General features: G+C 34.2%; 9 protein-coding genes and 1 pseudogene across 24 annotated transcripts; 5 read left to right on the top strand and 5 right to left on the bottom strand.

Annotated features, from left to right (window-relative positions):
- The first annotated feature begins 6,793 nt into the window (after nt 1–6,793).
- Nucleotides 6,794–13,240, top strand: LOC132068291 (pto-interacting protein 1-like). The gene is made up of 7 exons (XM_059461844.1): nt 6,794–6,952; nt 7,796–8,043; nt 8,133–8,259; nt 11,443–11,716; nt 11,923–12,055; nt 12,157–12,243; nt 12,888–13,240. Exons 1-7 carry the CDS (start codon nt 6,871–6,873, stop codon nt 13,014–13,016), a joined length of 1,080 nt encoding a protein of 359 aa, XP_059317827.1. The 5' UTR covers nt 6,794–6,870; the 3' UTR covers nt 13,017–13,240.
- Nucleotides 13,241–15,701: 2,461 nt separating this feature from the next.
- Nucleotides 15,702–19,766, bottom strand: LOC132068289 (rRNA-processing protein fcf2-like). Of its 5 annotated transcripts, none has more exons than XM_059461839.1 (6): nt 19,616–19,766; nt 18,047–18,273; nt 17,889–17,949; nt 16,352–16,429; nt 16,129–16,244; nt 15,702–15,865 (listed from the first exon to the last, which is right to left on the bottom strand). In XM_059461839.1, exons 2-6 carry the CDS (start codon nt 18,262–18,264, stop codon nt 15,757–15,759), a joined length of 582 nt encoding a protein of 193 aa, XP_059317822.1. In that variant the 5' UTR covers nt 18,265–18,273; nt 19,616–19,766; the 3' UTR covers nt 15,702–15,756. The 5 variants fall into 5 exon arrangements, with proteins under 5 accessions (XP_059317822.1, XP_059317823.1, XP_059317826.1 ...); XM_059461840.1 differs by having other exon boundaries at nt 18,047–18,270; nt 19,616–19,762; XM_059461843.1 differs by having other exon boundaries at nt 18,047–18,295; nt 19,616–19,719.
- Nucleotides 19,767–22,421: 2,655 nt separating this feature from the next.
- LOC132068288 (CBL-interacting serine/threonine-protein kinase 1-like) lies at nt 22,422–32,145 on the bottom strand. 2 transcript variants are annotated; one of them, XM_059461837.1, is made up of 13 exons: nt 32,017–32,145; nt 28,168–28,353; nt 26,520–26,582; nt 25,043–25,114; nt 24,845–24,952; nt 24,509–24,589; nt 24,239–24,418; nt 23,914–24,138; nt 23,724–23,819; nt 23,386–23,502; nt 23,230–23,292; nt 23,068–23,142; nt 22,422–22,980 (listed from the first exon to the last, which is right to left on the bottom strand). In XM_059461837.1, the coding sequence occupies exons 1-13, from the start codon at nt 32,029–32,031 to the stop codon at nt 22,918–22,920; spliced, it is 1,344 nt and encodes a 447-aa protein (XP_059317820.1). In that variant the 5' UTR covers nt 32,032–32,145; the 3' UTR covers nt 22,422–22,917. The 2 variants fall into 2 exon arrangements, with proteins under 2 accessions (XP_059317820.1, XP_059317821.1); XM_059461838.1 differs by having other exon boundaries at nt 28,168–28,350; nt 32,017–32,118.
- Nucleotides 32,146–58,039: 25,894 nt separating this feature from the next.
- On the bottom strand, nt 58,040–64,462 carry LOC132068287 (uncharacterized). Of its 6 annotated transcripts, XR_009417365.1 has the most exons (5): nt 64,109–64,288; nt 62,785–63,229; nt 60,316–62,187; nt 58,492–59,389; nt 58,040–58,409 (listed from the first exon to the last, which is right to left on the bottom strand). XR_009417365.1 is itself a non-coding variant. In XM_059461832.1 (4 exons), exons 2-4 carry the CDS (start codon nt 63,135–63,137, stop codon nt 59,308–59,310), a joined length of 2,307 nt encoding a protein of 768 aa, XP_059317815.1. In that variant the 5' UTR covers nt 63,138–63,229; nt 64,311–64,462; the 3' UTR covers nt 58,040–59,307. The 6 variants fall into 6 exon arrangements, 5 of the variants coding, with proteins under 5 accessions (XP_059317815.1, XP_059317814.1, XP_059317818.1 ...); XM_059461832.1 differs by lacking the exon at nt 64,109–64,288 and adding an exon at nt 64,311–64,462 and having other exon boundaries at nt 58,040–59,389; XM_059461831.1 differs by having other exon boundaries at nt 58,040–59,389.
- Nucleotides 64,463–69,059: 4,597 nt separating this feature from the next.
- On the top strand, nt 69,060–74,510 carry LOC132068286 (uncharacterized). The gene is made up of 6 exons (XM_059461829.1): nt 69,060–69,152; nt 70,334–70,442; nt 71,620–71,759; nt 71,843–72,205; nt 73,656–73,718; nt 74,032–74,510. Exons 1-6 carry the CDS (start codon nt 69,090–69,092, stop codon nt 74,266–74,268), a joined length of 975 nt encoding a protein of 324 aa, XP_059317812.1. The 5' UTR covers nt 69,060–69,089; the 3' UTR covers nt 74,269–74,510.
- Nucleotides 74,511–87,092: 12,582 nt separating this feature from the next.
- LOC132066305 (chalcone synthase B-like) lies at nt 87,093–90,448 on the bottom strand (annotated as a pseudogene).
- A 297-nt stretch (nt 90,449–90,745) lies between these two features.
- On the top strand, nt 90,746–93,151 carry LOC132068285 (membrane protein PM19L-like). The gene is made up of 3 exons (XM_059461828.1): nt 90,746–90,980; nt 91,834–92,011; nt 92,715–93,151. Exons 1-3 carry the CDS (start codon nt 90,851–90,853, stop codon nt 92,950–92,952), a joined length of 546 nt encoding a protein of 181 aa, XP_059317811.1. The 5' UTR covers nt 90,746–90,850; the 3' UTR covers nt 92,953–93,151.
- Nucleotides 93,152–103,619: 10,468 nt separating this feature from the next.
- On the top strand, nt 103,620–105,258 carry LOC132066890 (MYB-like transcription factor EOBII). Its single transcript, XM_059460083.1, has 3 exons — nt 103,620–103,905; nt 104,318–104,447; nt 104,583–105,258. The coding sequence occupies exons 1-3, from the start codon at nt 103,776–103,778 to the stop codon at nt 105,058–105,060; spliced, it is 738 nt and encodes a 245-aa protein (XP_059316066.1). The 5' UTR covers nt 103,620–103,775; the 3' UTR covers nt 105,061–105,258.
- Nucleotides 105,259–111,986: 6,728 nt separating this feature from the next.
- LOC132068284 (26S proteasome non-ATPase regulatory subunit 13 homolog B-like) lies at nt 111,987–119,272 on the top strand. The gene is made up of 6 exons (XM_059461827.1): nt 111,987–112,196; nt 115,294–115,740; nt 116,474–116,554; nt 117,644–117,840; nt 117,934–118,033; nt 118,788–119,272. The coding sequence occupies exons 1-6, from the start codon at nt 112,044–112,046 to the stop codon at nt 118,971–118,973; spliced, it is 1,164 nt and encodes a 387-aa protein (XP_059317810.1). The 5' UTR covers nt 111,987–112,043; the 3' UTR covers nt 118,974–119,272.
- Nucleotides 119,273–120,313: 1,041 nt separating this feature from the next.
- Nucleotides 120,314–143,760, bottom strand: LOC132068283 (uncharacterized). 6 transcript variants are annotated; one of them, XM_059461825.1, is made up of 17 exons: nt 143,392–143,760; nt 130,663–130,815; nt 130,456–130,572; nt 130,084–130,168; nt 129,894–130,002; nt 129,729–129,796; nt 129,517–129,642; nt 129,380–129,441; nt 129,146–129,265; nt 128,519–129,070; nt 128,042–128,245; nt 127,856–127,916; nt 126,235–126,348; nt 123,291–123,404; nt 123,096–123,182; nt 122,435–122,490; nt 120,314–120,835 (listed from the first exon to the last, which is right to left on the bottom strand). In XM_059461825.1, the coding sequence occupies exons 1-16, from the start codon at nt 143,475–143,477 to the stop codon at nt 122,464–122,466; spliced, it is 2,085 nt and encodes a 694-aa protein (XP_059317808.1). In that variant the 5' UTR covers nt 143,478–143,760; the 3' UTR covers nt 120,314–120,835; nt 122,435–122,463. The 6 variants fall into 6 exon arrangements, with proteins under 6 accessions (XP_059317808.1, XP_059317807.1, XP_059317804.1 ...); XM_059461824.1 differs by having other exon boundaries at nt 128,519–129,265; nt 143,392–143,759; XM_059461821.1 differs by having other exon boundaries at nt 128,519–129,320; nt 129,390–129,441; nt 143,392–143,759.
- Between the last annotated feature and the right edge of the window lie 419 nt (nt 143,761–144,179).

Raw genomic sequence — 144,179 nt, 5'->3', positions numbered from 1 at the left:
ATTTTTGTTTTTGTTATTAGGATTATAATATCACCAATTATCATTACTTTCCTCCAAATATACTAAACACTACAAAAGCCTCTTTCTCTCTCTCTCCTAGTTGGCATGCCATGTCACATTAATTTTTTTTTTTTTTAATAATAAATATTTTTAACTCATTAAACCTATTTAACTCAATCCAATCCATGCCTTATACCCGATTTTAAATCCGATTAAAAAAATCCAAAGAAGCGTTATATGTTGTTTTTTAACCACAAAAAGAATAAGAAATTTTATGAGATTCTTTCGAGATTGAGAGTTTTTGACTAATGATAATATTTCCAGTGATTGTAATAATAAAGGAGCTACAGATTTTCAGGTTCAAAGAGTAATTTCCATTGTATTTCCTTGTTTATTTCCGCAAAGCAGATCTCTACTTGATAAATTATTTTGATTTTTGAAGGGATTTTGTAGTTCTCGCCTTTGATTATCAATTTGAATTTATGGCCGTATAGTTATTAATTTGTTGTCCCTAAAAAGTTAATTTGATATTCATCAGCTGCGGGGAAAATTGCCATAGTCCAGGTTTGGTAATGGGTTTGTATTTATTCAACATATAACTATTAATATTCATTTTGATCATACCATGGATCGTTTGAATTCATTTTAAGTTTGCCAAACGATTTAAGAGACATCTGAGGGTCTTGCATGATAGAGTCATTAACTTATTTGAATCTTTTTAATCGGGAAAGAGTTACACCTAATTAGCCGTTCTAAGAGTTGCTTTTTAATCTTTTTTAGTAGACAACGGGAATATGAATAAGCGGGAAAAAGTTACGCTTCTTTGGAATTTTTAATCGAATCTATAATCAGGTATAAGGTATGGATTGAGTTGAGTTAAATGGGTTTAATGAGTTAAGAATATTTATTATTAAAAAAAAATTGTGACATGGCATGCCAACTAGGAGAGAGAGAGAGTTTGTGGTGTTTAGTATATTCTGTGAAAATTAGTGATAGTTAGGTGATATTGTAGTCCTAAAAGAAACAAAAGTGATATTAATAGGCAATTTCCAAAACATGGGTGACCATTTAGAGAAGGGAAAATAGCTACGATGCAGCCTAACGTTTGGCCGGATTATTTATAACACACTCAACCTTTACGGGTGACCTTCTACCCCCTGGACAATTTTAAAGTGAAATTAATACCCCCGTCAAACGCTATAACCAAATTTGTGTTGAGTGTGTGATGTGCACACGCTGATACATATAATTTTTATATTTTTAAAATTAATTTCTTGTTTTTGTTTTGCATTTCTCATTTCGTTTTTCATTCTTTTCATTTTTCAAGAGTAAAAAGGCTCTTTTCTTCTCTCAAGAAAGCTCCTCCATTGTTGAGCTCTTCTTTAGAGCTCCGGCAAATTCCATCCACAATTGAAATTTGCCATGAAATTTTTCTTTTTTATATATATAAAAAAAAAAAAATACAATATCTAATCTTCTTCTCCATCAAATCACCACTTTCCCTTCTTCTACTTCGCCACTGTCCACCGCCGTCCACCACCCTCCAGTGCCACCAGTTAATTTTCTAAAAGTTAACACATTACTTCTCTATCTTTTCTTACCCAAATCCGTTACTTCTCCAGGGAAAAAAAATTCAAACCCATTGCTGATCATGTCAACACCATACATCACTTACAAGACCCACTTCACTAACCCTTTCAAATGGTCTTGGTGTGACATATCCATCGAAGTTCAAAACATGCGTCACTAGTATATGTGTGTCAAGGGAAATTTATTGAAGTATAAGGAAGTGTTTGGGGATGTTGAATTGGATGTAACAGAGAATTCTCCCAATAATGAAATGATTGAGCTTTACCGGTGATGATGGGGTACCCTCTAATACCTTATTGGAGGATGATGGTGGTGGGGAAGGAGAGGAAGTTGAGGATATTGTTAGGATTAGGACGGTGGGTGGGCAAGTTTTGGAGTTGGGTTTGGGTAAAAGAAAGTGGGGAAGTAATGGGTTAATTTTTAGAAAATTAACTGGCTACAGTGGACGGCGGTGGACAGTGGCGATGAAAAAGAATAAGGGAATAAGAGGAAAAAAGAAGAGAGAGAGAATGAAAAAAAAAAACGCTTATAATTTTTTTTAAAACATTTTTATTTGCTTCTCACTCTCTCAAAGAGAGTGAACTACACTCTCTGTGTCACCTCACCATCCAGGGAGGTATTAATTTCACTTTGAAATTGCCCAGGAGGTAAAAGGTCACCCATAAAGGTTGAGTGTGTTATAAATAATTCGGGCCAAGCGTTAGGGTGCACTGTAGCTATTTCCCTTTAGGAAATTAACTCTATGTTGTTGCGATAGAGATGTGAGTGAGCAATTTTTGGGGCTAATAGCATTTTTGGTTTATTGGTAATCGATAAATTTTAGTTGTAGTTTGTGTGATATCTGACAAAGCACATTTAATATTTAATTACTTGTAATGTGCACTTTTGAACCCTTTATTCGGGAATATTCACAGAATTATTAACCTTTTCACTATTTTATTACAGGTGTTATGGTAAGGTTGTACGTTTACTCTATATTTGAGGGTAATATGCTTTTTTTAAAAATACTCCACAAATTTAACATATTTCCAACATAAAAGAGAGCAAAAACACACATTTTAATTAATTAAAGATTAAATGTATTAAATCACATATCACAAGTACCTAAATCAAAATTCACCATAACTAAAGGACCGAAAATGCTATTATCCATAATATTTTGTGATGTTAAGCAAAGAGTAAGGCTTGATCCCAAATTTACAAGAAGTTCCGTACTAGTGAAGTTTTCAAGACATTATTCAAGGGACAGCCTAAGAAAAATTAAAGTACTTCTATTTTTTTAGAAATAATACTCTTTGTATAATTTCTAAACATAAATAATTACTTTAACAATAAAAATTAGGACTAATAATATGCCAACAGTTAATAATTACCGCACTTTGAACATTACAACAACATGTCCGGTGTAATCCTCTAAATGCGGATCCGTGCTCTGAACATTATTTTATTCTTATTCAATTAAGACGGAGGAGGAACTCAAATGATTAGGAAGAAATATTCGTGATTTATTAAAAAAATAATTATAGGACCGACTGCCGATTATATTCATACCAAAATTCACTAAACGCCAAAACCACTTGATAGAGGAATATTTTTCCATAGATTGCTTTTAACAGAGTTGCTTATTATAATCATAAATGATGGTCAAATGTAAAGATACCAAGATGATAATAAATTTAATAGAAACAAAATTAATAAAACAAGAACCATTTATCATATTGTTACTTTAAGAATCGATGTTCATTTGTTTAGCATTTGATGAGTTATGACTAACAAACACCCATGTGATGCCTTACTTGGAAAAATTATGAATTGGGGAAAATGAATTAAACAATAACAATAAAAAGATTTAAACCTAGCTGTCTACACAATTATTATGTATTTGTAATCATTTCCTGAACCTAGTCATTCTAATTGTGAAATAATTTGCCTTGTTTTATTATAACAAATTCATATCCACCACCTTTTTAAACGATTGCATTTGATCTCTTTCTTTTGCTGGTTAATCTGTCATTATTAATTAGTTCTATGTATCATTTCAATTTTATCCTTTTTTTCTAAATAGACAATAATTATTGACTAATAAGTTTTCGGAGTTGGTTTTGAGATACCAAATAAGGAAATTTCCTAAACAATAATGTTTAACTCAAGTGGTTTATACATAAAACTACACAAAGAGTAGCTTAAAGGTACACGTTACAATATACTATTGAAATAGTAAAATTTCTTTGAAGTAAGAATAACTCTTTCTAGTGTGATTTCATATCCTTCAATTTTTTATGGATCGCTTTAGTATCTAGACCTAGACATTGAGCTTAGCTTGACTCGTTTCGGTTAAAGCGCAGTTAAATTACCTTTCATCAAATTCGACCCGATAAACACTTTGACTAACTTGGCTCGATTTTATAATGCAATTATTATTGAAAAATAAAATACATTTATTAGACTCAACAACTGGGCAAAATAGTAATTAACTCAAAATCTAATATGCATATTAAATTTTATCGCATAAAACTCTTTTCCACGACAAGCCTCGGCTCTTCTATGCACTTTTCGCTTTAGTTGTTGGTGCTCTAAATACCGAAAGCCAGAAGCAGCTACTTGCCTAGCTATAGCGATTGCGTATTTGGTTGGGATTACTAGCCTGATCAAAGAATAAAATAAAAAGATTCTAACAGACCGTACAAAAGAAACACAAGATAGAACTAATTGTTAGTTTTCACCTTTATCCTTAGTAAATATGAAAAGAGATTATATAATAAAAAGAGAGTAGTGTTAAATTGAAACTAAAAAAAAATTAAAAAATTAATTAAATTAACAAAAAAGATACTCCCTCTATCCCAATTTATATGACACTCTTTTTTTTAAGTCCGTTCAAAATAACATGACATATTTCTATATTTAGTAACAATTTAACTTAATTTACTTTTTTACATTAATAATCCACATAAATTTTTATAGTTTATTTTATACCATAAGTTTCAAAAACCTTCCGTTATTTTTTAAACTTCGTGCCCAGCCAAACACGATGGTATAAAATGGTACAGATGGAGTATAACAAATAAAATGAATTGGAGGAGTATACTTATAAAGGAAAATAAAGATGAAAAAAGATAAAAGAGAACAAGAAATACTATATATCTAACAAAAAAACTTGTGAATCAGAGTATTCTTTACTATTTGTGTGTGTGTGTGTGTGTGTGTGTGTGTGTGTGTGAGAAGAAGAAGAAGTCAATTGGGTGGGCGAAAGAGACAGAGCAAGTAGCCAACACACAAGCAATTACTACACTCTTTCCGTTTCTCTACACTATACAAATACAAATACAAAATACTAGTTCTACTTTTCTCTCTATACTACTCTCATTCATTCATTCATTCAATTCAACACAAAAATAATTATTCAATATTTTGACTACTCCCTTTTATAGTCTTCTTCAGATCACAGTTTTTTTCACTTCACAAACTCCCTCAACTACCCCAATTTTTGTGTTATTTTTGCTTCTAAGGTTAGAGAAACTTTTTTCCTTTTTTTAGTCTCTTTTTTGTTTTGAAATCTGGTGGATCGGTGCTGATTTTTAGATTTGTATCACAATTCTGTATTTGTTTTGATCCTATTGTTTTTTATTTTTATTTTTCTGGGCATTTCTTTAAATGCCTGAAAAAGGACAATCGAGTGGAATATGCCATTCATTTTTTTACTTTGATGGCAGTGTATTTCAGTTTCCTGATGGTTATTAGGTTCATTTTTTTTAATTACCGAGAGATTTGGGCTATTGTTGTTATTATTGTTTGAGGGTTATTAGATTGTAGTTGTACTGGACTAGTTAAAATGTGTGGCCTAATGGTCAGTGACGTGGGTTGAGAACCATGAGTCTATGGTTCAATCCCGAGACAAGATGTCTACCCATCGGTCTTAGCCTTGGTGGACAGAGTTACCTATGAGAGGTGACAGGTATGCTGTGGAATTAGTTTAGTCGAGGTGGCGCAAGTTGGTCCGAACACCATGGTTATTAAAAAAAAATATAAAAAGAATTGGGGTATCGGTGCTGATTTTAAGATTTTAACACAATTCTGTGTTGGTTTTGATTTTTTTTCTTTAAATGCTTGAAAAAGGACAATCTAGTGGAATAGCCGGTTTTGTTTTTCAATATGTTCAACTGATTTGTGACAGTTTTACTGTGATGGCAAGTGTATTTCAGTTTTCTGTCTTAATTTGAGGGTTATTAAGAATTTTTTTTATGTGTTTCCAGCTCAGGATATTGTTATTATTATTATTACTGTGTTTTGTTTGAGGGCTATTAGATTGTACTGGTCACTGGACTAGTGAAATGTGAGGTGTATCACTTAGATTCTATAAGGATACTGAAGTCAATTAAAGAGAGGAAGATAAGGTCTTTGTGGAAATGAGAAGTAATCTGATAATGTATTTTTCAATAGTTTTCCTATGTTTCCAATTGAGGGTTCAAAATAGTTGTGTTTTTAAAGTGAATCCTTTTTCATATCTTCTAAAGTGAAGATACCGAAAATTTGACATAGTGACCATTTGCTATACAACCCACGGAAAGAAATACAGTTGGACTCTGTATAACAACCATACTCTATAACAACAGTTCACTATAACAGCCATGTTTTCCGTGGAACTGATCTTTAATGTTATGTTTATGTTTACTATAACAGCATTTCGCTATGGCAAACCAAAAAATATCTGAACAAACAATGTTGTTATAGAGAGGTTTGACTGTATAAGTATGGCAAAGTTGAGAAATAGGGGAAAGAGTTGGCGTGTCTGCCAACTCTTTAACGACCCAGGTTCAAATGGTTTATATCCTAATCATATTACCATTTTTGTTGTTTTCATATATTAAGTGAAATGCATACTCATCAGTCATCACAGGATGACCATATTATGTAAGGTTCATTCATGTTGGTCACACCTTAAAATTTTCCATTTCCGTTTGTCTATGACGCTGGATTTTTATTACTCTATGGGATGTTGATGTGCTTAAATTATGCCTTCTTGCATGAGTGCCATACAAACATTTCGTTATATGTCAGTAGAAGCATAAGAGAACATTTTTTCTTGTTATTGATCTTTCACCTAGCCCGTTTGATATTAATAATGACATTGGATTGGCATTTTCAATGTGGAAAGGGCTTAGTTCAGAATCCTTTTGAACTTTGTATTTTCAATGTTCCCTTGTTCTAGAGACACCAAATATAATTTTTTAACTACTTGATTAGTATTTTCCAGAATATCTCGCGGGTATAGGAAGGATAACTATGAGCTGCTTCGGCTGCTGTGACGATGATGACATGCATAAAGCTGCTGATCATGGACCATTCATGACCAACAATGCAGCAGGTTAATTTCCTCCTTGTACTATTTGCTTATAATAATATTTCAATCTGGGGAACGGTAAGTTTAGCAGGAGGGGAGGGGCAGCAGGGGAGTGAGATTCAATCTAAGTACAGTATCTCCTGGATTGAAGCTCAACCTCAACCACTGAGTACTGATATATGATCTACTATCAGTTGAGTTGGGTAGAAGTAACCGGATCTTCCTATCAGGTCTACAAATAAGTTAGTTCCAGTTTCTTGGAAGTTCAAAGATCATGATGTTTATATTTAGGGTGCGTTCAATATGAAAAAAGATGTTTCCCATGGAAATTGTTTTCCATGAAAATAAGTGTTTTTTCTTACTTATTTTCGTGTGTTCGGTACGTAAACAAAAAATATTATCCTAAAAGCATTTGTGTATGATCTAGACAAATACTATGGGAGGTGGGGGTGGCGGTGAAGATGAGGTGTGTTGGAGGGTGGGGAGGACACAATCAATGTGGAATGCCTCTTGTGGAACTTGTTTTCCCTACTTCCAATAAGGAAGTCATTTCCACATTTTTAAGGAACTTGTTTTCCTAGAGAGAACGTTTCCAAGAATTTGACCAACCGAACATGGGAAAATTAGAAAACATTTTCTGGTATGGAAATATCCCTGCTGGCAAACGTGTCTTTCACCTCCATCTTCCATCTTAACCAACAGTCAGGTGAAAGTTGTAGTGTTTAGTTCATTGCGTTAGCTTTACCCTTATTCCATATATATACTTTCTTTAGATAGTTTCCTGCTTTTATTTACTGAGATTCTTTTTTTATCTGTAGGATTTCTGGTTTTCACTCCTCACTGACTGGATTTTTTTTTTTTCCCTAGGCTACAATGCAGGGCAGCGTGCAACAGAAAGTGCGCAAAAGGAGACACCTGTTGACATCCAGCCTATTGCTGTTTCTTCTATAGCTGTTGATGAGTTAAAAGACATCACAGACAACTTTGGTACGAAAGCCTTGATAGGTGAGGGATCATATGGAAGGGTATACCATGGTGTCTTGCAAAGTGGGCGGGCTGCAGCCATTAAAAAGTTGGACTCGAGTAAGCAGCCTGATCGAGAATTTTTAGCACAGGTCAGGTTTGATTGGATTGTCCTAATTTGACTGTCCTATGTTATACATGAACCTCTTACCTTGCTTGGATATGATGTAACCCATTACAGGTTTCCATGGTATCAAGATTAAAACATGAAAATGTGGTTGAGTTACTCGGTTATTCTGTGGACGGTGGTCTTCGTGTGCTGGCTTATGAGTATGCCCCAAATGGATCTCTCCACGACATTCTTCATGGTTAGTTTACTATAAGACTTTGAGAATCCATTCTATGCTTCAAATGGGCGGGTTGGGCTGGATTTGGGCGGGTCAAAATGGGCTGAGCTAATAATGACCCGCCCAAAAGTTACTAGGGCTGAAATGGATTGGGCTAAAAAGCGGTCATAACCCAACCTACCCAATCCTTACTAAGTTTTAACTTGTTTGTTCTTTTATAACCTTTTAAGTACCTAATAAAACTATATTTTTCCCTTATTATGACGATATATAACATATCAAATTTAAAAAAATAAAATATTTGGACAAGATTTCTATAGGTTAATTTGGGCTCTACATATCAACCCAATTATTAGATGGGCTGAAAAGGGTTGGGCTACTTAGCTAATAAATGGGTGTGTCAACGTGAGCGGGTGATGCTTTCATGGGCTAATTTTGCCACCCCTATATATACTGCTCACATTCGGATTGAATCTCATGATCCATTGTGGTACGTTGAATTTGGAAATTATTGCACAATCCAAATCCAACTAGGTCATGCACACTTTAAGAACTTGATTACTACTGCACTTTCAACCCTCGAAAAGTTGTCAAAGCTCCTCCTTGATTTATCCTCTTCTTGAAGTACCTCACCAAGGCCTTTTTCTGATGTGTCATGGAAGTGTTATGTAAGGTTGCTCTAATAAAAAAATAAATCAAGAGTAGACTTGTACCAAGACTTCCTCATATTTCATGCTACTAATTGGAAGAACCTTTTAAGTCTTGCCTTCTGACTTTCAGATTTATATTTTTCTTCTCTGTTGTGCATATACATTTTTGCCTTGGTAATCGATGGATTGACGCGACAAATTCAAGGTGAGGTGCCATGGTGTATGTTGTTCGCGGATGACATAGTCTTGATTGACGAGACTCGTAGCGGAGTTAACGCTAAGCTAGAGGGTTGGAGGCAGACGTTGGAGTCTAAAGGATTCAAGCTGAGTAGGACCAAGACGGAGTACATGGAGTGCAGGTTTAGCGGCGTACCAAATGAGGCTGACGTGGAAGTGAGGCTTGGTACCTAGGTCGTCCAAAAGAAAGAAAGTTTTCGAAGTTTACCTTGGGCCTATTATACGGAAGATGGGGATATCGATGATGATGTCACTCATCGTATTGGTGCAGGGTGGATGAAATGGAGGCTCGCTTCTGGTGTGCTGTGTGACAAGAAAGTGCCACCAAAACTTAAGGGCAAGTTCTACAAAGTGGTGGTTAGACCGACTTTGTTGTACGGGGCAGAATGTTGGCCAGTCAAGAACTCTCATGTGCAGAAGATGAAAGTCGCCGAAATGAGAATGCTGAGGTGGATGTGTGGGCACACTAGGAGAGATAGGATTAGGAATGAAGACATCCGGGACACGGTGGGATTGGCGTCTGTGGAGGACAAGATGCGGGAAGCGAGACTGAGATGGTTTGGGCATGTGAAGAGGAGAGACACAGATGCCCCAGTGCGGAGGTGTGAGAGGTTGGCTATGGACGGTTTCAGAAGAGGTAGAGGTAGGCCAAAGAAGTATTGGGGAGAGGTGATTAGACAGGACATGGCGCAGTTTCAGCTTTCCGAGGACATGACCTTAGATAGGAGGTTGTGGAGGACTCAGATTAGGATAGAAGGCTAGTAAGGCTAGTAGGTAGTCTCACTTATTCTCCCGCACTAGTGGTCGTAGTTTTGCTCTATCGTTTATTGCCCTTTGATTTCTGCTTATATTTGTTGGCTCTTTGCTCTTGTTATTTCTTATTTTTCTCATTATTCTGATATGTTTGTCCTTACCTGACTCTTTTGTCTTGTTTTCTCTTGAGCTGAGGGTCTTTCGGAAACAACCTCCCTACACTTTACCCTCCCCAGACCCCACATTGTGGGATTTCATTGGGTTTGTTGTTGTTGTTGTTGTCCTCTTTTCAAAATATATTTGGTCATAAGTTTCATTTCTTACATAGTTGACTATGCACATAGCAAAAAGGTTAATTCCTGACATATTATATTGCTAGTGATTGGACTGACTTCTGAAAATGATAAGTTGGTTGAAATGGAAAAATTTTGACGTAGTAAGTTTTAAGTTCCTCAGATCGAGTGGCTATCTATCCTAGACCAATGACAAGGGTTGAACTCATGTTTTCCTTAACCTAATCTACATGGACCTAGATTTTGGTATTTGGGTTTCCATATTTAAAATTCTGTCCAATATAGTTCAAGGTTGAGGGAAACATTTGGGACATTTAAGATTGTATGGAAAGTGTGCATTGGGTTGATCTATAGGGTATACGGGATACCTAAAGCTAGAATATTATAGCTTTTTTTGTCCTTTCAATCCACTAGTAGTTGCTTTTGATAGTCCAACTTGGAAAGATTGTCGGAAAGGTCATTGGGAATTTGGGATTGGCCATCACATTGGTTAGATATTGGAAGGAGAACCTATCAAGAAAGGAGGAAGAAGCAGCGAGCTTGAAGTTATTGTGAAGCTAGCGTTTCATTCTTCTTTTCTTCTTTGTGTGTGTGTGTGTGAGTGAGAGAGAGAGAGAGAGAGAGAGAGAGAGAGAGAGAGAGAGAGAGAGAGAGAGAGAGGAGACACCTTCTCTTCATATTAATTTCAACTATTAGCACTGCTCCTTTAGTTAATAGAAAAGGATAAAATCCTAGTAACTTGAAAATCCATCATTATCCTACCAAATTCATTACTTCCTCTCTCCTGCTGACACGTAAATTCTAATTCATGAAGACTGCTCCAGAAGATGATGCTTTTGGGTTGTCATTACCTACCTGTTTCCCCCGTGTTTAAAAATAATAAAACATCTGCCCATTGCAATTGTTGATAAACGAAAATTGGTCATTTGCTGACAGCATGTTTTATCTCTGCTTAACAGAGCAAATTCCGTACATGCCTTCATTTTGTTCTCTCTTTCAATTTTCCTTATTTGAACTATTTTCTTACTGTGAGGGTATCTGTTTCTGTATATATATATATATATATATTCCTGTTTCATCTGGGAGCTTTGGCTATGTAATGCGAAAACCATTTTGGCTACCTAATTCAAGGATTCCACATTGATTGTAGCAGCCTTAAGCTACGTGGATTATAAATTATGATGATTATTGAACTCTTGTCAGTTCCATCTTCCATAATCTTGCTAATCTTAGCTGGAAAACGCAAATGGCTTCTCTGTTTGTGTTTGCAGGAAGAAAAGGCGTGAAAGGTGCACAGCCAGGTCCAGTATTATCATGGGCCCAACGGGTTAAAATTGCCTTTGGAGCTGCAAAAGGGTTGGAGTACTTGCATGAAAAAGCACAGCCACATATCATCCATCGTGATATTAAGTCTAGCAATGTCTTACTCTTTGATGATGATGTTGCTAAGATTGCGGATTTTGATTTATCAAATCAAGCTCCTGATATGGCAGCACGTCTTCACTCTACACGTGTTCTTGGAACCTTTGGTTATCATGCTCCTGAGTGAGTCCTGTTCTGAATATTTAATACAAATAGAAAACAAACTTGGTTAACTAACACTGATTATGTATATTTTGTATATGCAATATGTCTATTATACTTAAATATACAAAACCTATATATATGCTGGCTATTATTATTTTGAGCGGTCCAAAAGTCTAATTGTCCCAAATTTTTATGCTGATTGGACTTCCATCCTTGTGTTGCAGATATGCAATGACTGGTCAGCTGAGTTCAAAGAGTGATGTTTACAGCTTTGGTGTTGTACTCCTTGAACTACTCACTGGTCGTAAACCTGTTGATCATACATTACCACGTGGCCAACAGAGTCTTGTAACATGGGTATAGCCTTCAAGTTACCGACATTCCTATATATCTGATGCACCATTTTTTAGTTGAATTATTTTGATCTGGAATTAACGTCTCACACCGTGTGTATACAGGCAACACCAAGACTTAGTGAAGATAAAGTGAAGCAATGTGTTGACGCTAGACTCGGTACAGATTATCCTCCTAAGGCCGTTGCAAAGGTATGTGTGTAGAACAGAAAATTCTTGACTAACTAGCCTGTTTGCCAAGCTTCTCCAAGGTTAAAATTGTTCTTTTTTTTTCGTCAAAGAAAGTGCTTTATTTTTCAAAGTTGAGGTGTTTAGCCAAGCTTTAGGAGGACAAAAAGTGTTTTTGAGAAGAAGCAGAAGCTGTTTTTGAGAACCTAAGAAAAGTATATTCTCCCCGAAAGTACTTTTTTGAAAATACACTTAGAATCACTTTTTAAAAGTTTGGCCAATCACTAATTGTTGCTCAAAAGTGCTTTTCAAATTGATTAGCCAAACACACTGTGTGGTTTGTGAGCTATTGCACCTGAGCTGGATTTACCCTGTGCGCACCCGAAGAATAGCGGCTGCGGGTTCCCATGTCATCAAAAAAAAAGAAAAAAAAAGGGTACTTTTAAGCACTTTTAAAAAAATCACTTTTCTAAATAAGCTGATTTTAGAAGCTTGGCCAAACAGGCTACTGCAACCATAATCCTGCCTCCTTTCTTAAGTTATGTTGATTAAAAAATGAAAATCAGCAGCTAATTCAGGGGAAGATGAAAACACATTTTGTTGTGTTCTTTCATCTCTTCTTGATTTTCATCAACTCCTATTTCTCAAATCTGCTTTGGCTGAAACAGATGGCTGCAGTTGCTGCTTTGTGTGTGCAATATGAAGCTGATTTTCGGCCAAATATGAGCATTGTGGTAAAAGCTCTTCAACCTTTGTTGCACGCTCGACCTGCACCTAGTGAAACATCAAACTTGTGATTCTCTCCTTTGCTGCCTCTACTACATGAAATGACAACGATTGATATTTGTTTTGTTGAGTTGAAGATGATATTATACTAGTAGTTATCTGGGAAATAGCGGACATAGTGTGTTTTCCCTTTTTTTTTTTTTTTTTTTTTTTTTTTTTCTTTTTCTGGTCAATTGAATGTGAATAAATTTATTCATACATGCACTAATGGAAGTAGATTTGCCTATTCTTTTCATGGAATGTTCTTGAGGTCTTGAATATCCTAATATCAGCAAAGTGAATGATCACTATGATAAAAGCTGAAACTACTGAGTATAGAAGTTGGAAAACTTTGGCTTTTACCACCATTGGCAAGATTGAAGATTCTTGTGCTGATTAGGTCACAACTATGTTTAGTACGGGGGTGAGCATGATGATGCTTCACATAGTATTAGTGGGGTGTCTGCTGATTACTGCTTCTATAATGATTGAACTTGAACCATTGAAATAATAATAGTAGGTGCCGATTCCAGTAGGCCCCCAGAGCTTTAGTGCCGTGGTAACTGGTAAGGATGCAACACATGATGTATGGGTTAGGTACACATCATGGATTCAAACTTTGTAATGAATAATATAGGGCTTGGGGAAGTTCGGTGCACGAAACATCTTGCGTTTATACAGGACTCAGGGAATCAAAGTAGCCTATACTTGCCGCAAGTATTAATGTTTGATTTCAGAGTTCGAATTCATGGCATATAGGTTACAGAAAGTTAATTTTATTGTTGCTCGAAGTTGCTCGAAGGTTCTTTTACAAATTTCTTTCTGACATTAAAACAAAAACAAATAAAGTAGGAGGCGGATCCAAGAAGCAAACCTGCAGTCTCAAGTTGTCTCTATTGTCCTCTCTGGAATATATTGAATGTTGGAAGGCAATGAGTGGCCAACTTGTACATAAAAATCTCAAATATTTAGGTATTAGATGAGAATATAGCCATGTTAGCTGTTTCAGTCCAAACCTGTGGACTGGCAAGCAAAGTCTTGGCAATTGTGGAAGCCCCACCCACTACCCTCAAAACCAAATGCTACACTTCAAAGATATACCTGACCGTAGGCATCTCACCATAGGATGCCGTAGGTTGTCTTCTAACATTACCGACATTTCAGGTTTTCATAAATTTCACATAAGATAAAAGCTCTTTTCATCGTAAAAAACAACTTGATTTCTGACCTCTTACATTGCATTACCATAACGAAAAGAAAAAAGATTTTTAAAAAAAAAAAAAAAAAAAAAAAAAAAAAAAAAGAAGAAGAGATTTCTCTCGTGACTTAGTCGTCAACAAGTTGGATACAGTGTTAGCGCCAACCACTCCACCTATAATTAAATGTTTTGAGTTTGATTCCTAACTCCTAAGAATGAACAAAATCAATATATAATAGGTATACCGAACTCAGTGTGGAAACTTTTTTTTTAAAAAAAGGGTTGGATCCAATGTTGTCTGGAGACCGGCCTCAGCAACTATCTTTCAACTACTATTTAATTAGTTCTTTTCTTCAAAGTTCAGAAACTAATAATGCACGTCCCGTGCCCATATACAGTATTATGTTTCTTGTCCATTCCCTCTGTATAAACAGAACATATTTTTTTTTTTTAAAAAACGAAGTATATTTCTCTTCAACTGAAACCAGGCCAAGGATGAAATTTAATTTTGACACCAAGTGCAGAAAGGGAAACAATCAAGTTTTCCAATATAAATATGAACAACCTAGCATCTAGAACACAAGATAATATTCTAACCTTGATATGTTGGTGAGTGAAATGATTTTCTTTGTATGTTCTAATTTTAAAGTTTATTTCTATGCACAATGGATATTATCCAATGATCACAACATCAATACAACTTATCCTTTTCTCTTTGTATATCTTCTGAACTTGTTTACGACTTTTTATCTCAAGCTTTTCTACAGATTTCTTTACATGCCTCCTTATAAATAAATCGTAACACACTCCTTAGTCCTTGCAGAAAATAAATTATTATGTAACAGTCAAACTAAGACGCATTTAAGAATTACGCTTACGAACATATAGTCAATAAGCAGTCCCTTACCTCGAGGCTAATCTTGACTCTACTCTTCGAGTTGCATACTTCGAGTGGAGTTAAAACGTCGATTCAACTTTCAGATAGTGATCACTTTGCAAGATTATGATTAAACTGGAAATAATTAATATGATACGCAGATCTCTTAAAATTAGTCGTAAGATTGGATTTTGTCTGAGGATTATGGTATCTATGGCCTAACACAAGATTAACGTCTTCCATTAGTATCGACTAGTGTTTACTCATCTTGCAGCGCAAGCGTCACACCAGTCGGGTGTAGCAAACTCATCATCTTATGAGGGCATTATGAACTTGTTACTCATTATCCTAACCCCGGGAACTAGTGGTGCTATTTTCTTTAAAGTACCAAAAATACAACCTAATGGTTGCAGAAGATATATAGAATGTCAAAAACATCAAATGCACAATGCAGAACATTCTGATATTCTGATACCAGAACTATAAGAATAGCTACTGTGTTAGTGGGCACAACCCCTTGAGAAGGCAATATACATGAAGATCATCAGTAACACAGTTCAAATTTGATGACAACTATTTCTGTCAAACCTGCCTTGTTATAGCATCCCATTAGTTTTACACCTCGTAAAAGATTCCAAAGATTCTCAATTGGCCAGATGGGAAAAATGGTAAGCGATGCTTCTGGAACGCTCTAGCTTCAATGCCGCCTTTGTTTTGCACGCTGCCTTGACTGTGGACCTCTAATCTTCCACTTGTCCACACCACCTGGACGATTATGTTCTTCAATCTCGCGAACTTTGCGTTTCCTGGGTAGCATATGTGGGTTAGAATGATCCCTAACATACATGTTAAAGTAGTTGTATAGATTTTATTATGTGCCTCACACAATTGACACTAGTTGTGTGAGGCACTTATTTATCTCACAAAAAGGTGGACCCAAATATTACATTTTTGAGTCCACAAAATTTGGGTCCATTTTTTTGTGAGACAAAAAAGTGTCACACACAACTGACAAACACAAGTCAGTTGTATGAGACACATAATAAACTATTTCATTTATGTCACATACCGGTACTCCCCAAGTTTACGGTCGGAAAGTAGCTCTTCAGTAAGTGTTGTCTTTCTCTCCTTCTTAGTCAGTCTACCAGAGTAGTACTCAGATGCTGGCTCTATTACTGTGCCGACCTGCTCAAATTTCAAAACATCAAACTCTCATCTCTTAACAACAGGATAATAAAATGTAGATAAAAGAGAATGCATGACAGAAATAGTATAGGACATAATACACTTGCCTGGAAATATTTAGGTAGTGTTTTTGATTTTGAGCCACCCTTCTTGTAATGTCTTTTCGGATCCATGGCACCCCTTAACTGAAGCAATCAGATTATTCAGAACTGAACTTACTCGTAAGAGAAATGATTGCAATTAAATTAGGCATACATATAGGAAACTCAACAATATATCATAGGAAAAGGTGATCATTAGACATGATTGCATCTTCACAAGTCCATGTTTGGCACATGAACTCAGGACTGTCAACTGTATTCACCACTTGTCAACTGAATCCGTGAAAAAATTGCAGGTATGACTAGATGGAATATAACACTTTTATTTATAACTAGAGTGATCAAACATAACAAATGAAAGAAAAATTTCAATTAATATTGTCACTTTACTCTAAAGCTTGTTTGGAATTTGTAACGAGGAAACCATAAAGGCAAACCTTTTACCCAGACTAAAAAAAGAAAAGATCCTTGGGTCTGACAGGACTCGAACCCCCCGCTTCCGCCATGGCAGGGTGGTGCTCTGAAAAGTTATTCGTGGAGTTTCGTGTTGGCAGGGTCAGGGTCTTTCACATTCTTATCTAAAAAAGAGTAAGAGGGTGGTTCCCTCAATTGTGGAATCACCTTCATCTTCCCTCAGACAGGTTGATGAGCTTTTAAACAATTTGATATGAGCGAACTCCAGAACCATCAGACCGTCGGTAATGGTGCTTTCTTCAATGAGTTCAAGTCTGCCTTTGCGGATAAGAAATCAAGGACTTGTTGGTAGATCAGCTAGCTCGCTCTAGTCTTTCATTGATCTTGGAGCATCAGAGTTGCGTTCTACTAAAATATGAGTAGGAAGTTTATACACGTTCCAATTCTACCTATCTTACAGATCACGGACAAAGTCTTCAGATAAAATAGAGCATTTATCAGCAGCAGCGTGAAGGGTTCTATCTCTTATTTTTCTGGCTCTAGTAGCTCTTCCAAGGGAAGGGTCCATGGATTTTCAACGTCTTACAAACAACTACAGCCCCCTAAGATAGATGAGACAAGAATTCCCACGAAAATAACCCATAAACATTTAGAATATTCAACTTTGATTATTATGGACTAATAACAAGATTAAACTTCGGTGTCCGGGCCAGCTTAAGCGCACCTTGACTTCACGTAGTATTTTTTTTGCCTCCGCTAGGATTTGATCCTAAGATCTTATGGTTATCAACCCACTTCATTAACCACTAGGCCACACCCTTGGGTGTGGAATCAAGATTGAGTCCTAGTCAAGGGATCTAATTTTAACAGTGGAATAGTAACGAAAAGTGGCCCCTCAAAATCTTTTGACAAAGATCTGAAGAAAAGCTTAGCCAAGTTGCAACCTCTCACACGAAGTGTGAATCACCAACCTCTTACACAAATTACCAATCACTCCATTTAGCTTCTAAAAGAATGTAAATTTTTCATTCATACCCATATAAAGGTCCATAAGTAACGTAACACATCAGCCTATCATCGAGCTGAAATTGTTAATAAACGACGGAGACGCTGTAATTCAAAGAATCACCTTTAATAGCTGGAGATCCCTTTTAAGCTCCGGAGTAATCGTTGGGGCAGGCATATCAAACCTATTTAAATTTCAGAACCAGTAAATAATTTTCGTAAAAGGAACAAATTTACAATAAAAACTGCGGGAATTTGAAAAACTACAATTGAGATTATTACCAATTTTTGCCAGCTGTATCCTTGAGTTGTTTTCGTAGAAACTTGTTCACCTTTTTGGGATCATTAGGCGGAACAAATAGGCCGTCGACGAGTTCCGAACTAGGTTTGTATACTGCACTGGTTCCGGGCACATCATTGGAGCTCTTTTTGGTCCCAAATGATAATTGAGGCAGCTTTGGTTCCCATGAAAGGCCAATTACAGGCTTGTTTTCAGGCATACTGAACTGCTACAGATTTACAAGTTTCAATCTAATAAGTAATGGTTTTAATAAATAATCAAATTTAACCCTAAAATATTTCGTACACAGTACATGATAACTACTACTACAACAACAACACACCCAATGTATTCCCACAAGTGGGGTTTGGGGAGGGTAGTGTGTACGCAGACCTTACCCCTACCTTGGCGAGGTAGAGAGACTGTTTCCGATAGACCCTCAAACATTTCAAAGCAGTTCGGGAAAAGAGATAACAGGAGTGAAGAAGTCACGACAAAATAATAAAGATAGCATGACAAAGCATTCTGAAAAAAAGGACAATAACTACAGCAAAATAATATGCTAATCAAAGTGCAAGAATCAATAGATAGTAACAGAAAATGAAGAACAAGAAGTTACAAGAGTAATACTACGACTACTAATATGGAAGGATAAGCAACACAACGCTCAACTACCTACTAGCCTTCTACCCTAATCCATATTCTCCAAATCCTCCTATCTAAGGTCATGTACTCGGTAAGCTGAAGCTGCGCCATGCCCTATCTAATATGATAACTAATAACAATAAAGATAAAAAGATGAAGATACCCACCTGGCTAAATTCAATATGTATGCAAACAACTCTGATATTATAGCTATCCAGTGACAAAAAATACGCATCAGAGACGTTCTTCTGGTAGGGTTTTGCAAGGATGTGTACAGTAAGGAAAAGGCCAATTTTAACAATTCATAGGCCAATTAAGCTTTAGCCATCACTACTAGGGCTGTTAATCAGTGGGTCATTGACACTTATGCCCCTACTCTGTGCTGGTCTTTAATTTTTTCCCTTCATAACAAACAACTTTCTGGCGGAGCATAAGTTTATATTTTTCACATCATAATATCCCACATGTTATGTCCTGCGCCCTTAAAGAACTTCGATTTTTAAGGGCAAAAATTTAAGTTTTCAGTTTCTTTGAAATGATCATACAAAAATAGTTACTGTATTAGCCCTGGAATTACATTATACCCTGCAATTTAAGCTATTTAAATTATCTTAATTTGATCGTTCGTACGTACCTATTTCCATCTCCTATATTTTATTCCTATCATCTACAGTATTATCTAATTTTTCATAGCTAAATCAAACAGCAAACTCACCTGAAAGCTTAAAGAAATTGTTTTCAGGTATACTGGAATTGCTACAGATTAACAAGTTTCAACCTAATTAGTAATTTTGGTTCACTAAATAAGCAAATTTTAACCCTAATTTCGTCAAGCAAATGGATAATACATACACAGTACATAGTGAACACAAAAAATGTACACAACAATTGAGAAGAATAAAGACAAAAGATGGAAAAATACATACCTGAATTAATTCAATCTATAGGCAAAATAAACAAAAAGAATTCTGAAATTATGGCTTTTCCACAGGAAAAAAAAAAAAATTAGATGTATTAGATGTCTAACAGAGGTTTTTCAGGTAGGGTTTATGAAAATTCCTCTTTTAAAAAATGTAACAGGGCCGATTTTTAACAAGCTAATGGGCCGATTAAGTATTAGCCCATCACTGCTTGTGCTGCTGCCTGTGCTGCCCGTTTTAGGATGGGCAAAAAACATATATGTAAATAGTAAGAGGGTATATTTGTGCAAGGCAGAGTTTCGGTGTAAAATTAGGCTTATTCGGGAAAAAGGGTTTAACTTTTGTTGAATTCAAGCAGAGTAAAATAATTTTAAAAAAAACCTCTGCTTTAAGATGGAATTTTACAATTTTAAGGCAAATAAGACTTTTCGCAAAGCCTTGTTTTTCAATTTTTATTTTTATTTTACTGAGCGGGAGTTCGAATGCAGAACCTTGAGGTATTTTCAACTACTTTTTTAAGCAAAGGACAAAAATTAAAGACCAGCAATTTGAGGGGAAAAAAAATTAAAGACTAGCGCCTTTGAAGCCAATCCGTGCAAAAAAATGGTTTTTTTATCCGTCTTTTCTTTTAGAATTTAGTTCTATATGTTGATAACAAAACAAAAAAAATTACATTATCAATTAATTTTAACCTGCAAAAGCAGTGAATTATTATTTTTATCAAATTATCACTTAATATTATTATCAAATTACTTATAATTATCCTATAACCAAGCTAATTATATAAATATTATTTACATCGCTAGTCTATAAAATATAAACGCATTATAATAGGATGTCAGTGTAGATATTCTAGTGCCAAGAGGTCACCCATTTGAAATAGATTACTAACACGTTTGGCTAAGCATTTGAGAAAGTCAGAAGTGCTTATATTTCAAAAAATATTTATTTTAAAGAATGATGGTCACTTTTGTTTGTTTTATACCAGTTAAATTAATCATGTTTTACTTATTACCCCACAAATAATTTCTAACCATAACTTGAAAGAGCCATGGGAAGACATTTGATGCGTGAGGTTGGTTTTTTTTTGAAGAAAATTATAATTTTGTGATGAATATTTTCGGACAATTCGCAGGAATGCCTTATTTTGGGGTGGTCTTTAATTTTTGCCCATTAAATTGGTTATCTTTAATTTTTTTTTCCCTTCTTTAGAACTCCATGGTTTCGGGTTCGAACCCCCGCTTAGTCAAAAAATTTTAAAAAATTCGCAAGGTACATTTTGGATTCATAAGGCAGAGTTTTGTCTCAGGCAGAATTTAGTTACCTTCAGGCAGACTCTGAGTGATTAGGTAGAGTTTTGAGGCAAACTCTATCTTAAGGTAGAGTTTTGTTTTCAGTCATGCCAAAACTCTACCTTAAGGCAAAGTTTTGCGTTATGCCTGAATGCAAAACTCTGTCTTGCGAATCCAAACTTCTGCCTTGCGAAATTCCTTTTTTTTTTTTTTTAACTGAGGTGGGATTCGAACCCAGAACCTTGGGGTAATAGGCAAAGGCCAAAAATTAAAGACCACCAATTTGAGGGACAAAAATTAAAGACCAGTGCTTTTGAAGGGCAATCCGCACAAAAAATGAATATTTTCAATAGTGTGTGGAAGGAAGTCTAGAATGTGTTCGATGGGCTAAATAGGTTGTTTATGGAAGAAATGTCGATGACTTCAGTTTATTTTGACAACAACAGTGTGATTATCTTTAATAGCTTGGGACCAACTTGATCACTTGTTGAAAAATATTGACTATTTCCATCATGTTTATACATTAAGGACCAAATGGAACCAAAATCCATACATTAGAAACCCTTTTGATCATTTTCTCCGAGTAAAACATAAGTGATTTTTAATTAGTATAAAATAAACAAAAGTGACTTTACTAGTCATTTCTATAACTTGAACGATCATTCAAAGAATTAACTCCTCAAAATTAATACTGTGTATAAGGTTAAATTTTTTTTCTTTCTAGGTATATGCTTGTGGTTGATAAGGTTCTATTTTCATTTTAATCATCAGGTTAAGGTTGATATGCTTGTGGCAAAGCATAGGTGGACTCCTTGTATACTAAAAAAGAAAAATATTGACAGAAAGATAGGCTCATGATTGAGGTTATAGGCTCATGATTGAGGTAGACATACCATGTAGTTTGAGAATTTTATCTAGGAAAACTTGTGCAGTAATTATGCTGGGGACTCGGGGGAAGTGAGAAAGAGACATAAAGTGTCCATACTTCGTCACTAAAGTGTCCATGCAGTGTCAATTATTGGTATAAGATGCTGCACATAATCCTCCAGCCTTGTTATACATTAGAATATCATCAAGACGTAAGATTTATGGACGAAATGCATCAATTTTAAAATATAAATGGTCCAACAGGCAAAACTAGTTCTTATTCTGCCTTGAAAGTTGGTATATTTATGTTTTAATCTTGATCTTTATATTAATTCTTACATTGTACCTGCTTTCTACTGTAAGGTAGCCAAGTTGCAGAGCCAATTTTATTTCTTCCTTGAATAAGCATATATTTTTATAAATTTGCCGCAAGATGACACTTACAAAAACAACAAAAATTACCCTTCAATTTCAAGCAACACTCCTTTTCTTTAAAATCAATACATCCAATATAATGCCTGGAATGATTTTCGATATAAACAATACAGTCCATAACTTTATAGAATTCGATGTGCACAATCATTCAGCACAATCATTTAGACAATACTACATACAATCAATGTAAAAAAATATATTACTGCAAAACGCACAAATCAGAGGATACCATGTGCAAAGCTTTTTATTACATCTTTTTCAAAAAGGACATCTGCTTGGAGACTTCAAAGTCCTTGTAAAGACCAAGCTCCAAATAATGGATACTACAGAATACATATTTTGCTTAATGTACTAATCGACAAGGTGACTAGCACCATTTTCCAAAGAGGATATCTGCCAAAGCCCCTCTAAGAGCAATGCTCCTCTAAATAATAGATACTACAAAAATACACATTCAAGAATGTACTATTGATAAGGCGACTATCGCCATGTTCTTTACTGTACACTTAATCGAACCAGTGCTATTTGCCTTAATCTCACGCTATTGCTCGTGAAACTGATGAATCAAACAGCCAACTCCAAGGGGGTGCTTACTACTCACAACACCTCCCACCACTCAACTCCTCTAAACATGGAAGAAGAAAAGAAACGGAATAAAAAGAACGAAAGAATGCATTTAGTCACCACTGCAAATGGTCCAGCTTTCACAACAAATCAGTAGCTAGGAAGCTCCTGACTTTGGTGGACTCCCAAATCATTCGACAACCTATTACACAACTGCAAGATAAAAATGATTTAGTTAGTTTAACATGTTTGGGAGGGGTTGCAAGTTGCAACAAGGTATACGAGGATGTTGAGATATACCTGTCTATATACTGCAGAATCCCCGGAAGACTTTTGTAACTCTACAACATACAAGGATGGACTAATCTCGAAAACCTGAAAATGATGCATAGGGAACATTACTTCTATATTTCTTTCTTGGCATGGAAAATAAGGGAGTCAAATACCGCGAACATGGCTTACCTCTGCAACTACCAACAGACTGGTCGGGCTTTTGTGGCCTTTCTGCTCTTGCATCACTTTCAACTGCAATGTATGAAGACATAATGTAGAAATTAATTTAATGTAAATGTAAAAATTCCTTGTGCGACTATGCAAAATACAGACTGATATACTAACCCTTCCGTGTCTTTTCTGGACATGAAATCCCATCTGTGTCACCATATTCTCAATCCTCTCCAGCAACTGTTTTGGAGAGAGACTGGACGTAAATCTGATCTTCCTCTCAGAAACATCCTAAACAAATCCAAGAAGAAACAAGTTTAGGTTTAAATTTTGGCAAGTTACACATTTGGCCAGTCGGTCAAAACTAATATACCTAAAATATACATACATATATTTTACTTTATAAAATGTACATTTGCTGGCTATTATTTTGGTGGGCAGCTATTTATGCCATTTTCTTTTTAAATTTTTGCATCATGCATATTTTGTCACAAATTATAATTAGAGGTTACCTCTTTCTCAAAAAATCCAGAAAGATCCAGACATGAGGACATTCCTATTAGCTGAAAGGCGTTGATAATTTCTGGATCTCTTTGATCATCAAGTGGCTGTGACAGAGATATGGAAACCAATCAGTCGTTAATTATGAAAGGATTAAACTGCTTGACTTGAATGAATTACTAAAGGGTCCAAAGTCCATACTGTTTCTTGCACGGTGAAGACTTGATCATCTGTAGATGCATGATCATCATCTTCCAAATCTTCTTCGTCGGGATTTACAGGAGTATAGTCTTGTTTGAACCATTCATCTTCTTTGATTTGTGCCATTGTTATACGTGTATGTGGGTTGGGATCAAGAATCCTCTTTATGATGTTCTTTGCTCCAGCGGATAGCCATTTTGGTATATGAACGTCCCCCTTAAGTATCTGATTTATATCCATCAAAATAATAGTAAAAGTATTAGCACCTAAGCAAATGAGCTCAAACGCGCCAAAAAATATTGAAAAGGTTGCAAAAAAGTCTTACCTTTTGATAAAGTACTGCAAGATTTCTATCATCGAAGGGTAAATAGCCTGTGAGAATGACATATAAGATGACACCACATGACCAGGTATCTGATGTAGCACCATCGTATCCTCTGTTAGAAAGAATTTCTGGAGCGACGTAGTTTGGACTACCACAAGTGGTATGCAACAATCCATCATCCTATAGTTAGGAAAAAAAAAAAAAACTCAATAAGATTAAGGAAAAGAATTCACATATGCAACAAAGAGAAATGGTGTTCCAATTCCATACCCTAAAATGTTGGGGTAAAGCACTGAGCCCAAAGTCCGTTATTTTTATGTTTCCCCTTGAATCAATGAGGACGTTTTCCAGCTGCATTTTCAATACTGAAATTATTACATGACTGAAATGACAACTTATAATATTGATAAATTAACATGAATAGCTGTCCACCAAAATAATAGCCAGCAAATGCATACCTTTTGTATATTAATGTATAATATACATAATATATATACATAAAATTGTATTTTTTTGTATATTTGGCTAGTCAATGTAATTATTTTTGGCCGACCGGCCAAATGTGTAACTTGCCCTATAATATTTGTGCTACCACAATATAGTTACCTTGAGGTCTCTGTGGAAGACACCTTTGTCGTGACAGTAACTAACACCATCAACCAATTGTTGGAAGAGCTTCCTACCTTGGGCCTCTGGGAGTTTTCCTTTGGAAACCTATGGATAATATATGATTGTAGTCAAGGCTAAAATTCAAGATTCGATACGCTATTATCAGAAACAGAATATATCGCCAAAGTCACTTACAATTCTGTCAAATAATTCACCACCATTCACGTATTCTAGCACCATGTAAATCTTGCTTTTGCTCGCTAAGACCTGATTAATTGTACCGTCGTGTCAGATATGCATCATAGTAAAGTACTACTAACATGAACTAAACATGAAGAAATCCATTTATGGATATCTAAATGTTTGATAAATATTACTATTATTATTATATTATATTCACTTGCTACCATAAGGCAGGCATATGACAAGCAACAGAAGCCATCACATCTTGACCAAGTTCTCCAAGGAAGAAAAAGAATAAACTTTTCGAGACGTGCACGTTACGTAATTTGTTTAGATTCAAAGTTGTAATCCCTGATTTGAACCAAGACCAGGTAAATTTTGGTCTACCACGGAAGAATATATTACTTCCTCCGTCTCAAACTGATGTGACACTCTTTCTTTTACCGTCTATAAAAAAAAAGACACATTTTTATATTTAATAACAAGATAATTTATAGCCACATAATATCTATCACTTATTTTAGACCATAAATTTCTAAAGTCTTTACTTCATTCTTAAACTTCGTACCCAATTAAATACCTTCAAATAAATTGGGACAGAGGCAGTGATGATGTTGGACTTATTTTGTACCATTAGGAATCAGTATCTTGCTGGTGAAGGTCTTTCCTACTCTGTGGTCCCAGACAAATAGGGTCCCATCCTATATGCAATATACAAACCACAAAATTCAATGATATGACACTTATGGTTATGGAGCAATTCACTTACTTGTATTGATAAAGATCTAATTATGTGGGGGGTCGAGATGGCTCACCAATTATTATTTTCCAACAACCAGAAATGAATTATCACAATCCCCTTAACTTCATAGATTGAAAAGTATGCCTAACATTCAGCAGACTTTGTGCAATATATCTATCCCTAGTCAAACAATAATGACACGAAAATAGAAAAAAATAGCATTAGTTGTTCTCTGCTTCAAGCAAAAATTAATTGGCTAATTGTCTATACACAAACAGAATCAGATTCCAGCATGTTTTTTACTCATTTTTTTGAAGAATAAAAAGAATTATATATATAATCCACTTTATATCCTGAATCTTTAGGTGGAGCTACTTTATCACTACAAACAAAACCTATATCCGGAAAACTTTTCAATACCTTCAACATGGTTATATATTTTAGAACCCCTTTGTTTCAATTTATGTGATAGTTTTCGCTTCTCGAGACTCAAACTGCATGAATTTGACCAACATTTTAATATATATTTTTTCACCAAATTGATATGAGAAAAGTTACAACTTATGTATAGTTTTCCAATATATAAATTTTATCTTAAAATATTGAGTTAATATAATCTAATTTAGCTTTAAGATTTAGTCAAATTGACTCTTAAAAAGCAAAAAGTATCACATAAACCGGGACGGGGGAATAATAATCGGAGTATTTGAAATAAGGCAAGAGAAAAAGGAGAAGGATGGTATATACCTCGTATAATCGGACCACGTTAGGATGTTTGAGGATTTTTAAAGTTCCAATCTCCCTCTTAATCTGCAATTACACATGAAACTGCATAAGCTTATTTGAGTTATTTCAAATTTCAACTTTAGCAGTAGTATTCCCCCTGTTTTAATTTATTTGTTTTACTTTCCTTTTTAGTCTGTGGAAAAAAAATATTAATTTTTTTTTGACAACTCTTTAATTCAAACTTTACACCTAACATGATTAAAACCTTAAGATTCAACAGTTTCTTATCAAGTCAAAACCAGACAAAAAAATTAAAATGGAAGAGTATTATTTATATGATTATCAACTAAGAGCTTCAACACAAAAACTTCTTGCCAAGTCAAAACCAGACAAATAAATTAAAATGGGAGAGTATTATTTATATGATTATCAACTAAGACTCAACACAAATTCTTTTTTCCACAAAAGTAAAAAAGTTTCAATCAAACGATTAGCAATTATACATGTTAATTATTCAGCTGTCGTCAACTTGGACTGCTAATTCGTACAATTAGAGAATTTTTTGAACCCCCAAATTAGAGCTAACCCATTAACCTTTTGGGGTAGGATTTGGTCAGAAACAAAGTGGAAGATGAGAATTCTCACCAAACCACCAAATGACTACAATTATAAAATTGAGGATTCAAACTTTAGATTTTAGCCATACTTCTAAATTTTTATTTGTAGTCAATAAAATGGGTTGAAAGTTGAAATTTAGTGGAGTAAAAATAAGAAGCCCGTTTGACCATGGATTTTTTTTTTTCCCCAGAAAACTGTTTGGACACAGAATTAATACAATTTTCGGAATTAGAAAAACTCCAAAGAGCTGTTTTTACAATTTTCACGCTAAATCACTTACAAAAATTAAAAAACAACTCCAATTTATATTCATATCCAAACACAAACTCCATTCTCCAAATACCATTTTCAACAGTTTTCCAAATACTACTTTTTTTTTTCTTCCAAATTTCACAAGTTTTATGTCCAATCACCCACTTAAAATCAGTAGAATGAAAATAACATCAGTAGGTGATTTCTTCTTATATGTCGAAACTCTAATGAACAAAATTACTGCGTACATGTACTGATGGAAAATAGCAGATATCCTCTAAAATTAATGAGGTAACAAGCTAACTCCGACACCACAATTAAAAAAAAAAAAAAAGTAGTTCCGTCCAGCCCATCGGAGACAGGATTTGGTCGGAGAAATTAAGGAACAAGATTTGTCTAACTAAGGTAGCGTTTGGCCATAGATTTTGGGAAACTTGAAAAAAAAAAAGAGTTTTTGGAATTTGAAGTTGTGTTGAATTTTTTTTTTTGAAATTTTACGAGTGGAAAAACTAGTCCAAATATTTTTCTTCAATTTTTTTCTCAGAAATTGATCAAATTCCACGAACAACAATGTTTTCAATTTATAACTTCCAAAATCTATAGCCAAACAAGAGCTTAATAAAATCAACTTTCTCCATTGCGAAAGAACAAAATGAAGTTACAAAACTAGAAATAAAATAGAGATATTAAATGATCTACGTTTCATTAACCCAATAGAATTGTTTTTTATTTTTTATTTTCATCCACACATAACAGAGAAGAAAAAAAAATGAGGAAAAAAGATATCCTAAAAACGAACCTGATCAGTAGACTTAAGATCAAGAATTCGACTCTTCTCCAAAATCTTAATTGCAAAAGATTGACCAGAGTCAACATGTTTTGCATACTTCACTTTACCAAAATTACCCTCACCAAGTGTCCTCCCAATTTCATATTTCCCTAGTCGCATTCCTTTCCTTCCACCTAACCTTAATTCGTCTTCCTGCTGTGCCAACACCATATCCACAAAAATAATAGTAACAATTTAAGTCCTTGTAAAAACTGAAACAATTAAGAAAAGTTTTTTTTTTTTTTTTTTTTTTTAAGCTTTTTCAGTTCTTGATTTTTTTTTTTTTTTTGGCTGTAATTTGTTGGGTATGAATGAGGAAGATGGAGATGAGCAGGTTTTGTGTTTCCTCTTCTATGTTTGTTGGTGGTGTATATATAAGGAAAGGTATATATTATGTGTAATATAAATAAAATAATAATAATAATAATAAAAGTGGGGCCTGTGACATTTCTTTGTCTGGACCACTCTGTTTGTTTATCCGCTAATTAATCCGGGTTTTCTTCTTTTTGAGAAAGAAATGAATTTTTATAATATTTGATTAATTAATAAGTCCGCCAAATGTGTATTAGAGATTTACTGGCTCTGTCCATTTTTAGTTGTCTCTATATCAAAAATAAATGTCCGCTTTTATTTATCCAATTTAAAAAAATTAAGAGATAATTTATCATTTCATTTCTATTTTATCATTTTTCTGCTTTTTTATTCATCTCAAACAAAAACTTACATCATGATCCGAGGAAGTTACAAAAGTGCCTTATTTATCCCTACTTAGATTTGAAGGATAGTAATTTCCTAATTGAGATAAGGTAATGCAAAAGCTACGTTGGATACACCTATTTTACCTTATTGTTAATTATCAGGTTGAAAATTTGAAGGAATTGTTAGTGACTTTAAAATATGTTTGGTTGATTTCAATTATTTAAATGATTTATAATAATTAGAAGTGATATGGTAAAATTGTCGTTTTATTTATTGCTCTTTGATAGGTGTGCCAAGTCAAATATAAACAAATAAAAATGGATGGAGGAAGTACATATACATGTAACTCCTTCAATACCTTCTACGATAGCATTTCTATATAGCAATTAATAAATATATGAACAAACGACATTGTTATAGAGATATTTGGCTTTATATATTTGGTTTAGTAGACTAAAACTAAGATATATTGCATATAATATAAAAAAAATTATTTAATTTTACACTAGATAAGTTTAAATGCATTTTTAATTTTAACCTTGACTTTATTAAATGATTTTGAAAAAAAAAAAAAAACTTTGGATAAGGATAACTTTGTTGTTTTATCTTTCATATCACACCACTGTGAGATACTAATAATTTTAGAATTTGTTATTCCAATGGTGTCTTTTCTATTTACCCAATTATTCTGAATATTCTCAATATTAAAACAGTACTTCAATTATTTGTCAATTTGCCGATTGGTGAACACAAACAAGACACAGAAGCAGAAAAAAACCCACAGCCACTTTGAGTACAGTTTACATTTTGGGGTTCATATATGATGTCATCATTTTTTTTAATTTTTTAATTTTATTTTTATGTCATCATTTATTTGCTCCTCTTTTTATGCCTTTTCTTTTTCTTTTTCATATTTTTGGTGTCTGGTTCCTCTTCTGGTCGGTTGGTTTACTAATTACGAGTGTACAAGAGTCCTGAATACTGACTGCTTAATAATTTAACCAAATATTGTCTATTCAAAAAAGGCCGTGTCAAATATACCCCTCGTTATAGAATGTGCGTTAAAGCCGAAAAAGGTTAACGCAAAAGACAAGTTCATCACCCCTAAAACTTCTTAAAAAATAGCAAAAATGGGTCTGTTTTACACGGGGGTGATATCATACACACATTTGATATCGTCAGCGGTTGGAATATGTCAAGCTTAAGTATATCAGTTTTAAATGCAAAACAGCCAAGTGACAACTTAGTTTTCATTCTCTGATATGCGAGGATGAAACATTATGAATGTTAAATATAACTACATAACTTAACTGGAAACTCAAGTAATTTGCTGATAAAATGCTCACCATTGATTCTATTGATTGGCAAATAAATGCGTACATAATCCGATTTCTGCACTAATGTGTTTGGGTAGAAGGTGGATGCCAGAAAAATAATGGACATGCATGAGAATACTGTCTTCCTAATCTTTAAGATAGCGGTAATGGTGAAATTAGGATGGAGGAGTAAAGAAAATTTTAGTGGTGGAAGATTAAATTCTTTTCCATCTCAAATGGGATAGTAGTGTTATTGGACAACTTTAACGGAGGAGGGGATATTTCTTAGCATTAGTATATATTCTTAACTATATTTTTTTCTACAAGGATACATTTCTTAGTAATAATTAACTTATTCACGTGTAGAATCTTAACGGAAAAAACAAGTTAAAAGTTAAAAAATAATAAACCCCGCTTTACACACACACAGAGACAAATCCATGTTAGGTGGCTTTTAGAATTTGAATTGCATGTTAGGTGGCTCTTAGAATTTGAATTGTTCCTGCTTTTCACGTGACATTGGGGTAAGTTGATTAGGCGGGATGTCACGCAATTTCAGCTCATTGAAGGTATAACTTTAAATAAGAGTGTGTGGAGATCGAAAATTAGGATACAAGACTAGTAGATATTTGATGGCTTCTTTTCCATCGAGGGGCATTAGTGTTATTCTTGGGTTTCTTGCATTTGTATTATTCTTGTATTTTTCTTACTCTTAGATTTTTATTACTATCTTATATTTATTTAGCCTCAGCTACCTTATTATCTTCTTGTTATTTCTGATTGCTTTTTTCTCTCTGCTTGTTGTTAATGCTTCTTTTTCATCTTTACTTGAGTAGAGGGTCTATCGAAAACAGTATCTTTACCTTCTCAAGATAGGGGTAAGGTCTGCATACACACCACCCTTGCATACTATGCTGTGGGATTAAATTGGATTTGTTGTTGCAAGGTTTATTAAAGAAAAAATCACTTGCTACTAGGATTTAAAAATAAAAAATAAAAAAAATCGGGGCTTAAATTCGAAATCATTATGTATCGTTTGGACATGCAATCTCAAATTATGATTTCAAGTTTTGATTTTAAATCTGTATTTGTTTATCACTTTTTGAATAAAACTTCAATTTCAACTTGAAATTCGGATTCAAATCCCAAATTCACCTCAAAGGTAGAATTTCAACTTGAAATTTGTGATTTCAAAATTTAAAACTTGACTAGAATTTTAGATTTTGCAAAAAAAGACTATCTTTGTTACAAAAGTAATTATCCAACTCCTACTTTGCCACCCTTTCCCCCTTCCATAAGACACATCCAAAAATCAATTGGTGTTGTTGTGAGAAATCCTTTGTTAATCGTTAATTTAGGTAAGTTTATTGGTTTCGTAAGATTACATATATAAGAGTTGGGAACACTTTTGATAATTTTTACAAGTTGTAGGTTTTCATGGTCACGAGAAAAAACACAATTTGATTCAAATGTTTATTTGAAAACTTGATACTTTTTTAGTAATTGTGCTAGCATGAAATTACGTTAACTTTTGAACGTTCAAGAATCTTTTGACTGTTTAGATAGAATATATTAAACTAAATTCTGCATGAAATTATGTTATACTAGTTCACATAATTCTACACTAAATACACGGCATCGATGGATCTAAACATGTAAATCTTATCTGATATTGATCATAATAGTGATATGTTCATGCTAATCCTTCCAAAGAACTAATATGATATAAATATAAAGAAAAGCAAACAAAAATCAATCTCACGAAAGAAAAATAAGAAGAAAATTTCTAGCCATATAGAAATACCTGAAAGCGAGACATAACTCCTAAGTTATGAAAGGGAGACAAACATCTATTCAAGCTCTAATTCTTTAACAATTCATTAATTATTACTCATATATATAATAGTAGCTAGAAGATCAAAGAATATGGTTAAGAATGATCTGGATAGGCTTATATGTTTTCTGTAAATAACTTGAAAGAGGAAATAATTTTGATTACCTGTACAATTAGGATTCTAAGTTGCCTTTGAAGCTTTCGTCTTTTATCATGAAATTTGAGAGTTTATGTTTCGTGCACGGTTAGTGTATCATATATTTACACCATTAGATAACACTGGCCGTCATTTTCTAAATTCTTTTCTTTTTTATTAAATTTAAACGCTATTTTTCTTTTCATCTCTCACACTAGCTAGCGTTTGGACAGAGATCTTGTGAAGTTAATCCTGACAAATAATGTTTTCAATTTTTTTTTTTTTGGTAAAAAACTTTCTAAATTTATGGCTAAACCGGAACTTAAAAACCATGAGTCTTTTTTGGTCGCTCAAATTACCTGTACAACTACGATTTTAACTTCCATTTATTACTTTTGTTTTTTTTTATTATCATAAAATATAATTATAAAAAAAGGAAATAAATTTGATTCTGAATCTCAAGTTTATCTCGGAACACTTTTTTTCGCAATCTTTTTTTTACTTTATTTGGAAATTAGTGTTTGGTCATAAAAATTTTAAATACAATTTAAAATTGTATTTAAAATTTAAAAAATACCTAAAATCTTATTTTCATTTTTTCTTCGGTTTCAATACATTCAACAATCAAATATTTTCTTGCAAAAATTATAACCAAACACACCTTCAAGTTCAAAATTTCAATTAAGAGTGAAAAATATTTGGTTCTGCCAATTGCTTGGCGATTTGCCATTTGCTGAACAGAGACAACTGACAAGACGTAGAAAATACAGTCCACGTTGATCATATTGTACATTTTTGGGTTTCGTTTCTGATATCGTCATTTTCAAAGTAACTTTTTTTTTCTTTTTCTTTTCAATTCCTTTTTGTGGTCGTTTCTCTTACCAACTCACGTGTGTACTGGCTATTGACGCTCTGCAAAATTAAGTAATTAACCTTTGACGTTTAAAATTAAATGTATTTACAGTCACTAAAGGAAAACAGGACATACGTCTTTTACATATAAATTTATCACTTCATTTTTACTAAGTGATATGTATGTATATATATTTTACTGTGTCCCCATAACTTGTAATCTACACTCGTTCCTAAACCAGGATTTCGAGTTTGAATCTTACGAATGAAAAAATCATAAATAAAGAACACTTTCCTTTTAAAAAATTCACACGATACTCTAGTGAATCACTAAATTTCGAATATCCAAAAGAAAAACAATCATATTGGGTAAAATTACTTAAGAAATGGATGCCCACACAAAAGATGAAAGGCACATGGGTGGTTGACATTTGACGTCTGACGGTAGGTAACAGAACATGAAGTTGAGAACTTAATTCCTGGATCAATACTTTGCCTAACCTTTTAGATGATTAATAGTAATAATTAACGATCTTTTTTTAATCTTTAAAAGAGTTATGTTTCCTGCGCCTTAATTATTCATATTTTTTGTCCCAATTTGCTTGGCATCTCTCTTTTATTCTTGGTTTGTCAGGAAAAATTAATATTTAATTTTCACTTTTACCATTGAGTAGGCGTTTGGACATGCGATTTCATTTCATGATTTCATCTCAGCGTTTGGATATGCCAAATTATCCAAAAAGTCATGATTTGGAATTTGGGATTCCAAATCATGATTTCAAATTTTTTAAATATAAAAGTTGACCCATAAATTTATATTCAATTTATAGATCCATAAGTTGGTAGATATATTTACCAACCATTTATATCATATATTAAAAGATCTACAAGTTGGTAGTATATTTATAACAAATTTTACTCTTACCAACAATGTTAGAAGATTATATTAGCAAGTAGTTACACTACAACTCACGTTCAATTTTTTATTTTATTTAACTAAAGTTTGATCAATTGATATCGTATTTTTTAGAAAGGCCTTCTAGTAACATATTAATTTTGTTATAAACTATGACGTGCTCATTTGGTAAGATTATGTGTATAAAAATTAAGAACGTTTTGATGGTTTTCACAACTTGTGAAGTTTTTATGTTTATAAGAAAAAGTACAACTTAATAAATTCAAATTGCACTTTCAAACAAAACTTCAACTTCAAATCATTATAATTTTATTTCATGATTTTAAATCATGTCCAAACGGCTAGTTAGTGAAATCTTGAGTTGATATGATTTTTTTTTTTTTCATTTTAAGAACACTTTTGATATTTTAATTTTTATATACGTATTTTGTCCATTTTCATTTGCTGATTGCAGGGCCCTACCACGAGCATCACGAGCCTAAGATTTGGTCTAAGGCAACCACCTTTTTCCGCGTACTTATTTTTGTATACATTATATTATACTCTATAAAATAAAAATATCTACTGTGCACGTTCTGCCATCCACATCTTTTTTGCCTTTTTCTGTGCTTAAACCAGACAAGATAATTCCTCCGTTTTAATTTATTTGTCCGATTTTAACTTGGTACAAAATTTAAAAAATAATTAATATTTTTGAATATCGTGATCTTAAACTAAAGATATATATAGATTGCATCAAAATATCTTTTAATCTTGTCGTCTTAAATATGTCATGTGAAAAATTAGATTTAACGAGTTGCCAAAAAAAAAAAAAGACACATAAAATAGACTATAAAGGAAAGCAAGACAAATAAATTGAAATAAAGAGTATAGTATAAGAGTTCAAGTTTTGCGCACTTATAAGGTCATCAAATAAAGTTTTTTTAAAATTTGAAATTTGAAATTTCATAAATAAGATACGTTATCTGCTATAACATGTGAAATAACATGCTAACAATAATAATAAAAAATTACATTAACAGTGTATATTACTTAAAACACATACTACAATTCTATAAACACCAGTACATGATATCCACATGAACCACACCTTTTCCTTAGTTCAACTACTCCTCATCTTTCAACAAATTTATGTTTTCAGTTTCACTTGGTGAAATGAATTGCTTGGTTGGTTTATTGAAGAGCTTTCATAGGAAAGTCTTTTTGTAAATAATTTTTTATATTGATGGAGTTTAAATTTTATTTCTACATAGTTCCAAAGAAATTTCTAGAAGGAGTTTAAATTTTATTTACTGTTTTATGATAGTATGGCGATACGAAACATTAGATATTCAAATAACAGATTCTGAATTGCTTAAAATTAAGGCATAATAATGCTAGTTGTTCATATATCATAATTAGCTTAAGCATTTTTTTTTTATGATTGAGTAATTAGTTGTTTTCACTTAAAGAAAAGTTCAAAAACTTCTGACTTTGTGCAATAATAAGGTTTTGAACTCGTGCTATACGTCTAGCATACATTTCACGTTGTATTACATTTTTCGTTGAATCATCTAAGCTTTAATTTGGGGCACAACTTGAAGCAATGAAGTTAGGTCTGTATAGTAATTATGGAATGATAAAATATGGAAATGATAACATGTTAAACGAGTAAAATACTGTATACTCTTAGTCCTTAGCAAATATAATTTAAATTCTTCCAACAAACAATTCAAGCACCACTTTAATTTTAAGTTGGAGCCTCAAATTTCCTTCTAAGCAAAACCATGAAAGTCGATGAAATTAATAATCACTTAATTTGAATTATTTGTTAAATATCCAAATATCTTAAGTTAAGACCGGATTTAATTTTTTTTTTTTAATAAAAAGACATGAGGGAGTTCAACATATCATGATCTTGCTAGTTTAGGTAAATCTCATATTTTATACAATTACTTGTCCACTCTGTATTCTGTTCAGTGATATTAATTACTAGATTAATCCTCCACATGACCATTGCTTATTCATTATTTACTGACAAAGTCGTGTATTTGGCCTTTACCTTATAAAAAGCAAAATAATGTGAAATGAACAAAAGATATCGGCGACGTGCCTGGATTTCCTCACCAATTAATTAATATTAAAACTTATACATTAGTTATTAATTTATATCATATGGTATGTCTAAGGCATGATTTAATTAATTAATATTATAACTTATCCATTATTAATTTATATCATATGATATGTCTAAGGCATGAAACATAACCGTCCACGTGTGTATAGGCAATCTCCTCCTATATATTTGGATCTCTTTTGGACTGCTTTTTCTCAAAAGTCTTCTTTCTCTACCTTCTATAATTTATAAAATTGTAATATTACAATCAATTCTTAAGTTCTATTTTTTTTAAAATTATGATACACCTTTGAAATCAGTTGTTAATATAAGAAGTTCCATTTTTCTTTATCGTGTACTTTTAAGTCTTCTCGAATTTTATATGAACGGGTAATCTTATTTCTTCTAATATATTCTAAGAAAGTCTAGTATAAACATCATATTGGTATAAGTTGATTTAACAATCAGCCATTAGACACCCATGCAAATTAATTTATGATTTAAGAAATACCAATTTATTTAATAATGGTATTAGTAAAAGTAGATAATAGTAATGAGAAATGATAATGATATGTTTAATAGTAGCAATGAATTGCTAAAGTGAACAGTATCACATGTTAGACTAACCATACTAGTAATAATTATCCATCGATAAGAAATCAACTAGAGATCTTATAACCTCATTAATTAATTATGCGGACATGTGTATTGGGTTAAACAATGTAATAAAAAGAATTGATTATCTTCGTCTAAAAAGTAAATAAAAGGAATTCGTTATACATAAGTCGATCTTTTTTTTGTGACATTTAACTCAGTACCGTACCTCCTGTGCAAGTCTATAAACCCAAATTTCTGTCCGTGCAATAACTCTTAAAACCACACAAAAGAGTAGCTTAACCCGCACTAGCAAGCCCCGTGCAACGAGCTCGACCTGTAGGAAAACCTCGCTATCGCAGTTGGGATTTCGAACCCTAGACCTCCATTATGAAAAGTGTTCCCACTTTCAACCAACTGCCCACTCATTTGGGGTTAAGTTGATCTTAGGCAATGTATAATATTGTAAATAGATATTTCTATTTCTAACAAGGTAAGTATGTATCTACTACTACTAAATATACTACTCCCTCCGTTTACTTTTACTTGTCCACTATACTAGAAATAAATTTTCACTTTTACTTATCACTTTTAGGCATCAAGAGAAGACAATTTCTTTTTTCCTAGCTATTTTACCCATAGTATTAATTACTCGTTTCAAATCATCTTTCAAGTCCATTAAAAATATACACTAACTAATATGGGTATCATGGTAAATTACACACTTTATTTATTATTTCTTAAGAAATGTGCAAAGTCCACAGTGGACAAGTAAACGTGGACGGAGAGAGTAGGATATTTCTATGGTTATCGCAAATTATGATGCAATGGATCTCGTTGATACTGTAACAATTACTTATTGGTCAACATAATAAATAACTTGATTATCCTTATTAGTAATCAAAATCTACGATAAGTTTGGCAATAATATAATAATACTAGCATCTACCGTACCAATACTAATCAGAAAATTAGTAGGAAAAGGTCTTAATGGTTGTAAGAATTTCATAGAACTTAAAAAATTTAACGTCAAAGGAAAACAATTATTGTGCATGCACTTTTTGTTAAATATCTCTATCTACTTTGAACCAATGCTATAGTAAAAAATTAGCTAAATACCTAGATAGCCCCTTAAATTTGGCACATTTTGTAAGTTAGACATTTCAACTTTGCAAGCGACCAGATAGACACTTGGCAAAAGTGTCTCTCATAGACATCTCACCATGACATGGCAAGTGCATGTTTTGCACGCACTGGTGCTGCGCTTAAACAACTTAAATTATGTTTTTTTTTTCCAGAAAAGGGCTAAATATACCCCTATACTATTGAAAAAGGGTCAAACATACCCCTCGTTATACTTTCGGTTCAAATATACACCTATAATTATAGTTTGGGCACAAATATACCCCTCTACCGTTAAAGTTGACCAAGATTAATATTTTTAATGAAGAAAATGTCATGTGGCATGCCACCTCATTGTCCAAATCCAATTTTAACCTTCCCCCTTCCATGTCATCTTTCACCATTTGCACCTCCCATTCACCACTACTACACCCCTAGTGGAAGGAGGGAGGGTTAAAATTGGATTTGGATAATGAGGTGGCATGTCACATGGCATTTTCTTCATTAAAAATACGGAAAAGGCTCAAATATGCCATCGAACTATCGGAAATGGTTCATTTATGCCACTTGTCAATAGTTTGGCTCATTTATGCCATCGAACTATCAGGAATAACATCCATGCCATTTTTCAATCAGTTTCTGCTTTACAACATCAGTATATGATACTTGGTCACCAATTAGAGGTCCACATCGTTTAATTAAATCAAGACAAATTAAATCCTAAATTAAACTAAAACCCGACCCACAATCGCTGCCGGTTTAATTAAACGATACGGACCTCTAATCGGCGCGTCATATCCGGTATTGTGTAAAACCCTGCTAATGAAAAATGGTATGGACATGAGCCATTCCCCGATAAGATAACGAACGCATAAATGAGTCATTTCCGATAGTTCGATGGCATATTTGAGCCTTTTCCGATAAAAATATTAACCTTGGTCAACTTTAATGGTGGCGAGGGCATATTGTGTCCAAAGATAATCGTAGCAGATATTTAATCTAAAGATAATCTAGATATTTATATTTGACCCTTTTTCGATAATACAAGGGTATATTTGTCCCTTTTCCCTTTTTTTTACACGTATGCAGCAGCTTTTTGTAATCAAGAAATTGCTCCATGCGGGTCTTGTAATTTCAGCTTACTCCTTCTATACTTATATATTCAAGTTGTTTTCTTCCCTTGTTAGCTTCATGTTCTCCATAATTACACGGACTTTTTTTTTTTTTCATAATTAGATTATTATGTCACTAAAATTATAATTTTATAGAAGAAAACCCAATATAAAATGATTTTACAAACAATATTTTTGATATTTTCAATGTGATACTGCAAAAATCAAGCATTATACTTAATAAATTAAATGAATATTTTTAAACATCAAATATTGTATTAAAGAAACATCAAATTTCTTTCGGATTTTTTATTTCCATCCATGTAGTACTTTCAAATATTAATATTAGTTTTCTAGGTATTTCACCTATAATCTGATTAATGTTATATTATCTTATTATAGTTTTTAAGTTAAGTCCATTAATATTAATTCTATTCTTATAATTGTTATTGTAATATAACTTGCATTAGGTATTACTTATGTGTCTCTCTATGTGTGTTTTTATTTGTCTGTATCTATCATGTATATAAGTTTTTGAGTTTCAATTGTAATTACTAAGATATTCTTAAAATCAAAATTTAAAATATAAATAGATAATCTTTTGTAAAATTATGATAAAATTACATCTATTTATAATAGTAATTTTTTATTACGTGCACTGAATTTATGTTTACAAAATGACCAGTGACTCATTTTATGTTTGAGAAAAACTAGGAATTTTGAAGTTTGAAATATGCTTAAAACAAACGCCTTCCCTTAATTAGCACCCATTTCGCAAAGAAATTTACCTGCTTTCTCTTTCTTTAAAAACTTCTTTTTATTGTTCAGAATATAAAAATGAGTCAAGTTTAAGTATGATGGGTGGCGTAATTTTTTTTTATTAATATCAAGTTAATGATATTCAATATTATTCAAGTTTTGCTGATAAATATTGTACACCGAACTTTGGCACTAGTAGTTAGCATGTTTAAAGGAAAAGATGCTCTCGTTGCGCTCAAATTTGCGTCCGCCTCTGATTAAAATAGGAAGATTGGAAGAGGGTCTGAGAGTGAAGTCTTATTTTAAGCAATTTATTTTTAATTCATATTAATTACCAAATTGAGTTATTTTGGAGTGCAGAGCACTCTGAAGTTAAGTGATGGCCAGTTTTTATTTTTTTAATTTTTTTTTTACAGGTTTTATTGGGAAGAAGATGGAAAAGACGAAAAGTGTGTGTGGTTGGTTTGCGAAGGCGTGGGGGAGGGACTATTTTTTTTTTTTTTTGTTTTTTTGTTTTTTTGCTGAATAAAATGGACAGGAATTTAAGAGGCCTTTTTTTTTCCATTTTTTTTTTTAACTGTTGTTTCCTTTTCCATTTTTTATATTTCTTCCACATAATTTTAGTTTTTAAAATAAATACTTTTTAGTTATATTTGTTAATTTTTTTAAAATTACATGTGTCATACAATTATTGGTTCACTTAACACCCCATAAGCAAGTGTATTTCACACACTTGGCTTTATGTACACAAGCGCTTAAAAGATACACTTTTAGCAAGTTTAAGTGTCTATTTGGTCACTTGTAAAGTTAAAGGGTCTAACTTACAAAACGTGTCAAGTTTAAAGGGCTATCTAGGTATTTTGCTTAAAAAATTAGCTAAGGATATATATATGGGAAAAGGGCCAAATATACCCCTGTACTATGAGAAAAGGTTTAAGTATACCTTATACTTTAGTCAAAATACCCGTCGTCGTTATCTTGGGTTCGTATATACCCTTACTCTAACAATTAAGTTTATCCAAAGTGGACATCCAATCTTATGTGGCAATGACATTTGATGAGGTGAATGCCACGTGGCATGTCACCTCAGCACCCTAACCCATTTTACCCCTCCCCTTTATTTGTTCTTCCACCACTAAAATTTCCATCCCCTCCACTACCATTACCACCATCTGTGTTAGTAGAGTGCAGAGCTTGAACTACCTGGAATGGTGAAGGTCAAAGTTAGGGTTTTTTTTTCCGGCCAACTAATTAATTCATAGCCTAATGATAGATATAAAGTCGTCCTCCTTTCACGTGTTTGTTATAGTTTTACTATAAGTGACCTTCTCTTATTCGTTAATTAATTGTATGCTTAATCAGCTTGAAGAATTAGGACCATTGGTTTACTAAACAATAAGATGCACACTCAGATTTCGTTAAGTGAGAATTGATTTTAGAACAGTATACTTGAAATTTTGAATGGTGAAGGTCAAAATCTAAATAAAGTACTGGCCTTATTCCCTGAGTCAAATACATTGAGTTCTTCAGAAAATTTCACAAGTTCTTGATGTGTGGGACTCGGTAATGGTGGTGGAGGGGAAGATAATTTTAGTGGGGGAAGAATAAATAGAGGGAAGGGTTAAAATGGGTTAGGGTGCTAAGGTGACATGTCATGTGGCATCCACCTCATCAAATGCCATCTTACGTAGATTGGATGTCCACTTTGACAAACTTAACGGAGGAGGGGATATTTAAACTCAAGATAACAGTGCATATATTTAGACACAAAATATAGCGAAAGGTATGCTTAAACCTTTTCTCATAGTATACAGGTATATTTGACCCTTTAAGAAATTTAAGAAATTAATCAATTTCAATTTTTTGTTCCTGATATATAAGTGCACCAACAAAAAGAATTTTCAATAGATGGGTGCACCAACAATATATTTTTAAAAATCGTAATTCATTTATAAGAATCCTGTCATCTATAGGCTAAAATAGCATGCTTATAAAACAAAAAGAAGGTTACCAGATCAAAAAGTCCAGCTTAAATATATAAATAGCATAAAGGATTTTTACTCAATATGATATTGAACTGAACCACCAGTCCACCATGTTATACTAATTAAAGAGGACCTCAATAAGATGCACGATAGGGATATTTTTTAAATACTTTAATTATCAGTGAGAAAATACTAAAATTAATTTAAACTGCATGATAGGGCATTGTGATTAATAAGGATTGCGATATAATTTTAGCCAGCTGGTAGCATTTTTCTATGCTTGGTTTTGACATTCCATAATTCGGAGAGGTAAGTGTGTAATCAAAATTAAGTTTCATTATATATATGTCGAGTTGAAAATTATTCATTCTTTTGTAGATATGAATTGTGCGACGCGTAAAGGCAGCGGATATTCGTGGATATCCTGATTTGATGATTTGTTTTTTTAGTTTCTGGTACCCGCTTTGTGCTCCGACTAATATCTTGAATTCGTATTCCGTAAGGCACAATTAAAGTGGAAAGCGCTCTTCATTGGGTTTTGTTTTCTTATTTAGAGTTCGAACTCGAGATCTCTCGTAAATGGTGAAAAGATACTATTCATCGATCCTACCAAAATTCTTAAGAGAGGTGGATCTACGCCATAAGTTATGAATTCGGTAGTATTTTATAGCTTTGACCCAAACTCTATATTTATATTTAAAAAAATTTACAATGTGTACAATTTATCAATCCCAAACTCATGGGTTATCTATCATAAAATTCACCATACATTAACCTTAAAATTTGGATCCGCTTCTGTCCTTGGTGGTAGAATTTGACGACTAAGTTTGTTGTTCCCACACATTTCATCCCATTTAAAATCTCAATTTTGGACCACATATTATTATTGAAAAGAACATGTATTATTATTATTATTATTATTATTATTATTATTATTATTATTATTATTATTATTGATTCATCCTGTTAATGATCAATCTCGACCTTGTTTGGTTTTCCAATTTTGGCTTTTGCTTGTCTGTGTTTCATGTATATTTTATAATAGGTAAACAATTAGTTATATTCCTTTTGTTCAAAATTTTACATTATTTGACTATTTTGATAATAAACAAAACACTTTAAAAAATTTCATATAGTTTTTGAATGTCAAAACTTTCTTTTAAAAAAATGAATATATTTGGTTTAATTTAGTTTTTTTTTTTTTTTCAAATTGTATGAAGTCAAACAAATTAGGGACCGCGTAATTAATGAGTAAAATGACTAGTAAAGATCTGTACCCTAAACAAGTGAATACGCACAAATGCTCAACGAGAGACAAATTGACAACTTAGAAACATGCAGTGGTCGAAATAGATTCAACTATTTGGAGAATAAAGGCTGTCATAGTCAAACTAAGTTACCTTGATGATGCATGAGTTATATGACTTATGAGCCACAAAATTTAGTTGGTTCCCTCTTTCACTCCATTTATTTCAATTTTGTCGTACTTGATTATACTAGATATTTAGAAAAAATATTTTTTAAATTAGATATTTTCTCTCAATTTATGGAAAATAACTTCCATGAGAAAGTCATTTTCCAGGTCAAAAATACGAGAATGAAAAAAATCCTATGGCGCTAGATACTTTAGAGTGGAAAATATTCTTGTCATATTATTAGAAATGTATTTTTCTCCTAACAATCAAATAGAGCAAAATATTTTACTGAATAACCAAACATTAGAATTTTTATTACTCACTAAGCAAACATTTGAAAATAAGTAACAAATATCACTACAAAAAAATGGGTAATTTGCGGAGGTTGAAAGTTGCAATTGGCGGGAGCGTGAACCTCCGTTGTTGCTAGCTTAAGAGGCTAAAATCTCCGCGAATTGCAACTTTTAACCTCCACAAATTACCCACTCTTTTTTTAGTGATAATCACTTATTTTTTAGAAAAATATTTTCTTCATACCAAACACACCCTTAATTCGAAAACGATTGAGACTTTTTAATATTTGAAAACTCTTTAACTTAAAAGTTTTTATTATACCCGTAATGACATGCTCTTATATTCATAAAAATATTGTGGCATGTATGAGAGTTGAGACTACACAGTTTAATGGTACTTATGTATGTACCAAAAATCTGTCTTTGTTTCTTTCTTTAAACTCGAAAGCTTAGACGTCGATAATCGCTATAAAGTGATAGGTAGCCTAGTAAATATGATACTCCCTCTATCCCAATTTCTGTAATACTGATCTCGAGAGTCAAATTTCTTTATTTCGACTGTGAATTTGGACATACAATCTTTCAGATGGTTGAAAAATATTTTACATATTTAGAAACTACATAAAAGTAATATAAGTCACAATAATTAACAATTTAAAATATTTAAAGGTCATACGAACAAAGATTTTTTTATTTAACTCTCGAAATCTAAACTGTATCACATAAATTGGGATAGAAAGAGTAATTAATATGCTATATATATAGATTAACCTGCACCAATAATGTGAAAAAAATCTACAATATATATGTGTGTACATAAATTAATTCTATTCCCCCCAGTTGCAGGATTGGGTCATTTTCTTCACAACAGTACACACGTCGCACATACAAACAAGTGAAACAGCACAAGAATGCGCATGCAAAGAGACAAGAACCACACACCAAGGGAGGAAACAGATTATTTTCAAGACAACTCCTTACGTTCTTTCTTCGTCCTCTAACTCTCTTTCATCTGAAAAAGACTGCAACTGTTAGAAATGAGAGAAATTAATTGTTTTCCTTGCAACACACACCTTCTCCACACATGCCATAGGTGATTAATTAATTAAAAAGAAACCCAAAAAAGAAAATTGTAAGGTTTTTGAGAGGCTGTAATTGTTTTCCTTAAATGCATTATTAATGTTGGAATTTTTATTAAATGTGGACCAACGTTAAATTGATGGACATGACTTGAGTAACTTATCTGTTAGATTCCTTATTGGAGTTGAATCACTTCATGTATTGTTGTCTGCTGACAGTAATATAGATTTTGGTGAGAATTTTAATAAAGTTTGTTATCGGGAGATCTCCATTAGGTCAAGGCTTGATGCATAAATATATGATTAGGCCTCCTCTCATCTTCTCAACTCAAGCACTATCAAAAAATTGCTAATTTTCGCCAGAAATTGGCTCGTTGATAACGTTTACGACGGATTTTCCATTGAGACTTCCTTACTAACAAGCGAAACTCCGACAAAACGTCTCTGAAAATTAGCAATTTTTTGATAGTAAAAGCAATCCCTATTCAACAGCTAACTATAAAAGGAGCAATGAGAGGAAGACATAATCAAACCTTATATACTTTTGAAACACTCCCGCATAATGCTAATAAGACCCGCTTAACATGTACACTGTCTTATCTTCCTATTGTGGTACTCTTAATCTGTTTAATTTTCTTGAGTTAGTACAAATTAACTTACACATAATAATCTCGGACAAACTATATGGATTGTAGTTTATCTTTTTCATATAATATAAGTTCATAGGATTAACTTTGGAGACAAAAGAGCATATCTATTTTGTTTCATTTTATTTGTGAGAGGACATACATCACTTTCCAAACTTGAAGGAGACCAGCACCATTGTTCCAAACATGATGACAATCTGACAAAGAAAAAGAAAGAGCATTACCTTTTATGCATCAATTATTCCCGCATTTCAAATAAAAAATTAACAAGTGGGATCAATGTTGTTGTAAACAGGAATGAAAGCCACAGAAATAAGAACTTTTAAGAAATGACGTGTTCTTTTTCTTTTAATACCCGGCCTAGGGGATCAACATCGTCCATACATAGGCAAAAGTATAGGGAACAAATATTTTAAATACTACTGCTAATTAAGTACTAGTTGTACAAGTAAATATTTCATGATCACTCCGTAGATATATCATATCTTTAGGATAAGATTTCAACTTTTCAAAAATTGGATCCACCTATCAATGAGGCCGGATCCAGGATTCGGATTCGATATTTTATCGTAACTTATTTGATTAATTAAGTTAGAAATTAGTTATTTATATTTATTTACTGATTTCTTTTTAAATACATATATAAATTAGAGTCAAAATTACTAAGTTGATGAAATCATAATTGTTGAACTTTATAACCGCCCGTGCATATTAAACTAACAATGTGATCAACTATACGAATTAATCTCGTCAGCATCATATTAAGTACGTACTCAAATACATTAAAAAGCGTATGCGCACGGTTAAGCAAGCATTAAACAAATAAGAAGCCCAAGGAAATTAAACTTGCAAGCCATATCTCTCAGTTGTATATGATTGCTTGAACTTGAAGAGAAAATGTTAGCAGATTAAGCAAGAACAACAAAATTACCTCCTGTTGTTAATTTTGATTTATACGACGGTATTTGATTGGACACAAAATTTAAGAAAGAAAGAAAAAGTTTTGAATTATGGTCTAAAATTTTTAACTGCATTATTGATTAGAAATGAATTTTCTAACATTTGACTACGTACCATTGAAGAATTTAGTCGTGATATAATGTAGTTATAAAAGTACGTCATTAAGGAAAAAACAGAAAATTAAGAAGTGATAGATTTCTATAGACGACTATGGTAGGGGTTGCATTTTTTGGAAAAAAAAGATAATGGCAAAAGGAAGACTTTTAATTAAGAACCAACATCTCATGTCGACTGTGTCTGCAATTGCTACTACACTGTTAATTATATTCGGATACAGTAATTCACAATAGTTGCCATGGAATAATTACAATATTGTGACTATACCATCTCATTGATAAAGGGAAGACAATATACCGAGCTTGTCTCATCAGCCAGGTTTGAATTTCGGCAAGCAACTCGGCCCTTATGTATACACTTTGCAAAGAAAATTGGGTCATGAGGTGACTAGTTATATTCAACAATTATTTGCCAATATTATTCTTGAGCGCTACTAAGTAAATGGGGATCGTTACTAAAATACGAAGATAATTTTTTTTTTTTTGAATTGACTAATAAAATAAGTGTCGCACAAATGAAACGGAATAATAAGCTCAACAAATCCTCTAAACCTTGTCACGACAAAGGCGGATTTAACACAAATATGGCCAATCTTCTTATTTCCAAAAAAGGAGAAGAATATTCGTATCGACTTTGCTAGCTAGAATATTAGGTTTATATATTTTGCATATTAAGAAACTACAAAAATGGATTTAATGGAGCCTATGCCACGTCACTTTTCGCTCAATCCTTAAGAGATATAATTACAATAAAACTCTCAAGTAGTGACAAATGCCCATGTTAATGTATGCAAAAAGTGAAGCAAACGCATCTTAAATTTTGTCCTCCAATTAGTTTATACATCTTTATCCTTAGTAATAGGAGATTGAGTTATATGAAGGGGTCAATTTCCTTCTTTTTGTAACGTATTTAAATTGGCTCCTCAACCCAACAAAAGGGTGGGAATTATATATATTTTAATTTTTGTATATGTGATTTTAAATATGTAACTAGCGATTAATGGGTGAATTAATCAGCAATTAGTAGTTACCAAGTCCCACACATACGACAAGTTGAGGAAACAAGAAAATAACAAGTTAACATCAACATACGCATTCATCTTATCCATTAATGAGTAAAGTTCAAAAAGTGAAGAGAAAACTAATGTTCAAAAAGTGAAGATTAAACTAATTACTAATTGACTGATTAAAGTTCAAAAAGTGCAGAGAAAATAGTAATTAAAGTGCAAAAAGAGAAGAGAAACTAGTATATTTAAATACCGGAAAATAAGATATCAAACTATCGAAATGGCCATTTACGCCATCGTAACAAGTTTGGGCCATTTACGCCATCGCCTCAATAATAGTTTATTTATCTTATCGTCATTACCAAAATGGCTCATCCATGCCATTTTTCATTAACGCCGATTTTACAATATCAACTATGACATGTGGCCTCCAATAAGAGGTCCACATCATTTGATTAAGCCAGCACAAATTAAATCCTAAATTAAGCTAAAACCCGATGAAAAATGACATGAATGAGCCATTTTGGTAACGGCGATGGCATAAATGAGCCAAACTATTGACGAGTGGCATAAATGAACCTTTTTAGATAGTTCGATGACATATTTGGTACCACCTTTTTCGTTTAAATACTGTTGATTAATGTATCGTCATGTTGGGCCCCAGTCAAGTGGGGAGGTAAATAAATAAAACAAAAGCCTAATTTTTAAGTTTTGAGTCCTTTCATATGGTACGTAGGATAATTAGGTATAAAAATTAATGATTTGGGCTGTTATCTATTTCAACGACAGACTATTAGCAACCTTAGATCTCAACCACTTGGCATAGTGGTGGATGGAGTTCTGGTTGGACGTGCAAACAAAGATTTCATATTGGTAATTAAAAAAAAGAAGAAGCTACATATAAGGTGTGAGATAGTTTTAATGGTGTGAGACATTTCGTTAAAATAACGCTACATTCGACTCAAAACCAACAATTTCACATCATATTAAAAATGGTGTTGGACCGACTAACTACCTTTGGTGATGGGCCATGTGAGTTTCGGGAAAAGATTATTGAATGTGCGAACAAAACTCCATATTAAAATTGAAAAGAAAAAAAATGCTACATGTAAGTGGATACTCACAATGATATAAGACCTTTTAGAGAAGACTGTACGAGTTTAATCCAAAACAGACAAATCCATCAAATTTAAATTCTAGATATGTACGCATCTGCTCGCGGAAGCCCTCATCAATATGTCCATTAATATTAGATCATACTATGTATTCATGAAGTGCTTTTAGTTAACCACAAAAAAGTGGTTGTTGGACAACTTGCCATGGACAACTTGAACACGTAGTTAATATATTGAACTGCTTTATAGTATTAGTGCCCTGACTCTTTTGGAGGTGTCAAAAGGCAATATATTATATTACCAAATGTAATATGTATCATTACAAAAGGAAGTACTATGAGGAGCACTTTTTGGATACTAGTGGAGTTATCAGAGATTGTTCAATTCATACTAGTATAAAACTATCCGAAATTGTCCCTTTAAAAGAAGTTCCTAATTTGTATCTCCAAAGTAGGTAAGACAAATAAATTAAGGAGGAATTATCCAGAGATAACCCTGGCTTTTTGCTTAATTCTTTTCGTTAATTGCAAGTCAATAAAGCAAGCTTGTCGTATTGCTTCTGAACATGTTAGTATATTGCGGTAAAGTAAGAAATGGATTCAGAATTTAAAGACGACGGAGCACCAACATATATAGCGGATGCACCTTAAACGAAGCTGTGTCCCATCACTTCGCTTCATTGGAAAAATTCATTAAATACATATAGAACCGATGTACCAATGGATAAATATAAATTAAATGACATTACTTGACAAAGTTCACCGTGTGGTCTGATGGCCATGAATGTCACTTTAAGCAATTGAGGTTCCCCGTTCATAAGCAGTGAATTCAACCAGTGCTCAGAACTAGGCTTTTAATGTTTTCAGATGTACATCTACAAAATATATGATCGTTATTCAAGGTATATATACATGTTTTTTCCCAAAGTTACTGGAATTCCGATGATCCCCTCTTGTCCATGTAGCTAGGTTCACCTTTAGTTAAATTATAAAGTGCTTTTTATTAAAAGCGGTTTTCATTTTCAGGGGCAGGGGCAGACCCATGCGTTAAGTTTTGGTGCTCGAGCACCCATTAACTGTGGTGGATACTCTACGTAGACATATAGAAAATATTGAAGGTTTGGTATAAAATAATAAATAGCACCCATGCGACAATAAAAGATCTTAGTGCTCGCTTAAAAGGTTGTGGGCTTTAGGTTAAGCCATGAAGTAGCCAAGTTTAAATCCTACTCAAAGCAATATATTTTTTGTTGATTTTAAGGTGAACACTGCACTTGAATCGCGTCATGCATCGTACGGGTAAGCGTCAACTCGAAATATCTAAAAGAAAGAATGGAGTATATGGTATCTAAAATATATTTCCATTGACAACTTGGTCATAGCAAGTTGGCCACAAGTATGTTTTAGTGGTTAACTAATATGACTTCCTAACTATATGTAGCTCGATTTGAGATTGTATTGCTGATCAAGGGTTCTCAAAGATTTCTTTAAGCAAGTGGATATCTTTAAGCAAGTGGTTGAGATTTGCTGGTGCTTATAATTATAGGCTATAATCAATGTCAATCAGAACGTACTATTATCATTAGAGTCTAATTTATATATACTGAAAGTTAAAAAAATAAATAATTAAATGATCAAGTCATCTAAAAATTAACTATTTCCTCCGTTTCAATTTATATGGCTTGATTCAGAGTACGAGGGTCAAATTAATGACTGTTCGGTGTGAATCCAGACATAACATCTTCAATTTAAAAAAAATAAAATTTACATATTTAGAAACTATATAAGAAAGTAATATAAGTCACGATTTCAAAATATTTAGAAAGTATTTGAAAAGAAAATATTCTTTAACTCTCCAAATAGTAACTAAGACAAACAAAAACAAAGGGAATATAAGAAAACCATTCATAAAATACGGAATGTGTACATGAAAATAAGGCAAAATTACATACTACTACAATATATTAATTACCTAAAACATAATAGTACTATAAGATTATTTATACTAAAAATCAAATCCTTATAATCACTCACATCCGTATAATTACCTCTTTTTTTTTCATCCTTTTTTATTTTCTCTTGACTTGTTGAATTAATGGATAAGGATAAACGCATACGACTTGTTTTCTTCTTATGTCCTTAAATTGTCGTGTACTAACTGTTAACTTGTCGAGTTCTAATCTGTCATCGCTAATTAACATGTAAAATCCGAGTAAAACACAAAAGTCAAAAAAAAATAAAAAAAATCACAACATCCAATTATGGATATTCCTAATTATTGTGAAATGAAAAATCGATTATGAAAGTTAACACAATAGCTTACCCACCTTGTCTTCAAATTATGAATACGTCTCTGAAACATAATGAGGAAATAAAACATTTTACGTCATTTCTGAAAATTCCTGTTCGGACAACGAAAGAACATGCACATAATCACAAGGAGTGTCTTAGAAAGAATTTGGTTTTCTGTTTGGTCCAAAAGAAAGTAGTACTCCTTCCGTCTCAATTTATTTGAACATTGGCCAGTTTGGGGCGTCAAATAACTTTTTCTTTGACTTAATTTTAAAAATAAATTCTTCGAGTATTTTATAATAAAATTTACATATTTGAAAACTACATATATAGAAAGTACTTATAAATTTGTATAATTAATGTAATTCACAATATATGAAAAGAGTCGCAGAAAATCAAAAAAAAAAAAAAAAAAAGAGCTGTTTCACTCCCCAAACTGATCAACCTTCAAACACATTGGGACGGAGGGAGTATATGATATTAGTTGTTCAAAATACGCGTAGAAGTATCCATCTTTGAGTGTCCAAATTGGAAAGAATTTTTTCCTCCTTTGGTGTGTGGTTCAACTTCATTTCTCTCTACATATTTATGCTTGATATTTTCTTTAATGTGCATATTTGTTTTCTTGTGCAGAAAAATTGAAGAACACAAATTTAGAACTTAATCAGCATGAAGATTCAATCCCCACAAGGGCCACAACAATTGGGAAGTTGGCTGTTACAGTTAATTGATTCGAGAGTTGTAGATAGAGCCTAATCATGCATCTTCCAGGAAATTTCCCTATTGGCTGCATATTTTTTTATTTTTCCAAATTATTGGGGTGGGCATTAATTTTTGCCCCTCAAATTAGTCATCTTTAATATTTGCCCTTCGCTTAACATTCAGAGGTCCTGAATTCGAACCCCGGCTCAGTAAAAAAAAAAAAAAAATTGAAAATTGCAAGACATAAGTTAAGATTCGCAAGGCAGAAGTTGAGATTCGTAAGGTAGAAGTTGGACCCAACTTATGCCTTAAACCCCAACTTAATCCTAACTTTTTCCCAAAGTTGCGCCCTAAGGCAGAGGTTTGCAACATTCCAACAATTTTTTTCTTTCTTAAAGAAGAGTTTGAAACCCAACTTATGCCTTGAGTCAACTTATGTCCCAACTTATGCCTTGCAATTTTTTATTTTTTTTAAATTATTGACTGAGCGGAGGTTCCAACCTGAAATTAAGAGGCTTTTAGCGAAGGATAAAAATTAAAGACCACTGATTTGAGGGACAAAAATTAAAGACCACCCCAAGCGAAGGACAACCCTACAAATTTCCGATTAGTGAATCCATTTACGCCACGACATGTTGATAAAGAAAATAGACGTTGGGCCTAATTAAACCATAAAAGTTAACTCATGCGGTCCGGGCGAAGACACAAATAGGCGAAGGCGTTCAATTAAATTCCCTTCCTAGAAAAATTATACTATGTAAATAGGTCAAAATGTGTGTGTGTGTGTGTGTGTGTTTTTTTTTTTTTTTTTTTGGTATATAATCTCCTGGGCATAAGAATCTTATTTTTCTTGAATCCCCAAATTTGAAGTCCTGCTTCGTCACTGCATGCGAAGAGGATTGTCCAAGACAATATGAAAAGACCAAAGTACAACGTATGTGAAGCGGGGACAATGTATTATGGAAGCTAACCCAATGAACACGGGTAAATCAAGAATTGAGATGGATCAGGCGGCAATATCATGATAAGAAAATAGACCTTAGATTTAATTTAAACCCAAAAATTAGCTCATGAGCGAAGATTGCTCAAGACTGTACAATGAGACAAAATGACCAACTCACAATCGATATTATAGGACTCTAACCCACATTTTTAAGGTTGCCATTTCATCAACGGATCAACATCTAGTTAAATACTGCCTCGCACTCGCTAATTATACCAAATCAAGCTATCTAAGTTTGAAGTTAAAAATTAAGGTAAAATACATATCATGGTTAAGTGGTAAACGTGTGTGCTTACCCCTAAAAGCAAATAACAATTAAATTTGTAAGTAGTTAATAGGATATGTGATTAGATTAATTTATAGTATAAGACAATATCAAGTAAATAGTAGTATATTTGATAAACAATGATAGAGGAAACTTAGTAAGTCAAGTTTATGAGCTCTGAGAACTGGTCCGGTTTGGAAATTACTCTCTTTAACCAACCCAAAATACTTGAGAAGATTTCAGTGCCACCTTTTTATTACTACAAAATGTACAGAATAATGAAAAGCTAACCTAAAAAAGGAAGGAGTAGACCTCTATTTATAGCTAACGATAAATGGGCTTCATCCATGCATCAATGTCAATCTACCTCATTACGTGTGCAGACTCTTTCCTAGTCATTTTTTTTACTTCATCATACATGTATTATTCTCTCCAACTTTATGTGACTTCGTTTGTTGTTACAACTCGACCAAAAGTTTTAAGTGGACTAAATGTGACAATACCAAAGTTTTAGTCAATGCATGAAAATTCTGGGAAGAAGTAGTTGCTTTAATTTAAAAAGTACAACAGAAAATTTATGGGTTGTCTTTCATAATTCACACTTTCAAATCAAACAAGAACCGTTGAACATTTTTTTTATTAAAAGACAGAGAAATTTCTTGATTGAAATAAGTTAATGAAAATTTTTAAAATTCAAAATTTGGTTCCAATTAGATAACCACTGAAAATATATGATCATAATTCCAATAGGTATAATGAGTGAAAATTCGAGATCATTTCCGTCCTCTTAAATATGTATGAAGCGTAATATTTTTTAAGAAAATTTTTGCGTAATTATGTTTTGCCGCAAGAGCATTCTTGTTAATTTTTTTTTTTTAAATCTATTACATAGGGTGTAGGTGAAGGAAAAATGGGAGAGGTGATTACAAGATAGGGAATCGAACCCTCGCCAACAAGGTGAAAGTTCATGTAGCCAACCAACTGAGCTATTAAGATCCCCCATTCCCATTAACTATGATACATAATTTAGCTACATATATTATAACATATAAACAATATTTTTAAAAATGTTATAGCTTTTAACATATCATGTTATTTTTGATGTAGCACTAAACTTAAAATGAAATATTTCATATTAAATTTTTTTAAAAATAAAAGTATATATCAATTCTGTTGGAACATATTAAAAGGAAAAAAACGTAGTATAAAATAAAACAAATGAAATTATAGGATTTGATAACAAGACCACGTACGTGGAACAATGGCAGAGAAGAAGTGAGTTGAAACTGAAAACTACCGTCGAGGAATGTGGTAAATTGCTTAAATCGTTAGAATCACCCTATCACAATCTAATGGTGATGGCTTATTATTAAAAAAAAAAAAAAAAAAAAAAAACTATGAGAATAGAGAACCTTTTAATATGAAAAACTTCTTTCCTCTTTCTTTGTTCAATGTAAATTTGAATTAATAAGTTTCGGATACAAATTAATTAGCTTGAAGTAGAACCAAAAGAATGGTTAAGAAAAAAGTGAAACTATTGCCAATTCCACTTTGCAAAATTAGCCAATGGATTGACCAAGTAATAAAGATAAGATTTCTAAGCAGCAACAATCATCCACCCCAGCCCATAATGTGTGTGCTGTTTCTTATTTTTCAATCTTGAATCAGCAAATATCAACCACCCATGCATGTGCCTCTTATCTTTCATGTGAGCAGCCAACAATTATTATTGTTGCTGTAACATTATTATATGACCATTTGATGATTGTTACACATTATTATTATCACTACTTACTTCTTGTTTTATCAATGTGTGAGATCCAAATATTGAAAGACTTCTAGACCAGCAAACTTCTGAAAAAGTGTGCACATGAGGTGAATCCCACATCATCAGCAAGGGCAGAGTCACATTGGTGCATTACAGATTCAGCAAACTTAATAATTTGGATCAAAACCCTGCATTTTGTGTTAAAAATTCATTTAATATGTGTAACTTATCTATTCAAAATCCAATTAGCAAAATACATTATGGTCCAAAATTCATAAACTAAAAACTCTAGCTTCACCTGTGCCTATCAGAATGGGAGAAAAAAAGTGTAAAGTTTTATAAGACATTATAATTGTTCACATGGTATGCGTGTTTTTTGGCTCGATAATGATATAGCTTGCACCTGAGGGACAAATTCACGAGGTTTGTTAGGCCAAATCGAACATTATGTATCATAGGTTTGGGTTGTAACATAATAAGATTATGATTATCAATAATGCAGTAATAAAAACAATCAGTCCAACAACTCCCATACTATACTATACACCTAGGTCAATTTATATTCTAAACCACTAAACCACATAATATTACCTTTTATTCCTTATTGTTCTGTGTGGATTTGAATAGAAAAGGATCTTCGGATCAAACCAACAAACTTCGCAACTCTTGCATTTAGTTATATAATTTATTCTTTTTCTTTTAATTTAATCTTTTTCTTTTATAGAATATGGTCACTAGTTAATTTTTTTATATTTAAACAGCAAAACTCTTTCTAAAACTACGAGAATAAAATCTGTATATCCGAAATCGAATATTTGTATAAGATTTGCAACAACCATATCGAGATATTTTCTGAAAATTGAAACACCATAACTCAAATGTATATCTTCTTCAAAAAAAAAACAAAAAATGAATGATTTCTCAAAAACTAATTCAAAAATAATTCTTTTATCATAATTATCCTGTGACACTTTTTCAAAAAGTAAATAAAAACCAAAGTCAAAAGCCACCAAAAATGGGACTAGATATCTATGTTTTCTTATGTGTAAGTGGGGTTTTACTTTCGTCAAATCAAATACCCTTTTTGCTTTTAAACATTTTAGCCACACATTTTAGACGTGATAGTTTAATGATTTATCAGTTGTTAGTACACACGTAAATCTGAGAGAGAGCCGACCGATAAAGAAAAAGGTCCAAAGAAGAGTAATCAAACGATGACAACGTAAATGTTTTTCAATATTAATTGTACTTGTGGCTACTTCCATATTTCCCTAAACTAAGAAAATTGGAAAAAAAAAAAAAATCAGACTAAAGCTGTGTTCGTAGTGATAAAATATCCACTTCTTTCTTTATCCTTTTGTTTTTTAATCTTATTTTGTGGTTTTAACTAGTCAAAAAACTGTTGGCCAAATAATGCCGAATTTTAGTGTATATAGCTCCATATATAAAGCTTAAGGGAGTGTGATAATTCATTTTTGGTTGGTGAAAAATAATTATTGGAGAGCCATCTCCACCTCCCACATTATTAGATTTTTTCAACTTTATTATAAAAATGAGTACTCCATAACTATATAAGTATCATACCATTGATTTTTGTAGTAATTTGGGAGGAATGATGCAAATGGAAGGGGGCCCAACTTGTCTAGAATTTTGTGTATAAACTATAAATTGCGAATTGCCCTTCTTTTGGGGTGGTCTTTAAATTTTGCCCCTCATATTTGTGATCTTTAAGGTGGGGGTTTGGTCTGCGTACACTCTACCCTCCCCAGACCCCACATGGTGGGATTATACGGGGCTTGTTGTTGTTGTTGTTGTTGTTGTATATTTGTGATCTTTAAATTTTATCCCTCATATTTGTGGTCTTTAAGTTTTGCCCTTCGCTTAGATACCTGAGGTTTTGGGTTCGAACTCCCGATCAGGCATAAAATAAAAAAATAATTTCGCAAGGCAGGCTGGGGGGAGTGTATGCCGGATCCGGCATAAAGTCCTTAAGGAAAAAATAAAGTTATGCCGGAGGGGGCATAACTTTTCCTCAAGGCATAGTTTAGTTATGCCTTATGGGGGAAAACTTTTCCTTAAGGAACTATGCCTTATGGGACAGACTTTTAATTAAGGCATAACCAAAAGTACGCCCCATAAGGTAGAACTTTTCCTTAAGGCATAGACTTTGCCTTATAAGGCAAATTTTTAGTTATGTCTTAAGGAAAAGTTCCGCCTTATGGAGCATACTTTTAGTTATGTCTTATGGGGCACACTTTTAGTTAAGGAATAACTAAAAGTATGCTTCCCATAAGGCGGAACTTTTCCTTACGGCATAACTAAAACTTTACCTTGAAAAGTAAAATAAAATAAAATATATGCCTCAAGACAAAGTCTGCCCCCTCCGGCATAACTTTAATTTTTCCTTAAGGATTGTATGTCGGATCCGGCATACACTCCCCCAGCCTTGCCTTGCGAATTTTTTTTTTTTTTTTTTTTTTTTATGCGAGCCGGGGGTTGAACTCGAACCTCCTAGATCAGTCAAGAACAAAACTTAAAAACCACAAATATGAGGGGCAAAATTTAAGGACCACCCCAAAAGAAGGGCAATCCGTGCAAAAAAATGTAAATATCATTGGTTAAAGTATGGTCCTTACACGGGTTATGTACATTGGTTTGAGTTTCTTTTAGCATTTTACTATTACTATCAAGAAAATTGCTAATTTCAGATGTATGTTCCGTTAGAATTTGGTTCGTCGGTGACATTTTCGATAAAATTTTCATCTCAAATTCCCAATAAGCCAAATTCAAATTGGACGTCCGTAAGAAATTAGTGATTTTATTAGTGTATAAAATGCATTACTAACATTAAGGAATAGCTAACCCAGACACTCGTATAACGGTGTCGAAAATCAAAGAAGATAAATGGTTCAATCAAGATTATACTCCTACAAATCCTAATGAAGAAGATTTCAAAGGTGTTCATGCATCAACAGATAATTAATGCTTAACAGTAGAAGCAGTATGAACTTCAATTTGGACCCTTGATTTATAATTGGTTCATGGCTACATTCAGGTCAACTTGCGGACATTTTGACTAATACCATGATATACTTGCTTCTCCGTTAATACAATCATACAAATATTGGATAACTCTCTCCACCAAGACTTAAATAGTTTAGCATTTTAGTTTTTTCATCAATAATGTCTGCTTATTGATTTATTAAGTCCTTGGCACAGCTACTTGATCTACAAAGCGATCCAGAATCACCTTCCCTTATCAATGCCTTTTAGCTAATAGCATATTGCATATATATTTAATATCACGAGTTTCAAAAGTCTACAACCACAAAAATATTTTGACATATTTAAGACTAGATGTTTCAAAAGTCTGTTTTTTCTTTCTTAAACTTTGTGCTCAATAAAATTACGTCATATGAATTGAAACAGAGGGAGTACCATATTATTCAAGGAAAAAAATAACAACACCTATACTTCTTTCTTTATACTCCAATTACACTAGGATGTTTCTGAGAGGAAAATCAGATGTACATCCAATTTCTTACCAAAACAGTTGCTGGGGAGAATTGAGAATACAGTTACACAAATGGGATTTCAAGTCCACAAAAGACATGGAAGGGTTAGCACCCAAACTGATACATCTATCTGTATTTGCAAGTTGCACAAAGAAATATGCACATTGAATTAAATTCCAAGTACTAGAGATTTTTAGACATGCGCAGCTGATACACCTGTTTAATGTCTTCGATATTCTACCGATCATAATCTCACCTATAACATTCACAACATTCAAAGCAAGTTACTCAAACATGATTATGTGTTAGTAAATATACAAGGAGAGTAATATACATTATTGGAAGTATATTTCTAATGCTGATAGAATGGGAGCAAATTCTTTGATCATTCAGGAGTTTTCAAAATCACAATCTCCTACAGTGCCCTTAGAGCATCATATTATGTCCACCCGACAACAATTTCAATTTGTTTATCGTAAACTGTTGTCCATTCAGGATGCGTGAGTTACAACATGGAACAAGAAAATATGTGAGCAAACTAGCTCTCGTGCTTGCTCCGATGCAAAGACCCCAGATACTCAAGAAAGCCATGGTTGGACAGTTGAACGATTTCTTGCTTTTGTTCTTCGAATATCCTTTTATCCTGTTGTTATAAGTACCGCCATCGTTCTAGCTACATATTCCGTAGTTCAATCAACTACTACTACTACTAAGCCTCAATCCAAACTGTCCATGTCGCTCCATTTGAACTCAGATTCTGAAGTCCAATTAATCTTTACCCTTCTTCTCCACCTTCCAAATACGACGCTGAGATAGAGAGCAATTTCACTGCTTTTATAAAATTCGAGTCCATTATTCATCAGTACTTCACGTAGGGCATGAGTCTCCTACATAATCTAATATAATCACATATACAACTTGACAAGGTGAATCACCACTATGGCATGACTAGTAAATAAAGACTTTCCGCGGGGATGAATAATTGCTCAGTTTTAAAGTGCAATCCTGAAGAGGGGCAGGAGTTTCGAACCATGCTGTTTGTCTTCGGAGATTTCTCGGTTATCAAAACAAAAAGTGCAATCTGCAGGCCGTAAGCTTTGAAACAAAGGTGCTCTAACAAACATCATAAGGAATAATATTTAATAGGAAGTGAATTTAAGGTCACTTTGGTACATACAATAACAGATCTTGGTGAATTTAAGCTCTCATGATTTCTATTTCCCTATCTTATTATCCATAACACCCACACCCACTAGTTTTTTTTGCCCCCATTTCCACAAGGGCAGAAAGGATGGCAAGGATTGATTCTAATGATGAAATCTAGCGGCAAAACTTCTGAATAAAAAATTGTCACCCCAAAAACTAATTAAAATGGCATTTCCATTTATTTAGTATAATATAAAAGTCTACCTAAAAGAAACCCCATCCGCTCCTGTCCTAAAGGGCATCTAAGACTAGTGTCTAGACTTCGCAAAAGACTTTCTTATATACATAGGAGAAGAAGGTACCAAATATCATGCAGTGACTTCAGGTTCTTCAGCTACCAAAACGCCAGTAAGAAGTGGAGGATCAGATCCACCAATCTTATTTGCCTTCCTGCTTCCAAAAAAAAAGAAACGACACTGAGTCATAGATGGCTACATATGTAGATGATGGAAGATATTTATCATGGTAGCAGGTTAATACACAACCAAAGCTGAATAAAAATATATTAGCATCTATGTAAGCTTTTTGCCACTTTACAATCAGACCACAAAATTTCTACTTTAGCATCAAAAGTGTAATGATAAAAGAAACAGATTTCTTCGTGAAAAATAACAGGGATAGAATGTTGCAATTCATTTAATATGTAAAGAAGTTCAAAAATCAGGGAAAGTTTAGACAGCACTTCCGACTAGCCAAATAAAAGTATTACTTCTTTCACTAAATGTTTAAAATTTCAAGAGAAGGTAGGGTGTTTTTCTCCTAGGAACACTATAATGTTAGATCATATCTCCGTGTTATGAATTTTTCTCCATTTTCTGATTGGTTGGCTCTACTTGCTATGTTTTGGACAACCAATAATCAGCCTTGATTTCAAAGTTCTGTACTTTTATGTTCTTTAGAAAGATATATTCTGGTTGAGAAGTTCAGCCTTGTCTAGTGAGACAATTTCAACCTCGTTATTTTACTTGATAAAAAAAAGGAGATGATTTCAGCCTCAGCAGGTCTGTCTTTCACTAAATGTTTAAAATTTCTCATGGGAGCCTGATTAAATCGTGTGAAACAAGTTACATAGTAAATGACATATGCATACCTTTGTAATATCACTAGAGAACAATTTGAATCCCATGAACTTATGGTATCATTGGAAGGCGAAACAGAAGAAATAAAAGAGCAACAAGAAGCCAAGATATAGCAGGGCACAAGTAAAACAAAAGATCTGAAAGTAAGCAAATTGACCAGTTCCACTAAACTAAGCTAGTCTAGAAGAAACACAGAGCTCAAAAGCTATAAGCCAGAGAAGTGTCAGAGGCACCTACTCGCATGTCTTCTTATTATGGCCCAGGCCCTTGCACTTGCTACACTGAAGTTGACGTTTCATTATCTCAACTGAGTCCGGTTGTTTCATCTTTGGTCGGCCAGGTGGACGTTTAGTTGGAGGAGGACTGACCATGATTTCCATGTCTACTTCAGTTTTCACGGGCTTTTCCAGAAGGGGTATAGGGTTGATTGATTCTGAGTATGTCAAATGGTAGCTCTCAGTTGTGAAGTATCTAGAGCAATAATCATATGCGCTCCTTCCCAGACATTCGAAAATAGCAATAGCATGACAGCAAGGCAACCCACAGAGCTGCCACCCTTTGCAGCTGCAGTCCCAATTATCAATATCAACTATATCAACAGCTTCTCCATGGACCTCAAATGTGCTCCCATGTGAGTGTAATACTTGAAGTGATATTGCCCTTGATGTCTCATTTTGAAGCTTTTCTTCCATAGAAGGCGTCAGTCTTGTAAGCCACTGACTAGAATCAACACGTCTTGTGTAATTCAGTTCCATCATCTTCCCACGCAAGGCATCAACCATCTGAGTGATTGGAAGCTCACTCACATCAGATACCCAATCACGAAAAAGTTGACCAAAGTTAGAAGTCATGTGGTTATACCTTGCCCCACCAAAAAAGGCATTTGCCCAACGATCAGGCTCACTTCGCACGACCCAACTGTAAGCATCAGGTGAGATGGCTTTTATATTCTCAACACAGCGCTCAAAATCCTCCAGTTTTGGGGCATAAGCAGCAGCATATAAATCTTGGATCATAAGACGCCTTGCTTCATGTGAAAATTTCCCATGCAGATCCTTATTTAATTTCTCACCAAGGTACCGAAGACAATAACCATGGTAGCAATCTTTGCTGAATATATCACACAATGACTCTTTTATACCATTATGGAAAGCAGAAACAAATGTTATTGGTCGAGAGGTTGAGACAGCAGATTTAAGTTCAGAAAGAAACCAATGCCAGTTGTCATCTGTCTCCTCATCTACAACTGCAAAGGCTACCGGAAAGACACCATCATTCCCATCTGCACCCACGGCAGCCAATAGGGTTCCTTGATATTTTGCATAGAGAACAGTGCTATCAAGGAAAAGAAGAGGACGGCAGCCTTGTTGAAAACCATTAATTGAAGCATGAAAGGAGACAAATAGCCGGTGGAAACTCGAGTCCTCCTTTGTGGCAAATGTAGCAAGACTACCAGAATTAGTTTCCATGATTCTCTCACAGAATAATGGTAACTGACTGTATGCTTCTTTATAAGAACCCTGAAGTTGCTCTCTTGCAATCTCTTTTGCACGCCATGCCTGAGAATAGTTCAACTGAATGCCATATTCACGCTTAATGTCAGTGGCGATATCCTTTGGCTTGTAATTAGGAGAAAACTTCAGCTTTTCCTTAATTATACTTCCCACCCATCCCCTTGTTGCTCGATATCCGGCTTTCACGGCAGCTCCTTCACATGTATGGTTTTTATGCATTTTCTTAATACATATCAGCTGGGTGGTAGCCAACCTTGACGCATAAATACGCCACGGACAACCCTCAGACTTGCATTTAACTGTTACTCTGTGACTATCATTTTTCTTATATTTATACGTAAATCCATGTGCAATTGAGTACTTATGTAAGGCTTCGCGAAATTCAGTAAAACTACTGAATCTTTGGTCCACACCAGTAATGGAGTTTTCCCACTGTGTAGCTGCCCTACGGTGCTTGTCGTCATTGCTACTCGGGAAACTACCTAACGGTGTCGTATCAATGGGTGTATCAACCATAAGCTGATTGTCGGGATTTGACATATCCACAGGGGTAGCAGGGGAAAGTGCTGTCTCTGACATTGTTGTCCTGTTGGACCTGAACAATTCAGCAGGCCACATATGCATTAGGAATCACAGTGCAGCAAAGGAAAGTCCTGATTGTCAAGTGTTGAGTTCAAGAAACCACTAACACCAGCATTGAACTGAAATTTTTTGGATTCAAGGTTAACTATTTAAAGAAAAAAGAAAAGGAAAAGGACAAAAAATTATATCCAAGATGTGTGTTGAAAATTTGTTATGTGTAACTACCATATCTAAGCTTAAGTTGTTAAACAGGGAACACTTTTATTCATTTTATGTCTGCAAGACTGCAACATGCCTCCTCGCGTGCATGCTTGATTCTTTTTTCATGGACCAAGCACGTGGAAGTATTCTTGCTAATGGTAACAGTGATAACTGAACTCAAAATCTCTTTCTGCTCTAACATCATTAACCGTTCTATCTTTCTATATAATTCAAAGGCTGTGCTTTGGTTTAGCACTGCTTACTCACTACTTCGCCACAATCTAATGTCAGTAAAAATGTCTCCTCTTATAAGCAACATCCGCTAATCCTAAAATCTTAAACTGTTAGAGAGAAAACACTTTTAATAATTATTTATATATGCCACTGTGCAAGTAATAGAACAAAATACCTACTGGCAGGCATATTGGAAATATTAGGTGCAACAGCTACTTCTGCAACTACAAAGACTTCCACTTGCTCAGCATCCTTGAAGAAGTTAACCATGCGTTGTAGGTCCTTATCTTTCGATACCGTTATGAGGGTCTTTTTATTCCCAGGAAGAAAATACTTTATAGTCATTCCATCACTGCTGCTAAACTTAAATGTATCCGCTAGTTCTTTTTTAAACGTGTCAACATTCGTGTTCTCATCGATATCTACAGCATATGCATCTCCTCCAGTGTAACTCATAGATCCATCTTCATTGTTGGTCATAAATTCCCCACCAGATTGGCATATTGCTATGATTTTCTTGGTAGCCATCACAACGGCGGCGACATAAAATATCAACAAATTTTGCTGAACCAACGTTGCATTAACACTTTGACAACTTATTGCATAACAAAAGTAGCAACCTACACAAAAGATAGATAGTTGAAACCTTTAGAATATTAAGAACTAACAAAGTTTGGCATAACAATGGAACAATTGGAGTAACAACTTTTAAGCCAAAATAGCTTTTGAGCACTTTTATAGTGTTTGTGTAAGATACAAAAGTACTTATAAACACTTATACATTATGAAACCATGGGTAACGACCATCCAAACAGTCTTATTTTTAAGCTAAAATAACAAAAATAAGCCAGAAAATCCTAACTTATGAGTCATAAATTATATGCTCATCCAAACAGGCTCTAAGCTTCAATCCCCTTAGAGGCTACATCAGGTAAATTTTATTTTCAATCTGTCTAAATTTTCAATCCAGTATCTTAAGAGGTAGCAAGCACCACCATTATAACCTAGGGAAAAAAAGAACTTTAATGCTGGGCAATATTGAGGTCGAGGATTAGGATATAAGTTAGTAGATAGTCCCGTGGTGTCACACTTTAGGTGGGAGAGACAGAGGGCTAGCCTTCTCTTCGTGTCCCTTATTAGTAATGCTATTTAGTAATTGCGTAGTTTCTTACTCCTTTGGTTCTTTTTTTTTTTTTTTTTGAGCTGAGGGTCTTTCGTATATAGCCTCTCCGACCCACAAAGACAGCAAGCAAGGCATGCGTACATACTATCCTCCCCAAACCTCACTTATGAAACTATACTGGTATGTTGTTGTTCTTGTTCTTGTTGGGCAATATAGTTAGGACTTTTTTGGAAATGTTGTTTTAAAAGTAGAACTATACCATTTGGATGCTCCAATATTTTTGGAGAGTCCCTATGTAAGCAACATAGAATTGTTAGGTGCAATCAAATAAGAAACAGGGAATGTAAAAGCTAGCAAGAGAAAAGAAAAAAAAAACCTTAATTAATCACATAAGATTGAGATTAATATGGAGAAAACTTAGCAATTTTGGAGAGGGCTTGTGAAGTAGACTACAGACTTAAGGGAATCATCATTTCAGTTTAGACAAGAAATAGTATTTGGGAAAATTTGTGGGAACAAGTGCAAAATTGGGTTTCTTGATTATTTACTCTTTAGAAAGGGGAAGGAAATGAAATTACCTGTTAAAGATGGGGTCTTCTTTAATTTCTGCTTTCTTTCTTTTATGTATATATATCTCTTCTCACTTCGCAGGAAAAAAAAAAAAAAAGGAAAGGGTAATCTGATATTGAAGGGTTCTATGAGATATGCTTTAGCTTTGTGGCTCTTGCCAAAATACGCAGACACCCTAAACTTTGCAAAAATGTCAGTCTTCCTTTGATATTTCGATATGTACAATTTTCATCCCCTTTCTTAAAATTGGTCTTTCCCCCATCCCAATTTTATCCAATGTCTCTAAAATGATCATCTTTTTTTTACTCCCTCTGTCCCAATTTATGTGATATATTTTATCTAGGTGCGGAGTTTAAAAAAGAAAGAAAGATTTTTGAAACATGTGGTCTAATATAAGTCAAAATCATTTCGTTCAGTGTAAAAAAGAAAATTTTAAGTTAAATTATTTCTAAATAGATAAATGTATCATTATTTTTTTGATAAATTAAAGAGGGAAATATATTACAAAGGGAGTAATCGGTAACAACAAAGGAAATTGACAACATAGCTTCTAATGGAGGTAATCGAAACAAAAATGGAAAAAAAATCAAGTGAACCAAAATGACTTAATAAAAAAAAGTTACAAAACAGCTTCTAAGCTATATTTTTTTTTTTTTTTTGCCCGGATTACCCTTCGAGCACTAAAAAAAAAAAATGGTAAACTTTTTTTTTTTAATATTTGTCTTTTTTCCATAATTTAACACCAACGAGGTCTTGTGTCGAACTCAGGCTAAAACGTCAATATTTTATAAAAAAAATTTTTTTAGCATAGGCAATAATGTTGGGATTCAAGGATACGTAGACGTTCGAATCGTCATTTTAAGGGTTGAAAAGGTGCCCAAAGTAAGTTTTTTTAAAAAAATATATATATATTTTTTAGTCAACTTTATGCGAGAAAATTAGTCAACTTTATTTTCAAAAATTGCCTTGCGATTTTAACATTTTTTATTTTTTTTAAATTTTCGTATCATCATATTATAAGTAAATAAAAGCGCTGAAAATTTTAGTTTGGGTAAAAAAATTGAATGGGATAAGGCGTTTTTCACCCCGGCAAATAGCGGCGTTTGACAGATCTTGAAAATATTCCGCTAAATAGGACGTCAAGCGCAAAGTTATGGCTAGGAAGTTTGAAAACTTTCGACGCTTTTTCCCTATATTTTTTAAATACTTTTTTTGTCAAATTGAATTAGATTTATATTCAAAATAGTAAGCTTGACTAAAAAATGATGCACTTAAAAAATAAAACACTTAAACCTAAATTTCCAAACAAAACTTACGGTACCTTTTCAACCGCTCGAGTCAAACATATGTATCCTTGATGTATTGAAAATAGGGTTAAAAAATAACGGTTCAATTATACACGACTAATCGTTGGTCAAAGTATTTTAAGTGTTGAAAAAAAATGATTAATAAGATGTTGCGATTTTATGGAAAAACATATCTATATTTATCCTTTATTTGATTTCAAAAAGAATAATCGGATGTCAGAGCGCAAAAAATTGCGTATATTTGAAATAAAGTTACGCATTAAAAAATAACACACTTAAATCTAAAAAAAATAAAAAAAAAATAAAAAATAAAAATAAAAAAATTAAAAATCAATAATCAAATAATTTTCAAAAATAGAAAATTAAAAGAAAAAAACTGAAATTTTTTAAAAATGAAATAAGAAATTGTAAAAACAAAAATTAAAAATATAAACAATAAAAAATTTAAAGAAATTTTTTTTAAAAAAAAAATCTAGACTCCCAAACTTTCTATGATGTTCTAATATATAATTACCTTGAGGGGAGTGTAGTTGGTGGATAACCCATGGGTTTACCCATATTTAAAGTGAATAATATGAGGTGATTCATATTGGACTATTTTAAATGAGTTGAATGGGGTGAATAACCGTAAATTTTATCTATTTTGCCATCTCTACACACCATTGCGATCGACACCATTCAATGTGACTCATCATGCCGTAGACCAAGTCAAGCCTCAGTTACTTTGAGGCATCACATAATTGATAATCGTTGGTCAAAGTATGAAAAAAAAACACAAATTTCAAAAAAAAAAAAAAAGTTTACCAATTTTTTTTTTTTAATACTCGCTTTTTATTTTATTTCAAAATAAATAACGCTTTAATTTAAAGCAATTAAATTAATCCTATTCTTTCAAATTTACCCTTATTCATAATCAAGAATCATTAAATAACTTTTTTTTCTAAGCATTAATTAGAAATAAGCTATAAAAATACTCATAATTTTCACGATTGGCACAAAGTGCACTTGTTCAAAAGTGGCACAAGTATGGTGGCTAAAAAGAGTCACTTATTATGGAATGGAGAGTTAACCAAAATGGATTAATTAACCGATTTCATTTTTAACGGGAAAATGTTCACTTTAACGGAAAAATAAAAATATAGAATGCTTGAGAACATTCGAACTTACACTTAGAAAAAAATAAAATAAAAATAAATAAATAAATAAATAAATAATTTTAAACCTCTAATCTTATTTTTATGGGTGTTCAAAATAAAAATATACAATAAAAAATAATTAAAAGAAAATTACCTTTTATATACTAATATCCCCCGGAGGGAGTGGATCTAATTACAACTTAAAGTGGATAATATGAGTTGACTTTATTTTTTTTCAGGATGGGGGCTCATAAATATCCCTATTTTATTGGCATTGCGATCGACACCATTCAACGTGACTCACCTGCCGTAGACCAAGTTCCATTACTTTGAGGTATCACAAAATACACTTCACGAAAAGGTTTTTTTTTTTTTTCCTCAAATATACCCTTCAAACTAACAGATTAAATTTGACTGTGTTAAAAAGCCACGTGACATTTTCTAATTGGTGCCACGTTCACAGATTAGCTATGTTTACTTAATAACACTAATAATGATGGGCCAATTACATGAAAATCCTTTGAGGTTTAGGGATGTAATTCCTTACTCTTCTGTGTCTCAAATACTACAATTACTTTCCTATTTCAATTTAATTTCAATTTATAAACTAAAGTTCATGAGTGCAACTATAAATTTCAAAAGCTGCAGCCCTATTGTAGCCTTCTTACAAAGTTATCCATCTGATAAATTCAAAACTTCAGAAAATGGACCATTTCACCGTTATGTTCAAGCCCTGTGATAAATCGAGCGTTGGTTTAAAGTGGAAAATCTACATTAGCTTTTTTTTCCAACAAAACTGATTTTTATTAATCAAATACTAGTCATTCGTACAAGGAAGTAGAAAGCCTCACTGACCATCCAAAATGGGAAGTTATCACGCCAAGAGTTCATTAGTGATAAAGAAAACACAGCTAATCTATGGCTACAAATATTAGCACGCCTACTTATATAGGTAAAGGCTACCTCATCCAGATAAAGTTGAGATGCTAGATATCCTCACAAATAATAATCACATCCCAAGAAGGAGTTATTCTCCTATTTAACATTTGAGTCATTATTGATGAGTCTGACAATATGTGTATGTTCCTCCATCTTTGCTCCACCACAATTTGCATTGCCTTCCAAATTGCTAACACTTCAGCTGAGTCTACATTGTTCATTTCCTTTTTTCTTTTACCTATATTAAGTTCACTTAGATGCCAGATTGGTCATATTTTTATATTTATAAAGTTTTAATTTTAACATGTACACTTTATTTTTACTGATACTTGTTGGATTTAATTGTTAAGGTGAATGGGAAATGGAAGAATTCAAAATGAGTGGAAATGTCAAACTTAAAAATGGAGGGAAATAAAAAGTTTATTTTATAAAGCAAACGAGGGAAAGCAAAAGTAGTGTGCTATATATAGAAGCACTTTTTCTAACTCATAAAGAGTTGAAAAAAGTTCTTCTTCTGCACTTCAAATAAATTCGATGTGATTTGATGTTGCTTGTTGCATTCGACGTTCACCAAAGTTTGAAATACCGCTTTGCTAGTGAGTTAATTCATTATATCTTGAGAGGATATATTCCATAATTTCAGGTACATTCAGGGAATAATTTCCTTAAGAAAACACTATAAATTCAGTTCTTTTTCCAAATTCTGTTCAACTTATTATCGAATACAGATTGCTAACAATACTTTACTATAAAAATGACATAACATGTATATGACCATTAAATTGATAAGTTATACTATATATTTCAAATTTAATATTCCCTTTATTTCGAGTGGTATGCGAACCATTATGAGATTGGTTGTTATACCTATAACGGTGGTAATTTAAATAATAACGTTTTCTTACAAAAAATATATCTTAAATTATTTGAATTATAAATTATCATGACTTATTACTTTTTAATGTAGAAAATCCTTAATATATAAATATATATATATATATATATATATATATATATATATATATATTCAAAATTTTTTGTCAAAGTTAAATAGTTTGTATTAAATGATCAAATATTTAGTCATAAATTAAAATCATAGATATTCTATTTTTATATATTTATATTTCAAAATTTCATGCTTAATCAAATTAAATTATTTTTAAAAAATAGTTGTAAAGTAAGGGTCAACAGGATAAGGTATGCGAATTGAAGTTAGTATGACCCAAGAGAAGTTGAGTTTGCAGCCAAATTAGGCAACGGCCCATTTCCCAAAAGAAAAAACTGAATAGATTAGCATATGTTTTGGGTTTAACTTTAACACTCAAAATAGCTGAACTCTGATTTAAACCTGGAAAATTCGTAGATTGATTATACAATTGACCCACTTTAGATACGTTAATTAAGAATGTCTTTCTCAGCAGCTTTGGCACTTCCATCACTTGCCAGTAATTCTGCAAATTGTAACTCTGTATGTGTTACTTCTGTTTTCACTTTTCTCTACTCTACTTAAATAATCTGTTTCCTATTTCATGCTACTTTTTCGCGAGTTTCACATCTAAACTATTAGTTGTTCTATTTTTCTACCTGGATTATATTAAAACACACCTACGTGGGTGATAGTTCAGGTAGAAAAAAGTAACATCTGATAATTGTCCTAATTAGCTTCGACGTGTATTTTTTAATACTCCCCGTGTTTCAATATGTTTGCCGCAGTTTTTTGACTTGGCACAGAGTTTAAGAAATAAATGAAGACTTTTCAATCTTGTGGTCTTAAATTAAGATGTGTGGAATGTACTATGGAATGCTGGAAATAAAGAGTTGCCAAAAAGAAATGAGACATTTTTTTTTTAAAGAGGACTAAAAAGAAAAGTAAGACGAACAATTTGAAACGGAGGGAGTATATAGATGGTGATAGTTCAGGTAGGGAAAGAGAACAACTGATAGTTGGCCTAATTGGCTTCGAGGTGTGTATTTTAATATGCAAATGGTGATAGTGCTAGTAGGAAAAGGGGACAACTGATAATTGGTCTTCGAGGTGTGGTTTAGTTCAGGTAGGAAAAGGGGACAGCTAATAATTGGCCTTCGAGGTGTGTGTTTTAATATATAGATAGTGATAGTTCAGGTAGGATAAGGGGACAACTGATAATTGGCCTTCGAGGTGTGTTTTTTAATATATAGATGGTTATAGTTCAGGTAGGAAAAGGGAACAACTTATTATTGACTTAATGAGCTTCGAGGTGTGCTTCAAGATATATATATGGTGATAATTTAGGTAGGAAAAGGAAACAACTTTTAGTTGGCCTAATTAGCTTTGAGGTGTGTTTTTAATATATAGGTGGTGATAGTTCAGGTAGGAAAAGGGAACAACTTATAATTGGCCTTCAAGGTGTCTTTTTTAATATATAGATGGTTATAGTTAGGGTAGGAAAAGGGAACAACTGATAATTGGCTTAATTTTTTAATATATAGATGGTGATAGTTTAGGTAGAAAAAGGGAATAGCTGATAATTGACCTAATTAGCTACGAGATGTGTTTTAATATATAGTTCGGGTAGAAAAACGGAACAGCTTATAGTTGGGGTATGAAACTCGCGAAAAAGTGATAGTTTATGTGTGTTTTTGACAATTAACTCTTATATATACCAACAGAATTGGAGTGGAAAGGATGAAGATCCAAATAAGAGTCAACCGGTGCAACTGTCATTACCAGCTTATAAATGGCGCTTAGTTATTGCTTACGATGGTACCAGATTTTCAGGTTTCAATTTTCTCTTCTTCCTTCAAAACTCAAACTCAATCCCTTTATTATGCCTCTGTGTGTTTACATTCATTAATACTTTCATAATCTCTGATGTTTTGTGTTATGCTCTAATTCACTGCGGTCTTTGCTATATAGCTAATTGGTTTTCGCACACTCGTTTTCTTGGATTTTTGCATGTTGGTTACTGCTCTCATTGTTACTCTAAACAGCTTATTTGTTAGTATATATTAACGAGTCACCACAGTATATCATCCTTGCATTCTTCCATAAGATAATGGATAATCAACGTCCTTCTTGTTGGGTATGTGAACAAAGCCCAAATTGGTAGCTGTAAAAGAAAAAAATGACTACATATAAGGTGTAGAGTGTGAGGCCTTGTAGGGAAAATCGTGCGGGCTTGGCCAAAGCAGAAAATATCACACCATGTTAAGAGTATATTTGGGATATTTTAGCCCAACATCCTAGAGATTAATCAAGGTTTAGAGCTTGTTTATTGTTGTAAATTGTCATTTTGGCTTCACATTCATCTCAAAAACATGTGCACTTCTGCGTTTGACTCTTTTCTGGGCGTTGTTCATTCAAGAAATCTTTGAAGGGGGTTGCGGGTGGGGATGGTTCTAAGCTTTTAGGGTTCTCATTCAGGTTCTGGATTGCTAAGATTGTACTCCGTCCAGTTTTATCTAATTGCTATCAAAGAGTCAATAAGATTCTTTGTTTGTGACCTTTATAATTATCTTTTCAATCAATTTGAAGTTCAAAACTTGGGAGTTAGTATTGTCTTTGATGCAATATCTAAATATATACTTATATATTTGGAAAATAGACAAATCCATGTCCAAAGTTGGACTGAAAATAAATCAAGTCAACCCTGAGGAAGTGAACTAGGCAAGTCAAACATGTAGTAAGATTTTGAAGATACTAGTTAATAGTTATTGGAAATTAACACCTTACCCATTGTTCTCAGTTTGTCTAAGGTCGTCCCCTTTTTTCTTCTTCTTCTTCTTCTTCATTTTTTTTTTTTTTGTTTCTTTATCAGGCAATGATCGCTAAGATAATAAGATGTTGAAATTACCAGCTAAATGTTTGTATACTTCTTTTATCCCTTTTATTTGGGGAGTGTATGTTGGATGTGGTTGTTTTATTTCTATATGCCTGAATAGTGGATATCCTGCAGGATGGCAGTATCAGCAGACAACACCAACTGTACAGTGCATTCTGGAAGAAGCTCTGACTACAACAACAAAAATAAACCGCAAAGAACTTTGTTTAGTTGGTGCAAGTCGGACAGATGCAGGAGTTCATGCATGGGGTCAGGTCTGCTTCCACTGCCAATGGATTCCCACTAACCAAGAGAAATGATCAAAATAAATAGACTTAGAACCAACTTTGGCTTTCAGGTGGCACATTTCATCACACCTTTCAACTATGATACACTAGACAGTGTTCACAAAGCTGTAAATGGTCTTCTTCCTTCTGACATCAGACTTAGAGAAATTAGCCCTGCTGTGCCTGAGTTTCATGCTCGTTTCTCTGTCACAAGCAAGGTATATTGCTATCAAGTATATAATTCCACTATCATGGACCCATTCTTGAGGCACTATGCTTACCATAGTGCGTATAAGCTTGATGCTGCTGTCATGAGAGATGCCGCAAAGCATTTTGTGGGGAAACATAACTTTTCTGCCTTCGCCAATACATCACGAAATGACCGAGTCCCAAATCCAGTGAAGACGATAATTCGCTTTGATGTTGTTGAAAAGGTACTATGTTCATCCCTTTACTGATATAAGACTATCAATTAGCTTCCATGCTTGCGGTGAAGGTGGGTTTCTCTTGGCCTACACAAAGTACACGCTGGCTCACGACTCAAGGTCACATGCATGTAGTTATCATATCAAAGTTCCGTCATTAGGTGCATCAGGGCTTCTCCAAGCTTAGAAGCTCAACGAGTCTGTATATTCTTGAAATTCATGCTAACAAATTCCAATTCTAAAGGAGTTGTGACATTCTCACGTATATCCCATTTTATTTAACATATTTTGGCTAGGCATGGAGATTAAGAATTTAATATAATTCTTAATAGTATGAGTAAATGTACTAAACAATTGATAAAAAGTTACCTTCGGATAGAAAAAAAACCATTACATCATTGTTAAAGTTTGAATTGTTTAATAAGATTGATTTCTTAACATGAGGGTAACTCTGGAAGTCTTATAATATTATTTAGTAAGTGTGTCAATATCGTGGTACATCTCATAATAGATATGCACACACAAGTTGGAAAAAAGAGAGTACAAAGTGTTACCAGTAGTATTTATACTGGAAACACTCCTTTGAAAAAAAATATAGCTGCATAACATTAGAAAGTATCTCTGATTTGTTAGTTCTAAAGGTCCATACTTAGTAGTTAGTAGCACATATGAATTTAAGGTGGCAAAATACAAAAGAAATAGAATCTTACAGTCAGTAGTGAGACTATCTTATACTAAAGGCAAATCCTCCGCTTAACTATCTTATCTGAGAGGAAAAAGGGATAACATTCGTGGCAATGTACTTAGACTGAGCACTATGGACACTTTCCCCCTTAAAAACATTTTTTTTGCACACTCCACCCCTTGAACTATTCAAAATGGTATGAGGACCCACCCTGGGCAGCCACTGACACTTCTCGTCCCAACAAAATTGATTTTATTATTTCAGTTTTCCGTAACTCAATGTTGCTCATCTTATGCAGTGCCTGAGAAGGAAATATAAAAGGAAAGAAAAGACACAGATGAGGAAGCATTTGAGAGAAAACAAAAGGAAAAAAAAAAAAAAAGAGTCCCAGATTAGGATTAGTTGTTGTAGAGGAAAATGACAGGTAGTACGCCAGCAAGGAGACAATAAAATAAAAGAACAGAGAATGTAATGGAAAGAAACAAATTGGGGAAGTCAAACTTAGACAAGTTAAGAAACAAATTGGGGAGGTCAAACTTAGCCAAGTTTCATTTAAGGTTAAACTTGCCTAGGCCATGGTTAAACTATAGGCTAAACTTGCCTAGGCCATAGTTTTAGAAATCTGATAGGGCCAAAGCCTGACTTAATTGGTATTCGTAGCTTAATGACGAAGCCAGTGCTTGTAACATATGAAACTGCAGCCTTTGAGGCATTACTTGTCATACGTCCATCAATGAAGTTTTATAGTTGATATCTTGTTGTGCTTTTCTTTAGGGACCTCTTTTGCGGCTTGAAGTTGAAGGATCTGGTTTCCTATATAGGCAAGTTCGGAACATGGTATGTTACTTGCTTGTTCTTACATTGGTAATTGAGATCAGGGGAAAATCTTTTGACTACCAATGCCTTTCAACCTTAATTCTTGCTTCAGATGTAGCCCAATATAAGAGATTCTTAAAACTTCCTCTGGTTTTTAAAATACTTTTGAAGTAATAGGCAAATCATATTCATAAAACCTCCAATTATTTACCCATCCAAAAAAAAAAATAGTCCCTTCCAAGTATTCATCATGATTTCAGTATTGAATCTCAGTTGCTCTTGAACGATAGCACTGGAGATAACACCTGGTGTTTTTTCTCAAAATCTTTTGCAGGTCGCTTTGTTGCTTCAAGTTGGAAGACGAGCAGTTCCACCAGATATTGTTGCTTGGATTTTGGAATCTCGTGATAGGAAGGAACTTGCAAAGTATACCTTGTTACTTCCACCTCATGGACTGAATCTCGAGACTATCAAGTATAACGAAGAACATCTCATACTCCCAACAGATTCCCCTGCTAGTAGTTTTGGTAGGCACCATACTATAAGCAAATGTAAGGTGCTATTCGTTTGACTAGTTAATAAATGATAAAAAAATGAGGGCATGCAGAATGGATTCTGCCCTTTTTAACAGACACTCATTCGTATAAAGAGTTTGCGTCTGTTGTTTCTTAATGGTACCTTTTTATGATTGCTGAAAAACTGGAAGTAGTAATGCTGCAAGTATTGACGAAAACCAAGTCATAATTTAGTTCTTGCAGTATCTTTCTTTCACAGCTATTGCTGAATACCGAAAGTAGCAAGCAGTTTTCAGCACTTCCTATCTTGGTAACCGTTGCTTGAATGTATGGCAAGAGACACAACCACTCATACTATCTTGCTCCGCATACGTGTCTGTGGTAGCTATTATTCAGTAAACATATCTGAACGAGCTCATGTGCCATGTTGAGTGAAGGTATCATATGGATTAGGAGTGATTTCATGTTTTTGGTTCAAACTGCATTTATCTCCGACTTTTCTTAAGGTACATTATTGCACTTTCCTACACACCGAAGGATTTAACAGACGAAGGGAACAGAAAATACATGCTTAAAGGTTATAATTTTGCAGAGAAGAGTATTATCATTTGGCGTGATCATGATTCTCTTGGCTGTTGTCTTTGTATCTGAGTTTTGTTGCTTGAACTTTAGCTTAATAAAGCTCATCGTAACAAGGTTCTATCCCAGAACATGTCATATTAAGTGCTAGAACGTATAGCTATGATAGCATCTGGTAGGGGAAGAAATCGGGCACTAAAATTTCAACTACCAAATTTAGAACTCACAAATTTAAAATGACAAAGAGTTCAACGGGGAAAAACCTTAAACATTAAACTCATCAAGTTTTAATCTTGAATTCGCCTACGCCTGTTCAGGTTTTTGGTTTGCAATTGGACTCAGGAGTCAGGTCAGGTGTATATGATCTGTAAATCCTTAGGACTCTTGGAGCTTCTTTCTTAATATTAGAATTTGCATTTGTTTGTACTTCAAATATGGCATTGAATTTAGACACTTGAATATCACGGTAATAAAGTTAGTGCAGTAACTCAACCAGATTTAAGGATTTGATACAGGCCAAATGGAGGGACATTCGATAACATATCCTATTAGATGAAATGAATAGAATAAGATTCGATAACATATCCTATTAGATGAAATGAATAGAATAATTAATTTTTACTGCATCTAGAATTAAATACAAACCCAATACAGTGAATCTCTCCTTGATTTCATTTATCATGGGTAATAGCCCTAAAAAAAACAATTGGTGTCAGAAGAACTCTAGCTTCAATACAACCAATTTTTTTACTGCTTTCCTGGCTACAAATTTTTCTTCTTTTGTTCTTGTTATGTGCTTTTCTTCTTCTTTCATTTCTTTTGGTTTGGGTTGGGGGAAGGGGGGTGGGGTGGGGGGTGAGGAATATAGAACAGGATCAAAATTTTCAAAATCTTGTTTTTTTGGGCGTCAGTTTAGCCACCACATGAACAAGATAATGAGAAAATATGTACAATATGTGCTTCTATGAAGAACAAAGATTGATCAGGTTCTGATGGCCTTGGACTTGTCCAAAATAGACCACATCACCTGAACATCGTCATATCCACAAGCCATTACTTCACCTTGCAAATCTACTACATGCTTATCTTGACCTGCAAATACAAAAGAAGACATGTGTTAAGATCAAACAACATGGTCAGGCAGACGTGGATTCAGGATTTGAAGTTTATCGATTCTGATTCTAGCCCTTTTGAGTTACTTGTTTCTAAATTAATAATTTATATAATATGAAACGGATTTTTAAAGATAAATACAGAGTTTGAATCAGAGTTACTGAGTTCTGCTAAATTCGTACCTGCTAGAGGCCAAGGGATTATAACAAAAGGCGAATTCTGAATTTAGTCAACAAGTCCAGTAAGAATGTGATCTCTTATATATTTACACTTTTAAGACTTTCTTTTCTGCAAATGTTTAAGTGATTAGAGCTAAAAGTAGTGGATTCAGTTGAAAATGAAGAACTCGTTCCAGATCTACCTCTATACCAACAAACTATATATGGACTGCATTGTACTTAAATTGTACATACCTTCTTCTTCTTGTGACTTCTTTTCCCTTGGTGAATCCCTTGGTGATTGCTGATTATTTTTTATAAAAGTTCGAGCTTTTCTGAATGGAGTGGTGATTGTTTTTACCCACTTAGTCATTTTTCTTTTGTTTTGTTAAAGAGTTTTTGAATCTAACTCTCCATTTTGTAAGAACACAAAAGGGTTTATATAGAATGTACATCTCATCTAGACTATGGCATTTAATAAAAGGGTATTGTGGGAGCCATAATAGGGCAGGCAAGATCCGTGAGATAAGCTTTATGTAACCTCACATCTCTTTCTTATATTTTAGTTTAACTGCCTAATATTTGAAATTTATTGAACTGACTAATATAAAGCGCTTAATACCAAAAAGTTTCTTTACTCCAAGAGCTCTCAAATTCAATGTTTGTAAACATTTGATATCCGAGGTCATTAATCTGATTAATATGAATTCACACTTTATCTATGAAAATATAGCGTTTAATACAAAAAGTTGTTCAAATTCGATTAACCATTTGGCATTCAAAGCTCATTAATCTAACTAATACGTATTCACATCGTGTAAGTCCAATATGGAGATAAAACGTTCAATATCTAGAAGTTCGTCACTCTTAAGAGTCAATCTCGATTTTTTTTTAACCATCTCGTATTTGAAGTTATTGATCCAACTAATTCGTATTCATACGTAACTCCAATGTAGAGATAAAGCGCTCAATACCAAAAGTTTTTTCACGCTCAAAGGCTCAAATTCGAGACATCTGATTAAGTCGAGCTTCACATTAAGTAGGCGTTTGGCCATGCGTTTTCAAACCATAGTTTGAAACCATGACCCTAAACCAGCGTTTGGACATGTGTTTTCAGCCCTGGTTTCAAATCTCAAATCATCCAAAAAGGCATGATTTGGGGTTTAAAACCATGGTTTTAACTTTTTTAAATATAAAATTTAACCCATAATTTTATATTTTGTAAAAAAAGACCCATAAATTGGTAGATATTTTTAACAATTACCCCCATCAATCATTTATCAATCTCATTAACTTCCACCAACTTTTATTTATATCTACTAACCTTTAATTTATGTGGGAAGATTATATTAACGAGTAGTTGCATTACTATTCATGTTAAATTTTTATTTTTATTGAACTAAAATTTGATTAATTGATATTGTATTTTTTAGAAAGGTCTTCTAGTAGTATACTAATTTTGTTATGAATTATGAGTTGCTCATTTGGTAAGATTGTATAAAAATTGAGAATGTTTTGATAGTTTTCACAATTTGTAGGATTTTTATATATAAGAGAAAATATAATTTAAAATATTCACATTACACGTATAAATATGATCTGAAATCATGTTTTCAAACCATAGTTTCAAACGATATCTAAACGGATACACCACTCCAATGATGGTCTTTCTCTCTCTTCTTTAATTATATTTTCTTATCTCTGCAGTTCCAAGTTTTGGTGCCGACTGCCTCATAGCCACATGGCTACGGAACCCATGCACGTGAAGGACCTTTTATCTTCTTGAATGTGACGTATAAATATTAATAATTATTGAGCCCAAAAACCGAAGCTGATAGCAAGTAACGCCTAGCGTACAACTTGTGTACTTTGTAATTTGACTTCTATGAAATCATTCTTTGGAAAAACCACATGGTGGTACCCTTGGTAAGGAACCGTGTTGACTTTCCTTGCCATATAGCCAAATTTGATGGCTCTTACCTTTACCTAATTAAGCACCTAAAGAAGTACACTTTTATGATAGCCGTTTAGAGTGAGAAGGCGTGAGGTTAACACAGTGTGAATACGCTAGTTTATTATTAGCAAAAACGCTAGTTTAATCTTTTTTTACCCTTGTATTAGGCAGAAGGATTTGTAGGCAATTGGTTAGAAGAAAAACGATTCAAGTTTAATCTTGAATGTTTTTTTTATGCTAAATATATCATAACATGTAAGGCAGAAGGATTTGTAGGTCCGATTGATTTTGAATAAGTGAAATTATAATAAAATATAAGAGCAACATTAAATAAGGAATCTTTACATGGCGTGTGGCTACTTATAAAGATTATAATTAAAATATGATCCAACTAAAAAATAGTTAGGCTATGTGTATGCAACAGGAAACAGTCCACGACGACTGAGCACTCTCCCCGCCAGTTAGGTTGTGTGATGCATCGGAAAACAATTCATGACGACTGACATATTCTCCTCGCCGGCTAGGTAATGCATCAAGGATTCAAGAAGTCTGATCTACCTCGATCGGATAGGCAAAAGACATTTTATATTCTATTTTCTCAAAATCATGGCTTGTATAGTTGAATCTCATTTCTTTATAATGCATGAAGGATCAAAGAAGTCCGATCTACCCCGATCGGATAGGCGACACACAAATTCTGCGATGCATATTATCTATATTCATGGCATCTTAATTAGCCGAACTCCCTGTTCCTTTGATTTAATCAACTAGTTCATTTCATTACGTACTTTAACGAAAACTAAGAGGAAGAGTGCTATGATATTATTTAAAATATACGCTAAACTTTATTTCATCAACAATATATGTGAAGTCTTTAAATAACACCGGGCAACCAAATCATTTAGGTCATGAGAAGTTCACCACAAATTAATTTTATATAGTTTCCAACTAATGAGCGCAAAACACAGTATAATTTAAGCGCTTCGTTAGTCAAAGATATTATAGCATTGTCATCTTCACAGGGATTGGTACAAACCATTATTCAAACAAAAGTTGCTTAGTATTATTCAGGTGATCAAAACTTGAGTTGTTGTGGTTATAAACCATAATTATGGACTATAAATATAACTAAAGAAAATTGACAACGAATGCAAATGTTACTATTAATATGAGAAGTAAGGGTAGTAGACATGATAGATGCAAGATTTTACCAATTAGAACCAATTCGTTTTATAATTCTCTTCAATTATTTTATTGAGTCTTTCGAATTCAATAAGTAATTAGTTTACTCAAGAATCTGATAAACGTCTTCCGATTATTTATTCAGATTGACAAATTAAACTAATGCAAGTCTTGAGAATGTTCAAAAACTATGGATAGAAATAGATCTTTAGACACTCTTACGAATATCGTCAACCTATAATCCAAGATAAATTATTCAAGGGTCTCTTCCGATTACTCAATAAAATCATTCAATCATGAGTTAAATCAGATTTATATTAAGATAATTCATACAACACTTTCTCGTCCGATTAAGCATTCTAGAATATCTCAACAATCAAGTAAAACTACTATCCATGAATTCAAGACTAATGAAAATCCCTGTGAACATATGCAAGAAAACATTAAGGGTTTAGTTTCAAGGAAAACGTCTGTCGAATATTTTCCTCTCTTGGTTCAATCAATAATTCAAGAAGCTCTTTCGATTACTTAGAAGAATCACCAATTAAAACCAAACAAAATTAATGCAAAGATATTCACCAAACTATTCTTCTTTCGATGAAATAAAATAGTAAATAACTTTGCAATTCAATTCAAAACCCTATTAATGAATTCAAGCAATAAAACAAGAATCGAAATTAAAAATGTCAATCAATACATCATGTCTGTCAAAACCCTATAAGAAAACTACTCCACAATAGAATAAAAGAACATAGAAGAAATAGAAGTAGAAAACATTACAATTGATGATTGATCTAAATATTCGTATTGAATCGAAGCGTGATGAAAAGTAACGAATTAGGCCGTCAAATCCTCTTCTACGCTCTTCCAATGCTCCCTAGGTCAAAAGTCCCCTCAAAAACGTGTTTTGGGTGTATTTATAACATATCCCAAAAGTTTCTGGACAAAAATACACTTCAAAATTCGGAACAAATTTTGTAGCCGAAACATAAACATAACTGCCGTGCGCCACGGCAGTGCAAAATTTCTGCACCTGAATTTTCAGGTTCTTGGCTCGGTAAAATTGGGCAGCCACGGCGCTGGGTGCGTCGCGGTTCACTTCTTCATGTTCTCGTCATTTTTCTTCAACTTTTAGCAGGCATATTCGGTCCTCGAACTACAAACTCAATCCCGATTAAATTTCTTGAACTTCTACTCAGACTTCAAAGTCCCAAGACAACCGTCTATAGCTCCAAAAATGTTTATTAGCGACAACAAGTCCTATACAACAAAACAAACGTAATGAGTATAACTTAATAACATATTAGCTCAAACACAATTAAAGTGTAATAAATTTGAGGCAAAATATAACTAAAAACCTGTGTTTATAGACTACCATCATCACCAACACTTAGCAATTCATGCCAAAGCAAGTATTAATATAAGCTAAGTAACAAACCATGCAAGCTTGTCCTGAACGTGCAAGATTCTCATTTAAACCATCATTTTGAAGACATGAGTAGTTGTAAACACATAATATAGCTTAAAGCTCAGCATAAGATAGCTCTAAAATAGCTAAAAGTCGCGCTGGTTTCCCCTACAATACTTAACGACTCCAATCTACATTTATGAACTCACACTTATGAACAACGTATCAGAGATATCAATTTAATCAATAAAGTGTCCGACACTAATACCAATTTTCAAAATTCTCAAAGTTGCCCCATTTAGGTGATACCATGTTCTACGACCCTAAACAATCTTAACAGTGGAGTTATTGTCGGGTGTTTTAATAAAATACCACATTGGTAGCTGAAAAGAAAAAAAAACTACTTATAAGGTGTTGGATACTTTTAATGATGTGAGACCTTTTGGAGAAGACTGTGCTGGCTAAGCCCAAAACGGGCAATATCGCACCATGTTAAGAATATCTTTGGACCGTTTAGCCCAACAGTTTCTGCATTCGCACGAGTCATTGAGGTTCCTCATTTAAGACCTATGGGCGCCACTATTCATAATCTCCATTACCTAACTACCAAACTCCACTAATAGCACATTAGGGTTCTTGCATTTATGGAATCCAACCACCAATAACTCATTTCAAACATTTATTGAAAATGTTTAAAATTGCCTCTTGAAGAAATCCTACAATTTTCCCTCTTTTAATGTTCTTTGATGATTTTTGAAATCCAGGTCATTTAGAAATTATCCGTAAAATTTTTCTCTTGAAAGCTTGTTTGAAGCCTAGGTGAATTTGCTCCTCAAGACTTAAAACATTTTTCATACCTGGCCTCATAATTGATCCGTAGCATTTTTCGACTCGAATAATGTGAACATATAAAAAAGATTCAACTATGAGGGCAGACTAGTCTTTTTTGTTTCTAAAGGTAGCCTCCTTTCATCTTTAATTTAGTAGACAAACCTTTTTCTTTATAATAACCTCAGGAAATTAAAAAAACATTTTCTATGTTATTGAGGCTACCAATTATATCACATGACTGCGTGCATTCTGAGTTGTAGAATTTCCATAAAGGAATATGTTGTTCCACGAGAATCTTCAATGGAGGCATATAGTAATAAATATATTAATGTGGCTAAATGCAGAGAGCAACTAACTTTATTAGTTGAATGAATCTGATCGTAATTTTGTTGGTGGTAAAATTCAGGTCCATCAAAATAATTATGGAATTCTCATTGGAACATGTTGAACTTGTATCGAATCACGTTAGTTTCTCAGAGGAGCCATGTTCTTGATACCTTGTGTTTGTGTATGTGATGCATCGTTTGTCCCGCCTAATGATAAGATGGTGTTTATTAATTATTGTTTGTTTATTTATAGGGGTCTTATTTTATAGAAGAAAAAGAAAAGCCAAAGTAGGTATTTTTAGGTAGTGTATAACTTTTTTTGGTTTTCACTCTCGGTGTTAGGTATTCACATTAGGGCTCAATTAAATTTGAATTCACGTCGGGAGGTTCCATGTGCTCCCTAATAAAGGTGAATTCGTACCCAGCAAAGCTCAAACCTGAGACCTCTAGTTAAGGATGTACTCCACAAGTCTTGTTGGTTAAATACTGTAATTTCATACAAGAAACATATATCATCTGGAGAGTTATCAAGATATGTACCCGGGAAGGAGGGGAAAAATCTTTAATATCCCTTATTTCAGAAGACTGTTTTTCATCCAGATAAGTTTATCTAGCTTTTCATTACTTTTAGCATTAAACAATCCCATTTTTAGAACAAATTTTGAAATTATATGCTCCCTCCGTCTCAATTTGTTTGAAGATTGACCAGTTTGGGGAGTCAAACAGCTCTTTCTTTAACTACGATTTTCTCCAACTCTTTTCATATATTGTGAATTATTAATTATGCAGACTTATAGTACTTTTTATGTAGTTTTCAAATACGTTAATTTATGATAAGATACTCGAAGAATATATGTTTAAAATTAAGTCAAAGAAAAAGCTGTTTGACTCCCCAAACTGGTTAACCTTCAAATAAATTGGGACGGAGGGAGTATATGAATAGTGTAAGAATATTCACACTATGATTATTGACTATGATATATGTTGTTACTCTATATTTAAGATTACCATATTAGACTTATGAAAAGTTGGTACTTTTTTTATTGTAGGCAAATTCGATCTAATTGTATAAAAAAATTATACACTATCCGTCATAAAACTTAAAACGGTTAAGAGAAAGCTTGGGCAGTTATACTTCTCTAATAGCAACTTGAAATAATCTATTGCTATAGTTAAACTTTGTTCAGGCTTCTCTACAAAAATTAATGCTTTCTTAGGTATTGGTTATGTCTGGTCTACTGAGACAGAAGTTATGAGTCCATTAATTTAACAATGCAACTTGAATTGGACATGGTATATATTATTGGTCAATTCCCTTTGTTTTCTATAGCATATATAACTACTTCATCAACTAACATATGGTATTTTACTGATTCACACTGTGCCTTTGGAAACCGTAATAAGGTGAGACGGTGCCTCCCTATTTGACTATTCCATCTTTCGATGGTATGAGCATGGCATAGAGGAGGCGGGTCAGTATTTAAATTTTAGGCCTAATACATCGACAATCTCTTAAACTTGTCAAGAATTTTATCTAAACTCTCGAATTATCGATTGTTCCAATTGGGCACCTGAGCATACGATAAAGTGTTTTTATCAGACACGTTCAGTTTAAAATTTGAATTTTTTGTTATGCATGTTCTCAAACGTCTATTAAGTAGTTAAGTTAACCACATAAAATATGTCTTCCCTTTAATTATACGCAGATCACGCTCAATTAGAACAAGCTTGAGTTTTTACAGCTTATTGAGGCCAGTGCGTATAAGTAAAGAAGGTAACATATCTTAAATGGTTAACGTATCTACGTTATGAGCACTTGAAAACACGTGCGCAAAAGTTTTCAAAAAATTGAACCCGAAAGTGTCTAAAAGGAATACTTTATTATGTATTCAGGCGTTCAATTGAAACTTACCGTAGTTGGAGTGTCTAAATGAAATTTGTTGACACAAGTGTTATTAATTGAATTCTAAATTTAATTTTTATAACTATTTAATGAATTTCTTAAAATATATACTCCCTCCGTTTCAATTTATGTGAACCTGTTTCTTTATTAGTCCGTGCCAAAAAGAATGATCTTGAAACAATTTACTTTTATGCAATGATTTGTAGCCACGTAAAATATATGTGACATATGTGACTCATTTAACACCACATATTTAAAAGTTTTCTCTACTTTCTTAAACTCTATACCCAGTCGAATGGGTTCGCATAAATTGAAAAGGAGAAAGTATATGATTTGGTCTAAAGTTACTGAGTTGTACGGAACTCATAATCAAAAGGCTACCTCCGCCCCTATATATATCACGGATATGTAGGTTAGACGCACATCACTAATTTAAATTACCGCAGATACAAAAGTGCATAAAGTATAGGGTGGACCATTAATCCTTGAAATTTCTCGATTATAAAAAGATTAGGACATAGGAGTTTTTGGCTGCGGCTCCACCGGCGCCGGATGATGATTTTTTTTTTTTTTTGAGTTCACATCATTGTTAATTACTAGAATCACCAACCTAATTAATACTCTAACTGTGATACTAATGTCTCCCATTAACAGAATCATCTCTAGAGTTTGCAAGAGCAATATAAAAATTGGCCTATCGCTTTCCATTTTCTTTGGATAAACACATGTGCCGCTAAGTTCATTCAGCTTAGCTGAACTTTTAAATTAGGCATAATTCCGACGACTCATTAAATTTATCAAGAATTTTATTTAGACACTCAAACTATGATTTTTTTTAGTTGAGTACTTGAATACATAATAAAATGTTTCTATTAAACACTTCCGGCTCATATTTTGAAAAAGTTTATGCGCGTGTTCTCAAACATTCTTTACGTTGATAAGTAATTACACATAAAATGTCACATTCTTTAAACATATACATTAGTACCAATTAGAACATGTCTGAGGTTTAACGGCTTATTGAGACTAATGAATATAATTAAAAAGGAGATGAGATATTATAAGTGGTAAATTTATCTGCATAATGGACGATTGAGAAAACACGTGTCAACTTTTCCAAAATTTTGACCTGAAAGTGTTTAGTATGAACATTTTATCATGTGTTCATGTGCTCAATCGAAACAAGAGGTAATTCAAATTTCTAAATGAAATTTACTGACAAATTTAAAGGATTTTTGATGTATTCACCCTTTAAATTATAATTAAGTTATCCAAGTGAAGTAAACTATATTGGCTTTAATAAAGATAAATGTAGTACTGTGGTATTCAATATTCGAGATAATAGTCTAAACGTTTGACCAAAATGCCAACTACACACCTAACCTTTGTTGGACCTATTACCCCCCGGACATTAAAATGCCCCTTTTTTAATTGACTACACCGCTCGGTGGCGCGTTATAACCTTTTCCGATGTGTTTTAAAATATACTCGCCAGTAACGCTTGATAAATTAAATTCCTCCATTTTTAGGCTACTTCATCTTCTTCTTCACCCTATTTAACACCCATCTCCATTTTTTTTGGTCAAAATAATACCCATTATAAATTTAGAGCTAGGATAGTGATTATTCTTATAATCACCGTTTTCCCAAATCAAATTCACAAAAAAAAAAAAAATCAAGAAAAAAAAACGAAAATGCGGAAAAAAAAAAAAGGTTGAAAATCTAATCTTGTTAAAGAAAATCGATTGAAAGTTGCTTGTTTGGAGTTGCTACTTGTTGCTTGGTTGGAGTTGTTTAAGCACTAATTCTTTGATTTAGGGAGAAAACTAAACTCCATTGTTAGGAAAGAGCTATGAAGAACACCTAATGGGGACTTTAAATTTTGCCCCTCATATTTGAAATCTTTAAATTTTGCCCTTCGGTAAAACCCATAAGTTCCAGGTTCGAACCACACGCAATGCGGTCAAAAATTTGAAAAAAATTCGCAAGGCAGTTAAATTTCGCTATTTTTTGAAGGAAACGGACCCGGCATACTTATGCCTTATCATGATACAAATGCGGGTCCGGCATAACTTTGATAATTCCTTCACAAAGTTTAGATAAAAGTTTGCCCATTAAATTTTGCCTTATAAGGCAAACTTTTGTTATACCTTAAGGAAAACTTACGCCTTAATACTTTTAGTTATGTTTTATGGGACACACTTTTAAATTTAAGGCATTACTAAAAGTTTCCCTTGAAAAGTTAAAAAAAAAAATATATATACTTCAAGGGAAAGTTTGCCCCTCCGTTGCGGATTTTTAGTTGTGTTCAACTCTGTTGGAGGGGCGACTTTTAGTTGTATTTAAGTAAAAGTGATGACATTGTGCGTACTTTTAGTTGTGTTTATTTTTGAAAAGACTTTGCCTTTATATATATATATATATATATATATATATATATTTATTTTTCAAGGTAAACTTTTAGTTATGCCTTAAATAACTAAAAGTATGCCCATAATGCGAAAGTTTTTCTTAAGGCATAACTTAAACTTTGCCTTATAAGGCAAAGTCTATGCATTAAGGAAAAGTTCTTGCCTTATGGGGACCATAACTCCTAGTAAGGCATAACTAAACTAAATACTTTTATAATAACTTTAGCTTTTCCTTAAAGATTGTATGCCGGATAAGAAATTATTTTTTTATTTTATGCTTGAGCGGGGGTTCGAAAACTTTATGTATTCTTGATTGTTTGATCAAATTAATGGATGAAATTTGTTCTACTTGGTGTTAGAAGCTTCCTTTCACATTTGAATTTTTTTCCCAAATCAAATTCAAAAAAAAAAAAAAAAAAAAACCGAAAATGGAAAAAAAAAAAAGGTTGAAAATCTAATCAAAATTGCTAGTTATTTGTTGCTTGGTTGGAGTTGTTTAAGCTAAACTAAATGATTTGGGAGAAAATTAAACTCCATTGTTAGGAATTTAACTATGAAGAACACCAAGTGGGTTTCTTTAAATTTAATTGTTTGATCAAATTAATGGATGAATGGTATTAGGAAGCTTTTTTCACATTTGGGTTTTTTTTTGGATCAAAAAAGTTGGTGTGATTTTTTTTTTTTCAACTCTAATGAAGATGATGATGATGATGATGTTGATGAAGATGAAGAAATGGATCCTCTAAGTTAAATGGATGGAGGAAGGAAATTAATAATTAAAGATGTGGCACGTGGGCCAGGCGCGTGTGGACAAGCAAATAATTTGAGGTTGTCATAAGTTATGTATTTTAATATTGAAAAAAATTGTCCAAAGGGGTAATAGGACCAAAAAGGTTCGGTGTGTAGTTGGCGTTTTGGCCAAACATTGTATTTTAAATTATCTCATTCAATATTCGAATCAAGAGCTAATAGCCTAATACTGACGTTAATTTATCATATTTAATTATTTAGTATGTTAAATGGGCTCAGTACAGAGCACACCTGTCTCAATTGTAAGCCCAGGCCCAAATGATAAAAGGACTCCCAAATCCAGCCCATCTCCTGAAGTCCTCAACCCTTCTCTGGCAGATTTCTTTCTTTGGTTAAGTTCAATGAACTCTTAAAGGGCGGTGGTATTGGCTTTTTGGCCCTGCTTAATAATTTTTAAAAAAAATAGTATCCGTTTTAGAAAATTCGCTAGGCAAAGCTTTTGTTGCCCTTATGGCATAAGTTGTGCACAAAAATTAATTTTACCTATAAGGTAAATTCATAATATTTTAATATAGTGAACCTACTCAATTGACAGGCAAAGCTTTTGTTACCCATCAAGCATAAGTTCTAACTTTTGCCTATAAAGGCAGAAGTTTAAGATATTATAAAGTGGTGAACCGGCTCAATTGACCACGAGTTCTATCTTATAAGGGAAAAGCTAAGACCTATGCCTGATGGGCAACAGAAGTTCTTCCATATGAATTTTTTCAAGTTAAGGTTGTTTTTAAAAAAAATTATCTAGCGGGTACAAAAATTCAAGACCGCACACTTTTAGGGACACCACTAGTCATTTCCTGTTCTTTCTTATCTCATCCAATATATGAATAACATACATGCACTAGACAGTTAGTTGCCATACTCTCGAAGGATATTTTGTGGCCCGTAACTTATTGGGCTCTAGGCCCAATGGACTCTCGACTTGGTCCACAATTGCATTACCTTCTGGATGAAGGATCCAGAAGATCGAGTTCCAATTCAATTTTTTGCGCGATTATCCTTCAAAAGGCACTGGTCTTTAATTTTTGTCCCTCAAATTGCTGGTCTTTAATTTTTGTCCTTTGCTTAAAAAGGTAGCCGAAAATACCTCTAAGTTCTGGGTTCGAACCCCTCGCTAATAAATAATAATAATAATAATAATAATAATAAATCACAACAAAAGGCTTTGCAAACGATGTTTACCTTATGCGGTAGAGCTTGCCTTAAGACATAGGCAAAAATCCGTATTTCAAAGCGTACTTTTAGTTATGCCTTAAGGCAAAATTTGCCGTATAAAGCGTACTCATCGCGAAGCCTTGCCTTGCGATTTATTTTTATTTTTATGACTAAGTCGTGGTTTGAAAACCAGTATTTTGGGCGAAGGACAAAATTAAAGACCACCCCCAAAGAAGGCTAATCGTGCAAATTGCCCGTTCCAATTTGACATTCCCATGGTTCAAATGCCTTTATTACACAACTCTCAACATTTTTGGCAATGGTTGGTGGTACAATTAAATGTGAGGCCTATTTCACGAAGGTGTATCGCGAGGTGACAACCCCCATTGGGAATGAATGTTTGGACAAATATCTCGAAAACAGGCCCGGCTTAGGGTCCAACCCAAATATAACAGTGGCCGTGCCATCTCCGAACAATGTTGGTGCGATAAGGTTTTCGGAATGAGCTTCACTGGGCCTTAAGAAGTTTTTCTTTTCTTTTTCATTTTTTTTTTTTGCACGGATTGACCTTCAAAGGCGCTGCTCTTTAATTTTTGCCTCTTCGCTTAAAAAAGTAGCCGAAAATATTCCTAGATTCTGGATCTGAATCCCCACTCAGTAAAAAAAAAAAAAAAAATGCAAGGCAAGGCTTCGCGAAAATTCTGCCTTGAGGCAAAAGTTTGCCTTGCGAAATTTTGCAAAGCAGATTTTTTTTTTTTACTCTGCTGGGATTCTACAAAAGTTAGGCCTTAAGGCCTAATTTTGCTACGAAATTCTGCCTTGCGATTTTTTTTTTTACTGAGCCGGAGTTTGAACCCATAACCTTGGGTTATTTTAGGTGAAGGGAAAAAATTAAAAACCACCCCCAAATAAGGGAATCGTGCAAATTGCCCCTTTTTTTTTTGTTTGATACGTTTGCTATATAGACATAATAAAGAAAACAAAATTATTAGATACTTAAAAATATTATAAAAGAATCTAAAACTTAGTAAGAATTGTGTGAGTTTGGTTATGATACGTTTCTTAACCCATTTAAATTCAAGTAATTTTTGGGGGGCAATTTGCACAGTTGTCCTTATTCGAGGATGGTCTTTAATTTTTGGCCCTCAAATAGCTAGTCTTATTTTTCCCTTCGCCTAAAATACCCTTAGGTTCTGGGATCGAATTCAGGCTCAGTCAAAAAATAAAATCGCAAAGCAGGATTTTATAGCAAAATTAGATCTATTCGGACAAAAATTAAGCCTAGAATTCTAGCAGAGAAAAAAAATAATTGTGTCTTGCAAAATTTCGCAAGGCAAACTTATTTCACTTTCTGTACTGAGGGAATATGACGTTCTATAGGATAATTTCACTTATTTATTCACTAATCTCTCTGATCATACTTCTTCTATTTAGCTTCTTGCTAAAAATCACTACTATAAGAACAAGGAAAGGAAAAAAGCACCAAAAATCAGTAAGTTAAATAGATGAGCGATTACAAAGTAAATCAACTAATTTCCACTGTTTATTCAAGTATACATTTATTCGATAATGTTTGTAGTTAATATTTTATGATTTTATAAGTACTCTTAGTAAACTTTAAAGCTGCAATATATCAGATAAATTCATGACTTGACCCGTTACTCTAATTTAACTTTGAGTTTTGTGCATTTAAAATGTAATGTTTTAACATTACCAAGTTAAATTATCTACAATAACTTATTATTATAACAAAACTGAAATCTTATTTTTGTAAATATAAGTTAATAATTTTGAATTAAATTATTAGGTTCGACCGAAACATGTCATCAAACCAGTGTTTTAAAAGAGGGGGGCGTAAGGTGAGGTGTTTTACGTCTGCCTCAGCGAGGCGTAAGCCCCGAGGCACGGGACGTAAGCTTCATGGGACTTTAATTTTTAGTATTTCATAAAAGGATATAATTATAATAAATACTTTTAAATAGGTAAAATAACGTCAAAATTTGAAGAAAACTATAAATATATGCTCCATCCCCACAAAAAAAAAACTAATTAGAACAATCTATTATATGCTACTTACAAGACAAGCCGATCGTTACTTTTTGAGATAGTAGAAGACAAGATAAATATTTGGAAAAGAACATATATTAGACATTCTAGCAATAAAACAAGGTCGTGACTTTTAAATTTAATATTTCGGTTCCTTTTTAAAATATTTGAGTAATTATTAGTTGACTTTTGAGAATTTGGGCATTATATTGAGGACTTATTTAACAAATTTTATTTTAATTTGAAGAAGTTTTCTGAGCTTACGCTCCAACACGCCCCAACAAAAAAAACTCGCCCCAAACGCCCAGACGTACGCTCCGAATTGCTGGGCCTACGTCTTTTGAGATTTTCGCCTCTAACCATCATTCCGGGGCACTTTTGTCCCCAAAAACGCCTTTTAAAACACTGCATCAAACACATTGGCTCCGCCTGAGCATCCTATGTACGCATAATGGATATATGTGCTAGTGGATAAGGATGAACAATGCTGCATGAACAAAATTATAGAATCCAAAGTAGGAAAAGTACGTAGCTAAGGAGGGAATGTGGAGCAAGTGACAAGTGTCCCTCCACCTGTTCACAGCTAAAGAAATTAAGCATGACACGTACTTATAATCTTTACACCCTCATTGTCCTATATATGTTACACACCAACTTTGTACTTATGTCCTTTTATAAATCAATTCCAAAACCAATAGACTAAAGTTTCTGCAAGTTTTTTGTTCTTCTGTCTATTTACTCAAATCTGTGTAAGGAAAGAAAAAAATGGCTAGGACGGTGGCAAGGAGTATTGCAGCTCCATTACTGTTTCTTAACTTACTAATGTATTTAATAGTATTGGGTTTTGCTAGTTGGTGTCTCAACAGGTACATTAATGGCCAAACAAATCATCCTAGTAAGTTCCATAATTCTCTCCTCTTCATGAATATATTCTTATTTTCCTTCTCGATCTATAGTTAGTATTTGAGGTTTATAGGTTTATGAATTATGCATTATAAATTTAGAATTTTGTATGTTTAAATGGTTTTTTTTTAAATCCAGGGTTTAGCTAAATTAGAACCTTAAGCTACTAGATTCTGTTGAACTTGCACTGCAAAAATTTACATTTGCCTAGTTAATTGTTTTAGTTGTGTGCTTTGATTTTTATGGAAGTTCAACTAGTAAATTGTAAGTTACTTCTAAACGAGCTAAACCTAAGCAAAAAAAGAAAATAATAGAGTAGTAGGAACAGGATAAGTGAGCTAAGCCGAAGACAGATAAGGACAATTAATAACAGTAATATATAACTTTATAGCAGGTTGTCTGTTTTATTTTTGTAACTAGTTTCAACCTCTAATTATATGTTGTTTTAGATTAATAATTATATCTTGATATGATATTGCAGCTTTTTTACCTTTGATGCGTATAAATGAAACTAATATTGGACCCCTTTCTATGGAAGGGTCAACGTTTGAGCTTCTATTGGTCAAAATTTGGCCTGTACGGAGTTTTAAGAAAGAGATTTGTGATTTTGAAATTTGTGGTTTTAAACCCATAATAGAAATTGCAACATAACAAAATTTGAGGGGTTATAGGACCTTTGAAATGAAGAAACTTTAAATGGAGGTTAAATGTTCTCAGTTATGGAAATATATCAAATTCATTTTGAAGTCCCCTACAACCCACCCCGCCACCCCCCACAACCCCCCCCCCCCCCCAAAAAAAAAAAAAAAAACCATGGTCTTTCTAACATTCTCATAATTTTTCAGGTTTTGGTGGAAATGGAGCGACAATGTTCTTCCTAGTATTCGCGATATTGGCGTCTGTTTTGGGAATAATATCAAAGCTTATGGGTGCAAATCATCTAAGGGCATGGAGAAACGATAGTCTTGCTGCTGCTGGTTCCTCAGCTACTGTTGCTTGGGCTGTCACTGCACTAGCTTTTGGGTAAACATTTTACAGACCCTTAATTAGTTTATAAGTTATCTGCTTATAAGAGATGTGATTGTGCCTTTTTTTTTTTTTTTTTTTAATTCGCTTCATTTTGTGTGTTTTAGTTTTAATTTTATGTGTGTCAACTAGATTAAGAGTGGAATTTAACTAGTAGTAGTAACTTGTTTGGCTAAGCTTGCTTTTTGTGGAGCAGTGGAATTTCGTGGAGTAGTGGAGTCAAGAAGCTCTTCTTCAGAAGCTAAAAAAAGTATTTGACACACTTTTTCAAAAGCCTGGTCAAACACTTAATTGTTGTTCAAAAGTGTGTTAAGAAAAGCGAGAACCTTATCGTCTTTTAAGATAAAAAAAAAATGTGTAATGTATAAAATGTCCTTGAATCTAGTGGTCTTAAACATCTTAAGCATGTCTAAGAATCCCTATAATAGAGTGTCTCACGTTCTTTCTTGAATAGACTGCGTTTTGAGTAGACTAAAAGAAGTACCATACATAAATTGTAACAGAGCGGAGGGAGTAATTTATAAGTACCATATATAAATTGTAACAGAGCAGAGGGAGTATGAGTGATCTTATTGTAACAGAGGGAAGGGAGCAATTTATAAATGATCGGATTGTGTACATTTATAAATGATCGGATTGTGTACATTCTTTGAATCAAAATTAAGCGATCTGATTGTGTACATATTTGAAACATTTGTAGGTTGGCATGCAAGGAGATAAATATAGGAGGGTGGAGAGGATGGAGGCTTCGAGTACTTGAAGGATTCACTATAGTTTTAGCATTTACTCAACTTCTCTATCTCCTCATGCTTCATGCCGGAATGTTCAGCAGCCGCTACGGTCCCGGCTACCGTGAAACTGATCAATATGGCGCGGCCGGTGGACATCCGGTCGGAGAGAAGGGTGTAGGCATACCTACAAGTACAACAGCGGTGTAATGAAGTGCTACTTTGTATTTTGATAGAATGTGAGAGTATGGTTATGTTAGCAGAATATTTAGGGAAAGGTTTTGGGCCTCCTCTAGTGTGTAAATTATGTGTTTCTATAAGCTTTTGGGTATAAAGTTGACTCTTTATGTTTTAGTGCTTCTGGATGTTTGTAGAATCAGACGTGTGCTTTTGGGCTTTATTATGCCAATTTGGTCTCTTAATTCGGTCGTTCTGCGGTATATAAAGGTGATGTAAACTTGGGTTGGTCGGGTGTGACAGCATGATATGCTGAATTTTTTTAGAGTACTTATGTTAATTACTACTCCTTCTGTTTCAATTTATTTGAACCTATTTTTTTTTTAGTCCGTGCTAAAATAAATGATCTTTTTTCTAATTTGGAAATAAATTCACTTTATGAATGATTTACGTACCACACAAATTTTCAAAGCTTATTTTGAATCACAAGTGTTGACATCCCCTTTACTCAGTAGGGCTTGAAAGGTTGGACAGTTTGTTTTCCTTTCTTGTCCAGTATTTTCAATCCAAGCCGAAATAGGAAAAGCCGCAAGCACCACTAGGCCCGGTCGTCGGTTGTCAATTCTTGTTCATTGTCATTGAGATTCATGTCAATTCGGATTAATATTTAGGTATCGATATTACCTCTTTTTTTTTTTCTCCTTTCAAACAAATAAAAATGATTGAAGTTTTTCTATTTGGAATCGTGTTAGGTCTAATTCCTATTACTTTGGCTGGATTATTCGTAACTGCATATTTACAATATAGGCGTGGTGATCAGTTGGAACTGTCAATTCGGATTAATATTTAGGTATCGATATTACCTCTCTTTTTTTTCTCCTTTCAAACAAATAAAAATGATTGAAGTTTTTCTATTTGGAATAGTGTTAGGTCTAATTCCTATTACTTTGGCTGGATTATTCGTAACTGCATATTTACAATATAGGCGTGGTGATCAGTTGGACCTTTGATTAATTAACATCTCTTCATCCCGGGAGAAGGGAGTTAAGGTAACAAGGATCGTTGAGGAATCCTACCTCAGGTAATTTCCAATTGAGATTCTTGTATTGCTAACCCTACGAAACCTAATGTAGCTCATGTAGCTATGAGGCTAAGAGTTCCACGAGACGGGGATGTCGGCCCCTCCTCAGTACGAAGAAGGGTGGGTTCCAGAGAGGATTGCGCTAACCAAAGCTTTGACTCTGAGAGTGACAGTTGGCGTCAATCTCACGCCTTGTCATCTGATAACAAAGTGGATTTCGGTGAAAAAAATCTATGTATGGACTACCTAAGTAAGGGATTTCCCCACTCTTAACAACGCATAAATAGAACCTTTCTATTAGAAAATTGGAATCACAAGTTTCAAAAATCTTCCCTCTTTTTTAAATGTCGTGCCCAGCCAAATGGGTCCATATAAATTGAAACGGAGGGAGTATATTATAGTTTTCAAAAGAGTCCAGTGTTTTCAAGAAAGTGATTTGGACACAGTTATTTAGGTTGTAATCTCGAAACAGATTCATCACCGGAACTTTTCTGGTCCAATAAATTTGTAATGTTAATGGTTTGATGCTAATCGGCTAGGTTTATGTTAACAAAAAGGTTATAGAGACATTGTAATAAGATCATGACCTTTGTAATTTCTGAATAAGATATTTAAGTGCTACAAGATCATTTGTCCATGGAGTATTGGTAATTTGGTATGATATGATATCCGTGTAGTCATAATATAAGCAGTCAACATTTTGTATTTAAAATTTGGTGTGTTTGATGTGTTATTTTTAGTTGTTTTTGGACATAATTAAGCAGATAAATGTATTAGGTACGCAATGTAGAGTCGACGTTGTTTGCTAAAATTATGGAGATAGGTGAGTAATTTTTTGTGTGTATATTACATGTCTATATGGAGATAGGTGAGTTATTTTTTGTGTGTATATATTACTGTTGGGTGTGCGAATAAAGTCTCGGCATTGGTAGTTAAAAGAAAAGGAGCTATTTATAGGGTGGATACTCTTAATGATGTGAGGGCCTTTTGGAGAAAACCGTGCGGGCTTGGCCCAAAGCGGACAATATCACATCGTGTTAAGTATCTTTGAGCCGTTTTAGCCCAACAAGCGATATATCGAGCCAATGGTTTGGCGGGACGAGTATGAAGATGGCGGAGTGTGGCGTGGGGCCCGACTTAGTGCCTTTGCCCGTCTATGGGCCGGTTTACGGCATTTACCCTTAACTTTGAAGACGCAATCACAGCCTTTGGGCTTTGGTGACCGTAAATACTCTAACAATGTAGATGGCACACAGATATGTTGAATCTCTGACCCGTGGTATAATAATGAGCCACGTAGAACTTAGTTCGAGGGGGAGATTATTGGGTGTGCGAACAAAGTACCACATTGGTAGCTGAAAATAAAAAAGAGCTACCTATAAGGAGTTGGATACTCTTAATGATGCGAGGCCTTTTGGAGAAAACCGTGCGGGCTTGGCCCAAAGTGGACAATATCACATCATGTTAAGAGTATCTTTGGGCCGATTTAGCCCAACAATTACATGTCTATATGTTAAATCATCTTGACTTATTATCGAATTACTTTGATATATTGATCTCCCGCAAGTAAATTTTTTTATTCTCTCATTAGTTATACTTGTGTTTCTTACTTACTTTAACATGATATATTAAGATACAGTTAATATCTGATAACATCGAATTAGTGATGTGCAATTTTCAATTCACAATTCTCAATTATGTTGTGCGGTACAATGCATTAGAAAACAGTGTGTGGTTGGCCAGATTACTGTACCCTTTTCGATTCATATTATCACAGATGACCGGTGAAGTCAAACTTTTGACTGCAATTACATCTTGCTATACGTAACCATGTCCTTTTTTCTAAATAAGAAATTGTTTCCTTTTTGCTTGCCTTGATTGTAACAGCCAAAATGGTAAAAAGGAATTGATGATTGATTCTGTACCCTTTGAACTTACCTAACTTATAAAAGGAGTACCTGCTCCCAGCCAAGAAATAAGACTATCGGAAGTGCTTTACTGCTGTTTTGGAATCCAGCAACTCTAGTGGATGTTTTCTTTCAGGTCAACTAAATTGGGCCCTATGGGACAGATTTGATGGGACAGATTTGATGGGACGGCTTATCCTACACCCAAGAGCACTTATGTCATGGGAAAACTTATGGCCGGAAACAATAGTGATGGATTATTTTGATATCTAATAGGAACAACAAAAGAACAATTCCAGGTTGATTGGTGAACCTGGTTAAAGGAGATTATCTGGTTTGGTTCGGTGAATACAGTACTTATCAGGTTAAATATTTGTTATTGCTAAATGTTACAGTTATTGAACTACTGACCCTATTTGTTCGAAGTTGCACTACAATGTGGTAGCTTTGGGAACTGAGCGTCTCAGCGAATAAAGAAAACCTAAAACAAAAATAGAAGCATGTTCTGCTTCTAAGGTCAGTAGTATGCAATCCATATTGGGCAAAGATGACTCTAGTGACTTCATTCCTTCTTATTATACTTCTGGGGAAATCCAACCCATTTGAGGGTCAGTAAAACGGCAATTCACTTTGTACGTTTCCTGAGCAGAGCGCTCAATCATTTGGGGAAAGAGAAGTAAACTTCTCAATGCGAGGGAGGCAGGAAGATACTACTTCTCGAATGGAAGCTTCTCCTGAGACAATGAAAGGTGACTCTGATAAACTTTTTATGATTGTCGTAAAATTTTCGTTTTTGTTTCTATTTAACACATGCGGATCAACAATGTTAGTACTATATATTGTTGGCAAAATAGATAAAATATTTAAGTATTTGTTCAATCTACCTAGTTAAAAATGAGTTGCACAAGTAATTACTTAAAGCAGATCAAATATAGATCAGTTCACACCATCCGTCGTAAAAAGATGGATAAGCCATGGATAAAAAATGGTTAATAACCCTTCAAAATCGTTCAAATCATATTTCCCCTAAATACTATCGTCTCCAATCTCATACGCTTAATTCACACTTCGCGCAAATCCTGCGGCGGTAGTTGTGGGTGAGAATAATCGTTGTCGGTAGAAGGCTAATAGATAGTTGAATGTTGTCCTACTTATTTTTTCATACTAGTAATCATAGTATTACTTTTGTAGTTTCTTGTCCTTCTATTTCTGCTACTATCTGATATTTCTTATACTTCGATTATCACATTAATTTGTGTATTTACGACTCTTTTTTTTTCTTCTTTTTTTTTGAGATTGCTTATCGTGCTTTTATAGTATTTTCCCATAGCTTTATCTACTGCTTGTCCTTGTGTCGTGTGTCTACCGGAAACAACCTCTATACCTCCGAAGGTAGGGGTGAATTAGTACTCCGCATACACGCTATTCTTTCCGGATACCACTTTGTGGGATTTCACCAGGTATATTATTGTTGTTGGTGGTGGAAGGAAACATTTGGTAATAGTGGACAACAGCGACAGTGGTGATAATTAGCGGCAAAGGAGGATGACGTAATGGTGAAATGTCATCTTTACAAATTCTTGAACAAATAACATGTTAATGATATTAAGATTTTGTAATAGGTCTTGATGACTCATATTATTCAAACCTATGTATTAAGTGATTGTAAAGTTAAAACATAAATGTCTCAATGATTAAGATTCAAACCTAAAAATAAATACATTTAATAACTGAAATTTAAATAATTGATATTCAAATTTACATTAAGTACAAACGAATAAAATCTAAGAGACGGGGACAAATTAGATCAACGATTGGATACACTATGTACATGAAATACAATCAACAAGGTATGTGGTTAAGTAGTTGAGTGATAAGTACTCTTTCATGTATAATCAGAAATCTTGGGATCAAGTCTTACTGGGCACAAAGTCCTTTTTGTTAGGGAACGTTTCCCCATGTGACACTTCCCGACCCGAATTTAAATATGATTAAGCCTCAAAATATAACAACGGATGAGAAATAAAAATAATATATACCAAATAAAATGAAAGCCTATCAACGTGTATAAAAACCTACGGCGAAGTCCAACCTAGAAATTCTCATCAGACTTCATTATACTCCAAGATTCTGCGAATCACTAATATCGAATTAAATATTTATAAGTGATAGAATTATAAAAGGGCTAATGCTTCTAGAAACTCCTTTTTGGCATGTCCCAACATGCCTTCTCAGCTTAAGCAAAACGTATGACTTCTAATTTTTAATAACGAAATCCACAACATGCATGACAATAATTATCAAGCTTCTTATCCAAAAATATAACTTTGAACTGACCCCCATCCCTAAACCCCACAAAATAAAAACTAAAGAAAATAGACAATTATTGTAAGAAGAAATTAGAGATCTTCCATACTAACTTGCTTTTAGACAACTGTTTAAACACTAAATATTATTTCAAAAGGAAAAACAACATGCTTTGCTTAGTGTAAAGTAATAAGCATAGTTAGCATGGAGTTGTTAACATGGTTTAAAATCTATAGGAAACAAATTCAAGCTTGTTGAATTAACACAAGTGTAACACCTCGTAGCTTCGGGCGAAGGTTTGACTCATAAGATGATAATATAGTGGAACCAATATGAGGGTTATAGGAAGTGTTTTGAAAACAAATCAAGTCATAAGAAATGTCTTTGGGCAAAGCAAAGTTGAAAGCCACTCTACGGGGCATGTTTGCAAGTGAGTTTGTAGAAGGTCTTACCTCTAACGACCATAACCCCTTTATTAATTAGGAATTTGGGAAAACTTCCTAAATGAAAGTTGTAGCCCTTTGAAATACCTTTTCAACGGTATATTATGGGGGTCAAGAGGACATCTGTACAAATATTTATGGCCATTTTACTGAAGGATTATAGTGCAGTCCGTTCACTGATCATGTTATACGAACTTGTTATACGGCCCATATCATTTTATACGGACCGTATAACTCGTCCGTACTTCATGACGCTTCAAATCGATGTTCTATTCAGCCATGATAAAATATGGTCATATTATACGGACCGTATAATTTTATACGGACCGTATAATATGTCCATATAACTTCCGCCTCACTTTTGTATAAATTTAAGCCTTGAGTTCTTTTATTTCATTATTCAAAATTCCAAGCCCTAGAAACAATCCAAAACATCAAGGTAAGTCAATCCAAACCCTTCCAACTCAATTCTAACATATACTCTAATAATCTAAGCAAGAAATCATTGTTCATAAACTAGGGTTTTCAAGAAAACCCATCTCAAGGTTCAAGAATTCAAGATTTTGGAAATCTTCTTCAAAGTTGAAATCTTTAATTCAAGTTTGGAGCATTTCAGGTATGTAGAGTTACTATCTACGTGTGGGAACATCATTGTTCTTCCCCACGCCTCAAAATCCATAAATTATGATTCTCTACTAAAACTAGGATTTCTATACCATGCTCATGATAACCTTAGATCCATGTGCATGATTATATTATGTATGAATTGTTATAATTCCATCATTGAGTTCTTAATATTTCTTTATGATTATTGAGAATCCGTCCGCAATCCATGAAAACCCATATCTTGTATTCCATGGGTTCTTGCATGCATGTTTGTAAATAAAAATGCTTATTTCATGAATATTCTACACGTCTACAAGTTTTCATGCAATTGTATTATATAACTATCTTCATGCCATAACTCAAGATGCATACATGCTAAATACAAGTTATTTCATGAAACCATATTTACAAATTATTTCATGAAACCGTGTTTACAAGTTATTTCGTGAAATCATGATTACAAGTCAAGTACAAGTCAATTCACGAAAATCATGGGCTTCTTAGCCAACTATATCATGTTCATGTTTTTGGGAGTTGCACGACCACCGAGAAGGCTCGTATCGAAACTACGTATCCACCGTAGGACAAGGATCGCTCCACCCGCTTAGGACGATTCCTTAATTTACACCGAATGGATCCATCAGCACGTTACCACCTTATACCCCGGCAAGGTAAGGGGGCTCGCCGGTCCCGGCGAGTACCACTCCACGTATCCACGTGGTGATATCATGTGTCGGTTTATGAAATGCTCTCCCTACTTATCATGTTTTACTTATATTATATATATATATATATATATGTACCCATGCTCATGCTCATGTTCATGTCTAGGTTTTCAGTTTTAGTTCTTATCATGTTCTCTCTCTCATGTTATTTCTTTTTTTTTACATACTGCAAAGACATTCAACGTGCTAACGGGGGGGGGGCCCGTATTTCACGACGAGTACGGATTACAGACGACGCCCCGCTTAAGGAACTACAAAGAAAAAAAGCCCTCCTCAATCGTGGTTTAGCATTGTCTTTCTTTATTTAGTTTTGCATCTAAGGGTATCTAGGGGCCTTGTTGTGTATGTTACGTGTTTTCCAAATGTTAGAGGTTTCATAGACAAGACAAGTGTCATGTTAGACTTCCAGAGTTGGTTAGTCGGTTTGGCTCATTTATGATATTATCCGCATTCATGACTTAATCAAGTACTTATGTTTAATATTATGACTTATTATGTTTTATAAAAGCTCATCATGCACTTCACGTTATATTTCCGCTTATGTATGCCTCATGATGATTAAATAAATGTGGTTCGCTTCGGTCACATGCAATAGGGCACCGAATGCCGTGTTACGCCCAAGCCATGGTTCGGGGCGTGACAACAAGTGTCCGAAATGTAGCATGTCATGCAAAGAAATACACAAAACATCCAAATTATTGTTGAAATGATAGTTGATGCAACTTTTTTCTTTGGGTCTAATAATCTTATATTCTGAATTTACTAACCCAAATATTTCAGATTCATGACAACATTGAATTATAAAGGGGGAAAAACTGATTTCTGCAAGTCTCGAACCAAAATCTCTTATTAAGGGTAGACAAATTGCATCCATCCCACCATATATATACCCTTGGTGGTAGATGATGTGTATTATTTACATTAGGTTCATATTAAGAGTTGATCAATACAATAGCCAATCACCTGCCCTACAAACATTATTACTCCACAATTCAATTGAATTTGTTACATATTAACAATATTAGACTTTAAATTTGCATGATATACTCCTTTGTAAACCAAAGATTTCATAGAACAACAATACTAACTCTTACAAATAAAAATTTAATCGAAATGCATCTATAATTTAACTGATAACAAATAGTAGTATAATATTTAAAAGAATTACACATAATATTGGCATTATAATATTTTGCCTATAACCGAACAAATTGAAGAAAGAAAAAGATGGTGAAATTCACTCTTTATCTTCTTCGTTTCAACCATTATCAAACTTTTTTTCCTTTTCTAACTTCAATTTTATATTCCTTCTTACAAAGTCTTCGAGTCGAGAGTTATCGTAAACAACTCTACCTGATAAGCATGAATGAGGTCCTGCAGACACACTACCCTCCTCATACTCCACTTGTAAAATTACATTAGGTATGTTGTTGTATTACATTAATTTGCTGTCTGAATTTTCCGTCTTTTTTCTCTCTTTCTCTCTCTCTCTCTCTCTTTTTTTTTTTTTTTTTTTTTTTTTTTTGGGTGTGTACATAGGGGATAATTGATCCTCAAAACTATAAAGAAAAAAAAAAGTACAAAAAATATATAACTAAGCATAGCAAGAATCTAGGCTTTTGTGTGCAATTCCAAAATCATCACATGAACAATACACCTGTTCCTTAATGACGTGCTACGAACGTGCTTCAGCTAATATATTTAGTGAAAAATATATTATTCTAATGAACCCCAATACCCAAAATGGCATCCGACAAATTATAATTAAATATCACATGATGGTGATTATCGTGCACCTCTATCCTTAAGAAGTAAGCAAATCAAACACCTGCTTCTTTCTTATTGGGTTGCCAGTAGCTTTCACATTAAGAATTATCCACCCATTTATTTTACTAATTTTCGAACTTAATTTGCAGAAAAAATAAAAAAGGGATAAATCAAAGGCTTTTTAAATTTGTGTAAGTTGTCTAGATACATTACCCTAGGTTATACGTGGCCTTTCTAGTCCCCTCTTCTGAGTGGTCTTAATTAATTCTTTGATGAATTTGATCAAGACGCTACGTACTATGCCACCTACTCCCTTGGCATTTACATGTAACTAAGTTTTATGAGTTACAGACGAGGTTTGTGATGGAGTCACGACTGATAAGTATTATTTCATCTTTAACTCGAGATTTCATGTTTAGTCAATGCATATGAAGTCACTTTTGTTAGAGCGTTGTACCCTCAATATGAGATTTTCCGGAGCGAATCAGCATAGTCTGATCCCAATATGAGTACCAGTAAAAGCGCTTTACCCAGCCCAATATGAAATTGTCTAAAGCGAAATCAAATTTAATTTGATTTCAATATATTGTAGTATATATCAGTGGGAGCGCTTTACTCTTAATATGAGACTTTCTTACACGAATTCATATCTAGTCCCATCCCAATACGAGTATCAGTGGGAATGTTTAATATGAGACTTTCTCACGCGTATCCAGATTTAGTCTAATCCAAATACGAGTACGTACTGGCTAGTGGAAGTGCTTTACCCCCTCCGATGCGAATCCAGATTAGTCTGATCCCAATACGAGTACCAGTGGAATTGTTTTACCCCTAGCTAACTAATATGAGACTATCCAGCGCTTCCAGATTTAGTCTGATTTCAATATGAGACTTTCTGACGCGAATTCAGATGTAATTTGATCCTAATATGAGTACCAATAGAAGCACTATACCTCAAGATGAGACTTTCCAACGCGAATCCATAATTTGACGCCAATATGAGATAGTGCTTTACCCCCAGGAGTGGATCTACCTTGGCCCGAAGGGTGTCACGTGACACTGCTTCGTCGAATTTTTTTTCTAGATATACATATATAAAAAATAAATAAAACGAAACTACAAGCTAAAATCACTAAAAGGACACTAATTGATACAAAGTTGCACGATGGCCTGGTTGTTAGGCGCTACAGTTCCGCATGAGAGGTCGTGGGTTCGAACTCTGTTAGGCTCATTTTTTTCTCTCTCTCTCTCATTTAAATCCTAAAAGCAACTGACACAGTGGCACTTATATAAAATGGCAAAGCTAAAAACCTAAATTCTTTTATCATTATAAATCCTTAAGCAACTGAGGCTGTGGCACTTAAATAAAATGGCAAAGTTAAAACCCTAAATTCTTTTATCATTATAGTGATTTACTCAGTTATTCACCCTTTTACATAGTAACACTACTTATGAAAAATCCTGCGTCCGCTATTGTTCACCCCCAATATGAGACTTCCGGCACAAATACGAGTATAATCTAATCCCAATGTGAATACCACACATTGGATAGACAACCAAGAAACAAATTTTATATGTTAATTTTGCGAAATCATCGAACCAAGGGTTTATTGCAGTAAAGTACAATAAAATTGTTGTCTCAAATTGTATACATGTGATGTTATAACTTTCTTTGGTTCTCCAAAACAAACCTTTCAATGCATTGTTTGATTTTTCAATAGTATAATGCAAGAAGTACACGTAACTATTTTAGGAAAAAAGTACAATTTAATTGATGAGGACAAATAATATTTTATACTAAGTGCTATAGTGGAGTCATGTTTAAGCTTATTGATGATAAAGGATAGTGATGATCTAAAAGGGCATAAAAATTGACTGGTATGTGATGAAGCAACATGAGTCTTATATAAATAGCAATAAAACTTGCTGATTATGTCACAGAATTTTGAGGACAAAACAGCTTAGATAGATTGTCCCCTTAATAAGCTCTCTCAAAAGCTTTTAAATTATTTTTGTACAAATGGGTAACTGGGGAGTTATAGAACAAGAGTGGAGAAAGGGTCCTTGGACAGCTGAAGAAGATAAATTGCTCATTGAATATGTCAATTTGCATGGTGAAGGCAGGTGGAATTCTGTTGCTAGACTTGCAGGTAATTATAATTAATTACTTTTCTATTCAACAATTTCCAATCTCTCTATCATTTTCTTCTCTTTCACTTTGATCCATATGAGTTCATCTTGTACTAGCAGTTTTATCGGAATATTTCTCATCTTAGTAGGAACTTTTCAAAGAAAAAACCTACTATTATTCGCATTAGCAGCGTTTTGAAATAATTTTAGGGGGCGAGCTATTTCCTTTGATTATATAATCATGTCGTTTCTTGAAAATTATCTAAAACACGATATCCTCCATCAAATCAGAGGCAGATGCAGTGTTGCAACACTGAATTCATCGGAACCCAGTAATTTTGACGCTGCACGTAACTATATGTGTGAAATTTATTAAAATTGCAATAAATAGTAGATCCGTAAATCATACTTTTTTATTGAATGTTTCTACAGGATTGAAAAGAAATGGAAAAAGTTGTAGGTTGCGATGGGTGAATTACTTGAGGCCAGACCTTAAGAGGGGGCAGATTACTCCACATGAAGAGAGAATCATTCTTGAGCTCCATGCTATATGGGGAAACAGGTAATTGTTTGAAGTAATAATATTGAATATTCTTTAAAGTTCTTAATTATTCTTAAAAGTTTTTAATTATTCTTAAAAGTTTAAGACCCGATTTTTGATTAATACTAATACTAACACGATAAGAATTAACCACAGATGGTCAACAATTGCTAGAAGCTTGCCAGGGAGAACGGACAACGAGATCAAGAATTACTGGAGGACTCATTTCAAGAAAAAGGTCAAGAAATCAAGTGCTGATAATTCTGAAAAGATAAAATCCCGTCTTTTGAAAAGACAACAATTTCAACAACAGCAACAACTCAACAGTCAAATCGACATGAAAAAGGTCATGTCAATTTTTGAAGAAAATGAGACAAAAATTCCAACTTATGTACCAAAACAAGACATGGCCTTTATGTACCAAAACGTATCTCATGAACAAGACCAAGATGGTTTCTTCTATTCTATGATCAATGGATATGCTAATGTGCCAGTGCCTAAGGCCTCATCTAATGACATCATGTGGGACATTGGCTTGTGGAACTTGGATGATGTCAATGCCAATTTCAGCACTGCAGCTTACAATAAAACTCCACCTTGCCTACAAACTCAGCTGGCTACTCCTTTCTGTTGAATTTTACTAATTACGGGCAACGAGTGTGGTGGAATGGATAGTATTTGACTGCGCTTAATCAGAGTCCCGAGTTTGAATACTGTGAATGGACAAACTTCTAATAGAAAGTGTTTCCTCCTTTAGTCAGCTCTATGAGATGTGAATATGATATAGTCGAATCAGTAGATACTTCCAATAATAATTCTCTTTTTCAGCCTCTTTTCTGAGTGTTCCTTTACTAATGCTATTGCTACCACTTCTAGCAAGTTGGAACCAAAGAAGGTTCCAACCAAGAGCTTACAATTGTGGATTTTGTAAACTTTGTGTTGTAACCCCTATCATATGAACGTTTCATGTAAATTTTAGGAGCCATCTGGCAATGAATAAAATTTGAAAATAATTCTAAATAAGTGTTTGTTTATTGAGTTGTCACGTTATTTGAAATTCAAACTTGAAATATCTATTTGAAGTTTGAAAAAAGGTTTTAGCTAGGAATTTTTTTAGTTTTCACTTAATTAACTTCAAATACTATTTTTTTTCCTTCAAATCTCAATCAAATCATATCCATAACGCTTACAGAATTCTCTTTTAAGGCATTCAAGTAGAGCAGTATATATGCTAAACTAGCGCAGTTGCGTCTGAGTTGCGAAATTAGCCCAGTGTTTATTGGTATGATTCTGTTGAGCAAATTGTACTGTCACAATTGCCATCGAAGAAATTCTCTTTTGTGCTAACATGTTGTCTTTTGTTTTTATTTATTTGGTCTAAGTTATGCTATCTTCATGTTTAACCAATATGGCTACTCATGTATCCTCCTTTTTTTAATAGTAAAATGATTTCTAGGCAGATCTTAGTACCTTAGGAGGTCGAGAAGTTGTTTCTGATAGACCTTCAGCTTACTAATTTTCCTGAAATATACACCAAAAATAGGGGGAAACAGCACAAAATACTCCTAAAATGCAAAATATATACCTGCCCATGCCCCCCAAAATAATTTCAGCCGACCGAAGATATTCACCCGAGTACCCCTTATTCCATGATATCATCTCAATATATTTATATACCACATGGGTATCATAGTGACATCACAGAGTGTCTTATTAAAGGATGAAGCCTCTTAAACGATACTATCTCGGATATCTGGATATGTTGTGATGACGTAAAATACCTAGAAAGGTGTTTCGTTGAAAGGATTGAAAGCAATCCTTCAGCGATACCATCTCACTATACGTATATAAGATGATAATATCATGGTAGCTTTTTTAGGAAAGTGTGTTTTTACAATAAAAACATGATCGTTTATGAGATGGTATATATACCATATGAGTTTCATAGATGGTTGGTGAGTGTTTTTGAAGAGTCATTATCGTATAGAAGAGACAGGATGATATCATGTTTATGTCATAATTTTAGGAATATTTCGGGTAAATAATTTTGAAGGCATAAAAGTAAGAAAGTATGAGCAGATAATTTTTTTTTTTTCACGACATCTACGTTCTTTCCCCCAAAATAGCGGCAAGTTCTAGGCCCATTTATGTCTCTTTTTCATGACAAGGGACTCTCTCTGTCCCGTGGGTGGTGGCCCACTGGCCCTCCTTTAGAAAGTTGGGCCGCCGAAGAACCAACCTGGTAACATGCATGACCTTTTATCGTGATGTATCAGCCCTTTAGATACATGGTAAAAGATATAAATTGATCCCTAAATTATATTTCAAAAATCGACATCACATTTAAATTATAAAGGCGATCTATTACACACCCGAACATCTCAAAAGTAAATTTAATACCACCCTGATGCACACATAACCCATTGCACGAGGTGAGTGTGTAATATCTCGTTCAATACATCAAGACCACATCAACGCTACATCAGATTTATTTTAAATTTTAAATTTTAAATTCTTTTTCTTTTCTTTTAGTTAAAATTTTATTTATAAATTTTATTTAAAATTTTGATATAGTTAAAGAAAGAAACTTGTTTTGTTGAGTGAAAGATTGATAGTTAAGATTAAAGATTTATTTGAGTTATTTTCAATGGCACCCAATAAGGATTGTCTTGTTTCTAGCCTTTTGTGTGCAGAAGACAACAATAGTATTTTTTGCAATGAGGATGACGATGATGTTGGATTTGGGTTTGGGTTTGTTGAGGATGTTGTGGAAAACAGATGGTATCCTAGGAATCATCGAAATGGTGGTCAACAAAACAAGAGGATTTATGGGGAAGAATGTTTGACTACTGGTTTTCCATTGCAGAGTGATGAGTGTTTAGTTTTGATGATTGAAAAAGAATGTGAACAGCATTTGAAGGGCAGTTCGTGCAATTTCTTCATTGTTGTTAAAAGTCCATTTGAAGGGCAATTCGTGCAATTTCTTCATTGTAGTTACGTATTATTTCTTAAACTTGGACGAATTTGCATGTAAGTCGGACTAATTTGAGAAGAGAATTGGATGATTTGTTCCTCAATTCAGTTTTTCTGGTGGGGTGGTGGTGGGTGTGGGGATTTTTCCGGTGGGGTGGTGGTGGTGTGTGGGTGTGGATGGTTGGGGTTGGGGATGAAGAAGAAGAGGTGGAGGAGAAGAAGGTGGGGTGGGAATTAATTTTTTATTATTAATTTTTTATTATAATTAAAATTTATTTTTGCTTTAATTTTATTCTCACTCTCCTATTATTTAATTATAATTTTTTTTGTGCCACATCAGCTCAGAGGGTGTTATTAGTTCACTTTTTTATATATTAAGTGTGTAATAGGTCGCCTGTGTAGTTTAAGTGTGATATCGACTTTTTGGGTATAGTTTAGAGGTTAATTTATGTCTTTTCCCTAGATACATCAATAACCGTGTGAAATTACGCTCAACGATTTCTTTTTTTTTTCCCCGGATTGTCCTTCTTTTGGGGTGGTTTTTAATTTTTGTTCCTTAAATTGGTGATCTTTAATTTTTTTCCCTCGCCTAATACTCCAAGGTTCTGAGTTCGAATTTCAGATCATTAAAAAAAAATCACAAGGCAGAGCTTTAGATTCGCAAGACAGAATTTTGCGTGAAGGTAAAATTCTGCCTTAAGAAAGAACTTTCAAGTCGCTTTTGCTGCATTTTGAATTTCTATTTTCTAAATGCTTGATGTTTGTAAAATTGCAAGCAGTGATGGTTGTGCATGATGACGTAAATGGGTCGATTGAAAAATCAAGCAGTGGCATGGATGAGTTGCCAACTTTCCATGCTGAGAATATGCAAAACAACGAGAAAGTCATTAAGGCGTTAATTTTCCCTTCCTTAAAACTCTGTCTTAAGCAGAGTTTTGAACCTTAAGGCAGAGTTTGAAACTCTGCCTGAATTATACAAAACTCTGCCTTGTGAATTTTTTTTTTTAATTTTTGACTGAGCAGGTATTCGAACCCAAAATCAAGAGATTCTAACGAAGGACAAAAATTAAAGACCACCAATTTAATGGGAAAAAATTAAAGACCACCCCAAAATAAGGACATTCCTGCGAATTGCCCTAATGATTTTCTGCTAATTATACCTCTAAATGTGACTTCCTGCTAATTTTCTTTTTTGCCATTGCTATTTCCGTCAAATTTAACCCCAAAAGTTCAATGATTATTTGATAAAGATTAAAAGTGTTAGTTTTTGACAAACTTAAAGAATCAAAATTATTTAGTATATACTTAAAGGGCTATTTTAGACCTACCCATAAACATAAAGGGACCATTTTTGTTATTTTCTTTTAAAAACTCCTTTAATATTCTCTTCATATATGTATCATTTTCTTTAAGAACAAGCCAAAGACAAATTAGAAGTCAAGAGAAAAAGGTTTATACACAAAACTTCACTTCACATCTCTCTTCACATCTCTCTCACACACACAGAGTAGCTGCGTCGTCTTCATTAAGTAGATATTGTTACCGAGAGAATAATTTTCGAACACCACCTTAAGAATGAATCGTTATGCCGAATTTTCATTAAACCGATTATATGTTAAAAAGTTATAATTATGTCACGAATTAGGATCGAACCACGACCTTAGGGAATTTTGCAATCCATACGCCTCTTCAATCAAATAAATTAGTATTGGTTTGGTTTTAATTTTAACCTTAGATTTGTTAAAAATAAACCCAAGAATAATTAGCACACAAACACCGATATATATACTTATAAAATCAAAATTTTAAAAACCTGAATATTTTTTCCATATATAATGTAACTACAAAAATTTTTCTAAAAGGGTATCGCTTCACATCTAATAGGGGCTATAGGATATTTAATAGATCAAGAGTGTTAAGCTTTTGACAAACTTAAGGAACTAGAATTTAAGTTGGAATGTTTGTTTATAAGAGACCATGCGCATCCATATGTAGTCTCTTCGATCAAATAAATTAATTTTTATTTGGTTTGTTTTTAATTTTAAAAACTCATAATACTTGATTTGGTTTGGTTCTGTTAAAAATAAACCGAAGAAACAATCGAATCAAACTGATAAATTATATACACAAATCTTATAATTATATACTATATACAATATATTAATTTTTATAAATAATTTTAAAAACCTTGAATATTTTTTCCATAAAATAAATAAAAAATAACATGAACTACAAAAATTATACTTCTAAATGTGAGTTCCCGCTAATTGTTTCTGTTATTCCCATCAAATTTAATAGAAAGAGTTCTATAAATATTTGACAGATCAAGAGTATTAAGCTTTTGACAAACTTAAGGAACCAGAATTTAATTAATGTTTATAATTATAAGACACCATTTTTGTCATTTTATTTTAAAAACTCCATACTATTCTCTCATATGTATTATTTTCTTTTAAGAACAAGCCAAAACACAAATTAGTAGTCAAGAGAAAGAGGTTTTATACTCAAAACTCTCTCACACACAGACACACATAGTAGCTCCTTCGTCTTCATCGGAAAGCTTTTAAGCTATGGCGGCACACTGTAGGCCAACCTTCCTCCTTCCATTTTTTTTTTTTTGGCCAAGCAACTAAAGCGGGGGCTTTATGCCCTAAAATTTTGGGGGCCTCATTTATTTTTCATCCGGTGTTCAGTATCTATATTAAATTTTTCGATTAATTCGATTTCGAGAAAAAACAACGGAAAGGCCGATTAAATCGAGAGAGGAGGAAAAGAATTGGAGGGAGAAAGAAAGAGGGGCCGGCCAGAGGGCCAAGCTTTTAACTAATTGTTTTTTTTTTTAACGGGGGCTTTATATAAGATGGGGAAAAAAAAAGAAAAAAATTTTAGGGGTCCCATTTATTTTTCATAGGTGTTCGCGTTATCTTTATATTAAATTTTTCGATTTCGAGACACGCTTATGTCGATATATTAAGTATTATTAGAAAACTAATGTTTAAAGTATTGACTACTATATCTTGATTTAAGTGTCTTTTTTGTGTAATTGATTTACGGCGGGGATTCGAAACTCTTTTGAAATTTTTTCCAAGACCCATAATTAAGGAAGCTTGAATCCGAGACTCCTAATTAAGGAAGAATTCAAGACCCCTAATTAAGGGAGGATGAAGCCTAATTTTTACCTATAATAGATTTATACGTTAATTTTTCTTTTAAAAGATATTAAGGCGAAAAAATAAGACCTCCGGTTAAAATTGACTTGAGGCCATCAATCTGTGGCGGCACTACCGTACTTGGAATCATTTTACAATGCTAATTCACAGCTCTCCGATCGGTACACAACTTTATCAGATACTCTACCAAAAAAAGCTCTGGCACCAACTTGAGAAAATGATCCCTTATGTTTGAGTGTAGGTTCAAAATCTTCCCTTAAGTATGGACTTAACAATTTTGATCCCTTAAGTTTACCGGAAGTTAACACTTTTACTCTCCAGCAAATATTAACGAATTCTATCTCTTAGATTTGACACGAACACAATAATTTCACCTTAAACACAAAGAAACCTTCGTCAAAACCTAAAACATGTAACACAAAAAAACTGTATTAGACGCTAAAGACTTATTAAAAAATTACAGAATTTATACCTCAAAAAACTACACCAAACTCTACAAAGAAATCAAAATTAACAAAAACTACAATTATGATACCTGACAGCTTCGGTAAATATTTGACAAAAACTAAGCTCCTGTGTGACCATAGATTTTGGGAGCATATTTGAAGATTTGTTTTCAAATCTTTGTTTGGCCATAAAATTTTGACAAACTTTGAAAACAAATCTTCAAATTCCCAAATTCCTTCAAACTTATTTTTGAGCCAAGATCTATGTTTTGGCCTTTTCAAAACTTCTAAAAACTACCTCAAAATTTTGTATTTTATAAAAAAAATTTCATTTATTTATGATCCAACTAAATCTAACTACCAAGTTCCTCCATTAAAGCCATATTTATCATGTTTCCACAATTAAAACAGTCTCTTCAATAAAGTAAAGATTGTTCGTACAATATGGGAATATTATATGAAAGAATAGCTAGTTACTACCGTTGTTTTTTTTCCTTGCACGGATGAATCTTTGTATTGTAATTTGAATTGTAGTAGCTAGTAAATGTGTTATTAGCAATCGTAATTAAAATATCATGTTCTGCATAATTTAGGATCAGCAAGTATGTATGTTTTGTATGGTTGTGTATTCTTAATAGTTTCTAGAACTTATACTATAAGTAATGTTTCATGTTTTTATTTTTTTAAAAAGTGAAATATATTTTGAAAAATTATGACCAAACAGATTTTCAAAACGTGAAAAACTTCACTCAAATTAAGTTTTTCAACTTTTTTTTTTTTTTTAAATCTAACTTTTACCAAACTTAAAGGACCATTTTTTTTTTTTTTTTTTAAATATATGTGTAAGGGACTATTCTCCGCCCACCCAAAAACATAAGAGACCATTTATTTTAAAAACTCCATAATATTTCTCTCATATCATAAGTAATATTCTTTTCTTTAAGAACAAGCCAAACAAAATTTACAAGCCAAGAGAAAGAGGTTTTATTCTCTCTTTCTCACTCACACACATAATTTCATCGGAGCTAATGGCGGCACTCCAATACTTGGAATCATTTTGCAATGCTAATCCACAGCTGCTTTCCGAGTGGTACACTACGCTTTCAGATCTGTACAACAAAAAGCTATGGCATCAACTTACTCTCAAGCTCGAACAATTCGTCGCTCTTCCTGTTTTTCAGGTACTATTTAAATAAATGCGAATTTCATTTGTTTCATTTCTATGTGTTTTTTTGTATATAAGTTAGGGTTTAGTGGAGGATTCATGTTGAAGATTTACTTAATAGGGATTTAGAAGTTAGAAGTTTAATTAATCAATTTAATTCAAAGTATGTACAAGTAATTTTCAGTTTCTAATTGAATTCTATTTATTGTTGTAGTTGGACTTTCTTTTTAGGGCTTAGGTGTGTATAAGTTAGGGTTTAGTGGAGGATTCGGGTTAGAGATTTGACTTATAGGGTTTGATTTGGGACGGGCTATAGATTTACTTATAGAACAACGACAACATACACAGTGTAAAAGAGGGGATGCAACACGAGGACTTCCCAGGATTACCCATCCTAGTATTACTCTCGTCCAAGCGTTCTGATGAGATGCGGTGCCAGTGCGTTACTGCTGGTACGATCGCATCTCGTGAGATCCCACAAGTGGGGTCTGGAGAGGACGATGTGTACGCTTAACAACAACGACAACATATACCCGGTAAATCCCACAAGTGGGGTCTGGGGAGGTGGTGTGCACGTAGCCTTATCTCTCTACCTTGTGAAAGTAGAGAGTTTGTTTCCGATAGACCCTTGGCTTCGGTAAAGCATATCAAAATCAATTATGAAAAGGAAATATAGTATTGAAGAAGACGAGGACATGCTAAAATCGAAGAATAAGATAGCATATTCTAGGCTTTTGAAGGGGTTAGAAGTATTCAATTCTATCTAATAGCTGCAAATTTTGTTTGTTTTTGTTGTATTTGGAGCTTTTGTTGGTGGCCATGCTATGGGTTTAAGTATTTATAAGTTAGGGTTTAGGGGAGGATTTGTGTTAGAGATTTACTTATAGGATTTAGTTTGGGACGGGTAAGAATTGCGGGTTTTGTTTGGGCTTATAAATATTCTAGGCTTTCGAAAGAGTTAGAACAGAATGGATTGTACTCCCTCCCTCCATTTTTACTTGTCCAGTATACTAAAAATAAATGTCCATTTTTATTTGTCCAGTTTGAAAAACCAAGACATAATTTATCATTTCATACCTATTTTACCCTTATTATTAATTATTGGGCTGGAAACTTCAAGGGACTGTTAGTGGCTGCACAACTTTTAAAGTACTATTTGATTGATTTCAATTATTTAGATGACTTAAAATAATTAGGGGTGATATAGTAAACTTGTCATTTTATATATTGCTCCTTAAGGGGTGTGCCAAGTCAATTGGACAACTGAAAATGGATGGAGGGAGTATCAAAAAACAGGAGTTTGGTTATGTTTTTTGTTGGTGGGTGGTTCAACTGAAGAAGGTGGTTTTGATTTGGCTTATGGGAGAAATAATAATCAAAGTATGTGTTGGCCACAGTCTATGTGGACAGGTTTACCCCGCGCCTTCCCTTGTTGGCTGTAGCAGACTGCCAAGTGGATTAGTGCGTGCAAGCTATTAAAAATGTAGTACTAATTCAGGTGTTCCAACAAGCCTCACAAGGAGCTCTAGGAATTCTGAATAGTTGTTTGAAAAATGAGTTACGTTTATGTACCATTAGTGCTAGTATTGGCATGTTGGGAACAGCAACACAACAACATACCATGTTGGGAAGAACATGGTTCCAATTACTTATCAAACTGCAGTAGCATGGTGGATACTGCAGAAAAACTGTATCAGCTGATGCCTGATAGTAACTTCAGTGACATTTCATTAATAGTTGAAAGATTATTCAAGTTTTGGGGCCCCGGGGGGGGGGGGGGGGGGGTTGTGGAGCAGTTGAATGTATTTTTCACCTATAGGACCTCTCTGTAGCTGAAGTTTGCATACTGGGCAACATGCGAATGATAAAATACAATACTTGGAAGAGGACCCTCCACACGCTGTGGGGCAAAGCCATTTTAAACTATGTTTGGCATTTGGAAGCCTTGAGATGGATTTTGAGGAGCTAACCTTCTAAATGTTGATAGGGAAAAAGTTCTAACTCAGAAATATCTTGATAGGGAAAAAATGCTGCAAAATGAATGTGTGAAATTCACTATCTGCAAAGAAATATTCTTGAAGACATCCTCAGATAATGGCGGAGTGAAATTTCAGCATATCCTTTTAGTTCTCAAAAATATGAACTTATCCTTTTTGTCATATAATCCAAATACATTATGAGTAATTCAACTTAATGTAAATTCATTCAAAACTTCACCTAAACATTCCATTGTATTATGGACCCAGGAAAATTGATTCAATAGAATTCAAAGTGTTATCCATCATGCTTAAGAACACTTACTTATGTAGTATTTGATCCCCCTTAATTTTAAAAAGCAAAATTTACTACATAATACATATTTGTTTCAAATAAAAATCTCTCTTATTTGCATCTATTTGTAGGCTTATACAGTTTGGTAGTCACATGTAGCATGAATTAGCATGTAAGACGTTGATACTATGCCTAATCATGCAATGCAATGCATTTGAATTGGCATAAGGATACAATTAGGACCCTAATTCAGAACCTAAATTATCAAGTGATGTTTAATGTTTTTAAAAAATGATATCTTAAATCATGTCAATTACATTTGAAGGGGAGCCTTGGCGTAACTGGTAAAGTTGCTGCCATGTGACCAGGAGGTCACGGGTTCGAACCGTGGAAACCACCTCTTGTAGAAATGGAGGTAAGGCCTACATACAATAGACCCTTGTGGTCCGACCCTTCACTGGACCCCACACATAGTGGGAACTTAGTGCATCGGGCCACATCTCAATTACATATCCCCAAAAGAAATTCTCAATAATCTAAATGTGTGTTTATCGTTTATCCTTGTACTCAACATTTAAATTGAAGTGGAGCTGATATAACTAAAATTATTTAGTATTAAATCATGTTTCAAGGGGTTTATCCTCCACGAGTGATGTTTTTGGAGCTTAGCCTGTATCACTATATATGTTCGTTGTTGCATATAAGTTTGTACCTTTTGCTTCTCACAATCTGTGTATATCATGCTACATTTGTGGGCTCTTGATTCTGAAGAGCACTACTCGGATGAGTGGTTGTTTCATTATGCTGTGTTCGCATATAACACCTCTCCTCTCTTTATTTAGGCGGGTGACACACTAATCCAGCTGTATCACAACTTCATCACTGATTTTGAGACAAAGATCAATCTTCTGAAGCTTGCACATTTCGCGGTCATTGTTTCTCGGCAATACCCCGAGAAAGAAGCCGCTATAGGTTTCCTTGAAGGAGTGACGGAGAAACTTCATAATACTAAAGAGACACGGATAGAGGAGCCGATTCTTTATATTAAGATGCAGATTGCCCTATTTAAGCTTGAGCAAGGGGATCCAAAAGAGTGTCAGAAACTTTTAGATGAGGGGAAAACTACACTTGACAGCATGACCGACATTGATCCATCTGTCTATGCGAGCTATTATTGGATTTCATCTCAGTACCATAAAGCTCGCCAGGAGTTTGCTGAGTTCTACAAAAGTGCTCTTCTTTATCTCGCGTACACTTCAGTGGAATCTCTTTCTGAATCATTTAAGCTGGTATTTGTATTTCTTATTTTGTCTTTTTTCCTTAAGGACTAATCCAAGAGTTCTTCCATCCTAACTAGTTGGATTTATGACCGCTGTACATCTATCTGCCTTGCTGCAATTCACTTATTTGTATTACTGAACTAGTTGCTTATTAACTGTCAATATGTTATTGTTTTACTAAAATATGTGTAACAATTGGGTAAATTGAGAAAATGATAGTAGATCTCTAAGGCTGGACTATATCTGTAGAGACCTCAACTATTTTAGGCATTTAAGAGGGCCTCTCGCTTAACCTTGGTTGTTGACAGAAAATGAGTTCAAATGGTACTTTATAGTATGTCTTATGGTATGCTACTTGATATTCAAGAGTATATGATGGAATCCCTGTCAAATCATAGTTACCATCCTTACTTTTTAATCAGCTCACTAGCGAGAGAAGGAAAGCAATTTGAAAATGAAATTGTTCTTTCTGTATACTCCTATCTCCTCTCTCTTTATGAATTCAATACTTTGGCAGTTGCTAAGCAATATAACTCTGGAAAAGGAAAGATTGCTAATCTTCAACTGCTTATTGGATTATTATTTAGTGCTCTTTTCTAACAGCTACTTTTCAGCCTTTGAGTAGATATATTTGTTAGTTGTACATGTAATTTGCAATATTTCTGCAACTTCAGTCTTTTAATTAATGTGTATCTGAAAGTGGTTGAGTAGTCATGTTTTTCGTTCCTTCTATTTTGCTTAGGATTTGGCTTTTGATTTGTCCCTGTCAGCACTGCTGGGAGACAACATATACAACTTTGGAGAACTGCTTGCTCATCCGATTGTAAGTTTATATAACGAATTTCCTTGATTTTCTTCCAAGCATTAACCTTCTTGTGGAAATGGCAACGTGGAGTGCCCATTCAAGGAAACTGTTGGTGTCCTTCCCAGGAGATGTCTTGAGGTCTTATCGTGTTGTCTTTGTGCTAGAGTGAGAGCTTGTTAAGAGTTCATCCTTTTTTATTTCTCATGTTTATCAAGGAACTAATGTCAATGATATCATGTTGACCAGCTGGTTGAACTAGTTGTTCAAGGAATTGTGTGGTTAAGTATCAAGCTTTAAAACTGTGTAAAAATAGGGAACCACAGTATGTAGGGTAGTCTATTCTTTTTTGCTTCTCTTTATGTTTTTTCAGTGTCTTGCTCTAAGGGTTTCAATTCACCGCTGAAAACTCCTCAACAAGATTGTGGGACCTTGGTTATGAGACTGCTTGTACTTTTTTTCAACTCACTGCTGAGAACTAAAAAAGATGGTTGGACCTCCACTTTTATTATGCAAATCTTCTGCACCTACCTCAAATCTTCTTGGGCAAAATCAAGAAGAGCTGTTCCTATTTGGGACAATTTTTGTTCTGGGATATGTATAATGTTGACCCAGTAAATATGGGATGCCAACTTTTGCCCTAGTCATCCTGGTTGTCCCTCACGTTGCTTCTCTCTTTAGTAGAAACACAGTTATTCTTGTTGGACCATCAAAATCTGCTAGTGGTCCCAAAAAGCCATCTTTTCTGCTATAATATCCTGAGTTTCAGTACATAGTTTTACATGGCTGGATGGACTGAAATTTCCCTTTCGCAAAAGCATTTAGTTAATATAGAATGGGGTGTATACAGGGATCAAGAGATATCAAAATTAAACTGAGAATAACCAATCTACTAAGGCACTCTATCTGAGAAATTACTGAAATCTCAATAAACTCCTTTCTCTACTTTTTTGGCTTCAGTTTCACAGGATGGACTAGAATTATGCTACAGTAGCTGTATAGTTGTTTCACCTTTTTTTTTCTTTCTAGAATTTGTTCCATCTTTGTATCATTTGTGCTGACAAGATCATGTTGGTTCAATCTGTGTTGACTTATTCTAATTTGGTACAGATAAAGAGCCTGATAGGGACTAAGGTTGAGTGGCTCTATTATATTCTTGAAGCATTTAACACCGGTGATTTGGTTCACTATCAAAAATTGTGCAATGTCCATCAAGCTGCTTTAACTGCTCAACCAGCGTTGGTGCAGAACGAGAAAAAGCTTCTCGAGAAGATCAACATTCTCTGCTTGATGGAAATTATCTTCAGGTACTGTGTGGCAGTTTTGCAGATAAGAGAAGTTTTCATTACTTGTGTTGTTAGGATTGTTACTCACGCTTTGGACAATTCATTTGCATGCAGTCGCCCAGCAGACGACAGAACTATCCCCCTGAATGTGATTGCAGAGCGCACAAAGCTAAGTGTGGAGGATGTAGAATATCTACTCATGAAGAGCCTTTCTGTAAGTTCTTGTTTGTTAAATTAGAAATTAACTTCTGTTATTCTCGCCAGCTTCCATCAACCTTGGCAGGCATAATAAATGTGCATCTTTATTGTATTACTAGTTGATATCAGCATCTAGCTACAGGTTGAGGAACATATGTTTTTGCCCTTGTGTTTTTGTTTGTATGCAAAAGGTTTTGCCAACAGTCAGTCTGTTCAATCATATATTCAAATCCAAATGATCACTTGATCTGCAATCTCATTTATTGCTTTATGCAATGAGTGCAAGCACCTCCAAATGGGCAGTTCTCCACTACTATTTCCTTGTAGTGGTGCATTCTTATATGATGAGGGAAAAGGGCTTCTTGTGTGTTCGTCCAGATAGTTAAGTTATATATGTACATTAGTTAAGTGTTTGGTTATGCTATTTATTAAAAAAAGAGTAAAGAGGTTTCTGGATGTATTTTGTTCAGTTTAGCATTCATATCCTTCCTTTCCCTTCTCCTCTCTAATTTTATCTTGTGTAGCCTTGTTACAACACTTTCCTTTTATGAGAATAGTGACCTTGGATCTTCATTAGTTGACTCTACTTTTTGTTGGGTAATGCAGACCCTAATACCAACAGTAGAATGCTAGTAATGAACAATAGTAAACACATACAGAATGTGTATAATCCCCTGAATTTCCTTCTTGGGCAGTTTTTATACTGCATGTCTTCCTCTTGATGAGGTTCATGTCTTTATCACGGTTGGTTTAATGTTGTCCTCCTGTAGGTGCATCTGATTGAGGGAATAATTGACCAAGTCGAAGGAACAGTTCATGTTTCCTGGGTGCAACCAAGAGTTTTGGGAATCCCTCAAATCAAGTCATTGAGGGATCGGCTAGACAACTGGGTGGATAAAGTACACACAGCTTTGTTATCTGTGGAGGCTGAAACTCCTGATCTAGTTGCAGCATAATCTTTTAGTTTTTCCAGTGCCTTTTCAGGTCTCTGTAATAGCCGCGCCTCCTCTTTATTTTACTTTTACTTCCTGCAGAAAGCTATTCAACAGCTGAGAAGCTAGGGACAGTGGTCTAGTTTTCGTAGGCCTTTATTTGTATGTCCTGGTTTATGTTGCGAAATTATTGATCTCATTGAATTTTTTTCAGAATACTTGCTTGTTCACTTGTATTTGATTACTTTTAATTCATAGTAATGCATCCAATGTTGGACATGAAGCCAGTGAAATGACTATTTACGACTGTTAGGTTTTGGTTATTTCTTGCACCTTCCCTGTGCGCACTACAATTAAATAGCATCCAACAATGAAGTGAGTTGTCTCATTTATGTATTGTTGCACTATATCTGTATTGTTATTTTACACAAGGTACAATCCAACTCTTTTCCCTCTTAGTGACATTTTCTTGCAAGCAGATTGTTAACAGGCAGAGAAAAAGCTATTACTGTTAAATTGGTACGAGAAAAATATATAAAATGAGTTACCAAGGAAACGACTCAATCGTCGTCTGTTGAGATCAAGCACTCCCCAAATATTGTCCACCATAGTAGCTAATAGCTATTAATATATAACTTATCATGCATTTGATCATTCCAAATATCATTAGTTCAGTAAATTAACTACACTTGTATTTTACTGAGTCCTTTGCCGACAGAAATTGTGATTAATTACCAGCCTCCTATTAGACAGCATCACCCAAACTTTCCAAGTTCAACCGAACAGTTTTACTCACAAAAGTACCTTGTTTATATATATATATATATATAAATCTCATCTCAAAAGCCATGCCTAACTATGTTTTACCATCCCCTCGACCAATAAGACCTGTTCCTGTTACAACTAGAGCCCGTTTGGCTTAGCTTTAAAAAAAAAATGTCTGATAAGCTGATTTGACCAAAAAACAGCTTATAAGCCAAAAAATAAAATAAAAAATTGGACTACCCCATTTTATTTTTTTGACTTGTTCTAAATACTATTTTAGTTTATAAACTGATTTGCCAAACACCTAAAAAATCAAAAAACAGCTTATGAGCTAGTTTGACCACTTATAAGCCAATCCATACAGGCTCCTAGTACCTTCTTGGAAAGTTATTAAAGAAAGAAAAACAAGAAAAAGCAATGGAATCATGCATTCAAAAAGTTGATTCTACACAAATGTCGAACCACGACAGCAATCGCATTAACAGCTTTTGGAAATCATTTCATCACATTATTGCAAAACTCATCATGGAATGAGCAGCTGAAATTAAACCATACTAGAAACCGGCCATTCAAACACCCCAAGTGTTAATTCAACAAAAGGCGACTGAAAGTGACCATTTTATAAAGCGTTCATTTAAACACCAGGACCACGTCTCAATTTCAAAGCCAAAATAAAAAAGAAGAAAAAAGAGCAAATTTCTTTTACAAAATGTAGAAAAAAATCATAGAAATCACTACTGTACTTCAAGAGTAAAAAGATGACCCGGAGAAACGCTCAATGTGTGTGACGACCTTTTTCTTTCTTTTTTCTTCTGAAAGAAAATTCAATAAAATCCAACTACTATAGTACATTTGAAGTCATCTGCGGGGAAATTGTAGAAACAGTCCCTCAATTCCCCGTCAGCACTTCCTTCCATCAGACAGAATTCCAGAGCGCTACTGCAGCCACATGGGTAGTAGTTCAAGCGAGACGCTCTGTGACCTTTCGGTCCCTGATAGTGCCATTTAATCTGTAGCAGCCAGGTTAGACAAGCTCAAGTATAAACCTCTTTCATATTCTGCTGTACTGCATTAAGATGTCAAGGTTTCATTGTCACCAGCAAAAGCACTCATCTTTGCACCTGCTAGCCATAGCCGGATTAGTATATTGTTACGAGACACTGGCTAGTAATACTCGTCAGAGAAATCTTTAAGTACTAACATATAAGTTGAGGGACTCTAAAGAACTTTAAAATTGAAAAAGCAAAAAAAAAAAAAAACGAAGGCACAAGACACTTTCTTGATGATGCAATTGAACAAATTCAACAGCAGTCTGGAAAGAATCAAGATGCATCTTCGTGGCATTTCGATTAACTTAGCCATGTAAAGTGATGACTTCTTTATATGCACCTTAACCACCCAAATTAAAACCCATTGAGTGCTTCAAATTTGGGCAGAGATGATAGGTTAACTTCAAACATTGTGAAAGTGATTCATAGCAAGCATGACCTTCTAGTTATTCTCACGCTATAATTGCTTGTTTGTTTAATATTCACAGAATCAGGCTCACAAACTTCACCAAATTGAAAATTCTTTAACAAAGGAGAAAACAGAGTATATGAGAGATATGAAGTGTCATTATTAAGAAGAAAAATCTAACAAAGACAAATGGATAAAGAGACCTATTCATCATCAACCCTTGCCCACAACAAAGGATATATGGAGACACGAGGCTTATTTCCCTTTCTCCCATTTTCCACAAAAAGCAGCTAACCCAAGGAGCAATCTTTTATGCCATGCTGAAGTTGCTAGTACACACCATTACACTAAATGTTCCACTAGCAAAGTCTAGTTCAGTCCTTAAGGATCTCTTGTTCGGGCATATGCAAGATGTCCAAGTGAGGAGGTGTGAGAGGTTGGCTATGGTGGGTATGAGGAGAGGTAGAGGACCAGAGGGAGGCCAAAGATGTTTGAAAGAAGTGATTAGACATGACACACTTGCAGCTTACCGAGGACATGACACACTTGCAGCTTACCGAGGACATGACACACTTGCAGCTTACCGATGACCCTTGATAGGAAGACATGACGGACGAGAAATAGGGTAGACAATTAGTAGGTAGTCGAGCGTTGTCTAGTTTCCCTTATCAGTATTGTTATATTATTACTCTCCTACCATCTTATTCTTCGATTTTAGTATTAACTGTTGTTTCCTTTGCTTCTATTATCGTATTATTTATTGTTGCTACTGTTCTCAGCATGGCTTCTGCACTACTGTATTTCCTTTACATACTTAATTTTTTATATGCGTTACTTGAGCCGAGGGTCTATCGGAGACAGCCTCTCTACCTTCACAAGGTAGGCGTAAGGCTGCGGACATACCACCCTCCCCAGACCCCGCTTGTGGGATTACATTGGCTATGTTGTTGTTGTTCATCATCAATAGAGACTCATCTTCATGCATACTCATTAACCTCCAACTCTCCAACCCCACCCAATGGCAGCACGAAATAACATGGCAAAAGCACCATTCAATAGTACTCTAAAAGATAGTAATGAGGCAGACTGCAAACACTTCCACTTCAAACAGAAACCGGTAACCAAGTTGGGCTTAAAACGCCTACTGAATTTTTTCAATCACAAAAGAAATAGGACTTGCATGAAAGAAGCGAGTGCCAATATCCCAACATTCACCAACAAACAAATTTAGGAAAAAAAAAATGTTGCCAAATGAAATATACCTATCACCTTTTCGTATCATCAAAAGTTACTAGCCTTCTAAAGCATACGTCGGGACCTGCATTCAATTTACAAGATAATGATGTGAGTAACAGATGTAAGTTCTCTCAGACTAAAATACTCACTTCAAATTCATTGTCAACTTAGTTAAAGCCATTTGCATACGACAAGATCAATGTCCAGGCTCGCAGGGGAAGGTGATCTGGTGGAGTCAACTTCTATTGCTCGAGGACCACTGATGAAGGACTATGCCTTTTTATTACTCCCTCTGTCCGAATTTATGTGACAGTGTCACGGAGTTTTAAGGCAAAAAAGAGACATTTGAAACCTGTGTCTAAAACATGTCATAAACATTTTTGTGTCTACAAAATCATGTCGTTGGAAAATAGAAAGTTTAATAAATTGTTTCTAAATATAGAAAGGTGTCATTTGTTTTGGGACAAGCTAAAAAGGAAAGTATGTCACATATAATGGGACAGAGGCAGTAGTAAATTGGCAATTCAATCTTATTCTACACAATTAAGAAACAAAGCTTGATACATCATATGACAATCCTGCCTAAAAAGCCATATGCTAATAAAAAAGTTGTAACTCCTAAAATCATGACTAATAATAGCTGAACAAGAAGAAGTAATTACAAACTCAATTCAGCCCTTATTATACCTCGAGCATGTTTTCGACAGGAGAACTGGATATTGAGCGGCCCAAGCTATTTGAATTGTCATATTGGAGAATCCTTAATTTCCCTTCCTGCAAAATTTGAGGAAAATAAACCATGATGAGCTTTTGGAGACGAGAATATATTTTATCTTTAGAACCAAGAAACGTAAAAGCTCATAAAAAGTCTATATTGTTTACCTTGGTTCCATAGACAAGGCCACCACCAACTGAAGGATGGAAACAAGCAACATTGACCTCATCCTCCGCACTGGGAAGAACTCTCACAAGTTCCATATCAGAAACTCTATAGACCTGATTCCGAAATGCGCAGCTTAGAAACTAGAGAAAACAGAATATGCAAAAACAGAGAGGAAGATTTTCCCCTACAGCTGCCAGCACACAGGCATACAATTTCAAGAGATAAATTTAACATGTATGTTGGTTGCCCCAATTTAATCATAGTTTCCCTGGGTTCCTTCCTCTTCTAGAGTTTTTCTTCATTTCTCAGGCCTCAGCTTTCAACTATAAGGGCTTATTTTATTTGCATCATGTAAGTCGTATTTGACTTAGCTCTTTGAAGCAGATGTCTAATGTAGTTCCAGAAAACGCTTACTCAAAAGAGTAAAGGAAGAAGGATCGATTCGCATTACACAAGTTGTTCGCGGTTACCTTGATAGTGGTTACTCAATCAATCAACCAGAATCAATGCCGAACTTATTGGGGCACATTAGATTCAATAAATCAATCAACTAGTCGGACACACTTTATACCAGAACTAAATAGTTTATCTTTTCAGGGAATTAGGTGTTCCCTCGATCTCATGCTTATCTCTATACTAACACATAAGTATTAACTAGTCAAAAAAGCTGCCTGCTAGGCTGAATTTCAAAAAAGAACTAAACATTATACAACTAGTTGGTATCACATTAATGGATCATTTGCTTCCGTTGTGTTATGTTCTTAATCAAAATCATCGTTAATTTAGAGAAATTATAAGTCTACATACAACTTTCCTCCAGGTAATTGTAGGTCAACCTCGTTTTTTTTTTTTTTTTTTTTTTTTGTTGGTCGTCATATTGCCACACCTATGCTAGTGCATATGGAGTGTATACTTGAGAGATTGCCAAACCATCACAGTTAACCTTTTCTAACCTTACTCCTTTATATTTGCACTTTCTGTCAAATACGGTATTTTCAATCTTGCATCACACACATCCATCTAAATACAATATCTGTATTTTGACGAGGCTCATCTTGTGGAAAGCCGGCTTCACCTCCTTTGTTTCATTCATGTGTAAGACCTCCATCTGTCATGCCATTTTAGAAGACTAAATCTAGATATCTAAATTACTGGCATTTGGAAATCACAGTATCATCTAACCTCACTTCCCCTTCGTTCTTCCTATGGGGCTAAAGTTGCAGCAAATATATTCTCACTTTGGCTTTTCCTAAAACCCTTGCACTTCAGAGTGCTTCTCTACAGTTTCAAGTTTTAGTTAATTCTCTCGCGAGCTTCGTCCATAAACACAATATCTCTGTCAATAGCAATGCACCAGGGAACCTTATCCGGAATACTATTATTAGTTCATCAATAACTAGGATAAACAATTAGGGCTAAGGTTAGATTTTCGGGTACAAACTCACAATTGTGGAAACTTCTCTTCATCTCATAAAATTGTTCCCACTTGTGATGGCTTCCTGTAAAACACACCCCCCCCCCGCCAACAAATAATATCTCGCCAGCTTGTGCACCTCGACTAATTCTACGGGCTACCTGCTCTCTCCCACCAGCACCGATACCACATAACTCTGTCCACTAAGACATCCTCTATATATATATATATATATCCTTTATGGTATTATATATTTGAATCTGATGTAAACTCCTTTTTCCCCCTCAAACACCCACCTTGGCTCTTCATCAGATGTTTTCCCTAGATCAATCGAACTATCATGGCAAAGATCCTTCATCCTTTCTATATAAATTTCATCATTCTTCTTCTCAAAAGATACCGCCTCCATTATGTCTACATGGTATAAATCCAAATTAGGTCCCCATCACTCTTATTGTATCCCTAAATCTAAGCACTATCATTCTTTTCAAGAAGATTATCTACAATCCAGAAATTTAATACCAGGATAGTTCGCACAACTTTGAATACCTTCCTCATTCATATCGCTCTTTCTCCACTCATTTGGCATCTTTCTACTCCTTAAAATAGGATTTAAAAGCTTAGCTAGCCAATACAACTCTAAACTCTTCAAGGTACTTTCGACGCCTTAACGGCTTAAGACATACAAGCCACAAGCAACATGCATTTCTTTTTTTTGGGACTCAAGCAACATGCATTTCCTGCTTTACTATATCATCCATTTAACATGAATCTAAAACTTGTATAGAGTATGCCAAGCCAACAGGCAAGTTCAAACCCTTCAACACTGTAATTGTTCTAGTGCACCAAATATTCCAGTATGTTGGCACAAAATCAGATAAACAAAGTAGCATTGTTTAACAGTTGTATTATGTACTCACTGCAGCTCGTTTTCAATTATATCAGGCTTGTAGATCAAACACAGGCGTCAATTGATTTCATTAAACTAGCTATGTATCGTGTTTTCCAATGAATTGTACATAAGGAAAGATGATATTTTGAGTAGTTACATACCCATGACCCTTGAAACAAATAGTCACGTCAGAAGTTCCATATAGATTACTTCTCAATACAACTTTCAAACTCATTAAAATTCATGTACTGATTCTTGACTGCCTGTTGGCATGATATATTCATATGGGGCTTTCTTAGATTTTACATGTGTTGTACATGCTCCTTCTGTTTCTGTTTCAAATATAAGAACGTACTTGGTAAAAGAATATTGTTGGTTAGAGAAAACACCACAGCATGGTTTAAAGTTAACTACTTGAAATGTCTACACGTGATTGAAAATATTTCATTGAGTACATTAAACATATTAGATGCCCAAAGCTCACAATTTTTTTTTTTTTTTTGAGGTAAAGGTAACTTTATATTCACACAAAAACTAAGCATTCAAAAATGTAATCATAAATTGAAACAAGTATTAGTAAATGTTTACATAACATAGCTATAAAGACCCATGAAAGTAGTAATACGATGCTTCTCACCTCAAGAATCGTGTAAATGGGTATAGTTGTCTCTCCATCAATCACAACACTTTTCAGTAGTGAACTGTGGCGACGCCCATAAGCAAGTAACAGATGCTCTGAAGTTGGAGAAAACTGCAATTACAACAGATGAGGAGCCCCAATAAATGTCTCAGATCAGTACGCAACAAAGCATAGTCCAAGAATGAAAAGGTTTACTATTATGAGTCAATAATTGATTCCCTATTTCCTTTTGGATAAGTTAAGTGCCAATGATCGAATAATTTTACAAAACTAAGAATTAAGCAATTTATGAAAGGGAAAATAACACTTTGTCTATTTGGAAAAATTATTTACCCGCAATGGCCCATATTTCTAATACTACCCGATATGGCCCTTTTATACAACATTATACATTTTTATACAAGGTTTATACATTGTCTACAGTAAGTGTATAATATGTATAATGTTCCTTCTCAATAGAAAAAAGTTGTATGATTTGTATATCGTGTGTATAAACATTGTTGCCCAAAAAAAAAAAGTTGGCTATGCGGATGTCAATAAAAATATAGCTATATTATTGAAATTATCCCTTTATGAAATCCAACTTGCCATCATGCCATTTACTTTTAGCATATTCTTTGTTAACTACTATTGGTAAAATCTCCCCAGATACAGGTGTAGACGTATTAGAACTTTCATTCTTTTGATGGGTTATGTAGGGGGCTACGCAAGTTCGATTTTACGAATCAGAATACTATCTGCAGATGTAAAGACATCTACGATATAACAATGACATGAAACTCAATAAAGAGAAGAATGAAGAGACAAGTACAGCTAATCCACTTATAGATGATTGGGTGTTCGTAGAAAGCCATGACTTGTTGTAAGGCTTTCTAGTTTTTTGGTATACTTCTTGTATACAGGCATGTTTTTGCCCTAAGCTAATCGAATTATAGATGATTGGGTGTTGTTCGTAGAAAGCCATGACTTGTTGTAAGGCTTTCTAGTTTTTTGGTATACTCCTTGTATACAGGCACGTTTTTGCCCTTTCATTTAATGAAACTTTTTACTTAAAAAAGCAGATTGCATTTATCAACAAACAATCTACATCCCGTGCCATACTGCCATCTCTAGACCAACACATCTTATCACAATCATGTGCTCAGTCTCATGATTTTCATTCACTGAACAAAACAGACGTGAACTGAACCTTTTCTCTTTCATATAGATATAATATATATTTCTTTTGATAAGTTTTTTTTTTTCAAGTCATAAAGATCTTACAATTATTTGTTTTGAAAAGTTATAGATCTAATATATTTTCCATTCCTTACAAGTTTTAAAACAAAAACTATTAGATTTAGTGTTTTATTTCCTTGGTAGAAAAAAGGCAAAAAGAAAGAAAAGATCAAGAATTTAATTCCATGCAGAACTTCTCTTTCTCTACCAGAAAACACCTTTCTCTAACAGAAAACAAGTTTAATAAAACCAAGCCATGATGTAAATAACCTACTACAAAAAGGCAAAAAGAAAGAAAAAGATCAAGAGTTCAATTCCATGTAGAACTGCCTTTCTCTAACAGAAAACAAGTTTAATAAAACCAAACAATGAATGTAAATAACCTAAATGAAGCATTTACCTGAATTGAAGTTAAACAATGAGCAGCTCTAATTGCCCTAGCTGCAAGCACGGAACCGAACCTACACACAACAAAGAGTATCAAGTAACCAACAAAATAACCATAGCAGAGATAAAAATAAAGAAAGGGGACAGGGAATAAGCAGAAGAGAAAGTAAAAGAGAAGCTATTGTGATTCGGTAATTACGTTGCCTCCTCCAGGGAATATATCCGTAGCTCATACATAACCTGATGGGCAGCAATTGGATGTCTGGTTGGAGAAGTCGCAGCTGCCATAGTATCATGATGAAGATGACCATGAAAACCAGGGTCAGAGTCCACGTTTGGCAGAATACATGCAACACAAGCTGCTAAAAATCTCCCACATGGTGAAAAATGGGCTCCCATTTCACTGAAAATTATAACTCAAAGTAAGCATTAGAAGAGTAAATCTAACAACATATCTATTTTCATTCTCACATTCAAATTAGGAACTGCCAAATTAATAAGTGCAATTTTTCCGAAGTATAGGGCTAAGAGGCTAATCATCAGCTACTATAATAAAAATATTAGGTCCAACATGATTCTTCATGAGAGCTTAATATCCCAGTGTCTTTAAAAGCTTAGCCATATAGGGCCATAGGCTACCAAGCCAAAGATTTGAGACAGTATTTATCATTCCCACCTGCAAAGTACAGCATGAGGTATTATTAACCGACATCTTTCAGCATCAAGGGGTGCACATGGATCCTTAATATCATGAGGCCATATTCTGAGTTTCACAGTGCAAGGTAATTCAGCAGCTGCTGCTGCAGCCAACGATGTAGCTATCTCTGACTGGATGCGACCAATAGAAATTTGGGAATCACTCTCATCATGCACAACATTAAGGGGAGCAGCACCATCACCAGCTCCAGCAACAGGGATCGGTCGAGAGCGTGAAGAACGGTGCCGAGAACCAGACCTACCGGATCTTGGATGACTATTGCTTGAAATTACCAAGGGAACAGTAGAAGGATTTTCCAGTTCACCATAAGTTGAGGGATTGGTGGTAGCACCACTAAGCTCTGAACGAGTTGCTTGTTGAGCTTGGCTTTGGCCAATCAGCCATCCTTGCAAAAAAGGCAATTCCCAATATGCCGGGTCACTAAAAGGGAAAAACTGATTGTTTCTCTCTTCTGGCTGCCCGTCAGTCTCCATGGGATCAACCAAAGGTTGGGTACCTGTCTCGTTTTCCCTGACAGAAGAACCAGTATAAGCTTCTTGTGCAGGAGATGCACTTTGCTCAATAGGCGACAATAAAAGTTCATACTGGCCGGAAGGAGTTGAATATGTAAGAAGGCGGACAGATGACGAAGTGTCTGCTCTGTGTTGTATACTGTCAGATCCCACATCTGTATCACTCTGCTGCACGGGCGTTCTAGGATCACCTCTGGCAATTGACGGCCAGATCAGGAATGGTAGAGACATGATAGGCAGTTCATTTGCTGAAGCAGATTGATAAGTGGAATGAGCATCAGTCAAATACACAGTAGGAGGAGGATACCGCAAGTTACCCGGAGAAGTCGCACGTGTCATTGAGGAATCGGATGAGTCCAGATCATTGACCTGCAAAATAAAGGGTTGATGGCATCTAAAACAATCACAATTCACACCTCGAGTCACCAAAAAACACAGCAATACCTCAGCTGTTAAAAGAAACGGGGCAGCATGCGGGTGGAAATGTACAGCACGAAGAGACCGCCGCGTCTTCAGTATAATTGCTGGTGAAGAAGCCTCTCCTCTTCTGTTGTAGTGCCATATGTAAAGCTGTCATAGATTGGAACATCAGCACCCACTACCAGAACATGAAATGCAAATCACCCAAGAGAGTATTTTGAGTCCAGAATTTTTACCTTGTGGCCAGAAGCAACAGCCAGAACTTCTCCCTGGGCATGGAATGCAATGGATGCGATGGGACGATCTGTAGAAAATGAATATTTCACCATTTACAGTCAAAAGAAAAGAGTAAAGCACACACGGTTTTTTCTTTTAGCTACTAAGATGTTACAGGTCATTACAAAAATCACGTGATCCTATACACTCGGCAGTTTTTGCATCCCACAACCGAACTTCGTGATCCAAACTTCCACTTGCAAGTATTTCAGGGTACAATGGATGGAAACGAACCTACAGATGTTAACTAGAATGTAAGATATCCAGAAAGAAAGGTGATATCCCAAAACATTCAGCAAAAAAAGACGGCCATACCACCCAAGGTGTCCTGCGGTGTCCACTCAAAACCTTTAAGCATTTCCCAGTTTGGCAGTCAATTATTTTCACCGTGTGATCGCCACTGCCACCAGAAAATTATGTTAGCAAACTTAGCCAAGTAAAATTGCTGAGTTTATTCCCACCTAATACAAGTACATTTCTTGCCTGACTATCTTACTTAATCAGTAAGGAGGGAAAATTCACAACAATTTTGCATATTTACATATGGACAGTGGTTAGTGAATTGGTAGTTTGCAAGATGGGAGCACTATACATTTAAGATAACTACGATTAAATCGACAGATAGATACAAAACTAGCATAGCACAGCACAGATTGTACATGTCTATGTAATTGAAGAGAGACTGACTGCGTAGAAGCAAGTGTCCGCCCATCAGGACTGAATGCTGCTGCAATGGTAGACCTTGGAGGAGGCAACAGTGAGCAATACTTGGCTGATAAATGTTGCATCGACTCAGCCTCTACCCTGCAATAATTAATTGAGACAGACCGAGAAAAAAGGTGGAGCAGATTCTATCAAACTTTTACAGGAAAAAAGGGAGAATAATGAAGTTACCATGATACTAGTCCCTGTCTAGCATCACTTGCCACTTCGCGTTTTAACCCATCGGAGTCAAGAGTACATTTAGTGTTCTCACCCCAAAACTTTCTGGAAGCACGTTTAGTTCGAGGAGTTACCTCCCTCCTTGTTAACAGCTGAAAGACATTACTGTAGCAGGTAGAAAAATAAACCATATCAGCAATTAAAAAAAAAAAAAAAAAAAGCAGATAAAAGGCAAGCTAGTTTAATTCATCATTTCATATGCCATAAAATCTACTTGGCTAAATATTTAATTACTTATCCTAGGATTCTAATATACGGACTATATCATAATTATTATTATACATTCCTACTAAAGAAACCTTCGCACTAAATTGAACTTAAGGAGATGATTTATCGCCATACAAATGTTGCAGTGAATAGAAGAAGATATTGGTCCTTTAAAGGTGAAGAGCCCAGACATGTATGATTGGCCTTGGAAATTAATATGAGAAGTAATGCACCCACAAAAGTGGCATGTTTTAGCTAGCTGAGAGTTTTGGGAGCATGCTCAACGCATGATAATCTGTGCAAAAGAGGTATTGCGTTGTGCAACAGATGCTATTTATGTGTGGAAGAGAATGAGAGTATAGTATTAAACATTTGTTTCTGCACTGTTCATTAGCTGGGAGAATTGGGACTCTTTCTGGCATATATTGAGTGAAGCTTCAATAGCACAATATTGGTCTGATTTGGGCTGGAATATTGCTGACTGGAAATGGACCGCCTCTGCTCATTGCGACGGAAAGGCGATGCCAAAGGATGTCTTCTGCCAGATCTTGTTAGAAGCAGCTTAGTCTCCCACACGATGAAATTAGCCTTGGAAATGCATTTGGCAAAACAAAGCTCCTATAAAGGTGCAATGTTTTGCTTGCATGGTGGCAAGAGGAGTTTGTCTTGCACATGAAAATCTTTGGATTAGGGGACTTAATATATGCAGTAGGTGTTGCTTTGTGAAAACCAGGTTGAAGACATCAATCACCTCTTTCTCACTGTCATTTCACTTCAAAGATATAAAAGTTCCCGTTTTTAGCATCCCAGGGGTTTAATTGGGGTTCTAATTTTTTTTTTTTTTTTTTTTTAACAGGAACTTGGGGTTCTGATATACACTAGGAGTTCTAAAATCTTGTTAGAGAATTGTACTCCCTCCGTCCCAATTTAAGTGTCTTAGTTTGAATGGGCACAAAGTTTAAGGAATAAAAAGAGATTTTTGAATCTAGTGGTCCTAAATTAAATATGTGCGTAATGTCATAAATGTCCTTTGAATCTTGTGGTTATAAACTTGTCATGTAGGATGTTCGAATTGTCAACTTATTATTAAATGTATAAAGAGGCACTCTTTTGGGATAGATCAAAAAGGAAAGTAAGACACTTAAATTGGGACGGAGGCAGTGTGTCAGTAGAAAATGTAGATAACTTGTAGAAAGAATCCAAATTATTGAATATTGGACTAAGACGGGCCTAAATGGAGCAACATGATTCACATAGCCAACCCCAGCAAGCTTGGGATGAGGTGTAATTGTTGTTGTTATAAGTTACTCCCTCCGTTCCAAAATAAGATTCAAGACAAAAATAGTAGTAATTGTATCCAGCTATACCCTTATATTAAAGAACTACTTCTTCTTAATAGTGCTCAATTCTCAAGAAAAATCTAATAATTACGGGTAACTTAGTAAGCTACACCTAACATTTATTGCTTTTCTTAATGGGCGTGAAATGAGCTAAAGCAACACTTATTTTGGGACGGAGCGAGTACAACTACAAAAAACAAACATTACAATTACGATTATCCAGAAAGCACACCTTTTTTACTACAAGCGTTCATCTACCGCCTCAGATCAATCACTCAAATCTAAGTCGAATTCCAGGCATTAGATGGTAATTATTGAAGAAAAGCTAAATTTCAGATCTGCGAAGAAGAAAAATAACTAAAGAAACTAACCCTTTTCCGGTAACTTTCACCGGAATTTCTTTCTATCTCTCTCATCTATTGTCAAGTTATTACCTTCTGTGATATCTTATCCTTCTCTTTCACTTCGACAACTTAGATTCTCTTCTCAAACATGGGTGACAATAGAATTTACTTCAATGCAGGGTTTAAATCCTTTGACATTACTAGATGGTCTTCTGGAAACTCTGACTGGTATGAATGGGTAGAAAGAAGTAGAAAGATGATGAGGAGGACATCCATAAGTAGCAAAATCATGGAGTGGATCATTTTCACTTTGAAAGAAGCCTCAACAGATCAGAAGAAGGTGGTGAGGAGATGGAAAACTTCTGAACGAGAAGCAGAGCACTTTTGCACCAGGAGCATGGGAGATATATGAGCATCCTATCATTAAATGGGAGTGGCAGATCAGTCCTCATTATTCCAGAGCCTGTATTGAATGCTGGATAGGTTGACTTAGCATTTAAGATTGAAAGATTCATTAAGTGCCACTCAAAGCAGGAACAAGCAGCCCCTCCTAGAATTAATGAAACCAACTACCCTTTCTCAAAGGTAGTACAAGAGAGTAAATGGCAATCGAGAAATCTCCGTACAGCAGAGGTTAAAAGCAAGAAGGGAAGCATTGAAATATCAGAATCATCTGCAAATCAGGAAAATGGGCTCTTGAAGAGATGTTTAGTTGGATGTTGTGGTAAAAGTCAAAGGAAAAACCTACCCTAGCAGATATAAGGAGATGGTCTTCATCCAACTGGAAAAAGGCTATTGGGATAAACATCTATGAGCTATACAATGATATGTTCCTATTTGAATTCCCAAATAGACATATGGCTGAACAAACTCTCCAAGGACAATGGAGGTGGAAGAACATCTGTTTTAACCTCGAATGGTGGAGCCCATTATCAGGAAGTGTCTCAAACTCCATTGAAGTAAAGGAGACTTGGATCAGAGGCATTTGTGGTCACAGAAAATTTTTCAAGAAATAGGTGAAATCTGTGGGGGATGGGTGGCTACAGAGGAGGAGACAGAACTCAAGAAACATATGAAATGGGCAAGAATCTTGGTGCCCAATGATGGTAGATTTATTCCGAGGGAGGTGTCGATCAATCGTAATGGAATCACGTATTACTTCCCAATCTGGGTGGAAAGTAAAACGAGATTCGAAATCACGCCGGAAAAAGAAGGAAGAACCATCAGAGATGCTGCTGTAGATGCTGATGTGAAAGATCCAGGTAAAGCTATTGCATGCTGGGTAAAAGGAGATGACCTCTGCAAAGAAGTACAAGAATCCCATCCTCCTAGGGATTCTAGAGATATGCATCACATGGGACTGTCAGATACAGTGGATGACTTCACATCAGAGGTATCACGTGATGGGCAAGTGAACAATTTAAATGAAATTTCAGGATTGGACCGGGTATGTGAGCCCACACCTAAGAAACCTCTGAAAGTGATAAATGGGCCTGATTTTGCTGGACAAGTTATCTTTAATGACTTAACTTGTGATTATTACTTGCCCTCAACATCGTACAACAACAATTGGCACTGCATGACCATGGCTGAGCTCTCAAAACAAAAAGAAAAGCATGCATGCACACAAACTGCAAAGGAAGTGAACACTTTTGCAGAAGTGGTGATGAACTTGTCTGGGGAGGTGATTGGGGAAACTTCAGAAGTGGTGGAAAAAGATGATTGGCAGCTGGTGGCTGGGAAAGTGGTGGAAAGAGGGTAGCAGAGGACCTATCTGAGATAGCAGATCTGAACCCTTTCAATGCTATTGAAAACTGGGAAGTTGAGGAGGCAGAGCCTATCCAATTTCAGCAACAGCAAACAATCATGGATAAAGCAAGCAAGCTTCGGTATGGGTACAACAAAATATGAGTAAATTCAACAAAATTTTTGGGGTAGATTTCCAGGGGCATGAGGAAGAGGCTATGGAACTATTACTACAAATTGACAGCAGTAGACAAGCAAGAAGAACGGTGCAGGATTCTGAATGCAGAAAAACAAGGTTTAAGGGTGCACAAGAGCTGAAAGGTCTTGTTTCTTTTGATGTTAAATACAAGAGCAATGGGAATAGGTACAAGGGGAGAAGTATCATCCCTGTTTCTTAATGCAGTTCAAACTAGTAACATGGAATGTTAGGGGATTAAACAATAGGGACAAAAGGAGACTGGTGAGCAGTTTAGTTTTTGACTGGAGAGCAGATATCATCTGTTTTCAGGAAACTAAAATTGAGGGTGACATTACAGAACTGGTGAAACAAAGCTGGGGGGGAAGATGGATTAATTTTGCTTGTTTGGAAGCTAGTGGAACAAGAGGGGGGATTCTGTTGATGTGGGATAAAAGAGTATGGAGGGGGATATTCTTGAAATAGGTGCTTACACTCTAACCTGCAAGTTTGAAGCACAATTACAAAACTTCTCATGCCATATCACAGGAGTGTATCCTCCAAACTCTTATAAAGAAAGGAGACTGGTGTGGGAAGAATTAGGTTCTGTAAGGGCTTAATGGAATGGCCATGGGCTGTTTGTGGAGATTATAATGTCACTAGGTTTATCTCAGAGAAGAAAAACTGTACTCAAAGAACCAGGGGGATGAAGGAATTTTCTGATTTCATTGAAGACACGAACCTAATTGACCTACAGCTTGAGGATGCTACTTCTACTTGGTTCAAAGGTGACAATCTAGAGATAGCTTCTAGAATTGACAGGATATTAATCTCAAAAGAGTTTGATGATAGTTTCAACAATTTGAAACAGATTCCTCTTCAAAGACTGGTTTCAGACCATATTCCTGTTGCTTTACAAGGTGGTTCATGGAATAGGAGTAAAAGTTATTTTAAATTTGAAAACTGGTGGCTAGGTCCCGAGGGTTTTGTGGATAGAGTTAGGGGTTGGTGGAATTCTTTTAACTTCACAGGCAAACCAGACTACATACTTGCTTGTAAATTAAAAGCTCTAAAGTCTAATCTCAAGACTTGGAGCAGAAGTGCGGATGGAAACTTGGGCTCTAAAAGAAGAAGTTTGCTAGGACAGATGGCTGAAATGGATGTAGTGCTGGAAGAAAGAGCCCTAACAGAAGAGGAATCAATCAAGAAGGCAACTTTACTTATGGAGTATGAGGAGTTGGTCAAGAATGAAGAAATATCTTGGAGACAGAAATCAAGATCCCTCTGGTTAAAAGAAGGGGACAAGAACACTAAGTTCTTTCATAAAATGGCAAATGCTCACAGAAGATATAACAATATTGATCAGCTTGTGATTCAGGGAGAAACAATTGAGGAGCCATCTAGAATTGAAGAAGAGATAATTGATTACTATCAAAAGCTGTATTTTGAGACCACACAATGGAGGCCAGCCTGTAACTTCACAAATTGCCCTACTATATCAGAGGAGGAAAAGGAGTCTTTACAAAGCAGATTTGAAGAAAATGAAGTATTGAGATGTCTAAAATTGTGTGCAGTTGACAAAGCTCCAGGCCCTGATGGATTCACCATGGGTTTCTTCATCAAATGTTGGGAAGTAGTGAAGCATGACATAATGAACAATTTTCACAACTTCCATGAGCAAGGAGTTTTTGAGAAAAGTTTTAATGCAACTTTCATTACTCTCATTCCTAAGAAGAAAGGTGCTAAGGAACTAAGGGACTTCAGGCCTATCAGTCTGATAGGTAGTATTTATAAAAAAAATTCCAAAGTGTTGACTGAAAGAATGAAAGGGGTCATTGCAAAACCAGTGGACTCCCAGCAGATGGCCTTCATTAAGGGCGGACAAATTATGGATGTTGTGCTAATAGCTAAGGAAGCAGTATATTCCAGGTTTAAGCAGCAGAAACCTGGAATCCTTTGCAAGTTAGATATTGAAAAAGCATATGATCATGTAAACTGGAGGTACTTACTCCAGGCTTTGAAGCTGATGGGTTTTGGACAGAAATGGATCCAATGGATCAAATTCTGCATATCAACTGCTAGTTTCTCAGTTCTGATTAATGGTTCCCCAGCAGGTTTTTTTAAAGCACAAAGAGGTCTCAGGCAAGGTGACCCCTTGTCACCTTTCCTATTTTTGATTGCAATGGAAGGTCTAAACAATATGATCAAGACAGCAAAGGTGATGGATGGATAAATGGTTTTGAGGTGGCTAGAGCTGGTAGTGAAAGTCTGGAGGTGAAACACCTCCAATATGCAGATGACACACTGATCTTTTATGATGCTGAAGAGGAGCAACTAAGGTTTTTAAGGATGATACTAGTCCTATTTGAAGGAATCTCTGGGCTGCACATTAATTGGAGGAAGAGTTTTTTGTATCCTATCAATGAAGTCCCAAACATGAATTTGTGGTGAAGTTGGTACTCTGCCAACTATCTATCTGGGAATGCCTCTGGGAGCCAAATCTAATTCAACAGAGATTTGGAACAATATGATTGAAAAATGTGAGAGGAAACTAGCCAGATGGAAGAGCCAATATTTGTCCTTGGGGGGTAGAGTGACACTCATCAACTCAGTCCTTGACGCCCTACCAACATATATGATGTCTCTGTTCCCAATTCCAGCAGGGATTATCAAGAGGTTGGCTAGCATCAGGAGGAAATTCCTGTGGCAAGGAAATAAAGAAAAAAAAAGGATTTCACTTGGTGAAGTGGAAAGTAGTGATCACTGGCAAGAAGAGTGGGGGACTGGGAATAAAAGATATGAAAATGCAGAGCAAAGCACTCAAAATGAAGTGGCTATGGAAGTATGCCAATGAAAATCAACTTTTATGGAGGAAAGTTATCAATGCAAAATATGAAGAGGAAGATAGCTGGATGACAAAGGAGGTTACCACACCATATGGGGTTAGTCTGTGGAGATCCATAAGAGCCTTATGGAATGAAGTTAAGTGCAACTCCAACATCAAAGTAGTGAATGGGGTCAAAACCAGATTCTGGAAGGATAATTGGCTTGAGGCTGGTCATCTAGAAACACTATTTCCAGATATATACAACATTGTCTTAGATCATCAAAGGACTGTGGCTGATTTGTGGACACCTCAAGGATGGAATTTCACTTTCAGAAGGCAAATCAATGATTGGGAGATAGAGTGGCTGATTTTCTTAACATATTGGAACAATTTAAGGGATTTCAGGTAGGAGAGGATGTTTTTTGGTGGCTGGGGAATAAAAAAGGAGTGTTCAAAGTTAGTTCAGCCTACAGGATGATGAATCAATCAATTCAACAAATTACCAACTGGCCCTGGAAACACATTTGGAGATCCAAAATCCCACATAAAGTTAGCTGCTTTGTGTGGCTTTTAGCTAAAGAAGCAGTTCTTACACAGGATAATTTGATGAAAAAGGGGATAATTTTATGCTCTAGATGTTTCCTCTGTGGAGAAACAGCAGAGACAGTTACCCATCTGTTTCTACATAGTAAGTTTACACAACAGCTTTGGAGAATATTTTTAAATCTCAAAGGTATAGCCTGGACCATGCCTAGCAAGGTTTCAGAGGCTCTAAAGAGTTGGGAAGAGGCAGGATTGCAGGCAAAGAACAGAAATAGATGGAGAATTGTCCCTGCCAGCATATGGTGGGCAATATGGAAGGAGAGAAACTACAGATGTTTTGAGAGTACAGAGAATGGAGTGCAGAAGGTCAAGTTGAATTGTATTTTATTGCTTTGTTTTTGGTGTAATCAGGCTTACTCAGATGATACTATTTCCATTATTGATGTATTAGATTCAATATAGGATTAGAATAGTAGAGTCTTGGAGTAATTTTGTAGATATGGTTTCAGTGCAACCTCTGTACTGTTTTGTTCATATGGAAATACAATACAGTTACCAGTTTCAAAAAAAAAAATAACTAAAGATGCAAAATTCAGATGAAAATTAGGGTTCGAAGATATAAGAGCTTCCTTTTTTAGCATCCCAGGGGTTTACTTGGGTTCTAATGTACATTAGGAGTTCTCAAATCTTTTTCCAGATTTGTATACAACAACAACATACCCAGTAAATTCCCATAATGTGGGGTCTGGGGAGGGTAGAGTGTACGCAGACCTTACCCAGACCCCAATAGGAGGCTGTTTCCGAAAGACCCTCGGCTCAAAAGAGAACAAGACAAAAGGTCAGATAAGGACAAGCATAACAAAATGTAGATCAGTAGAAAATGTAGATAATTTCTAGAAAGAATCTATATCGAATATTGGACTAAGACGGGTATAAATGGAGCAACATGAAGTGTAATTGTTGTTATAACTACAAGATACAAACATTGCAATTACGATCATCCAAAAGCACACATTTTGACAATCAATCATCAAATCTCAGTTCAATTCCAGGCATTAGATAGTAAGAATTGAAGAAAACCCATATTTCAGATCTGTGAATAAAAAAGTAACTAAAGATGCAAAATTCAGATGAAAATTAGGGTTCAAAGATAAACCTAATGTTTAAAAGTTTCCTTTTTTAGCATCCCGGGGTTTACTTGAGTTCTAACATACACTAGGAGTTCTAAAATCTTTTAGAGATTTGTATGTCCATAGAAAATGTAGACAACTTCTAGATAGAATCTAAATTATCAAATATTGGACTAAGACGGGTATAAATGGAGCAACATGATTCACATAGCCGACCCCAGCAAGCTAGGGATGAGGTGTAATTGTTGTTATAACTACAAGATACAAACATTGTAATTACGATCATACAAAAGCACACATTTTGACAACCTTTGACAATTTTAATTTTGATCCTCTGATATATGACTAAGCAAATTTCAATTGATTGAAATGCGCACTTTTGATCCCTCTGCTTGTGAATTTTCACTAATTTATTGAACTATTAATAATTACACCATTTAGTTACCCTGCGATATGTTAAGTTCACAGTGTTACTTCATATTTGAGGGTAATATAGTCCGAAAATAGATAAAGTATGACATATTTCATGTATAAAAGGACCATAAAAACACGTTTAAATCAATTAAAGATTAGACATGCTTAGCCACATATTATAAGGACCAAAATCAAAATTGACCAATAATTCAGAGACTAAAAATAATATCATCCCTTAAATTCTATATCCATATTACTTTTACTATTCTATCTATTTTTCTTTGTATTTTTGTACAGTCAGCTGCCACCTCAGATCAATCATAAAATATCATTTGAATTTCATACATTAAAGAGTAATAATTGAATAAAAACCTAAATTTCAGATCTACGAATAAAAAAGTTACTAAAGATGCACAATTCAGATGAAAAATAGTGTTCGAAGATATAAAAGTTGCCTTTTTTAGCATCCGCGGGTTTACTTGGGTTCTAATGTACACTAGGAGTTCTAAAAATCATGTTAGAGAATTGTTATGTCAGTAGAAAATGTAGATAGCTTCTAGAAACAACCTAAAGTATCAAATATTGCACTAAGACGGTTTAGATGGAGCAACATGAGGTGTAATTGTTGTTGTTATAACTATAAAATACAAACACAGTTACGATCATCCAAAAAGCACAAATTTTAACAACCTACAATCAATTATCAAATCTCAGTTGAATTCCATGCAACAATTGAAGAAAACCTAAATTTCAGATCTGTGAATAAGAAAAAGTTACCAAAAATGCAAAAGTCAAATAAAAATTAGGGTTTTGGATATAAACCTGTGTTTACAATTGGGGATTGAGGTGTAATAGTAGTTGTTGTTATTGTTGTTATAACTACAAGATACAAACATTGCAATTACAATCATCCAAAAAGCACACATTTTTCAATCAATCATCAAATCTCAATTGAATTCCAGGTATTAGATAGTACTTAATTGAACAAAAGCCAAACTTCAGATCTATGTATAAGGGAAGTAACTAAAAATGCAAAATTCAGGTGAAAATTAGGGTTCAAAGATAAACCTAATGTATAGAAGTTTCTTTTTTAGCATCCCGGGGGTTTACTTGAGTTCTAATACACACTAGGAGTTCTAAAATCTTGTTAAAAGATTTGTATATCTGTAGAAAATGCAGACAACTTCTAGTAAGAATCTAAATTATCGAATATTGGACTAAGACAGCTAAATGGAGCAACATGATTCACATAGCCGACCCCTCAAGCTAGTGATGAGGTGTAATTGTTGTTATAACTAGTTCCCCTGTCCCAATTTAAGTGTCTTACGTTCCTTTTTAATTTGTCCCAAAAAGAGCGTCTCTTTCTATATTTAGTAAGATGACAATTCAAACATCCTACCTGGCAAGTTCAAAACCACAAGATTCAAAGGACATTTTAGTACATTATACATGTCTTTAATTTAGGACCACAGGATTCGAAAGTGTCTCTTTATTTTTTAGACTCCGTGTCTAGTCAAACTAGGACACTTAAATTGGGACGGAAAGGAGTATTATTGTTGTTATAACTACAAGATATAAACATTGCAAGTGTGATCATCCAAAAGGCAATAATTGAATAAAAGCTAAATTTCAGATCAGCGAATAAGAGGTGTAACAGTAGCTGTTGTTATAACTACAAGATACAAACATAGCAACTACAATCATCCAAAAAAACACACATTTTAACAACAATCTAAGATCAATCATCAAATCTAAATTAAATTCCAGGCAATAATTGAACAAAAACTTAATTTTAGATCTGTAAATAAAAAAAGTTACTAAAAATGCAAAATTCAGATGAAAATTAGGATTTAAATATAAACCTGTGTTTACAATTGGGGATTGAGGTGTAATAGTAGTTATTGTTATTGTTGTTATAACTACAAGATACAAACATTGCAATTACAATCATCCAAAAAGCACACATTTTTACAATTAATCATCAAATCTCAGTTGAATTCCATACATTAAAGACTAAAAATTGAATAAAACCTAAATTTCAGATCTGAGAATTTTTTTTTTCACTAAATATGCAAAATTGAGATAAAAATTAGGGTTTGAAGATAAACCTGTGTTTACAATTGTTACTCCCCCAGTCCAATTTATGTGTCTTACTTCCCTTTTTGGTCACTCCCAAAAAGAGTGTCTTATTCTATATTTAGCAAGTTGACAATTCAAACATCCGACATGGCAAGTTTTAACCACAAGATTCAAATGACATTTTATGTGTCTTACTTCCCTTTTTGGTCACTCCCAAAAAGAGTGTCTTATTCTATATTTAGTAAGTTGACAATTCAAACATCCTATATGGCAAGTTTTAACCACAAGCTTCAAATGACATTTTATGTGTCTTACTTCCCTTTTTGGTCACTCCGAAAAAGAATGTCTTTTTCTATATTTTTTTTTTTTTTTGATGACATGGGAACCCGCAGCCGCTACCCTTCGGGTGCGCACAGAGTAAACCCAGCTCCTGTGCAATAGCTCGCAAACCACACAGAAGAGATAACCCGCACTAGGTAAGCCTGGCGACGAGCTCGACCCGTAAGGCAAATCCCCCGCATGTCGGCGGGGGTTTCGAACCTGAGACCTCCATTATGAAAGCCCCATGCTCAACCAACTGAGCCACCCTTGCGGGTTCTTTTTCTATATTTAGTAAGTTGAAAATTCAAACATCCTACATCGCAAGTTTTAACCACAAGATTCAAATGACACTTTAGTACATTATACACATCCTTAATTTAGGACCACAAGATTCAAAGGTCTCTCTTTATTTCTTAAACTCTGTGCCTAATCAAACTAAGAAACTTTTTTATCAAGCTAGTTAAACTAAGACACTTAAATTTGGATGAAAACTACAAGATACACATTGCAATTACGATCATCCAAAAAAGCACACATTTTTCAATCAATCATCAAATCTCAATTGAATTTCATACATTAAAGAGTATTAATTGAATAAAAACTTAAATTTCAGATCTATGAATGAAAAAATTTAATAAAAATGTAAAATTGAGATAAAAGTTAGGGTTTAAATATAAACCTGCATTTGCAATTGGGGATTGAGGTGTAATGGTAGTTGTTATTATTGTTATAACTACAAGATACAAACATAGCAATTACAAACATAGCCAAAAAAGCACACATTTTTCAATCAATCATCATCATCAACAACAACAACAACCCAGTGAAATCCCACAACGTAGGGTCTGGGGAGGGTAGAGTGTACGCAGACCTTACTCCTACCAAGGTAGGACGGTTGTTTCCGAAAAACCTTCAGCTCAATAGAAAGCATAAAAAGAGGTCAAATAAGGCCAAGAAATTCAAAGCGATATGGAAATGACAATAACGAAAGCGAAACAGATAAAATAAGATAATCAAAGCACAGGATTAGATAGTAATTATTAAATAAAAATCTAAATTTCAGATCTATGAATTAATTGTTTTTTTTTTAACTAAAAATGCAAAATTGAGATAAAAATTAGGGTTTTAAATATAAACCTGTGTTTACAAGCTAGTGATGAGTTGTAATTGTTGTTATAACTACAAGATACAAACATTGCAATTACAAACATAGCCACAAAAACACACATTTTAACAACAAATCATCAAATCTCAATTGAATTCCATACATTAGATAGTAATAATTGACCAAAACCTAAATTTCAGATCTATGAATTAAAAAAGTTACTAAAAATGCAAAATTGAGATAAAAATTAGGGTTCAAAGATAAACCTGCGTTTACAAACATAGCCAAAAAAGCACACATTTTTACAACAAATCATCAAATCTCAATTGAATTCCATACATTAGATAGTAACAATTGACCAAAACCTAAATTTCAGATCTATGAATAAAAAAAGTTACTAAAAATGCAAAATTGAGATAAAAAAAAAATTAGGGTTTAAAGATAATTTACCTGTGTTTACAATTAGGGTTTTGAATTTTTCGTGACGTTGACGGAGCACTACTTGAATTTTCCGGCGAGATAGACGATGATCTCATAATTATCCCTTAAATTAAAATCTCATACCCTAACTTTTCTCGGAAAATTCAGATTGGTACAGAAGAATACTGAATTTTGTCAAAAAGGTCCTTCAAATTTTGATGAATTTTTTCCGATGAGGATGTTGAGATCTTGGTGAGGGGCAAAATGGGAAATGGAGAAATGGGAAAGATTGATGTAGAAGAAGACGTTAATGATATACCTAGAAATATCAAGAATTTAGTGAACGTTTCATTTCATATTTTTAGTTTTAGGGTTATATGAAACAAAAAATAACATGAATACAAATGGAAAACTAATGTAATCATAATGTCGTAACAAAGTTTAATAAAACTATTCCTTATAATATTCTTTTGCAACAAACAAAATAATAAGAAAAATATCATATAAGTGGAAAAAATGAAAAGTATGTGATAATATTAGAGAAAGATCCGAGATTTAGCCAGCGTTTGGGTATAGATTTTGGATCAGATTTTGAGAATTTATCTTCAAATATCTGTTTGGGCATGAAATTTGATCTCATTTTGAAAATTTATTTTCAAAATATTTTCAAGTTTCAAAAGCGGGCTCAAACCAGTTTTTTTGGAAGAAATTTCACTTTCACTCATGAAACTTCAATTTTTTTCCAAGTAAAGATACATGTCCAGACACAACTTCAAGTTCCATTGGAGTTACAACTTCAAAAACTCAAATTGTCAAAT

The sequence above is a fragment of the Lycium ferocissimum genome, chromosome 8 (assembly GCF_029784015.1).
Source record: "Lycium ferocissimum isolate CSIRO_LF1 chromosome 8, AGI_CSIRO_Lferr_CH_V1, whole genome shotgun sequence".
Lineage (NCBI taxonomy): Eukaryota > Viridiplantae > Streptophyta > Magnoliopsida > Solanales > Solanaceae > Lycium > Lycium ferocissimum.
Note: the sequence above shows the minus strand (reverse complement) of the source record. Positions and strands in the feature narration are given on the sequence as shown.

Bases quoted from the DNA above. Each gene is read 5' to 3' on its own strand.
- LOC132068291 (XM_059461844.1), top strand. From the start codon at position 6,871: ATGAGCTGCTTCGGCTGCTGTGACGATGATGACATGCATAAAGCTGCT. The intron at 6,953-7,795 runs GTTAATTTCCTC...TTTTTTCCCTAG, and splicing joins CATGACCAACAATGCAGCAG to GCTACAATGCAGGGCAGCGT. The intron at 8,044-8,132 runs GTCAGGTTTGAT...AACCCATTACAG, and splicing joins ATCGAGAATTTTTAGCACAG to GTTTCCATGGTATCAAGATT.
- LOC132068289 (XM_059461839.1), bottom strand. From the start codon at position 18,264: ATGCCTGAAAACAAGCCTGTAATTGGCCTTTCATGGGAACCAAAGCTG. The intron at 17,950-18,046 runs GTAATAATCTCA...AAATTTAAATAG, and splicing joins GATACAGCTGGCAAAAATTG to GTTTGATATGCCTGCCCCAA. The intron at 15,866-16,128 runs GTATGTGACATA...TATGCTACCCAG, and splicing joins CGTAAACTTGGGGAGTACCG to GAAACGCAAAGTTCGCGAGA.
- LOC132068288 (XM_059461837.1), bottom strand. The intron at 25,115-26,519 runs GTATATACCATC...ACAATTAATCAG, and splicing joins ACGTGGTCCGATTATACGAG to GTCTTAGCGAGCAAAAGCAA. The intron at 23,293-23,385 runs GTTAGTATATCA...CATACATTGCAG, and splicing joins TCCAGAAAAGACACGGAAGG to TTGAAAGTGATGCAAGAGCA.
- LOC132068287 (XM_059461832.1), bottom strand. From the start codon at position 63,137: ATGGCTACCAAGAAAATCATAGCAATATGCCAATCTGGTGGGGAATTT. The intron at 62,188-62,784 runs GTATTTTGTTCT...TGAATTGTTCAG, and splicing joins TCCAATATGCCTGCCAGTAG to GTCCAACAGGACAACAATGT. The intron at 59,390-60,315 runs GTAGGTGCCTCT...TTTTGGAAGCAG, and splicing joins CATAATAAGAAGACATGCGA to GAAGGCAAATAAGATTGGTG.
- LOC132068286 (XM_059461829.1), top strand. From the start codon at position 69,090: ATGTCTTTCTCAGCAGCTTTGGCACTTCCATCACTTGCCAGTAATTCT. The intron at 71,760-71,842 runs GTCTGCTTCCAC...TTTGGCTTTCAG, and splicing joins GAGTTCATGCATGGGGTCAG to GTGGCACATTTCATCACACC. The intron at 73,719-74,031 runs GTATGTTACTTG...AATCTTTTGCAG, and splicing joins ATAGGCAAGTTCGGAACATG to GTCGCTTTGTTGCTTCAAGT.
- LOC132068285 (XM_059461828.1), top strand. From the start codon at position 90,851: ATGGCTAGGACGGTGGCAAGGAGTATTGCAGCTCCATTACTGTTTCTT. The intron at 90,981-91,833 runs GTAAGTTCCATA...ATAATTTTTCAG, and splicing joins TGGCCAAACAAATCATCCTA to GTTTTGGTGGAAATGGAGCG. The intron at 92,012-92,714 runs GTAAACATTTTA...AAACATTTGTAG, and splicing joins GTCACTGCACTAGCTTTTGG to GTTGGCATGCAAGGAGATAA.
- LOC132066890 (XM_059460083.1), top strand. From the start codon at position 103,776: ATGGGTAACTGGGGAGTTATAGAACAAGAGTGGAGAAAGGGTCCTTGG. The intron at 103,906-104,317 runs GTAATTATAATT...ATGTTTCTACAG, and splicing joins TTCTGTTGCTAGACTTGCAG to GATTGAAAAGAAATGGAAAA. The intron at 104,448-104,582 runs GTAATTGTTTGA...AATTAACCACAG, and splicing joins CATGCTATATGGGGAAACAG to ATGGTCAACAATTGCTAGAA.
- LOC132068284 (XM_059461827.1), top strand. From the start codon at position 112,044: ATGGCGGCACTCCAATACTTGGAATCATTTTGCAATGCTAATCCACAG. The intron at 115,741-116,473 runs GTATTTGTATTT...TATTTTGCTTAG, and splicing joins TTTCTGAATCATTTAAGCTG to GATTTGGCTTTTGATTTGTC. The intron at 118,034-118,787 runs GTAAGTTCTTGT...GTCCTCCTGTAG, and splicing joins TACTCATGAAGAGCCTTTCT to GTGCATCTGATTGAGGGAAT.
- LOC132068283 (XM_059461820.1), bottom strand. From the start codon at position 143,477: ATGAGATCATCGTCTATCTCGCCGGAAAATTCAAGTAGTGCTCCGTCA. The intron at 130,573-130,662 runs GTAACTTCATTA...TAATTATTGCAG, and splicing joins AGACAGGGACTAGTATCATG to GGTAGAGGCTGAGTCGATGC. The intron at 129,797-129,893 runs GTAATGACCTGT...CATTTTCTACAG, and splicing joins TATAGGATCACGTGATTTTT to ATCGTCCCATCGCATCCATT.